At 46.3% G+C, this 144,179-nt stretch overlaps 2 protein-coding genes across 3 annotated transcripts; one reads left to right on the top strand and one right to left on the bottom strand.

Annotated features, from left to right (window-relative positions):
- Window positions 1-65,020: 65,020 nt before the first annotated feature.
- med6 (mediator complex subunit 6) lies at window positions 65,021-91,791 on the top strand. 2 transcript variants are annotated; one of them, XM_086003617.1, is made up of 8 exons: window positions 65,021-65,118; window positions 77,475-77,634; window positions 79,441-79,532; window positions 83,214-83,296; window positions 85,727-85,835; window positions 88,922-89,037; window positions 90,071-90,098; window positions 90,194-91,791. In XM_086003617.1, the coding sequence occupies exons 1-8, from the start codon at window positions 65,097-65,099 to the stop codon at window positions 90,322-90,324; spliced, it is 741 nt and encodes a 246-aa protein (XP_085859743.1). In that variant the 5' UTR covers window positions 65,021-65,096; the 3' UTR covers window positions 90,325-91,791. The 2 variants fall into 2 exon arrangements, 1 of the variants encoding a protein (XP_085859743.1); XR_015080308.1 differs by lacking the exons at window positions 65,021-65,118; window positions 79,441-79,532; window positions 83,214-83,296; ... (2 more) ...; window positions 90,071-90,098; window positions 90,194-91,791 and adding an exon at window positions 72,797-77,342 and having other exon boundaries at window positions 77,475-77,562.
- An 8,531-nt stretch (window positions 91,792-100,322) lies between these two features.
- Window positions 100,323-141,127, bottom strand: LOC147109557 (peroxisomal N(1)-acetyl-spermine/spermidine oxidase-like). Its single transcript, XM_086003618.1, has 7 exons — window positions 140,782-141,127; window positions 137,998-138,460; window positions 135,218-135,411; window positions 132,389-132,641; window positions 109,912-110,024; window positions 102,448-102,611; window positions 100,323-100,672 (listed from the first exon to the last, which is right to left on the bottom strand). Exons 1-7 carry the CDS (start codon window positions 141,089-141,091, stop codon window positions 100,550-100,552), a joined length of 1,620 nt encoding a protein of 539 aa, XP_085859744.1. The 5' UTR covers window positions 141,092-141,127; the 3' UTR covers window positions 100,323-100,549.
- Window positions 141,128-144,179: the final 3,052 nt, after the last annotated feature.

Genomic DNA, 144,179 nt, shown 5'->3' with positions numbered 1-144,179 from the left:
ATGATTGAGAGTAGACTGATGGGGCGGTAATTGGCCAGGTTGGATTTGTCCTGCTTTTTATTGACTGTAGTTTACATGTGTTGTGTTTAAGCGTTTTTAAACAAGGTGATTTTACATGGGTTTACAAGCCTCAGGTTAAAGGATTTATTTGTCTTCAGTCAGACATTGAAGATGTGTATTCAAGCCAGGTGAGGCAGTTTGTGGGATGTCATGGCTCACAGTCTATTTCAAACTGATAAAATGAGGGTCTGTTTTTTCATCCCAAGTCCATTAAGCCAAGCTGGCACCATACTTTTTTGAAGTTACATCCCAAGTGGCAAGGAGAAGAAGCTGGTTTTATTGACAGGCCTACTGATAAATCACTTAATGGGGAAGAAATATGAGGGCCAACCCTCCCACCATCTTGGAAACCAGAAAGAAACAGGCAACAGAAGATGGGCCAGCTATGGGAAGGAAACCTGGCCTAGTGAGTGTAATGATCAATAACATGTCAATCTATAGTGGACACTAGGTGGAGCCGTAGAGCTGTGTAGAGCTGTATATAAGACTACACTACCCAGCTCTATATATATTAAGACTACATTACCCATGAGGCACTAGGCTACCCACAAGGCAACAGTCAAGATGGAAGCCTCTACAGATACTGTACCTAGTCCACATGTGCTCAATAAAGTAACTAGCAAAAGCTAGCTGTGTTCATAATAAGAATGTCTATTTATTAACGAACATAAGATGGTACCAGGAGTGGGGTGAAGATCTGCTGAAAATTGTGAAAAGCGAAATGGAGAATTTGAAGCCACCAGAGCGTTTGAAACTCACAGGAAAAATCGACTACAATTGGCAGACTTTTAAACAACAATTCGAACTCTACATTGCAGCCATCGGATTCGGTACGAAGCTAGACGCAAGGAAGATAGCGTTGCTGCTTACGGTTGCAGGCCCACAGGCGATAGAGGTATTTAATACATTTGTATTTAATCCAGAGGAGAACATAGTAAAATTAGAAGATGTGCTAAAAAAATTTGATGCACATTGCTCTCCCAAAAAGAATGAGACCTATGAAAGATACATCTTCTGTTCTCAGACACAGCAGCAAAATGAGACTTTTGATAGCTTTATAACTGATCTGAAACTGAAAGCACAGACATGTAATTTCTCTGAGCTCAAAGCATCCATGATTCGTGACCAGATTGTGTTTGGTATTCATGATAAAAAAGTCAGGGAACGTCTGTTGAGAGAAACCGAGCTAAATTTGGAAAATGCGGTGAAAATATGCCAAGCCAGCGAGCTAGCTCGAAAGCACGCGAAGACTTTCAGTGAAATCAATAATGATGCGATTGTAATGAGTGATAATGCTGCTGTCGGTGCTGTGTCCTATAAGGGGAAGAAACATGGGCAGAACAGAAATGAAAAGCAATCGGAGGATGAAATTTTTAATTGTAAACGCTGTGGTTACAAACATCAGTTAAGACAATGCCCAGCATTTGGAAAAATGTGCACAAAGTGTAATGGAAAGAATCACTTTGCCAAACAATGCTTTTCAAAAGTACAAACTAAGAAAGGGCAACGAGTTAATGTAATTGAGGACACTGATTTAAGTGAGACATTTTTTGTAGGAATGGTGTCATGTGACAATATCAAAAAGGATACAGAAAATGTGCAGCCCTCAGAAATGGACAATGCTGAACATAAAGTTAATGCAGTAAAAGAGGACAAATGGATGATCCTACTGCAGGTAAATGGATCATTAGTTACCTTGAAACTAGACACTGGGGCAAAAGCAAACTTAATCAGTATGAGTGACATTAACAATATGAAAGAAAAGCCCAAAATACAGAAAAAGTCAGTACTACTGAAGGACTATAATGGACAGAAAATAGATAGCTTAGGTGTATGCAGACTTAAAGTGACAGTCAAAGACAAAGTGCATCATCTCATGTTTTCTGTTGTGGCTGAAAGACTTGATTCGATACTAGGTGACAAAGCTTGTGAAGACTTAGAACTGGTCAAGAGAGTCTACCGTATAAACTGTGCCATAAGCAGACCAGATGACTCAGGTGATGAAGCAGAGAGCCCATCAAGGATGAAAAGGCCAAAGGGTATCCATGTCTTCAAAAAGCCTAGTTTCTCCAAGAAGAAAGAAAAAGACTTTAAGGTCAAAGAGAAGCCAAAGGAAGAAAAGCACAAAGAGGAAAAACACAAGGAGAAAAAGTCCAAAGATATAACCGCAGCAGATGTTGTTAAGCAGTGGAAAGAGAAAAAGAAAAAGAAGAAGCCTGCACCAGAGCAGGAAGCAGTTCCAGTGGATACTCCTTCTTCCCTCAGGCCAATCTTTGGTGTTCCATTAGCCGAGGCTGCTGAGAGGACTATGCTGTATGATGGGATCCAGCTGCCAGCAGTTTTTCGAGAGTGCATTGACTACATTGAGAGTTATGGCATGAAGAGTGAAGGAAACACTGAAACCCTCTCCAAGCAAAGATCGCAAGGAGACCTCGATCTATACAAGAGCAGATCGATGACAATGCCGCAACTGCATCTTGTCATTCACCGCCAGAACAATCTCATGAAGACACATCAGACTTACCCGTGTTGAGAAGATCCACACGTGAAGTAAAAAAGCCTGATAGACTTAATCTTTGAGTACAATGTAAAGCTTTGAAAATGTGTTGACTGTTTTGAAAATGTTTATGTTTATAGAGCACTAACAAAAGTGTTACTGATATTATCTTTATTGTTTTCTTGAAAGTTGATTGATATTGATTTTGTTAAACCTCAAAGAAAGGAGGATGTAATGATCAATAACATGTCATTCTATAGTGGACACTAGGTGGAGCCGTAGAGCTGTGTAGAGCTGTATATAAGACTACACTACCCAGCTGTATATATATTAAGACTACATTACCCATGAGGCACTAGGCTACCCACAAGGCAACAGTCAAGATGGAAGCCTCTACAGATACTGTACCTAGTCCACATGTGCTCAATAAAGTAACTAGCAAAAGCTAGCTGTGTTCATAATAAGAATGTCTATTTATTAATGAACATAAGAGTGAGGAACACTCGGTCATCTTAAACCCAGAGTCAAACAAAAGCAGATGCTGACCAGGAAACGATAAGTGAGCCCACTAATAGGGATAGTGCGGTGTATTTTTATTAATTTTATTGCTCTTGAGGAGGGTTGTGCAGTTAGTTGAGATTTGATGACAACTGTTACTCTGTACAATCACTTGCTGTATGTAAAATAAAGCTGCTTAACAATCTGTGTCTGGACTCATCTCATTAAAATGTTTCTCTGCCTTTGGAATGATTGGCAAAGCCCATGAGAGGAGGGCACATGTGAAAAACACGATACCCAGTTCAGATCACAAGGAGGTCCTATTGTTACATCCCTAGGTTACGCTCAGTGGGTAGCACTGTCGCCTCTGAGTCAGGAGGTTGTAGGTTCAAGTCCCAGTCTAGAGACTTGAGCACAAGAATCTAGGCTGACACTCCAGTGCAGTGCTGAGGGAGTGCTGCACTGTTGGAGATGCTGTCTTTCAGATGAGACATTAAACCGAGGCCCAGTCTGCCCTCTCAGGTGGACGTAAAAGATCACATGGCACTATTTTGAAGAACAGTGGCGTTATCCCCAGTGTCCTGGCCAATATTTATCCCTCAATCAACATCACTAAAAAACAATTTATCTGGTCATTTTCACATTGCTGTTTGTGGGACCTTGCTGTGTGCAAATTGATTGCCCATTTCCAACATTACAACAGTAACTACACTTCAAAAGTACTTTATTGGTTGTAAAGTGCTATGGGACATCCTGAGGTCTTAAAAGGCGCGCTATAATTGCAAGTTATTTCTTATCATACAATTAGTAAATGGGCAATATGAGCACACTCCTTAATATAAGACCTTCAGACCACTTGGGAAAATATCTAAGGCCAGACCCTAAACTTGTAACAAGAGTACAGAAAAACCATCTAACTAGAAATTATATCATGCAACACTAGCATACAAACACTAAGGGGGTCATTTTAAACCTCGAAAATGGGTGGGTTTGGTTTGGGTGGGAGGTTAAAAAATTAGGGGGGAGAGATTCGGTTGGTTAGTGCCTCCCATTAGCGTCTCCGGGGGACAATAACGGGGCGTTAACAACTCACCGCCCAGGCACGGCAATGTTACCAACGCCCGCGAAATTCGCCTGGCAGCTTGCGGCAGTGGTAAACCCTAGCGCCATGGTCTCCTGCACCTGGAGATCATAAGAACATAAGAATCTTCACCCTCCCACTCCAAGTTCATCTCCAGCCCAGAGGAGATGTCCTTAATCCTGGCACCGGGCAGGCAACACAGCCTTCGGGACTCATGCTCTTGGCTGCAGAGAACTGTATCTATCCCCCTAACTATACTGTCCCCTACCACTACCACATTTCTTTTTACTCCCCACACTTGAATGGCTCCCTGTACCATGGTGCTGTGGTCAGGTTGCTCATCCTCCCTGCAGTCCCTGCCCTCGTCCACACAGGGAGCAATAATCTCGTACCTGTTAGACAAGGCCAAGGGCTGAGGCTCCTCCATCACTACCTCCTGGATCCCAATACCTGCCTCACTTGTAGTCACACCCTCCTGTCCCTGACCATGGGCCAAATTGGAAGTAATTACTCTAGTGGGTGTGACTGCCTCCTAGAACTTAGTGTCCAGGTAACGCTCCCCCTCCCTAATGTGTCGCAGTATCTGAAGCTCAGACTCCAGCTCATCAACTCTGAGCTGAAGTTCCTCGAGAAACCAACATTTGCTGCAAATGTGGTCGCCTTGGACCTCAATGGTGTCCACCAGCTCCCACATGTGTCAACAACAACACATTGCCTGGTCTCCCATCTCAATTAATTAATTAATTCGTTTTTTAAATTTGGAACACGTATATTTTTTGATCTACACCAAGGCATTAAATTTAGACACCCAAGTTTGGAAAGAAGCAAGAAATAGAGAAATACTCACCAACGAATCACTTACCTGCTTCCTGGTGACGTCACACTTCGATTACTTTTTACTTCTTTACACTCACCGGTCCACGCTGCCCGGTCTCCCGCTGTTTAAATACCGCCGCTGATACCGCCTCCAATTAGATCCGCGCTGCCCGGTCTCCCGCTGTTTAAATACCGCTGCTGATACCGCCTCCAATTAGATCCGCGCTGCCCGGTCTCCCGCTGTTTAAATACCGCCGCTGATACCGCCTCCAATTAGATCCGCGCTGCCTGGTCTCCCGCTGTTTAAATACCGCCGCTGATACCGCCTCCGATTAGATCCGCGCTGCCCGGTCTCCCGCTGTTTAAATACCGCCACTGATACCGCCTCCAATTAGGTCCGCGCTGCCCGGTCTCCCGCTGTTTAAATACCGCCGCTGATACCACCTCCAATTAGGTCCGCGCTGCCCGGTCTCCCGCTGTTTAAATACCGCCGCTGATACCGCCTCCAATTAGGTCCGCGCTGCCCGGTCTCCTGCTGTTTAAATACCGCCGCTGATACCGCCTCCAATTAGATCCGCGCTGCCCGGTCTCCCGCTGTTTAAATACTGCCGCTGATACCGCCTCCAATTAGGTCCGTGCTGCCCGGTCTCCCGCTGTTTAAATACCGCCGCTGATACCGCCTCCAATTAGGGCCGCACTGCCCGGTCTCCCGCTGTTTAAATACCGCTGCTGATACCGCCTCCAATTAGGGCCGTGCTGCCCGGTCTCCCGCTGTTTAAATACCGCCGCTGATACCGCCTCCAATTAGGGCCGTGCTGCCCGGTCTCCTGCTGTTTAAATACCGCCGCTGATACCGCCTCCAATTAGGTCCGCGCTGCCCGGTCTCCCGCTGTTTAAATACCGCCGCTGATACCGCCTCCAATTAGGTCCGCGCTGCCCGGTCTCCTGCTGTTTAAATACCGCCGCTGATACCGCCTCCAATTAGATCCGCGCTGCCTGGTCTCCCGCTGTTTAAATACCGCCGCTGATACCGCCTCCAATTAGGTCCGCGCTGCCCGGTCTCCCGCTGTTTAAATACCGCTGCAGATACCGCCTCCAATTAGGTCTGTGCTGCCCGGTCTCCCGCTGTTTAAATACCGCCGCTGATACCGCCTCCAATTAGGTCCGCGCTGCCCGGTCTCCTGCTGTTTAAATACCGCCGCTGATACCACCTCCAATTAGATCCGCGCTGCCCGGTCTCCCGCTGTTTAAATACCGCCGCTGATACCGCCTCCAATTAGGTCCGTGCTGCCTGGTCTCCCGCTGTTTAAATACCGCCGCTGATACCGCCTCCAATTAGATCCGCGCTGCCCGGTCTCCCGCTGTTTAAATACCGCCGCTGATACCGCCTCCAATTAGGTCCGCGCTGCCCGGTCTCCTGCTGTTTAAATACCGCCGCTGATAGCGCCTCCAATTAGATCCGCGCTGCCCGGTCTCCCGCTGTTTAAATACCGCCGCTGATACCGCCTCCAATTAGGTCCGCGCTGCCCGGTCTCCCGCTGTTTAAATACCGCCGCTGATACCGCCTCCAATTAGGTCCGCGCTGCCCGGTCTCCTGCTGTTTAAATACCGCCGCTGATACCGCCTCCAATTAAATCCGCGCTGCCCGGTCTCCCGCTGTTTAAATACCGCCGCTGATACCGCCTCCAATTAGGTCCGCGCTGCCCGGTCTCCCGCTGTTTAAATACCGCTGCTGATACCACCTCCAATTAGGTCCGTGCTGCCCGGTCTCCCGCTGTTTAAATACCGCCGCTGATACCGCCTCCAATTAGGGCTGCGCTGCCCGGTCTCCCGCTGTTTAAATACCGCCGCTGATACCGCCTTCAATTAGGTCCGCGCTGCCCGGTCTCCCGCTGTTTAAATACCGCCGCTGATACCGCCTTCAATTAGGTCCGCGCTGCCCGGTCTCCTGCTGTTTAAATACCGCCGCTGATACCGCCTCCAATTAGATCCGCGCTGCCCGGTCTCCCGCTGTTTAAATACCACCGCTGATACTGCCTCCAATTAGGGCCGTGCTGCCCGGTCTCCCGCTGTTTAAATACCGCCGCTGATACCGCCTCCAATTAGGGCCGTGCTGCCCGGTCTCCCGCTGTTTAAATACCACCGCTGGTACCGCCTCCAATTAGGACCGCGCTGCCCAGTTTCCCGCTGTTTAAATACCACCGCCGCTGATACCACCTCCAATTAGGACCGCGCTGCCCGGTCTCCCACTGTTTAAATACCACCGCCGTTGATACCGCCTCCAATTAGGGCCGCGCTGCCCGGTCTCCCACTGTTTAAATACCGCCGCTGATACCGCCTCCAATTAGGGCTGTGCTGCCCGGTCTCCTGCTGTTTAAATACCGCCGCTGATACCGCCTCCAATTAGGGCCGCGCTGCCCGGTCTCCTGCTGTTTAAATACCGCCGCTGATACCGCCTCCAATTAGGGCTGTGCTGCCCGGTCTCCTGCTGTTTAAATACCGCCGCTGATACCGCCTCCAATTAGGACCGCGCTGCCCGGTCTCCCGCTGTTTAAATACCGCCGCTGATACCACCTCCAATTAGGACCGCGCTGCCCGGTCTCCCGCTGTTTAAATACCGCCGCTGATACCGCCTCCAATTAGGACCGCGCTGCCCGGTCTCCTGCTGTTTAAATACCGCCGCTGATACCGCCTCCAATTAGGACCGCGCTGCCCGGTCTCCCGCTGTTTAAATACCGCCGCTGATACCACCTCCAATTAGGGCCGCGCTGCCCGGTCTCCCGCTGTTTAAATACCGCCGCTGATACCGCCTCCAATTAGGACCGCGCTGCCCGGTCTCCTGCTGTTTAAATACCGCCGCTGATACCGCCTCCAATTAGGACCGCGCTGCCCGGTCTCCCGCTGTTTAAATACCGCCGCTGATACCACCTCCAATTAGGACCGCGCTGCCCGGTTTCCCGCTGTTTAAATACCACCAACGCTGATACCGCCTCCAATTAGATCTGCGCTGCCTGGTCTCCCGCTGTTTAAATACCGTCGCTGATACCGCCTCCAATTAGGGCCGCACTGCCTTGTCTCCCGCTGTTTAAATACCACCGGCGATGATACCGCCTCCAATTAGATCCGCGCTGCCTGGTATCCCGCTGTTTGAAGTTCTGCCGCCACTGATACCGCCTCCAGTTAGATCGTGACGTCATCCAGCTGCGCATAGCCCCGGACCCGAACCTCTATTCCGCCCCCTGCAGCATCGTCGGACAAAAACAGCGGCAGCTGCAGGAGACGTTCATCGGGAGGCCGGGCGCTTCGGGGGCGATACTTAAAGGCGAGGTGGCCGAAGTAAGTAAAAAAAATGCTGAAATGCTCTTTCTCTTTTTTTTCCCTTTGTCTTCGCCAGTGATCGATCAACCTGGCACTCTGATATGGCCGGATTACATAAGAACATAAGAACATAAGAAATAGGAGCAGGAATAGGCCAATCGGCCCCTCGAGCTTGCTCCGCCATTCAATAAGATCATGGCTGATCTGATCCTAACCGCCAATCCACTATCACAGAACCATCTCCTGAATCTAACAGAATTAGACACACGAAATAGGAGCAGGATCAGGCTACACGGCCCCTGGGCCCGCTCCGCTACCCACAGGGCCATGACCGATCGGAACCTAGGCTCATGTCCAAATTCCTGCCCGCTCCCCGTAACCCTTAATTCCCTTTACTTCTAGGAAACTGTCTATTTCTGTTTTAAATTTATGTAATGATGTAGCTTCTACAGCTTTTTGGGGCAGCATATTCCATGGACCTACCACCCTCTGAGTGAAGTAGTTCCTCCTCATCTCAGTTTTGAAAGAGCAGCCCCTTATTCTAAGACTATGCCCCCTAGTTCTAGTTTCACCCATCATCGGGAACATCTTCCCTGCATCCACCCGATCCAACCCCTTCACAATCTTATATGTTTCAATAAGATCGCCTCTCATTCTTCTGAACTCCAATGAGTAGAGTCCCAATCTACTCAACCTCTCCTCATATGTCCATCCCCTCATCCCCGGGATTAACCGAGTGAACCTTCTTTGTACTGACTCGAGAGCAAGTATGTCCTTTCTTAAGTATGGACACCAAAACTGTATGCAGTATTCCAGGTGCGGTCTCACAAATACCTTGTACAACTGAAGCAATACCTCCCTATTTTTATATTCTATCCCCCTAGCAATGAAAGCCAACATTCCATTGGCCTTCTTAATCACTTGCTGCACCTGCATACTAACCTTTTGAGTTTCGTGCACCAGGACCCCCAGATCCCTTTGTACTTCAGTACTTTCCAGTTTCTTGCCACTAAGATAATAACTTGCTCTACGATTTTTCCTGCCAAAGTGCATAACCTCACACTTTCCAGTATTGTATTCCATCTGCCAAATCTCTGCCCACTTACTTAGCCTGTCTATGTCCCCTTGCAGGTTTTTTATGTCCTCCTCACTCACTACTTTCCCCCCCATCTTAGTATCATCTGCAAACTTTGATATGTTACACTCGGTCCCCTTCTCCAAATCGTTAATATAGATTGTAAAGAGTTGGGGACCCAGCACTGACCCCTGCGGAACACCACTAGTTACTGATTGCCAGTCTGAGAATGAACCATTTATCCCAACTCTCTGCCTTCTGTTAGATAGCCAATCCTCTATCCATGCCAGAATATTACCCCCAATCCCATGATTTTTTATCTTAAGCAATAATCTTTTGTGTGGCACCTTGTCAAATGCCTTTTGGAAGTCTAAATACACTACGTCCACTGGTTCCCCTTTATCCACCCTATACGTTACTTCCTCAAAGAACTCCAGCAAATTTGTCAAACATGACTTCCCCTTCATAAAACCATGCTGACTTTGTCCTATTAAATTATGATTATCCAAATGTCCTGTTACTATCTCCTTAATAATGGACTCCAAAATTTTACCTACCACAGATGTTAGGCTAACCGGTCTATAGTTTCCAGCCTTCTATCTACTGCCCTTTTTAAATAAGGGTGTTACATTAGCAGTTTTCCAGTCTGCCGGGACCATTGCCGAGTCCAGGGAGTTTTGGAAAATTATTACCAATGCATCCACAATCCCTACCGCCACTTCCCTCAAGACCCTAGGATGTAAGCCATCAGGTCCAGGTGATTTATCCGCCTTGAGTTCCATTATTTTACCGAGTACCACTTCCTTAGTGATTTTGATCGTGTTTAGCTCCTCTCCCCCTTTAGCCCCCTCTTTTTCCAGTGTTGGGATGTTCTTAGTGTCTTCTACTGTAAAGACTGATGTAAAATATTCATTCAGTGTTTTTGCCATCTCCATATTTCCCACCATTAATTTTCTGGTCTCATCCTCTAAGGGACCAACATTTACTTTAGCCACCCTTTTTCTTTTTATATAACTATAAAAACTCTTACTATCTGTTTTTATATTTTTTGCTAATTTACTTTCATAATCTATCTTCCCTTTCTTAATCAATCTTTTTGTTATTTTTTGCTGTCTTTTAAAGTTTTCCCAATCCTCTATCCTCCCACTAGATTTGGCTACCTTATATGCCCTTGTTTTTAGTCGAATACTATCCTTAATTTCTTTACTTAGCCACGGATGGCTGTCTTTTCTTTTACACCCCTTTCTTCTCAGTGGAATATATATTTTTTGGAAGTTGTAAACTAACTCCTTAAATGTACACCACTGATCATGTATCGTCTTACCCTTTAATCTATTTTCCCAATCCACTCTACTCAATTCCGCTCTCATACCTTCATAGTCTCCTTTATTCAAGCTTAGCACGCTTGTTTGAGATCCAACCTTCTCACCCTCTAATTGAATATGGAATTCAACCATGTTATGGTCACTCATTCCAAGCGGATCCTTTACTAGGACAATTTTAATTAACCCTGTCTCGTTACACAGGACCAGATCTAAGGTTGCCTGCCCCCTGGTCGGTTCAGTTACATACTGCTCAAGAAACCCACCCCTAATACACTCAATGAACTCATCCTCAAGGCAGCCCTGCCCAATTTGATTTGTCCAATTAATATGATAGTTAAAATCCCCCATAATTATAGATGTTCCCTTATTACAAGCCTCAACAATTTTCTGATTGATACTCCGTCCAACAGAGTTGCCACTGTTTGGAGGCCTATAGACTACGCCCACTAATGTTTTTTTCCCCTTATTATTCCTTACCTCCACCCAAACTGTTTCATTGTCCTGATCTTTTGACCCAATATCATTTCTCTGTATTACAGTGATTCCTTCCTTTATTAACATAGCCACCCCACCTCCCCTTCCTTCCTGCCTGTCCTTCCTGATCGTTAAATAACCTGGTATGTTTAATTCCCAGGCATTGTCACCCTGCAGCCATGTTTCTGTAATGGCCACAAGATCATACCCATACGTAGTTATTTGTGCCATTAACTCATCTATTTTGTTACGAATGCTACGTGCATTCAGATAGAGAACTTTCAAAGATGTTTTGTGACACTTAGTTCCTGCTTTTGCCCTTTTTATTACTTTACCTTTTACTCCATACCTTCTGCCCCTTCCTGACATGCTCTGGTTTTTAATTTCCCCACTGCTACCTAAGTCTATGACCTTCTCTGTTGTCATTTGTATTATTTGCTCTCTAGGAACCTCCCCCCCACTAGTTAGTTTAAAGCCCTCTCTACAGCCCTAGTTATATGATCCGCCAGGACTCTAGTCCCAGCACTGGCCAAGTGAAGCCCGTCCCAACGGAACAGCTCCCTCCTGCCCCAGTACTGGTGCCAGTGTCCCAGGAAGCAAAACCCATTTCTCCCACACCAGTCTTTGAGCCACGCATTTAACTCTCTAATTTTATTTGTCCTAGCCAAATTCGCTCGTGGCTCAGGTAATAATCCAGAGATTATTACCCTTGTGGTTCTGCTTTTTAATTTGGCCCCTAGCTGCTCAAACTCCCTCAGCAGAACCTCCTTCCTTGTCCTATCTATGTCGTTGGTACCAACATAGACCACGACAACTGGATCCTCCCCCTCCCACTCCAAGTTTCTCTCCAGTCCAGAGGAGATGTCCTTAACCCTGGCACTGGGCAGGCAACACAGCCTTCGGGACTCTCGCTCTCGGCTGCAGAGAACTCTATCTATCCCCCTAACGATACTATCCCCTACCACTACAACATTTCTTTTAACTCCCCCCACTTGAATGGCCCCCCGCTCCACGGTGCTGTGGCCAGGTTGCTCATCCTCCCCGCAGTCCCTGTTCCCATCCTCACAGGGAGTAAGAGCCTCGAACCTGTTGGACAAGTGCAAGGGCTGCGGCTCCTCCAACACTACCTCCTGGATCCCCGTACCTGCCTCACTTCTAGTCACACCATCCTGACCCTGGCCACGGACTACATCTGAATTAATTAATCTAATTGGTGTGACTACCTCCTGATACACAGAGTCCAGGTAACTCTCCCCCTCCCTGATGTGTCTCAGTGTTTGAAGCTCGGTCTCCAGCTCTTCAACACGGAGCCGGAATTCCTCAAGCAGCCAACACTTACTGCAAATGTGATCACCGTGAGCATCAATGGTGTCCACCAGCTCCCACATATTGCAGCAGCAACACATCGCCTGATCTCCCATTCTATGTAATTAATTAAATTTACTGATATTATTCTTAAATACCCTCTGCCTCGATTCTAGATGGTGAATATCACGCCTTAGAAACTATAAACCAAGGAGATTTAAGCTTAAAAAGGGAGAAATACTTACCAACCAATCACTTACCCGCTTTGTGGTGACGTCACACCTTGAATACTTTATACCTCTCTCCTTCCCTGAGATTGGAGATTGGTGAGGCCTACCTGAGCCTCTGGGGCCTCTTGTAGTCGCTCTGCCGCTCAGCTCCGCCTCCACCCGCTGCCGATGCCGCACTGGGGCCTACCTGAGCCTCTGGGGCCTCTTGTAGTCGCTCTGCCGCTCAGCTCCGCCTCCACCCGCTGCCGATGCCGCACTGGGGCCTACCTGAGCCTCTGGGGCCTCTTGTAGTCGCTCTGCCGCTCAGCTCCGCCTCCACCCGCTGCCGATGCCGCACTGGGGCCTTACCTGAGCCTCTGGGGCCTCTTGTAGTCGCTCTGCCGCTCAGCTCCGCCTCCTCCCACTGCCGATGCCGCACTGGGGCCTACCTGAGCCTCTGGGGCCTCTTGTAGTCGCTCTGCCGCTCAGCTCCGTCTCCACCCGCTGCCGATGCCGCACTGGGGCCTTACCTGAGCCTCTGGGGCCTCTTGTAGTCGCTCTGCCGCTCAGCTCCGCCTCCTCCCACTGCCGATGCCGCACTGGGGCCTACCTGAGCCTCTGGGGCCTCTTGTAGTCGCTCTGCCGCTCAGCTCCGCCTCCACCCGCTGCCGATGCCGCACTGAGGCCTACCTCAGCCTCTGGGGCTTCTTGTAGTCGCTCTGCCGCTCAGCTCCGCCTCCTCCCGCTGCTGATGCCGCTGCTGTCGGGGACCAGGTAAGTTTTGACCTTGCAGAGCCTGCAGCAATGGCCTTTCCCTTTAAGGGCGGGAAGGAGCCTTCCAACGCGGCAGCGCTGCACGGCCCATTATGCGGCACTACACAACTCCCGCCCCGCCTGCTGCCTGTTGTGCTCCAGGAAGGAAGTGGAGCACTTGATTTGGTGCTCCACTTTCTTCCTGGAGTGCTAAAACCAAATTTTTAAAAAGCTGGGAATCATTAGTGTCTGGCGCTAAGTTTCCCAGCTTTCAAAAGTTACCGCCCCCAAATGGGGCGATATTGAATTTCTACCCCTAAAAATCTGAAACAGGAACCCAAGACAACGTCTTCCAGTTTTAACAGGGGTAGGACGAGAGGTGGGTGACGAATTTGCTTGCAGGAGGCTGGTCAGTCATTGAAACCTTTTAAGGAGGCTGCATGCCTCCAATTTAACAGTTTCTATTTTTAACCACAGGTGGCCAGGTTTCCCAGCCCTTGGGAAACCCAGCAGGTAAAAGGAGATGAGAAGGTCTGCATCCATAAGGTAAGTGCCTTTACAGCACTGCTTGTGGGCCAGGTGGGGCAGGACTGTTTCCTCCAGGCCCAACGAGCTTACCTGTAAACCACCCCCCACTGTGAGAGGACACCCCCACCATCATCTGCTCTCCCTCGACCATTTTCTACCCCCCCGACCGCCATCTCCCCCCACCGCAATCTCTCCCACCCCCCAATAGAACCCCGACAATGATCTCTCTCTATCTGCTGCTCCGTTGTGACCTTCTGCTGCAGGTTTTCCCGCCCGACAGGCAGCCAGCCAGTCAATCAAGCTGGCTGTCAGGCCGAAACCCTGGAGAAAAACTTTAAAAGACGTCCTGCACGTAAAAACTGCAGGGCCTTCAAGAATCCAGTACTTCTGGGTTTCCTGTCCATAACTCCTCCCCCCTGCCCTGAATGCGCCTCCGAGATAAGATCGGGGCCTAAATGAATTTATAATTTGTCATTTGTAACTTAAATTTTTCTCTATTTTAGCGGAGACGTTAACAGATTTATTTTAAATAGCTTAATTGCCACTAAAGTAGCTGAAAGCCCAGAGATAATTGGAAACAGAAGGGTGACCAGGAAAAGGTAAGACAGCTAACTGTTTATTTTATTTTTATGATTTTTCTTGTTCTCGAGGAGGGTTCTGTAGTTTGTTGAATCAAGATGAGATTTCATTACATCTGTTACTAGATGAAAGCAGTCTGCTAGTAGGTTTTGCTAGCGTGGATAGAGAATGTTTCCACTTGTGGGGAAGAGCATAACTAGAGGCCATCAATATAAGATAGTCACCAAGAAATCAGGGACTTCAGAAGAAACTTCTTTACCCAAAGAGTGGTGAGAATGTGGAACTCACTACCACAGGGAGTGGTTGAAGCGAATAGTATAGATGCATTTAAGGGGAGGCAAGACAAACATATGAGGGAATAAAAAAAGAAAATGCTGGAGAAACTCAGCAGGTCAGGCGGCATCTGTGAAGAGAGAAACAGAGTTAACGTTTCAGGTCGATGACCTTTTGTCAGAACTGGAAAAAAGCAGGAAATGGAACAGATTTTTAAGCAAGTGTAGGGGCTGGGAAATGGGGGAGGGGATGAAACATAGAAACATAGAAGATAGGAGCAGGAGTAGGCCATTCGGCCCTCTAGCCTGCTCTCCATTCAATGAGATCATAGCTGATCATCCAAATTCAGTACCCTGTCCCTGCCTTCTCCCCATATCCCTTGATCCCTTTAGCCTTAAGAAATATATCTAACTCCTTCTTGAATATATTTAATGAATTGGCATCAACTGCCTTCTGTGGTAGAGAATTCCACAGGTTCACCTCTCTCTGGGTGAAGAAATTCCTCCTCATCTCTATCCTAAATGGCTTACCCCTTATCCTTAGACTGTGACCCCTGGTTCTGGACTCCCCGGCCATCGGGAACATCCTTCCTGCATCTAGTCTGTCTAGTCCTGTTAGAATTTTATAAGTTTCAAAGAGGTCCCCTCTCATTCTTCTAAACTCCAGCGAGTATAAGCCTAATCGACCCAATCTCTCCTCATACGTCATTCCTGCCATCCCAGGTATCAGTCTGATGAATCTTCGCTGCATTCCCTCCATGGCAAGAACATCCTTCCTCAGATAAGGCGATCAAAACTGCACACAATACTCAAGGTGTAGTCTCGCCAAGGTCCTGTACAACTGCAGCAAGACATCCTTGTTCCTGTACTCGAACCCTCTCGCTACGAAGGCCAACATACCATTTGCCTTCTTAACCGCCTGCTGCACCTGCATGCTTACCTTCAGCGACTGGTGCACAAGGACACCCAGGTCTCGTTGCACTTCCCCTTCTCCCAAAATATTGCCGTTCAGATAATAATCTGCCTTCCTGTTTTTGCCACCAAAGTGGATAACCTCGCATTTATCCACATTATACTGCATCTGCCATGCATCTGCCCAATCACCCAACCTGTCCAAATCATACTGGAGTTTCTCGGCATCCTCCTCACAGCACACACGGCCACCCAGCTTTGTGTCGTCTGCAAACTTGGAGATATTACATCTAGATCCCTCATCTAGATCATTAATATATATTGTGAATAGCTGGGGTCCTAGCACCGATCCCTGCAGTACCCCACTAGTCACTGCCTGCCACTCGGAAAAAGACCCGTTTATTCCAACTCTTTGCTTCCTGTCTGCCAACCAGTTCTCTATCCAAGTCAGTACCTTGCCCTCAATCCCATGTGCCTTAACTTTACACGCTAATCTCTTATGCGGGACCTTATCGAAAGCCTTCTGAAAGTCCAAATACACCACATCCACTGGTTCTCCCTTATCTATTTTACCAGTTACATCCTCAAAAAATTCCAGTAGATTGGTCAAGCACGATTTACCTTTTGTAAATCCATGTTGACTTTTTTTCCGATCCTGTCACTGTTTTCCAAGTTCTCTGCTATTACATCTTTTATAATGGACTCTAGCATTTTCCCCACTACCAATGTCAGGCTTACCGGTCTATAATTCCCTGTTTTCTCTCTACCACCTTTTTTGAATAGTGGGGTAGCATTAGCTACCCTCCAATCATGGGAACTGTTACAGAGTCTATAGAATTTTGGAAGATGACCAGCAATGCGTCTACTATTTCTAGAGCCACTTCCTTGAGTACCCTAGGATGTAGATTATCAGGCCCTGGGGATTTATCGGCCTTCAATCCCGTCAATTTCCCTACAAATACTGATTTCTTTCAATTCCTCCCTCTCATTAGACCCTATGTTCCCCGACATCTCTGGGAGGTTATTTGTGCCCTCCTTTGTGAAGACAGAACCAAAATATGTATTTAATTGGTCTGCCATTTCTTTGTTCCCCATTATAAATTCCCCTGATTCTGACTGCAAGGGACCTACGCTTGACTTCACCAATCTTTTTCTCTTCACATATCTATAGAAGCTTTTACAGTCAGTTTTTATGTTCCCTGCAAGCTTACTCTCATACTCTATTTTCCCCCTCTTAATTAATCCTTTTGTCCTCCTTTGTTGAATCCTAAACTGCTCCCAATCCTCAGGTTTGCTGCTTTTTCTGGCCAATTTATATGTCCTCTCCTTGGATCTTATGCTATCCCTAATTTCCCTTGTTAGCCATGGTTGATTCACCTTTTTGTTTTATTTTTATGTCAAACAGGGATGAACAAACTCTGTAGTTCATCCATGCGATCTTTAAATGTTTGCCATTGCCTATCCACCGTCAAGCCTTTTAGTAACATTCCCCAATTAATCCTACCCAACTTGCGCCTCATACCATCATAGCTTCCTTTATTTAAATTCAGGACCCTAGTCTCTGAGTCAAATACTTCACTCTCCATCTTAATGAAGATTTCTATCATATTATGATTGCTACGCACCAAGGGGCCTCGCACAACAAGATTGTTAATTATTCCTTTCTAATTACATAATACCCAGTCTAAGATGGCCTGATCTCTAGTTGGTTCCTCAACATATTGGTCCAGGAAACCATCCCGTATACAATCCAGGAATTCCTCCTCCACAGTATTGTTACTAATTTGGTTAGACCAATCTATATGTAGATTAAAGTCACCCATGATAACTGCTGTGCCCTTATTGCACGCATCTCTAATTTCCCATTTAATGCCATCCCCAACCTCTGCATTACTGTTTGGTGGTCTGTATACAACTCCCACTAATGTTTTCTGTCCCTTGGTATTTCTCAGCTCTACCCATGCAGATTCTACATTATCAGAGCTAATATCCTTCCTTACAATTGCGTTAATCTCCTCTTTAACCAGCAATGCTATCCCACCTCCTTTTCCTTTTTGCCTGTCTTTCCTGAATATTGAATACCCCTGGATGTTGAGTTCCCAGCCCTGTTCACCCTGGAGCCATGTTTCCGTAATCCCAATCATATCATATCTGTTTACATCTATTTGCGCAGCTAATTCATCCACCTTATTACGAATGCTCCTCGCATTAAGACACAAAGCCTTCAGGCTTGTTTTTTTAACAATCTTAGACCTTTTAGAATTATTATTTACTGTGGCCATGTTTGATTTAAACCCTTGATTTCTCTGACTGCCACTTTTGCTTTTCTCCTTCCTGTCTTTTGCTTCTATCCTTGTTTCCCTTTCCTCTGTCTCCCTGCACAGGTTCCCAACCCCCTACCATTTTAGTTTAAACCCTCCTCCACAGCACTAGCAAACACTCCCCCTAGGACATCGGTCCCAGTCCTGCCCAGGTGCAAACCATCTGTTTTGTACTGGTCCCACCTCCCCCAGAACCGGTTCCAATGTCCCAGGACTTTGAATCCCTCCCCCTTGCAACATTCCTCTAGCCACATATTCATCTGAAATATCCTTCTATTTCTACTCTGACTAGCACGTGGCACTGGTGGCAATCCTGAGATTACTACCTTTGAGGTCGTATTTTTAAATTTACCTCCTAACTCCCTATATTCAGCTTTTAGGACCTCATCCCGGTTTTTACCTATATCATTGGTACCTATATGCACCACAACAACTGGCTGTTCACCCTCCCCTTCCAAAATGCTCTGTAGCCACTCCAAGATATCCTTGACCCTTGCACCAGGGAGGCAACATACCATCCTGGAGTCTCATTTGCAGCCGCAGAAACGCCTATCTACTCCCCTTACAATAGAATCCCCTATCACTATAGCTCTCCCACTCTTTTTCCTCCCGTCCTGTGCAGCAGAACCACCCATGGTGCCAGGAAGTTGGCTGCTGCTGCCTTCCTCTGATAAGCCATCTACCTCACCAATATCCAAAGCGGTATATCTGTTTGAGAGGGGGATGGCCACAGGGGACCCCTGCACTACCTGCCTGCACCTACTACTCTGCCTGGTGGTCAGCCATTCTCTTCCTGCCTGTGCAGCCTTTACCTGCGATGTGACCAACTCCCTAAACGTGCTATCCACGACGTCCTCAGCATCGCGAATGCTCCAGTATGCATCCAGTTGCAGCTCCAGCGCCACAATGCAGTCTGCCAGTAATTGCAGCTGGATACACTTCCCGCACACATGGTCATCAGGGACACAGGAAGTGTCCCTGATTTCCCATAATGTGCAGGAGGAGCATATCACGGCGCTGAGCTGTGCTGCCATGCCTTACCCTTTAATTAATTCAAATTAAATTAAATCAAATCAATCGCACCAATTACACTACAATTAAATGATATACTCAAGGGCCCTTGTTTAACAGCAGTGCCTGCTACACAACAGAGACCCTAGAAAGAACAAAAGGGAAGGCCTTTGATAGGATAGAAGGCAGGAGAGATTAAGAGACATTGAGAGACATTAAGAGATACTCAAGGCAAAAGGAGATGGTAATGGGATAGGTTAAGAAACAAAGGATGGCTGTAGATGAACTGTAAATTGCACTGGCAGAAAGAAAGACAGCTGCCATGTGGGAGAGAAGAACAGAACAAAAGTGTGGATAAAATATATATATATGTTATATGATCTGAAATTGTTGAATTCTATGTTGAGTCCAGAAGGCTGTAAAGTGCCTAATCGAAAGATGAGGTGCTGTCCCTCGAGCTTACGCTAAGCTTCCATGGAACAATGCAAGAGGCTGAGGATGGTGAGGTCTGAGTGGGAGTGGAGCGGAGAATTAAAGTGACAGGCGACCAGAAGCTCGGGATCCCCCTTACCGACTGAATGGAGTTGTTCCGCAAAGCAGTCACCCAATCTGCATTTGGTCTCCCCAATGTAGAGGAGACCACATCGTGAGCAGCGAATACAGTATACTAAATTGCAAGAAGTACAAGTAAATCGCTGTTTCACCTGGAAGGGGTGTTTGGGGCCCTGGACAGTGGGGAGGGGGGAGGTATAAGGGCATGTGTTGTATCTCCTGCGCTTGCACGGGAAGGTGCCGGGCAAAGGGGAAGGGTTGGGGGGCGATAGAGGAGTGGACTAGGGTGTCACAGAGGGAGCGGTCCCTGTGGAATGCTGAAAGGGGAGGTGAGGGGAAGATGGGTTTGGTGGTGGGATCACGCTGGAGGTGGCGGAAATGGCGGAGGGTGATCCGTTGAATGTGGAGGCTGGCGGGGTGAAAGGTGAGGACAAGGGGAACTCTATCGTGATTCCAGGAGGGAGGGGCAGGGGTGAGGGCAGAAGTGCGGGATATAGAACGGACAAGGTTAAGGGCCGGGTCAACCATAGAGGGGCATCCTCGGTTGAGGAAAAAGGAAGACATGTCGGAAGCACTGGTTTGGAAGGTGGCATCATCAGAGCAGATGCGGCGGAGACGGAGAAATTGGGAGAATAGAATAGAGTCCTTACGGGAAGCAGGGTGGGAGGAAGTGTAGTCCAGGTAGCTGTGGGAGTCAGTGGGCTTGTAGTGAATGTTGGTCAATAACCTATCCCCAGAGATGGCGACAGAGAAGTCGAGGAAGGGAAGGGAAGAGTCGGAGATGGACCATGTGAAGGTGAGGGAAGGGTGGAAATTGGAAGCAAAGTGAATGAAATTATCTAGTTCAGGGCGAGAGCAGGAAACGGCACCGATACAGTCATCAATGTATCGGAAAAAGAGGTGAGGGAGGGGACCCGAGTAGGACTGGAACAAAGAGTGTTCCACATATCCCACAAAAAGGCAGGCATAGCTAGGACCTATGCATGTTCCCATAGCAACACCTTTGATTTGGAGGAAGTGAGTGCAGTCAAAGGAGAAATTGTTCAATGTGAGAACAAGTTCAGCCAGGTGGAGGAGGGTGGTGGTGGATGGGGACTGGTTGGACCTCTGTTCAAGGAAGAAGTGGAGTGCCCTCAGGCCATCCTGGTGGGGGTTGGAGGTGTAGAGGGATTGTACGTCCATAGTGAAAAGGAGGCGGTTGGGGCCAGGAAACTGGAAACTGTTAAAGTGGGGGAGGGCGTCGGAAGAGTCGCGGATGTAGGTGGGAAGAGACTGGACAAGGGGAGAAAAAATAGAGTTGAGATAGGAAGAGATAATTTCCGTGGGGCAAGAACAGGCTGAAACGATGGGTCTACCAGGGCAGTCCTGTTTGTGGATATTGGGAAGGAAGTAGAAGCGGGCTGTGCGGGGTTGGGGAACTATGAGGTTGGCGGCTGTGGGGAGAAGATCTCCAGAGGAGATGAGGTCAGTGACAGTCTTGGAAACAGTGGCTTGATGTTCGGTAGTGGGGTCATGCTCCAGGCAGAGGTAGGAGGAGGTGTCAGAGAGTTGGCATTCAGCTTCCGCTAGGTAGATGTCGGTTCGCCAAACAACAACAGCACCACCCTTGTCAGCGGGTTTAATGACAATGTCGGGGTTGGATCTGAGAGAATGGAGTGCTGCAAGTTCAGAGGGAGGTAGGCTGGAGCGAGTGAGGGGAGCAGAGAAATGGAGATGGCCAATGTCACGCCGGCAGTTTGCAATGAAAAGATCTAGAGAGGGTAAGAGGCCAGAGGAAGGGGTCCAGGTAGAACGAGAATTTTGAAAGCGGGAGAAAGTGTCAGCCATGCGGGGGGAAGACTCCTGGCCAAAAAAGTGGGCACAGAGATGAAAGCGGCGGAAAAAGAGCTCAGCATCGTGCCAAGCTCGAAATTCATTGAGATGGGGGCGTAAGGGGATGAAGCTCAGGCCTTTGCTAAGGACTGATCGTTCGGGGTCAGAGAGGGGAAGGTCAGAGGGGATAGTGAAAACGTGGCAGGGGGTGAGATTGGGAGAAGGGATGGGGTCAGAGGAAAGTGAAGGGGAAGAAGGTTCCGGAGGGGCGTTGGTGTCCAAGAGTTGTTGAAGCTTGTGATCCTTGACACCTGAAAGGAAGAAAAAAAGTTTTTTGTTAAAGCGCAGGATGAGGCGAAGGATGAAATGGAACTGTGGACCAGGACAGCTTTGAGATAGAGTGAGTCGGTGCTGCTGAAGAGAGAGGTCAAGAGTGTTCATGTAGCGTCACATGGCATTCAGCGTGGATCTCAGGATACGGCGAGAGCAGTGGTTCAAGGAACGCTGAATATCTTGGCGATATCTGTAGTCCTGGGTGGATCCAAAACACGAAGGGTGGAAGGGAATAGAGGGTTATGCTGATATATTTAAATGAGGAAAGATGGGAGGAGGCTCGAGTGGAGCATAAGCGCCGGCATGGCCTGGTTGGGCTGAATGGCCTGTTTCTGTGCCGTATATCCTATATAATCCTATAGTATCCTATGGGTAATTTCAAGGCTTAAGTTCATCAGGGATACCAGCTGGTGTTGACCTCTGACCTGAACAATACCAGGAGCAAATGATAAGTAATAAGGTTGTGTTTTTTTGTAGAGGAGGTGGGCATAACAGCCTAGGTTAGGGAGAGTATATTGATGGCTTTACTGTAGGCCTCATAGACCTGCTGCATATAAGCTACCACAGTCTTGATAGCGCTAATCCAAACAATAACAATTAATTTTTGTGTTCGCATTTAAGAGACGCCAGGCATTTACTAGATTGAAGCTCCTGTGGAATACTTAAGCACCAACATTACACAGTACACAGGCAGGGGGAAAAAAATAGTTGTGACAAGCTTGGCTGGCTGTGATCCATTACTGCAGTAAATGTGCAGGAGGAGGAGCAAAGTGGAGGAGAAGCATCCGGGAAGGCGCCAAACACCTCGAGTCTCTTCGCCGGGACCAAGCGGAAGCCAAGCGCAGGCAGCGCAAGGAGCACACGTCAACCCAAGCACCCCATCCACCCGCCCCTTCAAACACCGTCTGCCCCACCTGTGACAGAGACTGTAGGTCCCGCATTGGACTCATCAGTCACCTGCGAACTCATTTTTAATGTGGAAGCAAGTCATCCTCGGTTCCGTGGGACTACCTAAGAAGAAGAAGAAGAAGAAATGTGCAGGAAGAACCGGGGCAGGGTGGGATATTTAAACTGTCAGGCACTTGCTGTTTCTGCAACTGGGAAAACTTCATTGATAAGGAAAGGATTATTTGCGAGTCTCCAGTTGCTTTAGTTTTTATTTCTGTAATCTCCTTCAGGTTTGATTGTTTGGTTGCACTGTCTCACAATTCACCCGTCATTGTCAGGGCGAAGCATGGGAATATGGCATTTTAGGGTAATGCCTGGATACGTGTCAATGTCTGAGTATGTGAGATGGCCTGGGAAAAGTTTGGGTGCCTGGTATGCTCAGAGCAATGTCTGGGTGTGTGGAACTGTCAGGGCAATGTCTGGGTATGTGGCATTGTCAGGGCAATGTCTGGGTATGTGGCATTGTCAGGGCAATGTCTGGGTGTGTGGCATTATCAGGGCAATGTCTGGGTGTGTGACATTATCAGGGCAATGTCTGGGTGTGTGACATTATCAGGGCAATGTCTGGGTGTGTGGTATTGTCAGGGCAATGTCTGGGTATGTGGCATTTTCAGAGCAATGTCTGGGTGCATGGTATGCTCAGGACAATGTCTAGGTATGTGGCATTGTCAGGGCAATGTCTGGGTGTATGGCATTGTCAGGGCAATGTCTGGGTGTGTGGCATTGTCAGGGCAATGTCTGGGTGTGTAGCATTGTCAAGGCAATGTCTGAGTGTGTGACATTGTCAGGGCAATGTCTGGGTGTGTGGCATTGTCAGGGCAATGTCTGGGTGTGTGGTATTGTCAGAGCAATGTCTGGGTGTTTGGCATTGTCAGGGCAATGTCTGGGTGTGTAGCATTGTCAGGGCAATGTCTGGGTGTGTGGCATTTCAGGGTAATATCTGGGTGTGTGGCATTGTCAGGGCAATGTCTGGGTGTGTGGCATTGTCAGGGCAATGTCTGGGTGTGTGGCATTGTCAGGGCAATGTCTGGGTGTGTGGCATTGTCAGGGCAATGTCTGGGTGTGTAGCATTGTCAGGGCAATGTCTGGGTGTGTAGCATTGTCAGGGCAATGTCTGGGTGTGTGGCATTGTCAGAGCAATGTCTGGGTATGTGGCATTTCAGGGTAATATCTGGGTATGTAGCATTGTCAGAGCAATGTTTGGGTGTGTGGCATTTCAGGGTAATATTTGGATGTGTGACATTTCAGGGTAATATTTGGATGTGTGGCATTTCAGGGTAATATTTGGATGTGTGGCATTTCAGGGTAATATTTGGATGTGTGACATTTCAGGGTAATTGGATGTGTGGCATTTCAGGGTAAGATTTGGATGTGTGACATTTCAGGGTAATATTTGGATGTGTCGCATTTCAGGGTAATATTTGGATGTGTGACATTTCAGGGTAATTGGATGTGTGACATTTCACCGTAATATTTGGATGTGTGACATTTCAGGGTAAGATTTGGGTGTGTGGCATTTCAGGGTAATATTTGGATGTGTCGCATTTCAGGGTAATATTTGGATGTGTGACATTTCAGGGTAATTGGATGTGTGGCATTTCAGGGTAATTGGATGTGTGGCATTTCAGGGTAATTGGATGTGTGACATTTCACCGTAATATTTGGATGTGTGACATTTCAGGGTAATATTTGGATGTGTGGCATTTCAGGGTACTATTTGGATGTGTGGCATAGAAGCCTTGGCCACCTATCTGGCAGCGGGCAGAACAGCAGCAGGAAAAGGGTGGTAAGTTTTGCTCTCCAATATTGAGCATGACCCATTCCTGTCTGAAAATGGAGATGAAAATTTGTACCCATTTAGTGTATACTTCCTTTCATTATTTTTTCCCCAAAAGGTACAACTTCCCATTTCTCTACTTTAAACTGCAGAAATCACCTTACCCCCTAACCTGCCTATGTCTTCCTGCAACCTCTTGCATTCTTCCTTACAGTTTCCATGCTCCCTAATTTAGTGTCATTAGCAAACTTCAATGTCAATCCTCATGTTTCTATCTCCAAATCATTTGTATGAATAGAAAACAAAGGAGGTTCCAGCGCAGATCCTGGGTCACTCCACTCCCTACTTTAATCCGAGAAATATCCATTTGATCCGACATTTTGCTTACTGTCTGCTAGCCATTCCTCTATCCATTAGGCTACATTCTTTTTAATGCCATGTTCCTTAATTTTCATAAAGTGTCTCCTATGTGGCACCTTATCAAAAGCCTTCTGAAAATTCATTTATACAACATTAACCCCATTCCCTTTATTCTCAAAAAAAATTCCATTAAATTAGTGAAGCATGACCTGCCCTTTACAAATCTATGCTGACTGTTCCTGGCTTTCTAAATGTTCATTAATGTCATGTCGAATTATCGGCTCTAGCAGGCTGATTTTATGATTGCGTGCTCCCGGCAGGGAGTTCTGCTCATCCATCATCCATTATGGGAAATGGAGGCTGGGCTGTGCATGATTTTCTATACATCAAGTGACGATGACTCAGGGAGAGAAATCACAAGCAATGCCATGGCACAATGAAGCAAGTTGTTTTTTTGGGGGTGAGGGGGGTTGGGGAGGAGGAGGAGGAGGGGGGAAGGGAAGAAGTGCTAGTGTCAAGGAAAAGCAAGTGATAGTTATAGGGAATTTTATCGAGATTGACATGTCCATTTTTGCATACAAAATTTGGCTACCGCACCGGACCCAAGTCCTCTACTACTATTCTTGTTCTCTGGCTCGGCTTGGTTTTTGTTCTCCTTTCTTCCCTTTCCTATATTTTTTGTTATCTATTACCACCCCCACCCCCCATCACCATCCCAAGTTCCTCCACAAAATATTCTCCCAGCTCTCTTCCTGCACTGAGTATCACCAACTCCTCAGCAATTTCAAGGCTAGCAGACTTCTCAGCCATTTCAATCTTCACCTCAGTTCCCTTTGCCCTCTCTCCTCGCCTCTGAATTATCCAAACCTCTCACATATTTACAGGCATGCCTTCAATCTCACCATCTCATGACCTATCTACAATTTCTATCAACAACCTCCTAGTCTCACACAGTCACTTCTGGAGTCCCCCGAGGTTCCATCATCGCCCCCTTCTCTTCCTTGTCCAAATGCTACCCTTGGTGATATCTGTTTACAACAGGTCTGCTTCCAAATGTATGCTGATGATATCAATCTCCAACTCCACCATCTCTCTTGCCTCTGTTCTGTCAGACTGCTTATCTGACATCCCATCTTGGGTGAGACTTAATTTCCTCCAGGTAAATTTTAGGAAGGTCTTTGGCCCCTACCACAGTCTCTGCTCCCTTGTTACTGACTAAATCAACCATTGCCGTGCATACGGGTTTGGAAGTGGGTCGGCTGTAAAAGTTGTGGAAATAGGTCAGGAACCCGTCTCCTTGTGCCTTTAACTCAGACGCATTTCCCAGCGCGCAACGGACCCAATCAGCAGAGGCGGGCGACCTAATTCAACTCATTAACTGCTTGTTATCAGACCCTTAAGAGGGTTTTAAACTGCAGCTTCTGAATTTAATGGCATGAACACGGGAAGCACACAGCTCGAGAACCTCGACTATGAAGGGGAGGCAGAAGCTCAGTGGTCATTGTGTGAGTGCATTAATTGGCAGCTGGGAATACCACATAAATATACATACCTTACACCTCATTAGTTGCCCAAGGGAAAGGCTGTTGCTGACTCCATTTTGTGCACAGATTTAGGTTTCTGGAGTTTGCAGGTCATTTCTGCAACCTCGGAAGCCACTCTCAGCACATTGCTAGTCAGTATTAGAACCCTGAGGGATTGGCTCTCTGATGCTACTTGACCTGCCATCTACAACATCAGCATAGCTGCCGCTTATACTGTCTCACGTTGGTCCTCAGAGTTGGACCAAGATGAGCACCACCACCAACAACACCAGCCACACCAGCCTTCTCCTCCACCACCTGATGCTCCACAGGAGAGAGCGGGGGCACCACAGGGCTGCAGCACGCTGGAGGCGATACCCCCAACACAGGGTATACAGGCAGAGGATGAGCTTCCTCAACATGACTGAATAGCAGTGCCAAAGGAGACCTCAGGCTATCGTGCCAGGTCGTCGCAGACATTTGTAGCTTGCTGGAACAAGACCTGCTGCCCAGAGGTCCTGGTGGACACTCCATACCAGTGGCGGTCAAGTCACCACCTCCCTCAACTTCTTCACCTCAGGCTCCTTCCAGGGATCTGCAGCAGACATTTGTGGGATATCGCAGTCCGCCGCCCACAGATACATCACCCAGGTGACCGAAGCCATGTTTCACAAGTCAGCCAATTATATCAACTTTGCCACTGATGAAGCCAGTGTTACTGAGCGGGCGCTCAGCTTTGCAGCTCTGGTTGACTTCCCACAGATGCAGGGCATCATCGACAGCACACATGACTCTTTCGTCCTGCGCCAATCCTTCCTCCCTCAGCTCTTCGCACCTCCAAACAGACTGGCTGGCTGCTTGGAGATGAGGGCTACCACTGAAGACGTGGCTCATGACACCCCTAAGGATGCCAAGTACTGAGGCCGAAGAGCATTATAATGTGAGCCACATTTCCACCAAATGTGTCATAAAACAAGCAATAGGTATGCTGAAGATGCGCTTCAGATGCCTTGACAGATCTGGAGCAGCCCTTCAGTACACACCAGCCAGGGTCTCTAGAATCATTGTCATCGGCTGTGCGCTGCATAACATAGCGCAGTAGCGAGGATTGGAGCTGCAGGAGGAACAAGGCACACAGCCTCTTCAGAGGAGGAGGAGGAGGGCGAGCAGGTGGAAGACGAGGAGGAGGAGGAACATGGATTTTTCAGGTGTAATCTGTTAAGGTGCCATGTAAGAGATTTGCTGCAATAAAGCATGTGGTTTTTAAAGGGAATATAATCATGAGGATCGAAAGATGGCAAGGGGGCAGAAAGCAAAGAGTTGGAGTAAATGGAAAGTTTTTGGATTAGTGCGATGGGGATTTGTGCTGAGAGCGCTTTTATTTTTTATTAATTTATATAAATGGTATAGATATAGGCACAAGAGGACTGATATTGAAGTTTGCAGATGATACCAAACATTGTTCAAATGCAGAAAAAGATTAAGGTTTAAAATCAATGTTAAAAGAACGATTCCTGTAATATCTCTTGTTCAGCTCCCATTAATCCATCAGACGTTTTTCAATACACAAACATCCGGGGAAGGTTATCATTCAGGTTACAGCTAAAGGAAAACAGTCACGGTAAAAATGGGCCAACTCATTTATGATGGAGCATTAGTGCATGGTGACATTGCAGTGGAGGACTGGAGTTCCCATCATCCTCACCACTGAACTAAGTAAAGACTAGGGGGGAAAAATTTGGTTGCTTTGTGCCTCCCATTTGCGCCCTAAGAGGGCACTAATGGGGCGCAATGCAACTAGCGCCCGGGTGCGGCGATGTTTGCGCTGATCGCGAAATTGACCAGAGTTTTTGCGGCGGCGCTAAACTGTACCGCCACGATCTCCTGTGTCCGCAGATCGTGACATCAGTCGAGTGTGCAACGCCCCGGTGACGCCCCGGACCGGATATTGAGTGGCGCCCCCTTCCTTTCCGCCTGCCGCAAGCAATGACAGGGAGAGTGGAACGTTTTGCAGTCGGGAAGGGACTGGGGGAGCGCTATTTAAAGGCGCCCTCTTCCTGCCTTTTTTCGTGGGGGACATTTTTGCACCACTGATTCTGAGAGAGAAAGAGAGATTCTGAGAGAGAGGGAGAGACTTCTGCAGAGAGTCAATGCTGTGTGAAGTAGTTTTGACTATTGAGCATCATTTTGCAGGTACTTTTGGATTTGACCTTCATTGCTTCAATTGTCAAGAGACTATGGGGGTTGCACTGATTCGGGGCGTCGCCCTGCGCCTGCAGAATCGGAGGCATCAGAGACGCAGAGAGAGAGTGGCAATCATGGCTAGGGGGAGGAGGGCCAACAGGCCTGTGCACAGGAGACCTTACCCTCCCAGGGTATTCCGGGAACAATTCTCCTACATTAATATGACTGAGGAGTAGTGTTTGCGCAGGGTGCGCTTCAGCAAGGAGGTGGTCACTGAGCTCTGCCACCTGCTGCAACCAGATCTGCAGCCTCAACTCAGGACCAGGATGTCTCTGTCGGTGGCAGTGAAGGTAACAGTGGCTCTGAATTTTTATGCCACCGGCTCCTTTCAAGCAGCTACTGGGGACATTGCCAATATCTCCCAGTTCGCGGTCCATTGCAGTATCCGGGAGGTGACTAATGCCCTCTATAAAAGGAGATGCCAGTACATCTCTTTCCCGATGACCCGGGCCAAACAGCATGAATGCGCATTTTACTTTGCAAGGATAGCGGGCTTCCCCAAGGTGCAGGCCACCATTGACTGCACGCATGTGGCATTGCGTGCACTGCATGAGAATGCAGAGGTTTTGCAAAACTGCAAGGGGTTCCACTCCTTAAATGTGCAGTTGGTTGGTGACCACAGACAGCTCATACTCGCCGTCAATGCCCGCTATCCTGGCAGCAGCCACGATGCTTTCATCCTGCGCCAGACTGGTGTGCCAGAACTTTTCCAGGCACTGCATCAGCCAAGTGGTTGGCTCCTCGGGGACAAGGGTTATCCACTCTGCACCTGGCTGATGACACCGCTCCGTAACCCCAACACCCCTGCTGAGCTGCGGTACAATGAGAGCCATCTCGCCACCAGGAACATCATTGAGCAGACGATCTGCGTGCTCAAGCAACGGTTCCGCTGTCTGGACTACTCAGGAGGAGCCCTGCAGTACTCGCCTGAGAGAGTCTCCCTCTTCATAGTTGTTTGCTGCATTCTTCCTAACCTGGGAATCCTGAGGACCCAGCCAATGCCACCAGGCCTTGGAGCACCACCGGAGGAGGAGGAGGAAGAGGAGGAGGATGATCATCAGCAGCACCAAGGCGGGAGGGAGGCCCACAATGTTGAAACTGCAAGGGCCGTCCATCAACGGCTGATAACAAGCCACTTCTAGGCCCCTACTCAGGAAATGGCTTCTGGCATGGAGAACAATGTGATGGAAAGCAACCCGCAACCCCTATAGCCGGCCAAGGCAGCAATGATTCCAAAGGCAAAACATGTATATTTTGAATACAACAACTTTTTTATTTTACAAACTCTGTGTGTGTCATTTATTCATGACAAACTAATAGAAACAAACACTACAAATCATTAATTAACGTAACTGGTTCTCACAACCTGGAGATAATGTCCAAAACACTAAACAAAAGTTATCAGACCAACCTTAGTCTTTAATAAAAACATTCCCAACATTTCTTGAGCCCTCCTACTTTTTGCCCTTCGAGGGTGATCTCCTTCCCTTGCCCACTTGCCCCCTTCCCACCCTGCTGCTCCTCCATAATGGGGCCCCAGTGGTTGCAGCAAAGCTGGTGGAAGGCTGCTGATTGTCAGATCCTGAGACTACAGATGCCCTTGAAGGATGGTCTCGACCAGCTCTGGGCCTGGAAGGCCAGCTGCAGACTGCACCAACTCTGCATGGGCTGCAGCAGTCTGGGCTACAGGCGGTGGCAAGTGCAATGGGGAAGTGACAGTGGTGGGAGCAGGAATGCTGTCATCTTAAGAGAAGACAGCACCTTCCTGCTTGACCGACACACTGACACTCCCACAGGGCAGCATCTCAACATCCAGAGCAATCTGCTCGAGCACAGATTGCTGGCCTGCTACAGCGCCGTGAGAGCCCCGGGGCAATGTGGCCGAACCAGCAACAATGGCAGCAGTCAGTATTTGCGTTACATCAATCTGAGACTGCATGAGATCAGTCTGAGATTGGATGGCAGCAGCCAGTGACTGAATTGCAGCACTAAGCAGTTGCGTTGCGTCGGTCTGTGCTGCAGCGGAGTGCTCCACACTCCTTACCAGTCCATCAATGCTTTTGGGCACCCTTCCCACTGCACCCATGAGCTGAGTGTGCATGTCCACTGCCTGGGTGTTCATTTCAGCGATGAGCCGCTCCTCCTCTGCGTCCAGTGCAGCAGGACTCGCTGGCCTACTCTCCCTCCGGGGAGAAGGCCCCGAGCTTCCCTAGCCACATCACGTTGCTGCAGCCCACTGGGTCCCGGAGCTTCACCCTCATCAGATCCTTCCCCCCTGCTCCCCTCCAGGGAAGACGTGGTCCCAGTGTGGGCATGGGCTTCCTCGGGAGACGCTGGTGCTGAGGCTCCAGCTTCCTCTTCCTCCTTGTCTGCGGCTTCGCTCCCACTGGCAGCTTGAGGGCCCGTTTCCTCAGCTGGTGAATCACCATCTGAAAGCAGGGAGGTACAAGAGTGGCTTTAGTGTGAGGGAGCAAGGACTGGAGTGATTTAGTAAGTTGGATTGAAAGTGTAAAAAGCTGGTGTTGTGAGGGACAAGTGGAATGAGAGAGGAGAGAAAGCTGATGACCTTACCATTGCTGTCCCAAAGGGGGTCGACCTCTCCAGCGGTGACGGGACTGATCACCTGTCTTGCGATGATCCTGTGGACACGCGCCTCCAGATCACTGGGGGTTTGCAGCTGAGGCGGCCCTCCACCCGTCCGTTGCTGCTGCCGCCTGTTATGAGATAGCTTGGCCTGCAAGAAAAAGGATGGCGTCTGAGTAAATATGCAGCCATGTGCTTGCCTGATGTGCCTCCCATAGTTGAATAGCCCTTAATGTATGCAGCCACATGCTTGCCTGATGTGCCTCCCATAGTTGAAAAGCCCTTAATGTATGCAGCCATGTGCTTGCCTGATGTGCCTCCCATAGTTGAATAGCCCTTAATGTATGCAGCCATGTGCTTGCCTGATGTGCCTCCCATTGTTAAATAGCCCTTAATGCATGCAGCCAGGTGCTTGCCTGATGTGCCTCCCATAGTTGAACAGCCCTTAATGTATGCAAGGTGTGGAATGTGCATATGTGTTTTATGGGATGGCCATAGGCCTTGGATGAGTGTTGGGCATTGGGGTTTTTACACCCTCTGGCTATAGAGTGAGGTTGAGATTGAGGGATGGAGAGGTATTGAAAAAGCAGCCACTCATTTTGACCACCCGAGTGAGGTCGTTGAACTTTTTCTGACATTGTGTATGGGTCCTGGTCACCATGCTCCTGGAGGAGACGTGCTAAGCCATCTCCCTCCACACTCTTCCATAGTCGCGGGGCAATGGCCTCCTGCCACTCTCTGGGTATAGTATTGCTCTTCGGCGCTCCACTGCGCCAACCAGAGCCACCAAGGCCCAGTCGCTGAAGCACTGAGCTCATTCCCTGGCCTCTCCATAGTCCTTTGCAGCAGAAATTATGTACAGGTCTCTCCAAGCCAAGATTCAAGGCTGCAATGTGCAGGGTGTGGCTGGATAGTAAGATCGACCCTCCCCTTTAAGAACTGGCCGGCATGTGTCTGTGTTCCATTGCTGACTGACATCACCTGAGCTTCGCCCGCGCTCTGAGGTAGCGCCTCATTCCTTGGCCTTTGCACCTTAAGAGAGGTGTGTAGCGCCTGATTTAGCGCTCCAATCACCTCCAGGGGCGATAGAAGCCAAGTTTGCAGTTGGAGGCGATAATTAGTGCCAGCCGCTAAACTTTGTGCCTGGCCGATAATTGCGCCCCAAATGGGGCGATACCGAATTTCTCCCCCTAGATGTCTACCTACAGGGGAAAGGGAGCTTGGCAAAAGAAATGTTTAGTTGCTACCAGGCTGCTTTTATGTGCCTTCTAGCAGTTATCTCAGATTGGCATTGACAGAAACTGCGAGCATGTTATCCATATATTCCAGATGGCGCATAGCTTGGGGGAGAGAGAGAATAAAATAAAGGGATTCATAATTCTTTTTTTTATGGATCAAAAGATTTAATAGAAAGGCACGGAATTTGGAAAATAAAGAAAAACTACAAGGTAAATTTTGTTTATTTTGTCTCATTACTTAAAGTCAGCATCTACCTTTGCTTAAGTAAAATACAAAAAGATTAGTCCATGAGATCAAATGTAATTTATAACCCTGAAGGGACTAAAAGAAATCTTAGACTAAATATATAGTTTGATTTTTTTAAATTCTAGTAACTATATACTTCTGTAACTCACTCCCTAAACCCCTGCCTTGCTACATCTTTTCCTGTCTACAAATCTGTCCTCGAAATTTACCTTTATGATCCTCCTTAAAACCTACCTCTTTGACCAAGCTTTTAGTCACCCATCCTAATATCTCTTTTTTCAGATCGGTGTCAATTTTTGTCTGATTACGCTCCTGTGAAGCGCCTTTTCCTACGTTAAAGGCGCTATATAAATGCAAGTTGTTGTTTTTGATTCTGCCTTTGGTCATCTCCTCTAATTCTTTTCCTTCCACCACTTGGCATCCATTTTGCTGCTGTGAAGCACCTTGGGATGTTAACTATGTTAAAGGCGCTACATAAATGCAACTTATTGAAACACCAAAGCAACCATTACAGTTACAGGCTGATTTAAAGTTCGTGTATGCACATTGAAATAACTCTAACCATTTAGAGTTGCAAATAAAATGTTAACTAACGTGAAGCCCTGGACATCCTGGGACTCAATTTATGAGCAAGTCACATCAAAGGTGTTAGCTGCTCAGGCCTGGTCAATTAAATTTTGTCCACGAGCAACCCCACGGTATTACTGTGTCTACAAAACCAAAACTCAACCTTACAGCTAAAACCTTCAAATAATTGCCTTAAAGAATATCGTGTGACTCATTCAGTAGGTTAAGATTTGTTTTTCACTACCTGCTGTGCCTCAATTTACAGGCCTGAAGTGCAGAGACATAATTTCAAGAAATTGGAAACAACAATTCAATTGAGTCACTTAAGGGAAGGGTAATTTATTTCAGGCGAGAACAGTTGTATCATGTTAATACTGTTGAGGCAATTCCATCGGGAATGATGAGAATGTACATTTATTTATACTCAGGGGGAATTTCCTGAATCAAGTTACCTCATGGATTAAACTTTAGGATCAGATAACAAGACTGGAAAGGCCTAACAACGAGTAATGTTGATTATGAGTACTCCTTGACAGAAAATCATAGTTGCTCCCAAGAGGCATTGACTGCAACTGAAAACACTTCTGTTGATTTTACAATAGTGAATCTAAACCGATGACTCAATTTTTTTCACCGTTCCGGTAATAGGGAGCAGACTTTAATCTTAATACCACAGATGATGCTGAATTGATTGAACCTATTGGTATTTCTATTAAGCTATCCCAGTTAGTGCCTTCGAAGTGGCTTTTTAAATGTAATATATGGCAGGAATAAGAAACTGCTCAAAATATTAACCCTATAATCTGAATACAATTGGCAGGAAATCTGTGCCCTTGTTGGAGATGAATTAGTCAGCTATTGTTACTGTAATAGTAGGAGCAGCAAGTGGAAGGAAGAACATTTCCCTCCATTGTACCAGGAGGGCCTGATGCAATCCCAATGCTCAGCTGACTGGGCTGGTGGTAACTATGGAAACATGGGCCCAACAGTCAGCTAGTTTATCAGCAGTTGAAAATGAAATCTCCACTCTGGCAACTTCAAATTACATGCTATTCAGGCGAGGGGAAATGGTTTCTGCTTTCATGCAAAGCAAATATTTAAATGCATCTGCCTCTCTATATATTTATATATACATCTCTGCCATTGCATCTTGTCTGTTTTAATCTCTTTTTTTTTATCAGAACAGAAAATAATCATCAAGCTTTAGAGAATGAGAATTGATAACCTGTTCAACTATGTATCATATTGTATTTCAAGTAAACTGCAAGCATGTGGGACAAGAAATTCAATTGCCCGTGCTAAACAGGCACATAAGTATCCAATATGGCGGGCAGGAAGTGTGCTGTCATTAAGAGCCAGAAGTGCGCCATATTGGAAAGGGCAGCTCCATAGGTGACCAAGGCGCATGCCAGAACTATTTGAAGCAATTAATAAAATATTCAAATAGGGGTTCACCCATCACTCCTGTGCTAGCTGACCTACATTGGTTCCTGGTCCAGCAACGCCTCAATTTTAAAATTCTCATCCCTGTTTTCAAATCACTCCATGGCATCACCCCACCCTATCTCTGTAACCTCCTCCAGCCCTACAATCCTCTGAGATCTCTGCACTCCTCCAATTCTGGCCTCTTGAGCATCCCTGATTTTCATTGCTCCACCATTGGCGGCCGTGCCTTCAGCTGCCAAGGCCCTAAGCTGTGGAATTCCCTCCCTAAACCTCTCCGCATCTCTACCTCTCTCTCCTCCTTTAAGTCGCTCCTTAAAACCGACCTCTTTGACCAACTTTTTAGTCACCTGTCCTAATATCTCTTTATGTGGCTCGGTGCCAAATATTGCTTGATAACGTTCCTGTGAAGTGCCTTGGGACATTTTTACTACGTTAAAGGTGCTTTAAAAATGAAGTTGCTGTTGTTGAGCTTTGGTCCATACAATTGTGTGCAGCACTGCATTCCAAGCCAGACTGGATGTGTAACTAAAAATCTGAACCTATAACGAAAGCCCTCAGGATCTCCTGGAGCACAGTGGTATTACAGTTACAATAACCTGCATCAACAGCTATCCATTACGAACATGCCCATCCTCTTGGCCCCCATAACTATACAGATTGGCTGTCACCTCCATCCTCTTTCTCCCGGCAGCTACAAAGGGTTGGATTTTCATTGGGCCGTGGAGTTGGAATTGGAGGCGTGTGGGGGTTTAAAATCCCGAAATCGGGGGTCCAGACCCAATCCCACCCCCAACCCGCCTCCATGCCAGTTTCAAAGGAGGCGGATACCCGACCCGCACTGGGACCCGCCTCCCCGAGGCGGGAAGGGGATTGGTGCCAATTAACTGCCTGTTAACAGGTAGTTAACAGGCAGTTTTTAGCCTAATCCCTATTTTCATTATTGAAATGTGGGATTCCCTACGGCTCCAAACCACGCCAAGTTAGCGAGGTGGACCGTCAGGATGAAGGGCTTGGAGGGGTCGTGGTGAGTGATGGGTGCATGAGTTCAGAGGTAAGTGTGTTTGGTCTGTGTAAAGTGTTTAAAGAAGTTCTACTAACCTTTACAGCCTTCCTTCCTTCAGGTCTCGGGAGTCCCCCATCTCACCGGCACAGAAAGCAGAATGGCCGCCAGCTGTCAAAATCTGCAGCCTCTGCTTTCTGTTCTGGGGAGATCTCTAAATCATCCTGAGAGGAAGGAATTAACCTGGAGTACAGATTGTCAGTGTTTGACAGCTTCAAACAGCTGTGAAACACTGATATTTCATCTGTCAAAAGGTCTTGACAGATGAAATTTCAATCTGTGACGTCACCTGTTGCCGGGTGGCCCTTAATTGGCCTGCTGAGCCCGCTGGGCGGGTTCAACAAGGTCAATCAAGTCAAAATCGCGTGGGTTGGCTAGAACTCGATGGAGGCGGGACTACAACCCCAAAAGTTGTAGTCCCGCCTCCTACCCGCCTCCTCAGTGAAAATCCAGTCCTTAAGTCTCATTCTGCCATTTTCATCCTCCAAGATAAAATATTGATGCACAATGTTATGAAAGCAGTGATGGGGGAGAAATAGAACCCTTATGGGCCATCCATAATTGTTACCATTTTTATAAGATTGCAAAGGGTGCGTGGTGGATTGATACTCCACATAGATGCAGTCTGTTTACTTACTGGCTTTGGTATATTTTTGAGAAGTGGACATAGGTTTTTGACTTTTGTGTAAAAGCTGACATTTTAAGATGGCCATTTATTATTTTTCTTCTGGAATTGACCAAAAGGAAAAAAATGGCTGTGAAATATTGAAGGAAATTTGGCCCCAATCCACCTTTGTACTTTTCAGATTTGAAGCCAAAACAATACTTACTGAAAACTTTGAAAACTAGTTGCCTATTCCTTTCTAATTCAGCAGTTAAAGAAATAACACCATCCTTTGTGCTCTATTCTATAAGACTCGACTCAAAAACGTGAAAAAAAATTAAATGAAAAAGACAAACATGTGAGAAGGGGGAAAGAAGTAATTCTTTTAAAAATAGTAATTTGGTTAAAAAAAATTCCCGTTTCATGACCTGCTAAAATGCTCCTTTAGTTTCCTATTACTCATTCAGTTACTTGAACAGAGTGCTTCAAAAGATAGTGCAATCAAAGACTCTTTTCACAGAGTTCATTAGATGTGAACCTGCAAACATCTCTGACTTAATGTGACAAGGCAAATAGGCTAACACTTCAAGAAACAGCCACACAATGCTAAACAGCTAAGAAAGAATTGAATTACATTGGACATATGAGTTTAGAAATTACTAATAGGACTGAATGTTTAAATGTATTTTTATGACATTCCTCTGTTCACTCTTTCAATGCAGGTTTTAACCTTTTTGTTTAAAATGGGGTAACGCCTCTACTTAAATAGCCGACAGAGGAATATTATACAAACACACACATGTTCATTCACTAATATCACCAATTGTAATTTCAGGCTATGGAGATAGTAAATAAAAGGGTGCTCCTGAAGTATTGGATTCATCATATCTTTTGATGTTGTGTAAGTAGCCCTATTGGGTTCATGGTAATCAGCTTGTCACCTGGATTCATCCGTTGCAAGTCATAATCCTTCGAGGGCTAAGCTGGTGTTCTGACCGATTCTCATTAGTTCCATACGCTCCTTTAATCCAACTTTACAATACTTAGTGCTATCAGTTCTGTGCATGTTAAATGGACACCTGCAGATCTAGAAAAACTGTGACAGATAGCAAATTCACTGAAAATCATTATAATGAGCCTCACTACCAGTTCCCCGTTTATTATTTAAAGATGATGGAGCAAAGTGAGAAAAAGAACATGCAACAGGCCAGTGAGGAGGATGCGAGCTGAGACTCGGGGGCTGGAGGAGTTTGCATGGCCATGGAGGCATTTGTAAACGAAAATGCTTATCTTGAAATCAATGCAGTGGTGGATAAGGGGCCCAATGGGTCAGCAAGGAAGGGTGATAGTGTTTGGGGCAGTACAGGATAGGATATGGCTGACAAAATTTTGGATGGATTGGAATTTGTGTCGGGTGAAGCTGAAAATGGCAAGGAGCACATTGGAGAGATCGAGGCTGGAGGAGAACGAAGGTGTGGATGAGAGTTACAGCAGTGACAAGGTGAGTTTGGGGTATCTGCAGTTACACGGGTAGGAATACTTGGTCTAAGTTTTTCAACCAAGGTTCAAAAGAGCAGAAGACAAGATAAATTGAGAAGTAATGATAAGGTGATACCAAGCTTGGGTATTAAAAGTCTTGAAGATTGTAGGAGACCACCTCTACACGTCTCCATCTTTAAGATCCTCCTTAAAATCTATCTCTTTGACCAAGCTTGTGGTCACCTCTTCTTCTTTGGCTTGGTGTCAATGGTTATCTGATTATACTCCTGTGAATCGTCTTGGGACGTTTTACTACGTTAAAGGTGCTATATAAATACAAGTTGTTGTTGGTGCTATATAAATACAAGGACAACCAAAGGAGATGAGGAGTTCTACATTTTCAAAGACCCGGGGAAATGAATAATTAGATTAGAAGACAATGTGATGAGTCTTGATTTCAACAAAGTGACGATGCAAGAATGAGAGAGAGCATATGATTTGGCATGTTTGGAGCTTAGGAGGAATAAAATAAGAACATTCAGCGGACTAATGATCAATGTATTGATAAAATAGAGAAAGACATGAAACATTGCAAAATAAATTGGAACTAGTTGAGAGAGGGTCACCTAGCGGACCTAGGAATACCAGAAAGGTGGTAGGAGTCTCGCAGATATATGGGAGCAATATTCAGATCCTGGATGCACTGGGGATTCCACACTGCCCTTTACCTAGGTTTCTCAGTTAAGAAAAGAAATTGGTTGCTAGTGTAAGTCAAATGTATTCTGAAAAATCAGTTAAAAAAAGTTACAAAAATGATACTGTGAAGAATTTTGTAGAGCCACTATCACTTTAACAGCGGTGGCATACCATAGTTATAGCTGATTTCTACCATTTTTACTCCACTGTTTAACAGAACTGGCTGCTGATACAGTCAATCATGTCCCCACCACTGACCACCATGTCCTCCCCAGGCTCATCAGAATGAATGTTCCACGTACGCATATAGAGAGCAAAATGAATAACAGCTTCAGACACATAACTGACAAAAACAAATCCAAATTTATAAAATGCCTCCATTGTTACAGCCTGCAGCACTCCCTAGCATAAACGAACATTTATGCCGCAGTGTGCAAAAGAAAGGGATTAGCTCCCACAACTCCTAGATCCTGCCTCCAGCCACTCGTAACAGTCCACAGACTGCGTGCAGCGAATGGGAGCCTGTCAACTCTGCTGCAGCTGACACCCTGGTGCCCTACTGAGCAAGCACTGCATTACTGGAGGCTGAGAAGTCAAACTGGGGTACATTTCTGGCTTACTGGATACAATCCCTGCAGGTACTAATATATTCCCCACTGCAGGAAAAACACAAGATGTGCAATCCTTATGCTGGTTAAATATCTTCCAAGCAAGTGAAAATCCCAGCTATTTCTGCAGTAAGCAGCAGGCTGCCTGGCACAATTGCATCCTTATTGCACCACCTACTGGTTTCTTTTTAAATGCAAAAACTTCCATTTGCTGTTAGATTCCAGTGAAAGCAGTTTCTTGACAGCAATTGCAGGTCATTGATTCGAACTGTAGCACAGTTAAAAGAACAGAAAGACTTGCATTTATATAGCGCCTTTCACGAGCACCGGACCTCCCAAAGCGCTTTACAGCCAATGAAATACTTTTTGAAGTGTAGTCACTGTTGTAATGTAGAAAGTTGCACACAGAGGGTGGATAGCTGTTGAGATGTGATGGATTCTGGAATTAGCTGGTATATGTAACTCAAGAAGATGGGGGAGGCTTTCCTTATGTTAGTTCTGCTTCCCAGTGATGGCTAACCACTGCCACACTGGCAGGTGTATACAATGCTGCGGCGATGTCACATTGCACAGCATGTAGTAAGATTTCCTCTGTGTACTACATAGAATCGTACAGCACAAAAGGAGGCCTTTTGCTCATTGCGCCTGCACTGGCTCTCTGAAGGAGCTACCAATTAGTCCCACTCCCCTGCTCTTTCACTATAGCCCTGCAATTTTTTTTTATTTTTCATGTGCATGTTTATCAAGAAGGCTTTTTCTAATTCACTACACGCAGCATATCAACTGTTGAAATGTCATGTGAGCTTTGGAGTCTAGGCCATGGTCACTGGCCTCGATTTTAACTCGAGGCGGGATTGGTGCGTGCGCGGTGGGGTGTCTGGTGGTGCCTGAGCGAGTGACAATCTTCAATGCGAGCCGCGGAGAGATTCCTGGGCCTCATTTCCATATACAGGTTGGAATTTTCTTTACCTGGTCGGGTGCGGGCGGGCGGCGACCCCGTTCTTGCTTCCATCCCGCTGCAGAAATGGAATTTGTGCTAATGGGGCCTATTAAGCCCGCCCTGCACGTTATCCGGCCCTATTAAATGGTGTGGGTCTGATGTCGTGTTTTCAGCAGGGATATTTAAAGAAGCCATGCCACATTGCATTTGAAGATTCATCTAGGAGTGTGCAGGCACTGTACTGGAGGTTTTGATTGTTCCAAACACTTGGAAACATGACTACACAGAGGCAGAGGGCTGCACCCAGGTTCTCCGATGACTCCCTCCATATGCTTCAAATGGATGGAAGAGACCTCCCTAGGAGACAAAAAGAGCCTGGCTCCAAATTGCAGAGGAGGTCAACAGCAGGGATGTGGTGAGGTGGACCTGGGTGCAGTGCTGGAAACGCTTCACTTATCTCATTAGATCAGGAAAGGTGAGTGCAAAGCCACACACAACTTCATCCTGCTGTGCCTCTCATCACATCCCCATCACTCTGCCTTCCCAACCCTACTCCTGCACATCCTTACTCACACCAACTTACCTTGCACAGCCACCCATCCCTCTCTCTCTATCTACATTATCACATCCCCATCTTACTAGCCACCCCCTCACACTCACCCTCATCCTAATGCAATTATACCAACTAACAACACACAATGAGGCCACTTGGCTTTGGCACTCCAATCCATCATAGTCTCCCTCTAAAGATGTAACCCATCCATTCCTTACACTCTTTCAATCACTCTCACTCAACCTTCTCTTTTCCTCCTTGCAGGAAAAGAGAGCCCACAGTAAGAGGGAGAGGGAGAGAACCAGAGGTGGCCCTCCATCATTTGCCATCCTTACAACAGCAGATGAGGCTGCAATACAATTATCGGGAGTCACTGAGCAGTTGGAGGTGGGAGACGGAGAGAGGGGAACATCTCAGCAACCTGGTGACAGAATTACATCTCATGCAACTACATGGCATACAGCAGTCACTCATATGGGGACTGATGTCAGCAGCCACTGAGTGGTCATCATGTGCATAATGGTATCTGTACCCATTCTTCATATCTAACTCATCTCTTTACTCTCCTACAGGTCCATCAAGAACCGCGCCCCCCACCACTGTCCAGGAGGAAGAGGAAGATGACTCCTCAGAGGAGCCTCCAGTCTCTGAGTTCGCAGCATCACCAGACATAATAATCTTATTTAACTGTGTTCATTTCATTTACTAAAGTGCTCCAAGCGTGTTAGCATTCCCGCCTCCGAGTCAGACGGTGCAGGTTTTGAGCCCATTCCAGACAGTCCCAGCGTGTGCTGACCGGAGCTTTGGCTCTGAATCCTGGGTTGACATTCAGCAAGATACGTGTGTCCGGTGGGTGTGGGCAGCTCCCCCTCATCGTATGTGTTGTAGGAGCCCATAAAACCACCCCGCTGTATAGGACTAACCGCCCTATCGGTTGGTATAAAGATGGTTACGGCCATGGAAGGAGCGCTCGCAACGCGGCCTGTCAGACTGTTAATCAAGGAAGAATTGTGAAGGTATGAAAACAGTAACTGCTCCGTGGTAATTGTTTAAGCAAAAAAATGAAGTTTGAAGTGCTAGTAAATATACGACTCGAAATTATTGTGAGCGAGGTTAGTGAATGAATTTTTTATATGTTTGTATTATATTTCCTCTGCTATTTTAAAGCAGGTAAAAAGCTGTTTGTTTTAAGTGGGTTAAAGCCTCTGTTAAAATGGCAGACAGAGGAGTCTCATAGAGTATGTCAAATGTTCATTTGCTTATACAAGCAACAGCACTTTCTCCCCAAAGGATTGCTGCCTTCTGCAGTGTAGTTCACTCAGACTTTAATGTAGGTCTGTGGCAGTTAAAGGGTTACATTTGCACTGTTATGTTTAAAAGAGATTTGAGAAATCTATTTTGCCATTTTCCCAAACGTTGATGTGTGTCCAAGTGTCCAAATAATAAAGCTCGGTTTTCTGCAACTCAACAAGAAATGAAGAGGAAAAAATGAGAATCAGCTGCTTTGAGTGGAAGTAGAAGGAATGGGGACAACAAAATCTTTTGTAAAATGATACCATTGCCAAGTTAAAGACTGAACTGTTGAGGTGTAGAGTGGATGAAATCACTTGGGACTACAACAGTGTGGTAACAGTTAATCCAAATTTCTTTGAATGTTCTGGCCTATTATTTGAGTGAAGCTTTGAAGAAAAAGTATGTTGCTTAATTACTGTTTGATGTGCATTCCAATCATTAATATATATGTTACTAACTGTAGTGCTGATCAAACGTGGGGTTTTACTTCAAACTGCTGAACATTTTGGTGAAATTCAGAGGATTTTTTCTGCACTATAGAGGTCCCTTGGTGATGCCACTTTCTTAAGAGGCAAGATCCATCTGAAGATCAAAGGAAAGGGTTATGGTCTTAGAAAGGAAAGTGCAAGAACTCACAGATAAAAGCAGGGGATTATCGAACAGAAGACAAGAAGTGAGTTGGTAGAGATCATTAAGGAGGCTGGGTTAGTATTTGACAATGAGAGCAAGTCAGCAAGGACCAGAGATGGGGAATGGTAAAATAGTACAAAAGGAGGACCAAGACAGAAGGGATATTGGATGCAGTAAGATAGGAAAAGTTAACAAGAAAGGTAAGAAAGCCAATTACAATAATGATTAGATACCAGGCCCCATCTATTATTTAGAAGAAAACCAGTTCACACAGGAAAAGGCAGTTAGAAAACAAGATGTTACAAATTAAGGTCCGTCATAGATATCCTCATGGATTCAATGGAACAGGTTATTCCTGCAAGTGGAACTTAGGTTCCAGAGTTAACTCACAGTGCCCAATATCTATCTATACAAGTGTAACCCTGGGCTGTAACGATGTGTCCCCCTTGACACATAAACTAGATACTGTAAACTCACACTTGCCCAACATGAGCTTCTTCAATCTTTCGATGGGCAGAATTCAACAACACAGTTTTTTTTTGCAGAATACAAATGACTGAACAAAAATAACAGTTCCAGACTTTTAAAAATTTCTACAATGCTTTCCGTATCAACACAAACTAACCCACTACACTATCCCGAATAGCAGACGGATTATTAACTCTTGTGGTATTTCCTTTCAGGTCAGCTTCTAGCTGGGGAAACCAACCTGCCATTTGTTAATTCCCAGGTCAGGCCAAGACCTGTCATCTCTCAAGCCTTTGTTAGACCTGACAAATGCTGAACGTGGGCTTTTCTCTCTCTTTTTATTAATTTCGACCCCAGAAAGTGAAATCTCACCAAACTGCCCTGGTGATTATTTCTGCTGAGTTCAAATGAATCGGAAGAGCTGTGAACAATCACTGAAATGTTCATTGCCTGAAGTACACTGGTTCAGACATTCCATCTGGACTCTAATCTACATCTTCTAGTCCTGCTGTCTTGTGAATCTAACCCCTTGAGAGCTAAGTTTAAGGCAGTAGTAGCATTTTTAACATACATTACACCAAGATACCCCAGGGAGGCATAGTCATTGTTGTGTATGTGTACCTTTAAGAGAATAACTGGTCTCAGACTGCAGTACCGGCAGTGACCACCTCTGTATAAAAAGGCGCTAGCAGCCTTCTGTAGTTTCAGTTTCCGATTGTCTCCATTCAGTAAAGACTTGTTAAACCAACTCCTGCATTCCGTGTCTCCATTAACACACGGATTTAATACTGGCGACGAGTAAGAAACGAACTTACCTGCAACTCGGCAGCACCTCAGACGACGTTATTGACGGTCGAAGCCAGAAGAGAGAAAAATAAAAAAATAATCCACAGAAACTTGAGAAACGGGCGTCGACCGTGGGCAACCGCCCTCCAAATCATCGACTTGAAAAGTGCAGGAGAGACTGTCGAGAGCCAGGCTTGGTCTCCAGTCTGTGGTTTCCCAGCCAATCGGGCTGGTGGCAGGTAGTGCACTGATCCTTCCTGGGCTGCGGCGGGCTAGAGCTCAATCGGGTGGCTCTGCAACGGGGCCGGGCAGCGAGTCGGGAAGCAAAGAGAGAGAGAGAGGGTGGAGCACACAGGGCGCGGCCGGTGCTTCGCAGACGGGCAGCGTTTGGACCTAAGAAGAGGGAGGGAAGTGTCCCAGAGGGTCCGCTCCACGACGGGAACGGTTAAAAATAAAAATACCGCGGAGAGCGGCGTTGACAGCAGCGGCAGCGGCAGGAAAGCGTGGGAGGCACCATCTTAACTCGGCGGGGAAGAAGGAAAAGCGCGGGAGGCACCATTTTGATCCATCGGGGATGAAGGAAAAGCGCGGGAGACACCATCTTAGATTTTCAAGATGCCAAAGACTGGCGATATCACTGCCTTCGATAATGCAATAGAAGACTGGACCACGTATGTGGAAAGAGTCGAGTTATATTGCGAGGCAAACGAAATAGCCGAGGAGAAAAAGGCATCGGTATTGCTAAATTTAATGGGTGCAAGAAGGTACAGCCTATTGCGGGACCTGATTACTCCAGCCAAACCGAAGATGAAGAGTTTTAACGAAATTGTTGCTATCCTACAGGAACACCTAAATCCTACACTGCTGCTGATAGCAGAAAGATTTAAATTCCATAGGAGAAATCAGCATAAAAATGAGAGCAATGCTGATTACCTTACAGAACTACGCAAGCTATTAAAGCACTGCCAGTTTGGAGCAGGACTGGCAGATACCTTATGGGACAAATTTGTCTGTGGACTCCTGAGTGAAGGAACCCAGAAGAGGTTACTCTCAGAGAAAGAGCTGACGTTAGATAAGGCTTTCAGTGTGGCAGTATCATACGAAGCAGCAGCAAGGGGAGCTGCGGAAATACAACAAAAGCCACAGGAATACGGCACCCACGAAATGATACGGGGATTTGCAAAATGTTATCGCTGCGGCAGAACAAACCATGACCAGAAGGACTGCTGGTCCAAGGACAAAATATGCAGGCAATGCGGAAAGATGGGACACATTGCACGAGTTGCAGGTCTGGGAAGAAGACCAACGACAACAAAAAGGCTACTAAGGAACCGTACAGGAAAGTACAAAAGATGACGGACAGTAGTTCCGAAGACCAGATGAGCGACAGTGAATCCGGGAACAAGAGACTAAGCTGTCTCAAACTTCACAACATAATCACAAAAGAGGATCACCGAACCATGTGGGTCACCCTCACGATAGCAGGGTCCCAAGTCAAAATGGAATTGGATACAGGATCAGCTCTAACCGTCATGAATCGACGAGACTACGAGCGGCTATTCTCACACATACCCTTGAGAGAGACATCCATTGTCTTGAGGACGTATACGGGGCAAAAAGTATACCCCAGAGGAAAAATAAGGGTGCCTGTCGAATACAACGGCAAGAAAATACGGAAATTGTATCTCTACATTCTGCAAGATGGTGGACCACTGTTATTGGGACGTGAATGGATCAGAAAGATAAGTTTAGACTGGCACTCCATTCAGGCACTGACGGTGGCTGGTAAAAAGGATGACGACGTCACTCCTGGACGATTGTCAACAATCTTAGCTGACGTCAAAGAGGTATTTCAACAAGAACTGGGCACTCTTAAAGGCGTAACCGCCTCGATAAAAATAGAGGAGAATGCAATTCCCAAGTTTTTCAAAGCTAGACCGGTACCATATGCAATTCGCCAGCCATTGAGGCAGAGCTGGAGAATCTGGAGAATGCAGGCGTGTTAGCTAAGGTAGACTGGAGCGAGTGGGCGACACCCATCGTTCCTGTCATGAAGAAAACGTTAAACAATAAGTCTGAGGAGCCAAGGAAGGTTCGCATCTGTGGGGACTTCAAGGTGACAGTGAACCCAGTCCTTCACACAGTACAATATCCTCTTCCAAGGGTAGAGGATATCTTCGCCTCACTATCTGGAGGGAAGCGTTTTACAAAAATTGACCTAGCACAAGCATATTTGCAGATGGAGGTTGAAGAATCCTCTAGGAGGTATCTCACGATAAACACTCACAAAGGTCTTTACCAGTATAATCGACTGGCATTTGGAGTAGCATCAGCTCCGGCGATATGGCAAAGAGCGATGGAACAAGTCCTGCAAGGGATTCCGAGGACTCAGTGTTACTTGGACGACATCCTGGTGACAGGTGAAGATGACAGTGAACACCTTGCCAACCTAGAGCAGGTGCTCACTAGACTACGTGAACATGGGATATGAGCCAATCGCCCCAAGTGCGAGTTTTTTAAGAAACAGATATCGTATTGTGGCCACGTGATTGATGAAGAGGGGTTGCATAAGTCCCCTGACAAAATTGAAGCGGTAGTTAAGGCTCCAGCGCCTGAAAATGTGTCGCAACTGAGGTCATTCCTCGGATTGGTGAATTACTACCATAAGTTTTTGCCGAACTTGTCCACAATTCTGCATCCACTGAACGCCCTACTATGAACGGGAGTAGCATGGAAATGGAGCGATGAATGTAAGCGGGCCTTTCAGAAGAGTAAGGACCTAATCACTTCAAGAGAAGTATTGGCTCACTACAACCCATCACTACCGATAAGACTGGCGTGTGATGCGTCTCCCTACGGCATTGGGGCGGTACTGTCACATAAATTCCTTGATGGTTCTGAGAGGCCGATAGCTTTTGCGTCACGCTCGTTAACTTCAGCCGAGCGTAACTACGCCCAGATTGACAGAGAGGCCCTCAGCCTAGTGTGGGGGGTGAAGAAGTTCAATCACTACCTGCACGGTCAAAAATTTACTCTAATAACTGATCATCAACCTCTTGTCTCCATTTTCAACCCTCAGAAGGGTGTACCGATAATGACAGCACAACGGCTACAAAGGTGGTCCCTTTTCCTAGGGGCACACCAATATGACATCGAGTACAAAGGAACTAAACAGCATGGGAATGCTCATGGATTGTCGCGCCTACCGTTGCCGACGGTGGAAAAAGAACTTGCAGTGGATCCAATGGAGATATTCCACTCGACCATAGTCGAATGTCTCCCTATGACGAATGCAAACATAGAAAAGGAAACACGAAATGACCCGACACTATCCCGGGTCTATGATTTAACGGTGAAGGGATGGCCAGAACATGGCAAACCACTGCTGCCAGCATTCTCGCCGAGAAGAGAACAGCTGTCAGTGTGCAGAGGAACCTTGATGTGTGGATCCAGAGTAGTAATTCCACCCAAATTGAAGGATAGAGTGCTCAATGAGCTTCATGAGGGCCATCTGCGAGGGGTAAAAATGAAGAACTTAGCTAGAGCGTTTGTGTGGTGGCCGGGAATTGATAGAGAAATTGAAGAGATGACCAAGAGCTGTACAGGATGCCAGAAGGTCCAAAACGCCCCACCACAAGCCCCTCTACATCCATGGGAGTGGCCCTCACCTCCATGGCAAAGGGTGCACATTGATTTTGCTGGTCCCTTCATGGACTCGATGTTTTTAATTGCGGTGGATGCACATTCAAAGTGGCCAGAGGTAATAAAAATGTTCTCAACCACCACAGAAAAAACGATTACAGTCTTACGAACCATATTCGCCAGGAATGGGCTGCCTGAACAGATTTGCTCTGACAATGGATCACAGTTTGTGTCTGAAGAGTTCCGGAGGTTCTTAAAGAACAATGGTGTTAAGCATTACACATCTGCCCCATATCATCCAGCCACTAATGGATTGGCCGAGAGGTTTGTTCAAACATTCAAGAAGGCTATCAAGGCAATGTGTAATGAAGATATACCCCTACAACACAAGGTGGACAACTTCTTGTTTGCCTACCGGAATGCGACACATGCGGTTACCAACCAAACTCCTGCCATGATGTTCTTCAATCGAAGACTACGATGCCGCTTGGATTTGGTTAAGCCGAACATCAGAAGAGATGTGGAGAACAGGCAGTTTCAGAATATGAATGAAAGACCGACCAGGAGTTTTAAGATAGGTCAACCAGTTTTGGCCCGGGACTACCGCACAGAGAAATGGCAGCCAGGAACGATTTGTACACGGCAAGGACCTCTCATGTATACCGTGGACGTTGGAGAGAGCATTGTAAGACACCATGCTGACCAGATTCTAGAGTCACGGGAAAACGTCAACTCCACACCACGATCTGATACACCTGGCGATGAAACCGATGTACCAATTGCATCTACCACAGAATCAGTGATATTAGAAGCAGATGAACCAAACAACGACATTGATCCTGACTCAACCTTGCCAGAAGAACCTGATACCCCAAAGAGGCGTTATCCAGACAGAATCAGGAAGCCTCCTCAAAGACTGAACTTATAATTGCTTAACCTCAACCAATGTATCTAGCAACCGTAATTGTGATTGTAATTAGTTATCATTTAGTTGTTAAATGAATGTTATGTACTGTTTATCTAAAAGGGGAGGAATTGTTGTGTATGTGTACCTTTAAGAGAATAACTGGTCTCAGACTGCAGTACCGGCAGTGACCACCCCTGTATAAAAAGGCGCTAGCAGCCTTCTGTAGTTTCAGTTCCCGATTGTCTCCATTCAGTAAAGACTTGTTAAACCAACTCCTGCATTCCATGTCTCCATTAACACACGGACTTAATAGTCATAAATCCTGAAATGTGACAGCCACTGATGGTGAAGCAGAGGGTGGGGTACTCACTGTAGACCAGAGTTGGAAGAAGGGAGGATGCACACCGGGTTCAGGGCTAGGGTGGGGGGGCACCTTGGGGAGGTTTGGCTAGGTGGGCAAAGGGAAGGGGGTATGCAGCAGAGGCAGCTGAATGGATGATCTCAATCTTAGTGACAAAGAAGTCTATGAGCTCCTTGCACTTGCAGTTGGAGGTGAAAGTGGAGGAGGCAGGGGAGAGGGATTTAAGGAGACAGTTGGTAGTGGAGAAAGAAGCCAGAGGCTATCGTTACTCTCCAGGATGACCCTGGAGTAATGGGCAGTTTTGGTAGAGGATTGCAAGGCCCTATAGTATTTACTGGTGTCCAGCTTGATTTGATGATGGATGGCTCAACTAATTGTGCGCCAGATATCCTCAAGTCTGCACTCATTGGACTAGAGGGAGCGAAGATGGGGGCTATACCAGGGGAATGACCAGGATGGGAGACAATAAAGTTTTTACTGGGGGCAAGAATATCAAAGGTAATGGAGTTGTTGAGCAGATCGACAGCTGCAGAAGTACTGTGCAAATGGAAGGCCAAGGCCTAGGCAGTTGGGAGTATGAAGAGCTGGGGAGAGTTTTGTTCAGGGGTGGACACAGAAGGAAGTGAATTTGGAAAGGGGTTGTGGGTGGTGAGGGATAAAAGGAAGTGGTCGGAATTGACTTTGTCAGGGACCAACACCATGGCCATGATTTTCTGCTTGGAGGCGGGTTGGTATCGGGAATGTTAGTCGACGGGTTTTGGTCCCACTGCCGGCACCAGCCGGCCTGCTGACACAATTTTACGTTAAGTCCGTCATGTGCGTTAGCTGCCCTGATCACGAGGTGCGGGTCTGCTGAGCTGCTCTGCTGATGCGTTTGCAGCCGGTGTATTTAAGGGGGCCATTTCACAATTAGATCTCACGTCGTTTCTGATGCTCCTGAGTGCTGGTGTTCTCCTCGATGTCTGCAGAGAGACAAAAGGCAGCTCCCCGCTTTAACGAGGACTCCCTCCATGTTCTTGTGGAGGGAGTCAGAGGGTGTCGGAAGGTACTATACCCAGGTGATGGAAGGAGGAAACCTCCTCAGCAGACAAAGGCAGTCTGGCTGGGAATAGCTGAGGAGGTCAGTGCCAGGTCCATGGTCAGATGCGCCTGGGTCCAATGCAGGAAAAGGTTCAATGAGTATAAAAGCACACTTACCTTAATTCTGCTGTGCTGTCATCACATCCCCATCACTCTGCATGGCCAACCCTGCTCCTGCACATCCTAACTCACCCCAACATCCCTTGCACCATCACCCATCCCTCGCTCCCTATGTACAGAATCACTTCCCCATCTTACTATGCACACCTCACACTCACCCTCAAAGTTATGCAATGACAACAACTAACACCTCAAAAGGAGGGAACTTGGTAATGGGAACTGACTCCATCACAGTCTCCCTCTGAACATCTATCTTATCCATGCTTTACACTCATTCCATCACTCTCACTGAAACTCCACTTCTTTCCCTCATTGCAGGAAAAGAGAGCCCACAATAAGAGGGAGAGGGAGAGCACAGGAACGGACCACCATCCTTCTCACAGCTCACCCACGCTGAGGAGGCCGCTCTCGACATTGCGGGGTCAGTGGAACAGCTCGAAGTGGGGATGGAGAGACGGGCTCAGTAGAACAACCTGGTGACAGAATGCTTCTCCATCCATCTTATTTGGCTTTTATGAGTGACACATATGGGATCTGATGTCAATAGAAATTGAATGCTCAGCATGTGCACAATGGGATGTGTCTGCAATCTACATATCACATGTCTAGCTCATGTCTAATTCATGTCTTTATTCTCCCACAGGACCTTCAAGAGCCCCCCCTCCCTACTGTCCAGGAGGAAGAGCAGGAGGACTCCTCAGAGGATGCTGCATCCTCTGAGGGAGCAGCGTCAGCAGAAATGAACGCACCCAGCACCAGCACAGAGACGCACACCTCGGTGGGTTGTACGTGAGATAGAGTAGTATTGTCACCTGGTGTATCACAACTCACGAGTGAGCAAGAGCAAATTATGGAGACAGGGAGAGTCCTCATTGGATGCCACAGGGCGCTCCTAGCTCTGCTCAGCTGCATGTAGACCCTGAGCCTTGGGGAGCATCCAGAAAGAGAGTGGTGCTGGAGTTTCAGGAACAAGTGCAGGAGGCTCTGACTGGGTTTGCATCCATGGTGACTGCAAGCGTGCAGAGAATGGAGGAATCCATCTGAAACGTGAGCAATGCTGTGGTGCACTCAATGGCGAATGTAGGTACTACCATGGAAAGGATGGCAACCTCCATGGAGGACATAAATCGACAGGCTCAAAACAACATGGTGACTCTTCTAAATAGGTGGTCAGCTATGGAGGATGGGCATCTATCGTGGAGAGGAACCAGAGGTCCATGGACGTCCCCATTATGTGGACTATCAGTACAGAGATGGATCCTCATGGCCCCACTGATGTGCAGCAAGGTGCTCTCCAGCTACTTGCTAGCAGAGAAGTGCGGGTGGTCCATGAGAGGGATGATGGTGGGAGGCAACATGCAAGTGGAGGCTCCTCTTCAAGCGCTCATACTTCCATCCCCTTGCCAACCCCTCAGTCAGAGCCCCAAAAGACTGCCCGAGCAGTGATGGCCGAGTCTGCCCCTGTGCAGCCGCAGGAGGAGCAGACTTTGACTGGGCCTTCACAGGCTCCCAAACCCAGAGGACGACCACCAAAGGCATCTAAGCAGGCACAGCAGGGAAGTGAGCAGGCTGTCTCTACATCTGCTGAAGCCACAGGGGTAGCACCACATAGAAGCACACATAAAAGAAAGCTAACACATAAATACTCACCAGGGTACTCACTTGGGTGTTCTGCTAGAATTCAATGTTAAGTTTCTGTTCTTTTATTCTGTTGGAATAAATTAATGTGGTGTGAATGTTTGACATCGTTGCCATATGTGTGCTCACAATTTGAGGTGGCACAGTGAAGGGTGAGGGCACCTTTTAAACATAGAAACATAGAAGATAGGAGCAGGAGTAGGCCATTCGGCCCCTCGAGCCTGCTCCGCCATTCAATGAGACCATGGCGGATCATCCAAACTCAGTACCCTATCCCTGCCTTCTCCCCATATCCCTTGATCCCTTTAGCCTTAAGAAATATATCTAACTCCTTCTTGAATATATTTAATGAATTGGTCTCAACTGCCTTGTGCAGTAGAGAATTCCACAGGTTCACCACTCTCTGGGTGAAGAAATTCCTCTTCATCTCTGTCCTAAATGGTTTACCCCTTATCTTTAGACTGTGACCCCTGGTTCTGGACTCCCCCACCATCGGGAACATCCTTCCTCCATTTAGTCTGTCTAGTCCTGTTAGAATTTTATAAGTTTCAATGAGATCCCCTCTCATTCTTCTAAACTCCAGCGAGTATAAGCCCAATCGACCCAATCTCTCCTCATACGTCATTCTTGCCATCCCAGGTATCAGTCTGGTGAATCTTCGCTGCACTCCCTCCATGGCAAGAGCTCCTTCCTCAGATAAGGCGACCAAAACTGCACACAATACTCAAGGTGTGGTCTCACCAAGGCCCTGTACAACTGCAGCAAGACATCCTTGTTCCTGTACTCGAACCCTCTCGCTACGAAGGCCAACATACCATTTGCCTTCTTAACTGCCTGCTGCACCTGCATGCTTACCTTCAGCAACTGGTGCACAAGGATACCCAGGTCTCGTTGCACTTCCCCGTCTCCCAATCTATTGCCACTCAGATAATAATCTGCCTTCCTGTTTTTGCCACCAAAGTGGATAACCTCACATTTATCCACATTATACTGCATCTGCCATGCATCTGCCCAATCACCCAGCCTGTCCAAATCATACTGGAGTTTCTCGGCATCCTCCTCACAGCACACACGCCCACCCAGCTTTGTGTCATCTGCAAACTTGGAGATATTACATCTAGTTACCTCATCTAGATCATTAATATATATTGTGAATAGCTGGGGTCCTAGCACCGATCCCTGCGGTACCCCACTAGTCACTGCCTGCCACTCAGAAAAAGAGCCGTTTATTCCAACTCTTTGCTTCCTGTCTGCCAACCAGTTCTCTATCCAAGTCAGTACCTTGCCCCCAATCCCTTGTGATTTAACTTTACACGCTAATCTCTTATGCGAGACCTTATCGAAAGCCTTCAGAAAGTCCAAATACACCACATCCACTGGTTCTCCCTTATCTATTCTACCAGTTACATCCTCAAAAAATTCCAGTAGATTATGTCCAGAAATGCAGGTGACAGTGGATATGGAGTTAACACCACACACTTACAGACTCAAGACAGTATGTGTCTCCCAAATTGTGAAATCAGCAACCTCTGACACTTGAAATTGAGCAGATGTGAGGGTGCAGCTTTTAGAGACTCCAGTTGCAGCTGTGATGTATCCAGCTCGTTGGTCCTCCCAACAACACACTTACCTGCTGTGATCTCCGAACGTCGTGAAACCCGTTGAAAATGTTGGAAAATTGGAAAAGGCTGTCAAAATAGCAGTTAACAAGCACTTAACAAGGAGCTAAGTGCCTTCAATAATAATAATAATAATAATCAACTTTATTGTCATTGTGATATACCTATCAATTCATCCAATGAAAAGCGACGAGTTAAGATAGTAACTATAGGTTTTTATTGGCTGAATAACAGAGCCCACCCTCGTGGGTGATCGGGTCCAACAAGGAGGAATACCAGCCAGTCGACCACCTTTATACCTGGGCAAGCAGGCGGAGCCATGGGCGGAGTCAGCTGTGGTCAGCCCAGGTATAACAGCGTGACAAGAGGTGACCTTGTGTAGTGATACAACAGTGTAAACAGTGATAACCATAGTGTAACGATATAAACAGTGATAACCATAGTGTAACGATAGTGAACGATAAAAGTGGTTTACCACATTCACCCCTTGTTTAAATTTGAGTCCGGCGGGGTGAAGTGTACTGCCAGTTCGGATATGTCAGTCTGTCCGGAGGCCTCGTAAGTCTTTCTGATCGGCGCAGCAGCGGCGGCGGTGGTGCAGTGTCCGATGTTACTGCTGGTGTCTGCGTGGTCGGCAAAGGCTCGTGGGGTTCCGGCATGCCGTCTACCTGGGCTGGATTTGGGGGGGTGGTGGGGGGTAACGGTGGTGTCTCAGGGGTGCCCGAGGGTGCAAGGTCTCGTAAGGAGACTGTGTCCTCCCGCCCATCTGGGTATGCCACATAGGCGTACTGGGGGTTGGCGTGCAGGAGGTCCACCCTCTCGACCAGGGGGTCCATTTTATGGGCCCTCACGTGCTTTCGCAGCAAGACAGGCCCCGGAGAAGTCAGCCATGTTGGTAGCGAGGTTCCCGTAGTCGACTTCCTGGGGAAAGCAAGCATTCGTTCATGGGGGGTGGCGTTAATGGCCGTGCAAAGCAGTGACCGGATGGAATGCAGCGCTGCCGGGAGGACTTCCTGCCAGCGAGAGGTTGGGAGACCCTTAGACTTTAAGGCTAAGAGAACGGCCTTCCAGACAGTCGCGTTCTCTCTTTCCACCTGGCCGTTCCCTCGGGGGTTGTAGCTGGTGGTCCTGCTTGCAGAAATACCTCTCGCTAGTAGGAACTGGCGAAGTTCCTCGCTCATGAAGGATGAGCCCCGGTCGCTATGTATATAGTTCGGGAACCCGAACAAGGCGAAGAGGTCGTTCAGGCATTTGATGGCCGTGGTACTGGTCATGTCTGGGCAGGGGAAGGCAAAGGGGAAACGGGAGTACTCATCAATAATGTTGAGGAAGTACACATTACGGTCAGAGGACGGGAGGGGCCCCTTAAAATCGATGCTCAAGCGCTCGAAGGGGCGGGTGGCCTTGATCAGGCTTGCTCTGTCCGGCCTAAAGAAATGCGGTTTGCATTCGGCACAGGTTTGGCAGTTCCTGGTCATGGTCCTGACCTCCTCGATGGAGTAGGGCAGGTTGCGGGCCTTAATGAAGTGGTAAAGTCTGGTGACCCCGGGGTGGCAGAGGTCGTTGTGGAGGGTCTGCAGTCTATCAATTTGCACGTTGGCGCATGTACTTCGTGATAGAGCCTCTGGGGGTTCATTCAGTTTACCAGGCCGGTACAAGATATCATAATCATAGGTGGAGAGCTCGATTCTCCACCTCAAGATCTTGTCGTTCTTGATTTTGCCCCTCAGCTTGTTATTAAACATAAAAGCGACCGAACGCTGGTCGGTGAGGAGGGTAAATCGTTTGCCTGCCAGGTAATGCCTCCAGCGTCGTACTGCCTCCACGATCGCCTGGGCCTCCTTCTCGACCGAAGAGTGTCGGATCTCAGGGCCCTGGAGGGTCCTTGAGAAGAAGGCCACGGGTCTCCCCGCCTGGTTAAGGGTTGCAGCTAGGGCAAAGTCGGATGCATCGCTCTCCACTTGGAAAGGGATAGACTCATCCACCGCGTGCATTGTGGCCTTAGCAATGTCTCCCTTTATGAGGGAGAAGGCTGCGCATGCTTCTGCCGTCAGGGGGAAGGAGGTGGACTTCATGAGGGGTCTGGCTTTGTCCGCATAATTCGGCACCCATTGGGCATAGTAGGCGAAGAGCCCCAGGGTTCTCTTCAGTGCCTTTGGACAGTGGGGGAGGGGAAGCTTCATGAGGGGGCGCATTCTTTCGGGGTCGGGGCCGATGACTCCGTTCTCTACTATGCAGCCGAGGATGGCAAGACGCGAGGTGTTAAACACACATTTCTCCTTATTGTAAGTGAGGTTCAGCCGTTGGGCCATACGGAGGAATTTCTCCAGATTAACATCGTGGTCCTGCTGGTCGCGGCCGCAGATGGTGACGTTATCTAGATAAGGGAACGTGGCCTGCAGCCCGTTCTGGTCAACCATCTCCCTTTGGAAGACCGAAACCCCGTTGGTGACGCCGAAGGGAACCCTAAGGAAGTGGTAGAGGCGGCCATTCGCCTCGAAGGCGGTATACTGGCGGTCCTCAGGGCGGATAGGGAGTTGGTGATAGGCCGACTTAAGGTCAATGGTAGAGAATACCCGGTACTGTGCAATCTGATTGACCATATCAGATATGTGGGGAAGGGGGTATGCGTCCAGCTGGGTGTACCGGTTTATGGTTTGGCTGTAGTCGATGACCAGGCGGTTTTTATTGCCGGTCTTAACGACTACGACCTGGGCACGCCAGGGGCTGTTGCTCCTCTCGATGATGCCCTCCTTCAGGAGACGCTGCACCTCAGAGCTAATAAAAGCTCTGTCCCCGGCGCTGTACCGCCTGCTCTTGGTGGCGACGGGTTTACAGTCGCGGGTGAGGTTAGCGAACAGGGAGGGGGGCGGGACCTTGAGGGTGGATAGGCCGCAGGTGGTACGCGGTGGGCGGTTTAAAGGCTGCTGGTTGTCGACTGTGAGTGGGGGGAGGGGTCCACCGTATGTCAAAGTGACACTTTGAAGGTGGGATTGGAAGTCCAGCCCTAGTAGGATGGCAGCGCAGAGCTGGGGCAGGACGAGGAGTTTAAAATTTTTATACTCCGTGCCCCTAACCGACAGGGTCACAACACAGTAGCCGCTGATGTCTGTAGAATGGGACCTCGACGCCATCGAGATCCGGTTGCGCGTTGGCCGGACAGTGAGGGAGTAGTGGCTCACCGTGTCTGGATGGATGAAACTCTCCGTGCTTCCGCTGTCGAACAGGCAGGTCATGGCGTGGCCATTTACTTTGATGTCCATCATGGACTTGGACAGGTGATGCAGGCGAGCTTGGTCCAGTGTGACGGAGGCTAGTGTATGGCTGAGCGAGCTGCTGTAGTCTGCGGGTGAGGCGGTGGTCGGGTCTGGAGACAAGGTGGCGGTCGAGTGTGGTGGACAAAATGGCGGCGCCCACGACGTTGAATAAAATGGCGGAGAAGATGGCCGCCCCCACAACTCACATGAGGCACTGCTGGCGTCGGTGGCCTTGATCAAAGATGGCCGCCCCACGACTCACACGAGGGGATACTGGCATCTGTGGCCTTGATGAAAGATGGCCGCCCCCACAACTCGCATGAGGCACTGCTGGTGTCTGTGGCTCTCCCCCTGCAGGCCTTCGCGAAGTGGCCTTTCTTGTGGCAGTCGGAGCAAGTCGCGTTTCTTGCAGGGCAGCGCGTCCTCGGGTGTTTCGCCTGGCCACAGAAGAAGCAGCCGGCGGCCCGATCGCGGGGGTCCGATGTCGCAGCCGGTACCGGGGGTGGCGGTCCCGATCGGTTCTGGGACGCCGACGCTGAGGTAGGTTCCAGAGGCGGCGGTGCGAGGGGTATTGCGGCCGGGGTCGGGCCCGAGTCCCAGGGTCGCGCAGCACAGTACCTGGAGTACGCCTCGAGGTCCCGATGGGCCACTTCCAGAGAGCGAGCGAGGGCTGCAGTTGTATTCAGGTCGAGGTCCTTTGATTCAAGCAGTCTTTGCCATGAGTAGTCGGACCGAAGGCCTTTCACGAAGGCATCGCGGATATTCCCTTCAGTATTTTCTGCAGCCGTTACAGCTTTAAAGTCACAGTCCCTGCCGAGTGTTTGTAGCGCCCGTAAAAATTCATCTACAGACTCTCCTGGCTGTTGCCAGCGGGATCTTAGGAGATGTCTGGCATACATAGAATTTACCGGGCTCCGGTACTGCTCTTTCAGCAGGTTGAGGGCGTCCTCGTATGTAGCAAGGTCCCGGATGAATGCAAATACTTTAGGGCTCACCTGGGCGGTCAGAACTCTTAGTTTGGATCCCGGAGGCACGCCGGATTCTCCCAGGTAGGATTCGAAACAGCTCAGCCAGTGTTCGAAGTCGAGGGCTGAGTTCGCTGCCTGTGGGTTTAGATCCAGGTACGGCGGTCGGAGGGCTCGCAGCCAGGCCGGCTGCTGTGGCTGTTGTAGCTGGCCGTTTGGCTGGTCGTTTGGCTGCTCCGATCCACTCATTTCAAAATTTAGCCAATAAAATTGATATACCTATCAATTCATCCAATGAAAAGCGACGAGTTAAGATAGTAACTATAGGTTTTTATTGGCTAAATAACAGAGCCCACCCTCGTGGGTGATCGGGTCCAACAAGGAGGAATACCAGCCAGTCGACCACCTTTATACCTGGGCAAGCAGGCGGAGCCATGGGCGGAGTCAGCTGTGGTCAGCCCAGGTATAACAGCGTGACAAGAGGTGACCTTGTGTAGTGATACAACAGTGTAAACAGTGATAACCATAGTGTAACGATATAAACAGTGATAACCATAGTGTAACGATAGTGAACGATAAAAGTGGTTTACCACACATTGTTAGTGCACAAGTGCAGCACAACAAAATTTAGGCTTGCGGCTCCCGAGAGTGTACGTTTAGATTAAGACATTTAAACATTCAACATTCATTTGGCTTGTAATACATTAACATAAACATAATAAAGTGCATTGGCAGATGTGCAGGCTTTAGAGTTTATTTGTGGAGTTCAGTAGGATGACAGCCCTGGGAAAGAAGCTGTTCCTAAATCTGGTCGTTCGGGTGCGAATGCATCTGTAGCGTCTCCCAGATGGCAGGGGGGCGAACAGACTGTGGCTGGGGTGGGTAGGGTCTTTGATGATGGTCCGTGACCTCCGTAAACAGCGTTTCTGGTATATGTGCTCTATGGTCGGTAGCCGGGTGCCGGTAATGCGTTGGGCAGTTTTGACTACCCGCTGCAGGGCTTTCCGGCCATAGTAGCTACAGCTGCCATACCATACTGTGATACAGTTCGTCAGGATGCTCTCTATTGTGCAGCGGTAAAAGTTAGAGAGGATCAGAGGTGAGAGGTTACATCCCTTCAGCCTCCTTAGGAAATATAGGCGCTGCTGGGCCTTCTTCACCAGAGAGGAGGTATTGAGGGACCAGGAGAGGTCTTCCGTGATGTGGACTCCGAGGAACTTAAAGCTGTCCACCCTTTCCACCACAGCCCCATGGATTTGGATGGGGGTGTGATTTCTGCCTTTAGACTTCCTGAAGTCCACAATGATTTCTTTGGTTTTCTTGATGTTAAGGGCCAGGTTGTTATCGGCGCACCACTTCACGAGATGCTGGACCTCCTCCCTGTAGGCTGACTCATCGTTGTTGGTGATCTGGCCTACCACCGTGGTATCATCCGCAAACTTGATAATGGTGTTGGAACCATGAACAGCCACACAGTCGTGGGTGAAGAGGGAGTAGAGGAGGGGGCTCAGCACACATCCTTGTGGGGCCCCCGTGTTCAGGGTCGGGGGGGGAGGTGTGGTTACCTAATTTGACAGACTGGGGTCTGTTTGTTAGGAAGTCCAGGGTCCAGTTGCAGAGGGAAGTGTTCAGGCCAAGAGTGTGGAGTTTGGTGGCCAGCTTGTTGGGGATGATAGTGTTGAATGCTGAGCTGTAGTCTATGAACAGCATTCTGATGTAGGTCTCTTTACCGTCTAAGTGATTCAGTGCAGAGTGTAGAGCAGTTGTGATTGCATCCTCCGTTGATCTGTTTGCACGATAGGCAAACTGGTGCTGGTCAAGAGAGGCGGGAACACTGGCTTTGATGTGAGCCAGGACCAGTCTCTCGAAACACTTCATTATGATGGGTGTGAGTGCGACAGGTCAATAGTCATTCAGACACGTCACAGCCGTTTGCTTTGGCACAGGATTAATGGTAGCGGTCTTGAAGCATGTAGGGACTACTGCCTGGACCAATGACAGATTGAAGATGGCGGTGAAGACATCAGCCAGCTGATCAGCACATTCCTTGAGTACCTGTCCAGGGATGCTATCAGGTCCAGCAGCCTTACGTGTGTTCACTCCGCGTAGAACACCCCTTACGTCGGAGGTCGACAGAGTGAGCACCTGGTCTTCCGGGGGTGGCAAGGCTTTGGTAGCTGGCTCCCTGTTGTCCCTGTCAAAGCGAGCGTAGAAGTTGTTAAGCTCCTCCGGAAGGGAGGCATCGCTAACCGGGGGGCTGGTGTTTTTACTCTTGTAGTCAGTGATGGACTGGATGCCTTGCCACATGCGCCGGGGGTCCGAGTTGTTGTGGAAATGATCCTCTATCCGCAGTGTCCGTTTCCTTTTGGCAGTCCTGATACCCTTTTTTAGGTTGGTCCTAGCTGCACTGTAAGCCGCCACGTCGCCAGATTTAAATGCTGCGTCGCGTGCTTTCAACAGTGAGCGGACCTCCCCGTTCATCCAGGGTTTCTGGTTGGGGTATGTCCTGATATTTTTATGGGTCATGACGACCTCGACGCAACTGTTAATGTAGAATAGCACTGTGGATGCGTATTCCTTGATGTCATTATGGGCAAACATGCTCCAATCAGTGCGTTCGAAGCAATCCTGAAGCTCCGAGACTGCCCCCTCTGGCCATACTTTCACTGATCTTACTGATGTTTTCACTCTTTTGATGAGCGGTTTGTATGCCGGGGCTAGAAACAGGGAGAGGTGGTCAGACTTCCCAAGGTGGGGGCAGGGAATGGCCTTATAAGCATCTACAATGCTCGTGTAGACTTGATCCAGTGTGTTCTCCCCTTTGTGGGGCAGGAAACATTCTGGTGGAATTTCGGGAGTACAGATTTTAGGTTTATGTGATTGAAGTCCCCCGCGACGATAAAAGCTCCGTCTGGGTGCGCAGTTTGTTGTTCGCTGATGGCCCTGTAGAGGTCCTTCAGTGCTAGTTTGGCATTAGCGTGTGGTGGGATGTAGACCGCAGCGATGATAACAGCCGTGAATTACCGAGGCAGGTAGAAGGGTCTGCACCTTACCATGAGGAATTCCAAATCAGCTGAACAGGATCTATCGATTATGTCCGTGTTAGTGCACCAGGCATTGTTAGTGTAAATGCACAAACCGCCTCCCTTGCTCTTACCGGAGTCTGCAGTTCCGTCAGCGCGGAAGACCGTGCGTCCTTCTAGCTGGATGGTGGTGTCAGGGATGCCGTTGTTCAACCAGGTCTCTGTGAAGATCATGGCACAGCATTCCTTTGTCCTTTTCTGTGAGGAGAGATCAAGTTTGATCTCATCCATTTTATTTTCCAGTGACCTGACGTTGGCCAGGAAAATACTTGGGAGGGAGGGTTTGTGTGGGGCCCTCTTCAGCCTATTTTGGATTCCGGCCCTCTTGCCCCACTTCTGCTTGCGTTCTCTGCGCGGTCTGCGCCGACTTCCGGCTGGGGAAGGACGCCACGCTGGTCCCAGGGATCGGGCGATGTCGGGAGGCAGATCGACGGCGCCGAGTGTGAGCCGCACGCAGTCGGCCCCGATATCGAGGAGCGTCTGCCGGCTGTATAGTAGGTCTGCCCTCAATTCCCGTATTTGCAGAGTCCAGAAGAGACTCAGAAAGAGGGTAAAAATGCTCAGTCTCAGGAGAGACAAAGCCGCTGCATCCATGCGCGCCGCCAATTTATTATTTTTTTTTTTTACCCGCCGCTTGGTGTCGGGTCTGCTGTGAAATCAGACCCCACACTCTTGAAACTCACACGGAGGCAAGTTTGCAGCAGGTTTCCAACCCGCTGTCAATCATTGCGACTTTAACAGCTGACCTGCCTCCGAATCCACCCTCTGAACACCAGAAAAATCGCGGCCATCGGAGTAGAGAGGCCATGTAAGATGGCATGGTCGAGGGAATGGCTATGACTATGGGTAGGGGAGTTTATATAGAGGGAGAGGTTATAGGAGGACTAAAGAACAGTAAAATCTGAGGAGTGAAGGTAAGGTCAATTGAGATGGAGAATGAAATCACAGAGGCTGAGGAGCTACTCTGCACAGAGCGAGAGGATTATCATCATGAGAAACTCAGGGTGGGGCTTGGGAGGGAGCATTAGAGAATTTTAAAGCTAGGTAAAAGACTGAAACAAGGTGAGGTGCTGGAAGTAGGAGAAGGTACCAGAGGGGTAGGTGGAGAGACCAAATTGTGAAGTACAACTGGAAGTACAGTGGGTGCTCTGTTTCGTGGAGGAACAGCCAAAGAAATTGGCCCTCGTATGTTCTCTATATTTCAGAATTTCAACACCTCGAGATTCCACTCTACAGAATAGAAACAGAACATTCTTTCTCGTTACAACAAACTGCTCTGATATCATAGTAATTTCATCATGAAATCATGAAGCAGCTTAAATTGCTTCAGAGTTTACTTCCAGTCAGTATACAAATAAAAACAATGGAAATCATCTGTTTGGACGGTAATATAGAAACATAGAAGATAGGAGCAGGAGTAGGCCATTCGGCCCCTCGAGCCTGCTCCGCCATTCAATGCGATCATGGCTGATCATTCAAATTCAGTACCCTGTCCCTGCTTTCTCCCCACATCCCTTGATCCCTTTAGCCTTAAGAAATATATCTAACTCCTTCTTGAATATATTTAATGAATTGGCCTCTACTGCCTTCTGTGATAGAGAATTCCACAGGTTCACCACTCTCTGGATGAAGAAATTCCTCCTCATCTCTGTCCTAAATGGCTTACCCCTTATCTTTAGACTGTGAGCCCTGGTTCTGGACTCCCCGGCCATCGGGAACATCCTTCCTGCATCTAGTCTGTCTAGTCCTGTTAGAATTTTATAAGTTTCAATGAGATCCCATCTCATTCTTCTAAACTCCAGCAAGTATAAGCCCAATCGACCCAATCTCTCCTCATACGTCATTCCTGCCATCCCAGGTATCAGCCTGGTGAATCTTCGCTGCACTCCCTCCATGGCAAGAACATCCTTCCTCAGATAAGGCGACCAAAACTGCACACAATACTCAAGGTGTGGTCTCACCAAGGCCCTGTACAACTGCAGCAAGTCATCCTTGTTCCTGTACTCGAACCCTCTCGCTACGAAGGCCAACATACCATTTGCCTTCTTAAACGCCTGCTGCACCTACATGCTTACCTTCAGCGACTGGTGCACAAGGACTCCGAGGTCTCGTTGCACTTCCCCTTCTCCCAATCTATTGCCATTCAGATAATAAGCTGCCTTCCTGTTTTTGACACCAAAGTGGATAACCTCGCATTTATCCACGATATATTGCATCTGCCATGCTTCTGCCCAATCACCCAACCTGTCCAAATCATCCTGGAGTTTGTCGGCATCCTCCTCACAGCACACACGCCCACCCAGCTTTGTGTCATCTGCAATATAGGTACAAACCCACTATTATGTTGCTCGATAGTTATAAAATCAGCCTTTCCACTGAAATACAAATGGCATCTGTCCCAGTCCCCCAACACTCAAATTCAAAACGCTTATCCTCATGTTCAAATCCCTCCATGGCCTTGCCCCTTGGTCTCTCCACCTGCCTCTCTAACCTCCCCCGGCCTTATTTGAACAGCCCTAATCCTGCTAACCCTCTGAGAACTCTGCGTTCCTCCAACACTGACCTTTTGTACATTCCCCACATCCACTGCTCCACCAGCCGTGCCTTCGGCAATCTGGGTCCTAAACTTTGGAATTCCCTCCCTATCTCCCTAAATATCTCTGCCTCTACCTCTGCCTCCTCCTTTAAGATCCTTCTTAAAAACCCACTGCTTTGACCAAGCTTTTAGTCAGCCCTCCTAATATTTCATTTGGCTTGGTGTTGATTTTTGTCTGTTTATGCTTCTGTGAAGTGTCTTGGGACATTTTTCTATGTTAAAGACACTATATAAATGCAAGTTGTTGTGGTCATTGTCTGTTTTTTCTTTACTACTGATGAAAATTAATTGAAAACATTAAAAACTAATGTCTGCACATCATGAGACACAGACACCGTGTAAAATTGGCTTCTTTTTAAAAAAAAAGACTTTAGGTTGTCAGTTATCAGTCAAAAACTGGACCGATGATAACCCAAGTTATTGATGCTTTTAAGTAGTTATAATAAATATATAGAATTCTAATACATTTATATTTGTTTAGAAAAGCTGTCATGAATTTTTGAGTTCTCTATGAAATATTCCTTTAAAATAAGTTTTCGCTTGCTGTACGCAAATTGGCTGCTGCTTTTCCTACATTACAAGTGACTACACTTCAAAAATTACTTCATTGGCTGTAAAGCACTTTGGGATGTCCTAAGGTCATGAAAGGCACTATATAAATGCAAGTCTTTCTTTCTTTTTTGTGTCTTTTGCCTCCAAAGTATTTCCCATCTACACTCTTTCGTCTTCACATTGTTGCTGAGATCCAAATCTTTGTCTTTATTATATATATAAATAATATAAAATAAAAACAGAAAATGCTGGAGAAGCTCAGCAGGTCAGGCAGCATCTGTGAAGAGAGAAACAGAGTTAACGTTTCAGGTCGATGATCTTTCGTCAGAACCTTTGTCTTTATTACTTTGAGGCTTGATTTCTCAAATGCTTTCTTTACTGGCCTGCCCACCCTCCACCCAGCATAAACTACAACTCATTCAGAATACCGTGGCCCACATCCGATCTCATCACAAATTCCCGGGCTCCAATCACTTTGTTGCTGGTCAAGCTCTACTAGCGTCTTAATCCTAAATGGTCAGTTATAAGATCCCTTCATGGCTAATTTCCTACCTTTTCAATCTCCTCACCCACACGCCCTTGTGTGGTCTTTTTTACAATAAACTATTCCTTGTTCACTGCTCTGTGTGCTCCACCAGTGGCAACTGTTCCTTCACCTACTATACCCCTCTTCTCTTCAGATTTCCCCTAACTCCCTCTTCCTCCCTCTCATAACAAAATCTCCTTTAAACCCTGTTTTACAGTGCTTTTGTGTCCTTTCTCCGACTTCTGTTTTCTCTCTGGCTTGATGTGCACCCTTTCTTTTTGCAAAGCCTCCGAGAAGTTGTTCTCTAAGTGCGGAGCAGTATATAAATTAAAGTCATGGTTGATGAAGATACAAAAAATTCCTCCTGCAAAAAAGTAAGATACATGTGACCTATTTGAGTTTAAAAAATTGAAGTGTTCACTGCTCAGAGCCTATTGTTTACTCAGCGTCCCTTGTTCAGAGCCCATTGTTTGCTCAGCACCCATTGTTCAGAGCACATTGTTTGCTCAGTGCCCCTTGTTCAGAGCCCATTGTTTGCTCAGCGCCCATTGTTTAGAACCCATTACTCAGAGCCCATTGTTCGGAGCTTAATGTTTGCTCAGCGCCCATTGTTCAGAGCCCATTGTTTGCTCAGCGCCCATTGTTCAGAACCCATTGCTCAGAGCCGATTGTTTGCTCAGCGCCCATTGTTCAGAGCCCGTTGTTTGCTCAGAGCCTATTGTTCAGAGCATACTGTTTGCTCAACATTCATTGTTCAGAGCCTATTGTTCAGAGCATACTGTTTGCTCAACACTCATTGTTCAGAGCCTATTGTTCAGAGCATACTGTTTGCAGAGCATACTGTTTGCTCAGAGCCCATTGTTTGCTCATTGCGATACTTCGCTTCAAGCAGGGATTGCCGGCTTCGTGCGTCATCTCGACGCGCCCTTTGGCGGTGATGCGCTGTCTGTGCGCCGGTTGTAGATAGATATGGCAGCGGTGGACGGCAGAGGTAAAGAGCAGCTTCAGCGGGTGTTTCCTGGGGCTCCGAGTCCGGGCTGTGAGCCGGAGGCCACCTTTGAGGAGTGAGACGGGATCTGCCCCCAGGGGCGGAGGGAGCTCTTACCCCGGGGATAGGCTTCAGTTTGTCGGAGTGGGATTTGTTTTTTTGGTCCTCTTTGGTTAATGACGCTCTATTGTTTTGGAGTATCTGTGAACAATTAGTTTGCCATATTCAGAGTTTGATGTTTGTTTAATTTTTCTGCGCAGTTTCACTAGTCGCTGGTTTTTCAGGAGCCATTGGCTGCATTCTCAAATGAGCCCAAAAGGCAGTTTAGATTTTTTTTACATTTTGCTCCTATCTCCTCATGCCCTCTCTGACCGTCTCTTGTCCATGAGACCCACCTCCTGCTCCCTTGACCCTATTCCCACTAAACCTTCGACCCAGCGATTATGAAGGAACATTTCCAAGTCAGGATGGTGTGTGACTTGAAGGGGAACTTGGAGGTGGTGGTGTTCCCATGCGCCTGTTGCCCTTGTCCTTCTAGGTGGAAGAGGTCGCGAGTTTTGGAGGTGCTGTCGACTAAGCCTTGTCGAGTTGCTGCAGTGCATCTTGTAGATGGTACACACTGCAGCCACGGTACGCCGGTGGTGGAGGGAGTGAATGTTTAAGGTGGTGGATGGGGTGCCAATCAAGCGGGCTGCTTTGTCCTGGATAGTATCCAGCTTCTTGAGTGTTGTTGGAGCTGCACTCATCCAGGCAAGTGGAGAATATTCCATCACACTCCTTACTTGTGCCTTGTAGATGGTGGTAAGGCTTTGGGGAGTCAGGAAGTGAGACACTTGCTGCAGAATACCTAGCCTCTGACCTGCTCTTGTAGCCATCGTATTGACATGGCTGGTCCAGTTAAGTTTCTGGTTAATGGTGACCCCCAGGATGTTGATGGTGGGGTATTCGGCAATGGTAATGCCGTTGAATGTCGGAAGTTGTTAGATGCTCTCTTGTTGGTGATAGTCATTGCTTGGCACTTGTGTGACATGAATTTTACTTGCCACTTATCGGCCCAAGCCTGCATGTTGTCCAGGTCCTGCTGCATGTGGGTATGGACTGCTTCATTATCTGAAGAGTTGCGAATGAAACTGAGCACTGTGCAATGATCAGCGAACATCCCCACTTCTGACCTTATGATGGGGGGAAGATCATTGATGAAGCAGCTGAAGATGGTTGGGCCTAGGCACTCCTGCAGTGATGTCCTGGGGCTGAGATGATTGGCCTCCAACAACCACAACCATCTTCCTTTGTGCTAGGTATGACTCCAGCCAATGGAGAGTTTTCCCCTGATTCCCATTGACTTCAGTTTTACTAGGGCTCCTTGATACAGGAAACTTTGGTTTATCCGGAAGTTGTATGTCCGGAAACCTCGATCTAACGGCAGAAATCAGCAGCCGTTTTGTTAGGTTTTTTTTCTTTGTTTAAAAAAAAATGCTAGGAGAAGAAAAAAAGTCAGTCTCTGGAAAGCCTCTACAGAGACGCTTCCAAGGTACGGGCCGACTGTTTACAAGTTGTTGCTAAGCAACAGTGTTTGTTGTCAGATACGGAGATGAAAACCTCCGTATCCTTCAACATTAGCGCTGGTCCGGAAGTTTTCATAGATCGGCATCACGCCGGTCCCGTCGGTGCCGGATATCGCGAAGTTTCCTGTACCACACTCGGTCAAATGCTGCCTTGATGTCAAGGGCTGTCACTCTCGCCTCACCTCTGGAATTCAGCTTTTTTGTCCATGTTTGGGCCAAGGCTGTAATGAGGTCTGGAGTCGAGTGGTCCTGGCAGAACTCAAACTGACATCGGTGATCAGATTACTGGTGAGTAAGTGCAGCTTGATAGCACTGTTTACCACACCTTGCATCACTTTGCTGATGATTGAGAGTAGGCTGATTGGACGGTAATTGGCCGGATTGGATTTGTCCTGCGTTTTGTGGACAGGACATACCTGGGCAGTTTTCCACATTGTTGGATAGATGCCAGTGTTGTAGCTGTATTGGAACAGCTTGGCTAAAGATGCAGCTAGTTTTGCAGTGCAAATCTTCAGCACGACAGCCGGGATATTGTCGTGGCCCATAGCCTTTGCTGTATCTAGTGCGCTCAGCCGCTTCTTGATATCACGTGGAGTGAATCGAATTGGCTCGAGACTGGCTTCTGTGATGGCGGGGACCTCAGGAGCAAACCGTGATGGATCATCCACTCGGCACTTTTGGCTGAAGATGGTTGCAAACGCTTCAGCCTTGCCTTTTGCACTCACGTGCTGGGCTCCGCCATCATTGAGGATGGGGATGTTCATGGAGCCTCCCCCTCCCGTGATTGGTGGTGGACCCTTAAACAAATCACAACTGGATGTGGCAGGACTGCAGAGCTTTGATCTGATCTGCTGGTTGTGGGATTGTTTAGCTCTGTCTATAGCATGCTGCTTCTGTTGTTTAGCATGCATGTAGCCCTGTGTTGCAGCTTCCCCAGGTTGGCACCTCCATTATTAGGTACGTCTGGTGCTGCTCCTGGCATGCTCTTCTACACTCCTCATTGAACCAGGGTTGGTCGCCTGGCTTGATTGTAAATGGTAGAGTGAGGGATATGCTGGGCCATGAGGTTACAGATTATGGTGGAATACAATTCTGCTGCTGCTGATGGCTCACAGCACCTTATGGATGCCCAGTTTTGGGCTGCTAGATCTGTTCTGAATCTATCCCATTTAGCATGGTGGTAGTGCCACACAACATGATGGAGGGTGTCCTCTGTGTGAAGATGGGACTTCCTCTCCACAAGAACTGTGCAGTGGTCACTGCTACCAATACTGCCGTGGACAGATGAATCTGCGACAGGTAGATTGGTGAGGACGAGGTCAAGTAGGTTTTTCTGCTGTTTTTGTTCTCGCCACTTGCTGCAGGCCCAGTCTAGCAGCTATGTCCTTCAGGACTCGGCCAGCTCAATCAGTAGTGGTGCTACCGAGCCACTCTTGGTGATGGACATTGAAGTCCCCCACCCAGAGTACATTCTGTGCCCTTACTACCCTCAGTGCATCTTCCAAGTGGTGTTCAACATGGAGGAGTACTGATTCATCAACTGAGGGAGGGCGGTAGGTGGTAATCAGCAGGAGGTTTGACCTGATGCCATGATACTTCATGGTGTCTGGAGTCAATGTTGAGGACTCCCTCCCTCCCGACTGTATACCACTGTGCCGCCAACTCTGGTGGGTCTGTCCTGCTGGTGGGACAGGACTTACCCAGGGATGGTGATGGAGGAGTTTGGGACATTAGCTGAAAGGTATGATTTTGTTCGTCTGACTATGTCAGGCTCTTGCTTGACTAGTCTGTGGGACAGCTCTCCCAACTTTGGCACAATTCCCCAGATGTTCGTGAGGAGGACTTTGCAGCGTTGATTGGGCTAGGCTGATGTGCCGTTGTCATGTCCAAAGCCGGTGCTGAGGTCGAGGCCGGGTGGTCCATCTGGTTTTATTCTTGTTTTTTCTTGTAGCGATTTGATACAACTGAGTGGCTTGCTAAGCCATTTCAGAGGGCAGTTAAGAGTCAACCACATTGTGGGTCTGGAGAAACACATAGGCCAGACCAGGTAATTTGGTGTATTTGCAGATGACACAAAGCTGGGTGGGTGTCTGTGCTGTGAGGAGGATGCAGAGAAACTCCAGTATGATTTGTACAGGTTGGATGATTGGACAGATGCATGGCAGATGCAGTATAATGTGGATAAATGCGAGGTTATCCACTTTGGTGGCAAAAACAGGAAGGCAGATTATTATCTGAACGGCAATAGGTTGGGAAAAGGGGAAGTGCAACGAGACCTGGGTGTCCAGTCGCTGATGGTAAGCATGCAGGTGCAGCAGGCGGTTAAGAAGGCAAATGGTATGTTGGCCTTCATAGCAAGAGGATTCGAGTACAGGAGCAAGGATGTCTTGCTGCAGTTGTACAGGGCCTTGGTGAGACCGCACCTTGAGTATTGTGTGCAGTTTTGGGCACCTTATCTGAGGAAGAATGTTCTTGCCATGGAGAATGGTGAATCTTTGTTGCACTGAGTGATACCTGTGATGGCAGGAATGACGTATGAGGAGCGATTGGGCGTCTATTCGCTGGAGTTTAGAAGAATGAGAGGGGATCTCATTGAAACTTTTAAAATTCTAACAGGACTAGACAGACTAGATGCCGGAAGGATGTTCCCGATGGCAGGGGAGTCCAGAACCAGGGGTCACAGTCTAAGGATAAGGGGTAAGCCATTTAGGACAGAGATGAGGAGGAATTTCTTCACCCAGAGTGTTGAACCTGTGGAATTCTCTACCACAGAAGGCAGTTGAGGCCAATTCATTAAATATATTCAAGAAGGAGTTAGATATATTTCTTGAGGCTAAAGGGATCAAGGGATATGGGGAGAAAGCAGGGACAGGGTACTGAATTTGGATGATCAGCCATGATATTAAATGGCGGAGCAGGCTCGAGGGGCCGAATGGCCTACTCCTCCTATCTTCTATGTTTCTAAACTTGGCCCCCTCCTATTTCTCATCTACATGCTGTCCTTCAGCGACATGTCCGGTTCCACATGTAAGCTGACAACACCCAGCTCTACCTCGCCACCATCTCTCTCGACCATTCTACTACCTTGGATTTGTCACCCTGCTTGTACGACATTCAGTACTGGATAAGTAGAAATTTCATCAAACTATATATTGAGAAGATTGGCTGTCTTTATATCGGACATTTGGAACTGCAAAAGCAAAGAAGCAGAAATAAAGCGAATCAGCAAAGAGCTGGCAAACATCCGCCCCAAGTTTAAAGGTGACAAGGGTCTGGATGGCTACAGCAAGAAAGAATTTGTCTGCAAACATTGCCATTATCTTCAGTCCCTGCCCCCATATTCTCTCCATCACCAAGACTGCCTACTTCCACCTCAGTAACATTGCTCACCTATGCTCCTGCCTCAGCTCATCTGCTGCTGAAACCCTCATCCATGTCTTTGTTACCTCTGGATTTGACTATTCCAATACTCTCTTGGCCGGCCTCCCACCTTGCACCCTACACAAAATTGAGCTCTTACAAACCTCTGCTGCCTGTATCCTAACTCTCATCAGCCCAGAAATTCGGGTCGGGGGCTTCCCGTGGGTGTAAGCCCCCGACCTGCACTTACCTTGCGCGCCGGCAGTTGAGCTGTAGGGCTCTGTGGAATTCCGCTCCGGGGCCTGGCCCAGCTGCCGGCATGCTGTGCTTGCGTGTCCCAGGGTGCAGTTAGTGTGATGCGTCCCCTGGGATCACGTGGGCCATGGGCAGCCAATCGGCGGAGGGAAAAGCCCATTCATAAGATTGACAGGAAGACCTGTCAAAACTTATAAATAGTACGGCCCCAAAAGAACAGTAAACCTTCAAATAATTTTTTTTTTAAATCACACTTTTTAAATAAACTATAAATTACATTAACTATTTTAAACAATAATTTAAATTTTTGAATTTAAAAAAAAAATATTCTAACAGGGCTAAAAATAAACTTACCTTGCTTTAAAGTATTTAAAAATAATAAACCTGTGGAAAAAATGTTTTAATTTTAATTACTTGACCACTTACCTTGTAAAAAGCAGGCCTTACGCCTGCTTTTTACATTTCTAAATCCTGCAGGCTTACGATCCCGGGAAAACCTGCAAAAAAAGCCTTATTTCAAAGTGCACGCTCAGCCTCTCCTGCGCGTGCGTTCGACCTCTGAACCCCTTCGTTCAGAGGATCGGAAGTGCCGGTTTCCCGCGCATGCGCAGTGCATGCAGAAAACCGGCACTTCCATTCGGCCCACGGGTGAGTACCCCGTGCATACTCACCTGTGGAGACCTGAATTTCTGGGCCAATAAGTCCAGTTCACCCGTATGCTCACTGACTTACATTGGCTCCCAGTCCGGTAACACCTTGATTTTAAAATTCTCGTATTTTTCAAATCCAGCCATGGGCTCGCCCCTCCCTAGCTCTGTAATCTCCTCCAGCCCCACAGATCTCGAGGATCTCTGCTCCTCCAACTCTGGCCTCTTGCTTATCCCTGATTTTCTTTGCTCCACCATTGGTGGCCGTGCCTTCAGCTTCCTAGACCCTAATCTCTGGAAATTCCTCCCTAAACCTCTGTCTTTCTCTCTCCTTTAAGATGCTCCTTAACCTGTCCTAATTCTGTGTGGTTCAGTGTCAAATTTTGTTTGATAACGCTCCTGTAAAGTGCCTTGGGATGTTTTACTACATTAAATGCAAGTTGTTATTATATTCATAACCATTTTTACATGAATAAGTGTTGAAGCTGCATAATATATATACAATTCCTGCAGTCAGGCTTGACCATGTGGTCCATTTTAGTGAATGTCCATTGTGCAAATACATCAGAAGAAAGATTGCACATTAATGGGTAGCATTGCAGGGCTGCATCTAAGAACAACAACCTGCATTTATATAGCGCCTTCACCATAGAAAAATGTTCCAAGGCACTTCATAGAGGTGCAATCAGAAATAGACACTGAGCTAAAGAGGGTGAGCAAAAACTTGGTTAAAGAGGTGGACCTGTATGGGTTAGAATGACATCCCCTTATCACTGGGCCCTTGATTTCAATGTCTCCCAGGCTGGTAGAGTAAAGGCCTGTGTAAAAGTTTAAGTGAGCTGGGAGCATTTGATGACCAAAATTTGTAGATGAGAATTTTGAATTCAACGTGTTGAACTGAGGAGTCAATGGACATTTAATGAGTTGGTGAGTACAGAGGTAATGGGACAAATGTGGGCGGCTCAATTTTTGATGAGTTGGAGTGTATGTAGAGCGAAGCTTGAGAGGCTGGCGTTGGAGAGCTCAAGAATGGAGCTCCCAAGTTCTCTAAAGCTGGTATCCTATCCCACACCAAATCCTGCTTGCCTAGCACCCCTGTTGTTGCTGACCTACATTGGCCCCTAATTCCCAATGCGACTGCAGTCTCTTGTGCATCTCCCTCTCCGTTTGTCCTACCGTCGGCAGTTGTGCTTTTAACCGTCTAGGTCACACTCTCTGGACTTGCTCCCATAAACTTCTGCCTCTCCACCTCCCTCTCCTATTAGGCCTCCTTGAAATCCATCTCTTTTGGCTTTGTGTCTATTTTCCTCATCCCTCTGTAACGTGCCTTAGGATATTTTTCTACATTAAAAGCATTACATAAATGCAAGGTTTGTTATGCAGAAGGCATGGTTTAGGGTTTCAGTGGTAGTGGAGGAGAGATAAAGGTGGAGGCAGGTGATGTGGAAATAGGTTTTGTTAATGGACAGCATATGGAGTTTGAAGCTAAGCTTCATTTCATTCATTTGCAGAATGTCGGCATGGCTGGCATATCTTGCCAATCCCTAGTTGCCCTGGGAAGATGGTGGTGGGCCCTCTTGAACCACTGCAGTCTGCGTGCTGAAGCTTACTACCGCGTGGTGCCTGGGGAATGGGGTCAGAATGCTGTAGTCTCAGCATGGGAAGGTTCAAATGGTCAGCTGTGGTGAGGAATCAAAAATGATAATCCACTAGAAATTAATCTTACAATTAAAAAAATATATATAATTTTATTTAACAGATCAGTAATAGAATTGGAATATTAGCTGATTGATAATTGATTTAGTGTCTATTTGACTGCACTGTATTTAACATTTCAGTACAAATTAAGGCGCATTGCTCTTCTAATCGTCATTGGTTGTTGTAGGCACTACAACTTTGTTTTTATGGAATTTGTCCACAAAGTGAGAATCAGAAAATGATACAACACAGAAGGCAGCCATTAAACCCATCGTGCCTGTGCCGGCTCTTTGAAAGAACTATCCAATTAGTCCCACTCCCTGCTCTTTCCCCATAGCCCTGCAAATTTTCTCCCTTCAAGTATTTATCCAATTCACTTTTGAAAGTTATTATTGAATCTGCTTCAACCACCCTTTCAGGCAGTGATCACAACTCACTGTGTACATTTTCATTTCCTCATGTTGCCCCTGGTTCTTTTGCCAGTTACCTTAAATCTGTGTACTCTGGTTACTGACCCTTCTGCCACTAGAAACAGTTTCTCCTTATTTACTCCATCAAAACTTTTCATGATTTTGAACACCTCCATCAAATCTCCCCTTAACCTTCTCTGCTCTAAGGAGAATAACCCCAGTTTCCCTAGTCTCTGCACATAATTGAAGACTTTCATCCCTGGCACCATTCTAGTAAATCTCCTCTGCACCCTCTCCAAGGCTTTGACATCCTTCCTAAAGTGTGGTGCCTAGAATTGGCCACAATACTCCAGCTGGGGCCTAACCAGTGATGTATAAAGGTTTAGCATAACTTCCTTGCTTTTGTACTCTGTCTCTATTTATAAAACCAAGGGTCCCATATGCTTTTTTAACAACCTTCTCAACATGTCCTGCCACCTTCAAAGACTTGTGTACATACATCCCAGGTCTGTCTGTTTCTGCATCCCCTTTAAAATTAAACTGTTTAGTTTACATTGCCTCTCTGCATTCTTCCTACTAAAATTAATCTGTTGTCTTAAACAAACTTCTGTTTGTTCACTTGAGTAACAACGAATTCAGTCTTCTGGTTATAATCATTTTATTCTTTAACTTCAGCATAGAAAGCAATTCACAAGCGGAGTTTAGTCACAACACGCAAACCTAGGCATGGGTCTTTTCATGCTGCTTGAACAAAGGAAAAGCTTACATTTATACACTAATACAAGAGCAAAATACTGCGGATGCTGGAAATCTGAAATAAAAACAGAAAATGCTGGAAATACATTATACAGGAAACTCTTTTTTATCCGGCACCGACAGGACTGGCGTGGTGCCGGTTGATCAAAAAGTCCGGATTACAGAGAGGTATACTTACCAAGGTACGAGAGCCCCGTACACGGCCACAGGTGCAGGAGCCCCGGTTACACGGCACTTGTGCAGGAGTCCCAGTTACACAGCCACAGATCCAGGCGTCCCTGTTGCACGGCCACAGGTGCAGGAGCCCCGGTTACACGGCCACAGATCCAGGAGTCCCTGTTGCACGGCCACAGGTGCAGGAACCTCGGTTACACGGCACTTGTGCAGGAGTCCCAGTTACACGGCCACAGATCCAGGAGTCCCTGTTGCACGGCCACAGGTGCAGGAACCTCTGTTACACGGCACTTGTGCAGGAGTCCCGGTTACACGGCCACAGATCCAGGAGTCCCTGTTGCACGGCCACAGGTGCAGGAACCTCGGTTACACGGCACTTGTGCAGGAGTCCCGGTTACACGGCCACAGATCCAGGAGTCCCTGTTGCACGGCCACAGGTGCAGGAACCTCTGTTACACGGCACTTGTGCAGGAGTCCCGGTTACACGGCCACAGATCCAGGAGTCCCTGTTGCACGGCCACAGGTGCAGGAACCTCGGTTACACGGCACTTGTGCAGGAGTCCCGGTTACACGGCCACAGATCCAGGAGTCCCTGTTGCACGGCCACAGGTGCAGGAACCTCGGTTACACGGCACTTGTGCAGGAGTCCCAGTTACACGGCCACAGATCCAGGAGTCCCTGTTGCACGGCCACAGGTGCAGGAACCTCGGTTATACGGCATTTGTGCAGGAGTCCCGGTTACACGGCCACAGATCCAGGAGTCCCTGTTGCACGGCCACAGGTGCAGGAACTCCGGTTACACGGCCACAGATCCAGGAACCCCGGTTACACAGCCACTAATATACAGTAAAACTTACCTGAACCTACTCCTGAATTTTGCTGGTTAAGAGAGATTTCCAGATATTTAGGTGCCGGTAAAAGAGAGTTTCCTGTACACTGTTTTCTTATCAAACTAGAGCAGACATTGCCTAATATGGTAGTCTCTGGCTACTGCATAGTTCAGAGACACAAGTTTGCATTTTCTTCAACATACATCAACAATGTTAGAATTACAGAAAAACCTTGCTGTGGTAAGGATAAACCTTCTAGTCTCTAGACTTTCTTATCCTAACATAACATTTCTAATCTAAACTATATGAAAATATCCACGGCCATAGTTAACAAACACCGGCTGTTGCTAAGTGAAATCTGTGCCTCTCTCCCTCGATACCAACCACATTTTCCCCCCATATTGAATGAACTAAACAAGGACACCTTTCAGAAGCTGAATTAACCAAGTTCCATATGCCAACAGAATCACATCGCACTTCTCTGCATTAAATTTCATCTGCCATGTATCTGCCCATTTCACCAGTCTGCTGACTTGTTAATTACATTTCTGAATTTCGTGTCATCTGCAAACTTTGAAATTATGCCCTGTATACCCAAGTCCAGGTCATTAATATATATTAAAAAGAGCAGTGGTCCCAATACCAACACCTGGGGAAACCACTGTGTTTTTCAGACTGGAGCGAATGATAATCATTCACCACTACTCTCTGCTTTCTGTCCCTTAGCCAGTTTTGTATCCACGCTGTCGCTGCCCCTTTAATCCCAGGGATTTCAATTTTGCTAACAAGTATTATGTGATACTTTGTCAAATGCTTTTCGAAAGTCTATATACACATCAACCACAATACCTTCAACCCTCTCCGTCACTTCATCAAAGAATTCAATCAAATTAGTCAAACATGATTTGCCTTTAACAAATCCATGCTGGCTTTCATTTATTAACCCATATTTTTCCAAGTGTCAATTAATATTATTAATTCTTGTCTCAAAAGGTTTCCCCACCACCAAATCTGTAAAACAAAAGTCCACTTTAAAAATAAACCTTGGATGTGAGAATGAGTAGAGCATTTGGGGAATGGAACATTTAATATTAGCACCTACTGAATCAGTTTAAATATATACTGCAGCATCTGTTCATGTGCTGTAATGATTTTACTGCATAAGACCAGTTTAATTGATGAAAGACTATGAGCAATCCATTTCTTCATACAACCAGCTTGAATTGTTATTCGGAGGGGGATAGGTGAAAAAACTGAAGTAAATCTGAGTCTTGGACTTGGTGTAGTTCCCTTACCAATTCAGAAATAGAAATTAAGGGTGTGCTGCTTTATATAGTAATTACAAGGAATGTGTACAGGGACATTAACTTCGATTAAAGGTCCTATGGTGCTTCGCAGAGGATGAAAGGAATGGACGTTGAGTATTGGGAGATTAAAGAGCGGTGACCGAATGTTTGGTCGAAGAGATGAGTTTTCAGAAGGCTTTGGGAGGCAGAGTAATGATGGGCTTTTGGGAGTGGATGATCGAAAGAAAGAAAGATGTATTTATATAGCGCCTTTCATGACCTCAGGACATTCCAAAGGGCTTTACAACCAATGAAATATGTTTGAAGCGTAGTCACTGTTGTAATGTAGGAAATGCGGCGATCAATTTCTGCACAGCAAGGTCTCCTAAACAGCAATGAGACAATGACCAGATTTCCAATTTAGTGATGTTGGTATAAGGATAACTATTGGCCTGGACACCGGGAAGGATTCCCCTGTTCCTCAAATAGTGTCATGGGATCTTTTATGTCTACCCGATGAGGGCAGAAGAGGCCTCGGTTTAACGTCTAATCCGAAAGACGGCACTTCCAACAGTGCAGCACTCCCTCAGCACTGCATTGAAGTGTCATTCTAGCTTATGCAGATGTCCAGAGAGCAGGGTTGAGAGGGCTAAAGACTTGCACAGATGATAGAACAGCGAAAGGGAGGGATGCACAGTAGACCAGAGTCAGAGGTCAGGAGGGTTCGGTAGGGAACATAAGGCTTGAGGAGGCTGTAGAGGTAGGGTGTAATTTTATAGATGTGGCTGGTGCAAAGTTGGAAATAACTGTGTTTAAACCTTTGATAGCTTAGTTGGTGAGTACATTACCTGGTGTGGAATTGAGTTCTATAGACCAGCAAGATCAATGGTTTAATTCCCATCTGTGCTGAGTTAAATAATCTCAACTATGGTGGTGTTAGGCTGTCATAATAAGCCTTCAAACCCTGGACTAGGGAGGGGAAATGCAGGCAGGGTTCCTACTATTATAGCTCTTGTTTAAATGTGTGCAAATCAGATGGAGAGAGGAGTAGGAATGGCTGAGGTGCCTTGACAGTTGAATAGCTTGCCTGATTTTCACTGTCTACACTGACACATGAAGAATGGGCAGTTGGGTGAGGCCCTGGGGGGCGCTTGATGCCCCTCGAACAGTAGCCCATAATTGGCTTCAGATGATAGGAGGGAGGAAGAATTTAACGGTTCCTCTTAATACCTAGTTACCTGAACAAGTAAATTTAGTGGAAGCTGTGTGGCAACTTTTGTGTGTTTTCTGCCCTTCCCTTGTACCCCAAATGAATTAATCCAATTAACATGTTTTTAAAAAAAAATTATCTTCTATTTGTGCGGTTTTATTTCCTCAGATAACCTCCTGGGGATCTCGTGGGTGGACAGTGCTTGGATTCCAATACTGAATCCAGGGAATGTGCTCGACTACTTCTCTGAAAGAAGCAACCCTTTTTACGATCGCACTTGCAACAATGAGGTTGTCAAAATGCAGCGGCTTAGCCTGGAACATTTGCAGTAGGTGTTGGTTGAAATGGAGTTCTGTTTAACATTTTCCCCAGAATTACAGAATAGAATCCATTTTTGTGTCTGGTATTGGTATTTAAAGTTAACAATGCCATTTGTACTATGCTGCTGTAGTTAGGCCCAGTCAGTCCTGTTCCCTCAACATAATAAAAGAAGGCTACAAGAAAAGATGGGCAGTAATTCTAGGCCTTGTGGAAGTCTAGTTTAATTTGACGATGTCAAAAACCTTTTTCAAATTATTATCTTTTAAATGAGGCCAAATATGATTTTGGTTTATTGGCCCATGGTAAATCATTGGTCTTAATTTCAAATGTTAACTCATAAAAGCAACAGTGAATTTATTTAACCAAGAACAGGTCAATGAATGATATTCAGTGCAAAACTGTATATGTTACAGTAATCAATGATTCTGCTCGATATGTCAGAATCATTAAGACACTTCCACTGTGCTATCTTAAAAAAAAAATGAAGCTTGAAAATGGATGTTCACTTTTTGTGTGGTGAACTTGTATATAGGATGTTTATAATTGAATGAGATGTCTCGCCTCATTGGTTTGTGCCAGATTTTTTGACCTACTAAATGGGCCTCCATCCATACGCAATTGCAGCAATCACACTATGCGCACCAAGGGCTTACAGAGCTACGCATTTCTCTGCCTTACCCTGTGGTGCGAGCACTAGCTGAACTGTATTGTAAATTGCCTTCAGCTTGCAGTAACCAGCTAGCAATAATTGATCTTATCCCAGTGTTTACACTGTGGCTAATGTTAAAGAATCCATAAAGTAATCTTAATGAGAAAAATGCTTCATTTTTATCACAATACAATCCAGTTTGTCACTACTGCTTCAACACTGTGTTGATACCCCAGTCCCAGAAAAACATCCTTCATTACATCAATGTGTCCCATTCAGCTTTCCACACCAGTGGTCTTCATGATCTTTCTGAGTGAGGTTGCCCAGTTATCTGCAGTGTTTGTGGTTACTTAAACAAAAATTGTGCAATCCTGTTATTTGCCCTCCAATTACCTGACTCTTGCTTGCCTCTGATTCCAACCAATATGATAATGAGCTCCTTTACTGTGTCCTTTACATAGGATATACTGCACAGAAACAGGCCATTCGGCCCAGCCGGTCCATGCTGGCGTTTATGCTCCACTCGAGCCTCTTCCTGTCTTTCCTAATCTAAATCTATCAGCATAACCCTCTATTCCCTTCTCCCTCACACACTTGTCTAGCCTCCCCTTAAATGCATCTATACTATTCGCTTTAACCACTCCCTGTGGTAGCGAGTTCCACATTCTCACCATTCTTTGGGTAAAGAAGTTTCTTCTGAATTCCCTGTTGATTTCTTGGTGAACTATCTTATATTGATGGCCTCTAGTTATGCTCTTCCCCACAAGTGGCAACATTCTCTCTGTATCCACTCTATCAAAACCTTTCATAATTTTAAAGACCTCTATTAGGTCACCCCTCAGCTTTCATTTTTCAAGAGAAAAGAGACCCAGCCTGTTCATCCTTTCCTACTATGTATACCCTTGTGACTCTTAGGATTATATTATGGTGTGGTCTTGGGTTGGGTTTCAGATTTTTTTTTTGGGGGGGGGGGAAATATTTGATCAAATAAATAAATTTTACAAACATAAGGTGACAGAACTTTCATTTGCTACCATCATGAAGTGTGTGTGTGTGTGAAGCTATGTGCTAATTTAGGCACTCGTACTGAGTGAGAATTGAAATTGATGATGTGATAACCTGGTGAAAATATCATTTCAAACACTTATTTTTGTTCTGGTGCAGCAATATGACTGGTTTGGAATACATTCTGCTACATGCTCAGGAACCCATACTGTATATTATTCGAAAGCAGCATAGGTACTCTCCAACACAAGGTAAGAAGTTTCTGTATCACTGAAGCTGGTTGTCGTAATTTAAGTTTGCCATGAGAACATTGGTGTACTGGTTGTAGTGAATGTTTGGAACATTGTTGTGTATATAGAATTTCAATAAAGATAAATTCCAAATGTCTTTGTCCATGTGACTGTTGGAGCACTGAAAGTGGCTTGCTCACTGCTGTAAGGAACGAGCTGTACTTGGTTATTTTTGGTATGTTGTGCAAAATGAGTGGATAATAAAAAAAACACTTCATTTTTTTAAGTTAGCTGATAAAAATGAACATGGGCTAATTCAGCTAGAAGTGGCAGTAGAATTGGCTAATATTTGAATTTTCTACAGAGGCGTTGATACAGATGAAGCAATAGGTAGTGGTTGCAGCATTTGCAACCCACCCACCCCCCCCCCCCCAATGATTTGTTCCATGCTACTGTTCTTGATTATGTTCTGCTTAGAGTTTGCCAGTTATTTAATAGTTGTAGCTTAGCTTTAGATTCTTGCATACTCCTGAACTGCCACAGTTTTGGGAGAAATACTTGCCCAAAATCTCATCAAAAATGACTCAACATCCAAGAACTGAAGTTGAAAATTCTTAGCAACTCCTAAGTCAACAAAAATACATTCACCATCTGAATACTTCAGCTCCTAATTATGAAAAAGAAGGTGGCTTTTAAAAGTGTCACACTGCAAGGTAACCATCATCACCTGTACTGCAGGATGCTTTTTAATTCATTAAATTTGATTAAACATGTGGCATGAACAATTCTATTCATCCCTCCCTAAAGTCTTCATATTCTTTGCTTTCTCCATTTTCCAAATATTATGCATTATAACTTCCCATATTTGCAGAACTAAATCCGTATTTACATTTTCTGACAAATGGGAGAATGCAGCTAAATTAAGATGTTCTTACTATACAGCACGTGACAATGAAATACTTTGGAAGTGTAGACGCTGTTGCAATGTAGGGGAACGTGGCAGCTAATTTACACAGCAATAACAATGACCAGATAATCTATTTTAGCAGTGCTGGTTGAGGGATAAGTACTGGCCAGGACACTTGGAGATCTCCCCTGCTCCTTTTCTAAGGGATACTAAAGGAATCAAGGGATATAGGGATAGTGCGAGAAGGTGGAGTTGAGGTAGAAGATCAGCCATGATCATACTGAATGGCGGAGCAGGCTCGAAGAGCTGAATGACCTACTCCTGCTCCTACATCTTATGTTCTTCAAATTTGGGATCTTTTGCAAGGGCAGAAAGGGCCTCAGTTTCCAAAAGGCAGCACCTCTGATAGTGCAGCACTCCATCAGTACTGCACTGAAGTGGCAGTGTAGACTGTGTGTTCAAGTCTCTGGAGTGGTGTTCGAACCCACAGCCTTCTGACTCGGAGCCGAGAGTGCTTTTTAAAAAAAATAGCTGTATAGTGCAAGAGCCTACTTGGAGGCATGTTGTGTCATTAAGTAGACGGGTATGGTGCATACATTGTAGAGGATATAGCAACTTGAGCTTATGCATATAAATACAATTGGAAAATAAAGCATTTGTTTTGATGGCTCATTACATCGTTCCATCTATCACGTTCTGAAGGCTTACTTTGAAAATTTTGCTTGGTGTGTGTAAATCCTCCCCCAACACCATTTACCATTTTGCATCATCTTTCATGTTCCAAAGGCCAAAAATTAGCTCAGAGATACTCCGTTTCCACCAGACCTCCGTCGAAGTTATGGCGCGGAGCAGGAGCAGCTCCGAGGAAATTCCCGGCCAAAATGTCTTAAGATGCTTTATAGGATGGATAGGGGATTTTCTGGGGACTCGGCAAGAATGGGGGAGAAAAGTTTAGGGAGATGGCTGAAAGTAGAGAAAGGGTAGGTTTTGAGGAGGTGTTTGGAGTTGGGACGACAATGGCCTAGAAATTGCGGGTGGAGGTGTACCTCCGGAGTACCCCTCCGGCCCACGAAACAATAATAAACTTACCTCCTGGCGCCCAGGCTGTGCAAAGCTGTGGTCTCGGGCCTCGAGGCGGAGGGCAGCGTAATGGCCCACGGATCCCAGGGACGCAGGCGGTTCGAAGCGTCCCTGGGATCACATGGGCCCGGTCCGCCAATGACATGAGAATTCCATTGCAATCATTTACGAAGGACATCCCCTAATGATATGCATGGAATCCCGAAATATAAAAATTAATACAATTAACAGAATTTTAATTTTAATCATAATTAACTTCATTCCACCAAACTCAATAAAAATGTAATTTTTTGATAATTTCATACATCATTAAAATTGTAACCCGGGCCAATATTTGCATAAACTAATTTAATAAAGCGTATGTGCATAATTTTGGATATGTAAATGTTTAATTTAAGCCTTGGATATCCCCTTAAGCCTGCTTGCATCAACTGTGAGACTTATGTGGGCAATTGCTGGGCAAATAGCCCAACTCTGCGCCAGCGATTGTTTTTTCGGAGCCCCCGCGGATGCAAGCGCATGCGGAAATGCAGGGCGTTTCAAAGGGATTACGACGACGCCGTCACAGACACTGCAATTTCAGAGCCAACATCTTCCAATTTAAATCCTCTTTAGGCTCAAATATTTTTTTTTTAAACTGTGTTCATTAATCCTCTGTCTGAGCGAATACAGACAATCACCATCCATTACTCTGCTCTGGAGCAGAAGGAGCATTCTGAGTCAGCAATGAGACAGAATGTTTTGAAAACTCAGTATATTTTAGTTCGTAACCTTTTCCCTTTTTTCCTTTTGTAACTGGGGCAGTGCGGATCACTCCCAATCCACTGTTGTGCGATTGCAAGCAGCCAGCTCCAATGCCGCTGTTTGACTGAGGTCCACAAGGGAGCCATCCATCTTCGACCCTAAGGGCTAGCATTCATAGAACGATACAGCACAGAAGGAGGCCATTCAGCCCATTGTGCCTGTGCCTGAGCATTCGTGCCTCTGGGGCAGAAGGTTAGGGTTTGAGCCCCTCTACTAGGATTTGAGCACATAACCAATTTTGACACTTGATCACAGTACTGAGGGAGAGCTGCATAGTGGTAGGTACTATTATTCGGCTGAGACTTTGATCTGAAGCTTGTCTACCTGTTGTGGTGTTCAGGTGGATGGTGAAGATCCCACGGCACTATTTGAAGAACCCGTCTTTCCCTGAAACAATAGCAAAAATGCTCATTCATTTCATTGTCGCTTTTGGGGGATCTTGTTTTGTGCAGAATGGCTCCCGTAAGTCTACGTAAGTCACTGCACCTTAATTGTATATGAGGTGCTTTAAGAAGTTTGAGAGAGATGTGATAATGTACCATATAAACACAAGTATGTTTGTCTTGTCTTGTTGGTTCAGGTGGTGAGTATCTCAGGAAGACAATAGATTCACAAAAAACATTTAAGATTGGAATCCCGCTGGTACTCCTGCTGTAGTTCCATATCGAATTACTTCACTGAAGGCCAATTCCATGTGCACGATTGCATTATGCCGGCCCACCTTCACTGAAGTGATGGGATATAGAGCCGCATCTCTTGCATGCCCAGATTCATTTGCTGCAATGAAAATGATTGTCTCTCAATCAAGATTAAAAACGTGTGCAACATTATTTATCTTTTATCCCTGACAAGAAAATCTACTCTGTATAATTTTATATTCATTCTTTGTGATTTTTTTCCCCCTTTTCTAGTTACTCCTTTGGCTGACTATTATATCATTGCTGGAGTGGTGTATCAGGCTCCTGATTTGGGATCAGTAATAAACTCTAGAATGGTGGGTGACTTTGTTTGAAGTGACTTTTTATTACTAGATATGATGTCCCAATTAAAATGATTTATTTTAAGTGTTGTGAATGTTGATGAGGTTGCCTAGATCACTTAAACTGAGGATCTAGGCCAATTTATTTTGCTTGCAGTGCAAATTAGCATTTTTATAGTTTGCCTTATCTGCCAGAAAAAAAGACCAATGTTCCTTCTCTTTCCCCTCCCTCCCCCTGCAGTTACATTATACATAAGTGGTGTAACAGCGAAAATTGATAGGTGTTTTGTGTGACCTGATATACTTGTCACTCACCATTTACATTTCAGAAAAAGGCAAAAGCCCATTAGACTGATAAAAAAGGGAAACTAACAATGTCAAACTTAAATGCGAACATTTCAGTAAACCTTCAAAAATAAATCATAGAACCACAGAATAATACAGCACAGAAGGAGGCCATTCGGCCCATCGAATCTGCACCAGCTCTTTCAAGAACAATCCAGTTAGTCCCACTCTTTCCTCATATCCTTGCAATTTTTTCTCCTTCAAGTATTTATCCAATTCCCTTTTGAAGGCTACTGTTGAATCTGTTTCCACCACCCAATCAGGCAGTGCATTCCAACCTAACCACTCGTTGTGTAAAAAGTTTTTCCTCATGTCGCCTCTGGTTCTTTGCCAATCACCTTAAATCTGCGCTCTCTTGTTATCGACCCTTCAGCCATTGGAAACAGTTTCTCTTTTTATTCTATTTAAACCCTTCATGATTTTAAAGACCTTTATCAAATCTCCTCTTAGCCTTCTCTGCTCTAAGGAGAACAACCCTAGCTTCTCCAGTCTATCCACGTAACTGTAATCCCTCATCCCTGGAACCATTCTAGTCAATCTCTTCTGTACCCTCTCCAATGCCGTGACATCCTTCCTAAAGTGTGGTGCCCAGAATTGGACACAATACTCCAGCTGGGGCCGAACTAGTGTTTTATAAAGGTGCAGCATAACTTCCTGGCTTTTGTACTCGATGTCTATTATAAAGCCCAGGATTCCATATGCTTTATTAACTGCTTTGTTAACCTGTCCTGCTGCATTCAAAGATTTCTGCACAAACACCCCCCCCCCCCCCCCCAGTCTCTCTCATCTTGCACCCCCTTTAAAATTGTACCATTTAGTATGTATGGTCTCTCAACAATGTTACGTCTAATTTTTTTTTTCGTGCGTGGTCCCTTTAAATATGCTGTGCATGTGCGGTATCTTCCAGCAGCAGCAGCTGGTGAGCAGCCTGCACGGGAACTCCCGATTGCGGCCGCGCACCTTAGGGGGATCATTACTCCTTATTCTTCCTACTGAAATGCATCACCTCACACTTTTCTGTGTTGAATTTTATCTGCCATGTGTCCGCCCATCCCACCATTACTATCTTCCTTACTGTTCATTACATTTCCAAGTTTCGTGTCATCTGCAAATTTCATAATTGTGTCCTGTACCCTCAAGTCCAAGTCATTAATGTATGTCAAAAACAGCAGTGGTCCTAGTACTGAACCTTGGGGAACTCCGCTGTATACCTCCCTCCAGTGTGAAAAACAACCATTCACCGCAACTCTCTGTTTTCTATTCGTAGCCAATTTTGTATCCATGTTGCTACTGCCCCTTTTATCCCATGGGCTTCAATTTTTTTAACGAGCCTATTATGTAGTACTTTATCAAAAGCCATTTGGAAGTCCATATACACAACATCAACTGCACTGCCCTCATCCACCCTCTCTGTTACTTCATCAAAAAACTCAATCAAGTTAGTCAAACATGATTTGCCCTTCACAAATCTGTGCTGGCTCTCCTTTATTAGTCCATGCTTGTTCAAGTGGACTTTCATTTTCTCCCGGATTATTGTTTATAAAAGCTTTCCCACCACTGGCGTTAAACTGACTGGCCTGTAGTTGCCAGGTTTATCCTTCTCCCCTTTTTTGAACAAGGGTGTAGCATTTGCAATCCGCCAATCCTTTGGCACCACCCCATGTATCTAAGGAGGATTGAAAGATTGTGGCCAGCACCTCCGCAATTTCTACCCTTGCTTCTCCCCACAACCTAGGATGCATCCCATCCGGACTGGGTTGCTTTCATGAGTCTTTCGAACCCAGTACTGACAATGTTACGGATCTACACAGGCTGTGTGTAGCTGCCATGTTCCTCCTCTGCCATACACAAATGTTCTCCATTTTGAAACTTAACTGTGTAATTACTTGTCTAAGTCGAACACCATGACGGCCTCAGTGTGATACTGTTTAAACATCCTGCAGGCCAGATGTAGCGCGCTTGTTTCAATGTGATATCACACTACAGCTATTCTCTGTATTCCCTTTCAAGCCAGCATTTTTTATATATCGTGAAAAGTACAGTACGCTGTTGGAGATGTGACAACGGTTGTGTTTTTATTCTTTTTCCTCCCCAAAATAGCTGACAGCAGTGCATGCTGTTCAGTCTGCATTTGATGAAGCTCTGTCTTACTGCCGATACCATCCCTCCAAAGGATACTGGTGGCATTTCAAGGATCAAGAGGAGAGGGGTAAGTTGTAACATAGCGATACCAGGATGCTTGCTATACTTCTAAAGCTGACCGCTTTCAGAAAGTGTTTAGTAGTTTGCCACCTGTAAGAAATCACCATCTCGTCTCGTTTTGAATACCTCTTAATGTCTCTTCTCTTTTGTTCTTTCCCAGCCTGGCCTCTTAATCTATTTCATTCCCTGTGCCTCTTTAGTCTTGATAAAGGGTTTTGACCCAAAACGTTGACTCTAATTTCTCTCCACGGATGTTGCCTGGCCTGCTGAGTTTTTCTAGCATTTTCTGTTGTTATTTTGTAAGAAATAGCTGTTGGATTCAAAGATGGGGTTTTAATTCTTAGAATAGAGACTGACAACAAACTGGAATGCAGCCGGGAAACGGATAACAGGAATGTCAGCAAGGCCAAATGACACGCACAAATAGACAAATGGCGGAGGCCAGGGCATGGAAGTGATAAGGGAGTCGTAAAATACAAAACAACACAGGTTGGTAGAATGATAGTTAGACAATATGGAGCCAGAAAATCATAAAATATCCTTAAAGAAACATAACAAGACATTCCTCAGAAAGATAAGAGGAAGGCCTTGTCAGCCATGATTGACACCAGGTATCCACCAGCCCACCAAAATAACGTATAAAAATAAGGGACCAAAAAAGAAATAGTTAGGCAGTTAGGGGCGAAGGCTTCCCCGAGGTGGCTACGGCCTAACACCTTGGTCAAGTTTAGCCTCTGAGGTGGCTGATGACCTAACACCTCCAACAGCTCGAGGGATGGTCCAACGGAAGTGACCGCTGCAGCAGACTGCAGGAATCCAACCAATCAGAGGCCACCGTACTGCCACACTGTCCGTCCAGTTGTTTCGTTCCGTTCCAGGGCCGTAGATCGCCCTCATCTGTCATGGGTTGTAGGTCTACTGTATCTTTTTCAATCGCATGTAGTAATATCTGATTATGCTTAAACTGTAGCTCTTTAATAAAAAGCCTTACAACTCCTAAGACCCTTTGGGTAATCTGTGTGTGACCTGTGATCCAAATCTTACACACCTACTGGTGGAAAAACATAACCAGACATGTGACACTTATTGTCCTTGATCTGTGGGTGAGGGACCATGACATTTTATACTTAGTCCTTGTTTTCAAGCAAGCCTTTGTCATACGCTACAGAATTTAGAGATGTTATTCATAAACCAGATAGAATATCAAAAATGGACTGAGGCCCCTTCCTCATAATGGCATACTGGGTAAATGTATTGCTTAGTGTGAGCCATCCAGGGCAGTAATGACCTGCTCTCTGCGCACTATTTAAAGAAACTGTGTACATATACATCACAAGTACCCAGAGAGCCAGCAGTGTTAACAGAACCCGCCTCACCCACACTTTCTTGCTTGGAGACTGATTCATGCCACCAGAGAGTACATAGTGCAGTTGTTATTTTACAGGACGTGTAATCCAGAGCCCTGGGCTAATAATTCAGTGACCGTGAGTTCGAATCCCACCATGGCAGTTTGAGAATTTGAATTCAGGTTTAAAAAGACCTTTTTTAAAAAATAAAAAAAAACTACCTTGAAGGTGTTGGATTATTGAAAAAACCCAACTATTTCACTTCTGTCCTTTAGGGAAGGAAACCTGCCATCCTTACCCGGTCTGGCCTATATATGACTCCAATCTCGCGCCAATGTGGTTGACTCTTAACTGCCCTCTAAGATGCATCAACTCAGTTGTATCAAACTGCTAAAATGAATAACAAATTCCTGGAACGCCCTAACTAACACTGTGGGAGTACCTTCACCGCACGGACTGCAGTCGTTCAGGATACCATTCAGGGTAACTAGGGAGTGGCAATAAATGCCAGCCTTGCCAGTGATGCCCAGATCCCAAGAATGAATTTATTTTTAAAAGGTATAAAGCAGATGTCAGAGAGTCAGGAATTAGTTTAATTGCTGTGAATCATATTGTTGCAGCCAGTCAGTGAGCTAGTTTGCATCACCTTTAAGAATCATGACTTGTAGTCACAGCCTTTATAATACCATGAAAAAGAGTAATCTCTAAATTCTTCTGAAGAAGTAAAGCGACTGTGGGACTCTCCCTCAGATTTTACTTTCTTGGCCAAAAAAACGAACAGAAAATCCAAATTCTGGAGGAAGGTAATCCTGCCGGAGTTGCCATTACTAAGCAGACAGGAAGCAGTGTTTTACATGCTTTTTTGAGTGGTTTGCACAATCTAGTTTGATTCTCGTGCTGGTGGTTGAAAGGTGCCAGCTTTCTAAATTAATAGTTACTGACCATTCGAATGCTAAGTTATAAAGTGTAGGATCACTGCTTTGTTCCATCTGAATTTATTTTAATACCACAGCTGCTGCTGTGAAGTTGAGAGAATTAACAGCAGCAACTACAGGACAGAAGTGTAGCAAAGAGGTGCTGGGGGTGTGCAGGTAAGGGGATTTAGGTTGCGGTTATATTGACCAGTGGATGCAAAGTGCAGCTGGCAAACCATGCGCTATTTTGCAGGCTGCAAATCGCGCAGTATATGGCAGGAGATGGCTCTGTGCCTATGCAGACTTCAGTTTCCAGGCTGGTAAGTTTGTAATATCTTGGGATCATTTTTAATTTTGGTAAAAATAAAGACGACTGCAGCAGGACCAATGGGGACTGGCCTTACACTGGAGTTGCACTCCACAGAGCCAAACCCACGTGATGTGAGAGAGGGGACTCGCACATCTTGGTTTTAGTGCATTCTGAAATTATATTGTCACGCCCAAAACCCTTTGCATTGATGAGAAAGTGGCTGTTAATAAATGCAAATGATTGACACTTTTGCAGGATTTTCTATCACAAGGACGTGCGATAAAGGACCTGCTGTGCTAGGCCCAGCCTCTGAAATGCACGTAAACTCGCTATCGAGTTCAACAATGTGCATGAGCAGCACACAGGAACTTTGTGGGATAGTGCAATTGGTTAAACAATACCGCCATAAGGGATCTAGTACATTAACTTACATTCAACAAAGCCATTTAAAAAGGTGACAGACTGACTGTCTTGAAGATAGCTGGCATTTTTATTTGTCTTTTTCCCTCCCTACCTTACCCAGATAAAGTAAAACCAAAATCAAAGAAGAAAGAGGAGCCGAGTTCAATATTCCAGCGACAGAGAGTGGACATGTTGCTTCTGGATATCCGGCAAAAATTCCAGCCCAAGTACATTCAGGTAAATGTTTGTCTGCAACTCTTCAGGTCCTTTTAAAAGAAACTAAATGAAGCAGAATGGGTTACTGACAGTGCTGTAGTGTTCCTTTAATTCCACAATGTGTAGGGAGAGCGAAAGGTTTGAATTCTACAGTGGACATAGGATTCTGTGATCTTTCACATGGGTTTCACTGAGATATCCAATCTAGTGCAGCAGAATGACTCACCGTTATCCCACTTTGGGGGGCCCAGGGGTTGCACCTTCCGAGTCCCATTTTAATACCTATCACACTCTGTTTACACTTTGCAAGTTAAGGAGTAGCTCCAGTTTGGCTTCAATGGGATCTGAACCTGTCTTAATTAAAAAGGGGTTTGTCATTATTCAAAACATTGCTGGGGGTGGGGGGGATGTAAAGAATGGCAGTCACCTTGGAGGTCCAACGTACTCCGCCTATAGAACGTGGAATTGACTAGGTTCATTTATCTGTTCTACTTGAAACTTTGGGTTCACCCTCGGAAGGAGTGGTGAAATAAATATAGTTTGCTGCAGTATAAGTGTAAAGCAAGTTTCCCCAATCTCTTCCTCGCACTTACATCCACACCATCCTCCTTTGCTGAAAAGGTGGCACAGTCCAGCCTTTGGCAGGTTTTATTGAATGTTGCTTCTCGGCTGGCTTGTCAGAAGTAGTGCTTGACTGGGCCAGAAAAGAACCGCTTGCCACCTTAGTTAGTTTCTATGTTCCCTTTCACCAAGTGACTCTGGAAACTGGGCGATCTTACCCTCTGGAGAAACCGGGCGATCTTACCCTCTGGAGAAACTGGGCGATCTTACCCTCTGGAGAAACTGGGCGATCTTACCCTCTGGAGAAACCAAGTACTGTACAACTGAGAGTTGCCTCTCCCATTTTAAACACTGGGCTCATTAAAGTGAACAGGAGTTCAGCACATTAATGTAACTACTGAACAATGCAATGTAAGAAATTTTATTTTCTTCGATCTTATGCTATGAATATCCCCAAGTGTTCGTTATATTGACTCTTTGTTTTCATTTTCAGCCCAAATCTGGAGACAAACCTGTGCCAGGTGAGTTTTTTTTTGTGAATCAAGCTAATAGGGTGGGCTTCTAGACAAATATATCAAATGTGACCCTTTTTTATGTGCATATTTTTGCTTTTCAGTGGAGCAGGTAAAAAAAGAATCAGAACCAACAACTGAAACCATCAAACAGGAGGAAAAAGACTCTACAAAGAACTCGCAGCAGAGTTCAGCCACCAAGGCTCCTCCTGAGAAACGGATGAGGCTCCAGTGAAGAGGTGGTGAATGTCCATCACGTAGGGGTTGAGTTACCAACTCTCTGGCTCAGTTCTTGTGGACCGCTGAACTTTTGTGTTTTATTTTATACAGAAGGGGATATTTTTGTGCTTTGTTTTTATACTCCAAACATGACACGAGTACAGTCTCAAAGGAGCTTAACCCTTTCAGTTCTTCAGTCCTCTTCCACTTCCAAATTAACATCTGTTCTTGTTGCTTCCGACATTATTTTCTGTAGACTATCCTGCTTTGGTTGTTGTGAAGAGTCAGTAAAAGACACAAAACTATCATTTTAAGAGTTACAATATAAAAGGGTTAAAGCTTAGACTGAGCGATGAGACTATTGGTGCTCGGAAAGATACTGAGGAAATGAGTGTCGAATAAGATCTTCCGTGCACGTGACTGGCATTCGTCTGATGAGCACCTTTCTTCAGCCGGCGGATATCTTTAGGCAGTAGAAGTTGGAATAACATTGTATGCGGACACCCTTCCAGTAACGCTGTCGTTTAATAGCCATTTAAGAAGGATGTTTTATATAAGGGCTACAGTTTACCAATGTGCATTGATAGATAATGGTAAAGTGTTTTATTTGTAGCATAGATCATTCCACCTTCTGTGGAACAATGCGGCAGTACTGCTTTCCATCTGACTGAGTTTAGTAACTCATTGTCTGGGGAGCTGTGGGTGTGAATGAGAGTCCTATCGTCATGTGCTTCTTAGCAATGCACTGTGTTGCTTTGTAAAGGTAGATTATTAAATATCAAAGAGCCAAAAGCTCCTCAGCTGATGGCTTACTCGGTAAGGACATCTTTTGGTGAAGTGTGAAGCAAGAAGTTTCCAGGTTCAAATCCTGGTTTATACTGAGTTACATGTTATTAGTTGGTGTATTAGAATTGGCTTCAGCCCTCCTGGCCTACAGAAGGGATGATCAGGGAGGGTTCCTGCTTCTGATGACTGTCTTGTGGATCATTTATGCGTGCAGATACAACGTGAGAACAGGCTCAGTCTGTGCTGTGATGCCTTCCACAGTGGAATAGCCTTCTGAAAGTCAGTGATTATGCTCACATATTGGGCACTTGGATGGGGTATTGGGTGGATGCTAGCACCTGCACAACTTTATCTCAGCAAGATTCATGACCTCCAGAAGAGCAGAGTAGAAAATTTGCCAAAGGTAAAGGTGCAGTAGAAATGGTTTCCATTCAACTGACGTCAGTCCCACACTCTGCACTGCTTGAAGTTTCTACTGTACGCAGTGTAAGGAAGGTGTAGTACTTGTCATTTTCCAGATATTTACTGAATGGGACCTAAAATAGTCATGTGGGAATAATTTGACCTTTAAATTTAAGTAAGCAATTTTTTAAATAGTGTGATTAAAGATACGGCTTTCTGGTGCTGAAAATAGAATGTGAGAAGCAACTACAGTTTTGTGTATCACTGAATAAAGAAGTCTGAAATTGTGTTGTGATGATTTTAAAACGTGTATTTTTAAGAATGAACTAGTCGACATGCTGTGTCATCAGGGCTACCAGGGTTATAGGGAAGAATGGATAATTGGACCAAAGTGAGGAAGCACTGGAGGAGAGAGGGAGAGGATGGGGAAGGTGGAAGGAAGTCAGAAAACAATCTTGGGCAGTGGGGAGAATTGTGATCCTCTTTCCGCTGCCTGTGCCAGAATATCTCAGCGTGGGCAGGAGGGATCAGTAAGCTAACCTTCCATCTGCTGAGCTCATCGTCTGACAGGCCTAGATTCTTGAAAAAAAAAATGGGTGGGAGTTTCTCCTATCCTCTCTCCCAGTGATGTAACGGGCAAACTGTCCTGTGGGGCCGGGGAAGGGCATGGAGAAGCACTGGCAGGGACTTTGTTTGACATTGATTCTCCAACATGGTTTTACATCAATGGAGCTGGTGAGTTAAGCCACAATCAACTGTTTCATAGGCTGCTGTAGTTCAATTGCAGGGGGGGGGGGGATATTAAATTAGGACAGGTGATGAGTGTGCTTGGTCATGGATTGGGAAGCAAAGTTCTGAGATAAAATCAGAACAAAATTATGCTTATTTAGATTCTACAGATTTGATTTGCAAACTAGGAGAAACATTAAATGATAACCAAGACTTCGTCATGCAGCAGATGCTCTGGTGCAAGGCTCCTGCTGGCCACTGTAGAAATTAATGCAGAGTATAATCATTATCACCTGTATGTATTTGTAGCTATTTTGAAAGCCTGTTACATTTTACACTGAAAAGTCCCCTCACAGCACCACCTCACGCATAATAGAATTGGGTGACATACCTACGGATTTTAATCTAAAACCAGTTGATCTCCCACAACATTGCACACAGGGAATCAAGGCCAAGTGCAGTACTAACGTCAAGCAAGGTTATAGGGTAGGAGATTGACCCAGCTAGGGGGAATGGGAGGAGGGGGAGAGAGGATGGGGGATGTTGTGAGGTAGTGGAATGGAGAAGGGTGACGGGGAGAATGCTGTTGGGCTAAATGTGTGCTCTTACGGTTAAGTGCGACATATATTTGCCAGACTGTTTTTCCCCTTCCCCAGGTATAGCGAAAGGGACTTTGGTTCTCCAATCAAAGCTGATCCTAATGAGTCCTGCTGGTAACATTAAGACACTTCAGATTTCTAGGCACCTTTCCTGTTCGATAAATCACACACACTGACTTGTAAATTATTGTCTCATTCTGTTGTTGTCTTTCTTGCCTTCTGCAGAGATTCAGACAGTCTGGCATGTAGACATTTCCTATTGATTTGAATCACATTAGATCCCTCCCTGCTCGGGTTCCAGAGTGCAAAATGAACCCTATATTAAAAACAGTATGCTTACATTTCACTTCCTGTCTATCAAATTCTGACCGCACCCATATTAGCCACATTTCTGTGTCATACACAGCTGATTGGCTCATATTCAAATTCAACCCACTTGGATTTATTTTTTCCAGTTGATCGAGTTTACAAATATAATTGCGACTAAGAAGCAAGTGAACCAATTAAATCATTCAAAATATTTTATGGCCACTATTTTTGTCTAATTACTGCTGCTCACCCATTACCTCTGTCATTGCTGAGCTACACTGGCTCACGGTTCCCCCAATGCCAGCAATTTAAAATTCTCATCATACTTAAATCCCTTCATGGTCTCGCCCTCCCTATCTCTAACCTCCTCCAACTCTATAACCCCCCTGCCCCAGATGTCTCTGTTCCTTCATCTCTCGCCTCTTGTGCATCCCCCTTCGGTCCAACATTGATAGTTGTACCTTCAGCTGTCTTACAGTGCTGCCCCCCCAATTATCAAAATCCACGGCAAGGCCTTGGACAACGTGGACCACTTTCCATACCTCGGCAGCCTACTGTCAACAAGGGCAGACGTCGACGACGAAGTCCAACACCGCCTTCAGTGTGCCAGTGCAGCCTTCGGTCGCCTGAGGAAGAGAGTGTTTGAAGACCAGGGCCTCAAACCCGGCACTAAGCTCATGGTCTACAGGGCAGCAGTGATACCTGCCCTGCTGTATGCCTCAGAGACATGGACCATGTACAGCAGGCACCTCAAAGCACTGGAGAGGTACCACCAACGCTGCCTCTGCAAGATCCTGCAAATCCATTGGCAGGATAGGCGCACCAACGTCAGTGTTCTTGCTCAGGCCAACATCCCCAGCATCGAAGCTCTGACCACGTTCAATCAGCTCCGATGGACAGGTCACATTGTCCACGTGCCCGCTACAAGACTCCCAAAACAAGCGTTCTAATCGGAGCTCCGCACGCCAAGAGAGCCCCAGGTGGGCAGAGGAAACACTTCAAGGACACCTTCAAAGCCTCCTTGAAAAAATGTAACATCCCCACCGACACCTGGGAATCCCTGGCCCAAGACCGCACAAAGTGGAGGAGAAGCATCCGGGAAGGCGCCGAACACCTCGAGTCTCTTCGCCGGGAGCAAGCGGAAGCCAAGCGCAAGGAGCGCACGTCAACCCAAGCACCCCACCCACCCGCCCCTTCAACCACCGTCTGCCCCACCTGTGACAGACTGCAGATCCCGCATTGGACTCATCAGTCACCTGCGAGCTCATTTTTAATGTAGAAGCAAGTCATCCTCGGTTCCGAGGGACTGCCTAAGAGAGAAGATTGTCTCAAACCTAAGCTCAGGAATTCCCTCCTGGTGGGTTTTGAGAGGAATTTTCCAGATTTCCCCCCCTTAATTGCCCTTGGGTTTTTGATCTGGGTTTTCACTTCTCCCAGGAGACTATATGGCACCTAGGGGTAGGGAGTCTCTTCACCTGATGCATAAGGCATCCCAACTGTACGGGACAGGCTGGCTGGACCAGCTGACCATTTCCTGTCTGAAATTTATGTATGCTTGTAAACGCCCCTGCCTCTCCTCTCCTTTCAGACCCTCCTTAAAACACCCTCTTTGACCAAGCTTTTGGTCACCCCTCTTAATATACTTTTTTTTGGCTCTGTGTCCATTTTTGTCTGATTATGCCTGTTTTTCTACATTAAAGGCACTTCATAAATGCAACTTATTTCAATTGTGTGTTGTAATAGGATCTCATAGTTCCTTTTTCCAAATGATTTAAAAACCTGTGACTTTCATAGCTTTGTTCAGGTAAAGTTTCACATTTAAGCTAAAGTGTTTATTTTCTGCTTGAGAGCATAGCTGAGAGAGAGATGGATAATTTGAACACCTGTGTTTGCTTTGTTTACATGGATTCAAGATCCTTCAAAATTATCTTTTACAGAAATGTATTCTCAGTGGAAGAGTTGATTTGGGAATTGGATAAATAATTGAAGGAGAAACATGTGCAGGGATATGGAGTGTCATTAAAAACCCATCTCGTTCACTAATGTTCTTTAGGGAAGGAAAACTGCTGTCCTTACCTGGTCTGGCTGCTATGTGACTTCAGACCCACACCAATGTGGTTGACTCTTAACTGCCCTTAGAATGGCCTAGCAAGCCACTCAGTTGTAACAAACCACTACAAGAAACAGCAATGATAAGAATAAAACCGGATGGACCACCCGGCATCGACCTCAGCACAGGCTTCGGACACGACACAGGCACACCCACCCCTGTCGCTATTGCAAAGTCCTCACTAACATCTGGGGACTTGTGCCAAAATTGGGAGAGCTGGCCCACAGCCTGGTCAAGCATAAGCCTGACATAGTCATACTCACATAATCAGACCTTTCAACCAATGTCCCAGACTCCTCCATTATCATCCCTGGGTATGTCCTGTCCCACCGGCAGGACAGACCCACCAGGGGTGGTGGCACAGTGGTATACAGTCAGGAAGGAGTGGCCCTGGGAGTCCTCAACATTGACTCCGGACTCCATGAAGTCTAACGGGGCATTATGGACCAGTAAGCCTGACATTGGTAGTGGGGAAAATGCTAGAGTCCATTATAAATGATGTAATAGCAGAGCACTTGGAAAACAGTGACAGGATCGGACAAAGTCAACATGGATTCACACAAGGTAAATCGTGCTTGACTACTGGAATTTTTTGAGGATGTAACTGGTAGAATAGATAAGGGAGAACCAGTGGATGTGGTGTACTTGGACTTTCAGAAGGCTTTCGATAAGGTCCCGCATAAGAGATTAACGTGTAAAGTTAAGGCACATGGGATTGGGGGCAAGGTACTGACTTGGATAGTGAACTGGTTGGCAGACAGGAAGCAAAGAGTTGGAATAAATGGGTCTTTTTCCGAGTGGCAGGCAGTGACTAGTGGGGTACCGCAGGGATCGGTCCTAGGACCCCAGCTATTCGCAATATATATAAATGATCTAGACGAGGGAACTAGATGTAATATCTCCAAGTTTGCAGACGACACAAAGCTGGGTGGGCGTGTGTGCTGTGAGGAGGATGCCGAGAAACTCCAGTATGATTTGGACAGGTTGGGTGATTGGGCAGAAGCATGGCAGATGCAGTATAATGTGGATAAATGTGAGGTTATCCACTTTGGTGGCAAAAACAGGAAGGCAGATTATTATCTGAATGGCAATAGATTGGGAGAAGGGGAAGTGCACTGAGACCTGGGTGTCCTTGTGCACCAGTCGCTGAAGGTAAGCATGCAGGTGCAGCAGGCAGTTAAGAAGGCAAATGATATGTTGGCCTTCGTAGTGAGAGGGTTTGAGTACAGGAACAAGGATGTCTTGCTGCAATTGTACAGGGCCTTGGTGAGACCACACCTTGAGTATTGTGTGCAGTTTTGGTCACCTTATCTGAGGAAGGATGTTCTTGCCATGGAGGGAGTGCAGCGAAGATTCACCAGACTGATACCTGGGATGGCAGGAATGACGTATGAGGAGAGATTGGGTCAATTGGGCTTGTACTCGCTGGAGTTTAGAAGAATGAGCGGGGACCTCATTGAAACTTATAAAATTCTGACAGGACTAGACAGACTAGATGCAGGAAGGATGTTCCCGATGGCCGGGGAGTCCAGAACCAGGGGTCACAGTCTAAGGATAAGGGGTAAGCCATTTAGGACAGAGATGAGGAGGAATTTCTTCACCCAGAGAGTGGTGAACCTATGGAATTCTCTACCACAGAAGGCAGTGGAGGCCAATTCATTAAATGTATTCAAGAAGGAGTTAGATATATTTCTTAAGGCTAAAGGGATCAAGTGATATGGGGAGAAGGAAGGGACAGCCATGATTTAATTGAATGGCGGAGCAGGCTCGAGGGGCCGAATGGCCTACTCCTGCTCCTATTTTCTATGTTTCTATGTTTCATGGCATCAAGTCAAACATGGGCAAGGAAACCTCCTGCTGATTACCACCTACCACCCTCCCTCAGCTGATGAATCAGTACTCCTCCATGTTGAACACCACCTGGAAGAAGCACTGATAGTAGCAAGGGCACAGAATGTACTCTGGGTGGGGATTTCAATGCCCATCACCAAGAGTGGCTCGGTAGCACCACTACTGACTGAGCTGGCCGAGTTCTGAAGGACATAGCTGCCAGACTGGGCCTGCAGCAGGTGGTGAGAGAACCAACATGAGGGAAAAATCTACTTAACCTCGTCCTCACAGCTGTTACCTGTCGCAGATGCATCTGTCCATGACAGTATTGGTAGGAATGACGACCGCACAGTCTTTGTGGAGACGAAGTCTCAACTTCACACTGAAGACACCCTTCATCGTGTTGCATGGCACTACCGCCACGCTAAATGGGTTAGATTCAGAACAGATCTAGCAGCTCAAAACTGGGCATCCATGAAATGCTGTGGTCCATCAACAGCAGCAGAATTTTACTCCACCATAATCTGTAAACTCATTGCCTGGCATATCCTTCACTCTACCATTAACACCAAGCCAGGCAACCAACCCTCGTTCAATGAGGAGTGCAGAACTGCATGCCAGGAGCAGCGCCAGGCATACCTAAAAATGTGGTGCCAACCCAGGCAAGCTGCAATACAGGACTGCATGCAAAACAACAGAAGCAGCATGCTATAAACAGAGCTAAACGATCCCACAACCAACGGATCAGATCAAAGCTCTGCAGTCCTGCCACATCCAGTCGTAAATAGTGGTGGACCATTAAACAACAGACAAGAGGAAGAGACCCCATGAACATCCCCATCCTCAATGATGACGGAGCCCAGCACGGAGAGCAAAAGACAAGGCTGAAGCATTTGCAGCCATCTTCAGCCAGAAGTGCCGAGTGGATGATCCATCTCGGCCTCCTCCTGAAGTCCCCACCATCACAGAATCCAGTCTTCAGCCAATTCGATTCACTCCACGTGATATCAAGAAATGGCTGAGCGCACTGGATACAGCAAAAGCTGTGGGCCCCAACAATATCCCGGCTGTTGTGTTGAAGACTTGTGCTCCAGAACTAGCCATGCTTCTAGCCAAGCTGTTCCAGTACAGCTACAAGACAGGCATCTACCCAACAATGTGGAAAGCTGCCTAGGTATGTGCCGTCCACAAAAAGCAGGACAAATCCAATCCAGCCAATTACCGCCCCATCAGTTTACTCTCAATCATCAGCAAAGTGATGAAAGATGTCATTGACAGTGCTATCAAGCGGCACTTACTCATCTATAACCTGCTCACTGATGCCCAGTTTGGGTTCTGCCAAGACCACTCGGCTCCTGACCTCATTGCAGCCTTGGTCCAAACATGGACAAAGGAGCTGAATTTCAGAAGAGAAGTGAGAGTGACTGCCCTTGACATCAAGGCAGCATTTGACCGAGTGTGGCATGAAGGAGCCCTAGTAAAACTGAAGTCAGTGGGAATCGAGGGGAAAACTCTCCACTGGCTGGAGTCATACCTAGCACAAAGGAAGATGGTTGCGGTGATTGAAGATCAATCATCATAGCCCCAGGACATCGCCGCAGGAGTTCCTCAGGGCAGTGTCCTAGGCCCAACCATCTTCAGCTGCTTCATCAATGACCTTCCCTCCAACATAAGGTCAGAAATGGGGATGTTCGCTGATGACTGCACAATGTTCAGTGCCATTCTCAACTCCTCAGATAATGAAGCAGTCCATGCTCTCATGCAACAAGACCTGGACGATGTTCAGGCTTGAGCTGATAAGTGGCAGGTAACATTTGCGTCACAGAAGTGCCAGGCAATGACTATCTCCAACAAGCGAGAGTCTAACCACCGCCCCTTGACATTCACTGGCATTACCATTGCCGAATCCCCCACCATCAACATCCTGGGGGGTCACCATTGACCAGAAACTTAACTGGACCAGTCACATAAATACTGTGGCAACAAGAGCAGGTCAGAGGCTAGGTATTCTGCGGCGAGCGTCTCACCTCCTGACTCCCCAAAGCCTTTCTACCATCTACAAGGCACAAGTAAGGGGTGTGATGGAATACTCTCCACTTGCCTGGATGAGTGCAGCTCCAACAACACTCAAGGAGCTCGACACCATCCAGGACAAAGCAACCTGCTTGACTGGCACCCCATCTACCACCTTAAATATTCACTCCCTCCACCACCGACGTACTGTGGCTATAGTGTGTACCATCTATAAAATGCACCGCAGCAACTCACCAAGGCTTCTTCGGCAGCACCTCTCAAACATGCGGCCTCTTCCACCTGGAAGGACAAATGCAGCAGGCGCATGGGAACACCACCACCTCCAAGTTCCCCTCCAAGTCACACACCATCCTGATTTAGAAGTATATCGCCGTTCCTTCACCATCGCTGAGTCAAAATCCTGGAACTCCCGACCTAACAGCACTGTGGGAGTACCTTCACCACATGGACTGCAGCGGTTCAAGAAAGCGGCTCACCACCACCTTCTCAAGGGCAACTAGGGATGGGCAATAAATGCTGGCATTGCAAGCGACGCCCACGTCCCATAAACAAGTAAAAAAATAATCTGTGCTGGAAATGGACTGAGATACAGCTTGTGTCTGAAAAAAGTGATGATCTGTCAGGTGGGAGCATTTACTGTATATTTGAAGCTGTCAAGTAATCAGCTGGAGCAATGGCCACTGAACTCCTGCCTCAGGTTGACTGCCGTGGTCCCTGAACAGTGTGGTTCCCGTGGCCATGAAGTTAAATTGAAAAGGTAAGTTAAAAAGCCTGTTAATGATCTGTCAACTAGATGTTAATGAGATTAATTGGGTCACCCGCCGTGGCCTGTTGGGTCTGCTCAGCGCTGGCATTGGGAAAGACGCGTGGTGGCGGGTTGACAGCGGGGTCCCAACCCGGTGTCAAAAAAACGCTTTCCCACCCGGCCTGCCACTGATCCCGCCCACTGACCCCCTGGAAAATTCCTGCCAAGAGCACTAAAACTCAAGGAACAGAAAGCGTCACTAGACTCGTTGTAGTTCATTTCTCAAGTGCACTAACTTTCCCATCAGAACATCTTAGCTGCGGTTGATCTGTTGTTTTCCTTCTACTACATCATTTAGCAGATTATTCCAAATATTAATCACTCTTTGAATAAAGCAGTTCTTTCTGATTTCAAAATCAGTCTGATCAATTGATGATCAAAATTCAACTTCATTCTATTGGTGTTAAAAGCAGAGTAACAATTACATATAAGGAGATCGATGCATTTGATTTGACTTAGTTTAAAATATTGTTCTAAAACAGACCTGATAAAGGATCTATTATCATCCTCGGAATTTACCATTTTGTTATTGAAGATTTTGTTTTAGAAAAAATGATTATTCTTAGACATAGCAAATCAAAGTATTGGAAAAAGAATAAAATATTCTGAATTTCAGTTCTCCTTCAGTTTTAGATATTCATTTGGTGGAGTAATGATCAATCAGTCGATCCGCCTCCCTCCACCCAGACAGCAGGGCTCCATGGGTGGTGCTGTGGTAGCTCCGATGTGTTGCTTCCCCAGCAAATAAAACCTGCAACATCTGGAATCACAGGGAATGATTACAGTAAATGGGGAAAACAGTTTTTGCGGTTACATAATGTATGTTCATCAATACGAGGGATGACAATGCTGGAATGAATGTAATATCTTGCATTTACCCCCACAACAAATGGTTTTGCTCCTTGTCTTGTTGGCCTCATTTAATAGAGGCTACAATACAACATCTCCACAGTGTCACAATAGCAAAATACTGCGGATGCTGGAAATCTGAAATAACAACAGAAAATGCTGGAAACACTCAGCAGGTCAGACAGCATCGAGGAGAGAGAAACAGAGTTAATGTTTCGGGTCAAACCCTTTGTCAGAACTGGAGAAGGTTCGGGAGGAGAGATTTTTAAGCAGGGGCAGGGAGGATGAGAGGAAAGAACAAAGGGAAGGTCTGTGATAGGATGGAAGGCAGGAGAGACTGTGACAAAAGGGATGATGGTGCAAGGCAAAAGGAGTGGTAATGGGACAAGTTGTGAAACAAAAGATGGGTCTAGATGATGTGTGAATGATGATGGCAGCAACATTAACAGCTACCATGTGAGGAAACAAGAGAAAAAAATATAAAGAAATACAGGGGCCAATTTATAGTCTGAAATTGTTGAACTCGATGTTAAGTCCAGAAGGCTGTAAAGTGCCTAATAGAAAAATGAGGTGCTGTTCTTCAAGCTTGCATTGAGCTTCATTGGAACAGTGCAAGAGGCCGAGGACGGAGAGAGTGTGGGTTGGAGGGGAGAATTAAAGTGACAGGCGACCGGAAGCTCGGGGTCACGCTTGCGGACTGAACGGAGGTGTTCCGCAAAGCGGTCACCCAATCTCCACAGTGTGCCTCATTCGCAGCTTTGGAGGGATGGGGAAATGACCTGGAGCGAGGTCTCTCAAAACCACAGACTGTGAAATGGTTAGTGTCTTCATGAAAAAGTGCAGTGCAATGCAGACCAGGAAGATCTTAGGTTTGAACCAAGGTATGAGTTAGCTGAGCTCACCCAAGGCAGTGAGTGAAAGAGACTGCTACAATTGGCTTCAGCATTCCAGAATTGAAGAGGGGAAACATGACTTGGGTTCTCATTGCTGATTACCCTCCACTGATCCCCGGTAGATGTGCATGTGTGTGGAATCAGATGAGGACCAGATTGGGCTTGACTGCGTTGCTTTCATGATCAAATAGGTTGTGAACAGTCACTGTCAAGGCTGATGAATACATAACAGTCGCTTGAGCAAGACACTCTGTAGAACGGTACCCCAACAAGGAGCCAATGTCTTCAGGAGGGGAGTAGAGAGAATCACATTCATAACAAAGTAATGTGTATATAAGGTTAAGCAGGTACATCAGTCACAGCCAAACATATACAGCTGGTAACAGTTTATGTGCATTGGTAACAGTTTATCGCCCATATGTACACGCAGCATTGTGTAAAAGCTTTGGGCCTAGAAATTCGTCTCAGGCGGTGGCACAGAACGGGCAGTATCGGATCAGCCGCCCTTTATATTCAGCCTGATATTCAGTCCATTGAGTGCAATGGAAGTGAATATCAGGCTGCGTATAACGGGCGGCCGGTCTGATACTGCCCGCTTTGTGTCATCGCCTGAGACAAATTTCTAGGCCTTGAACTTTATAACATAAAAATATTTATTGGATGTTCAGATGTCACACTGCTAATGTGGAACGGAGCTATTAAAACCAGGAAAGTACCAGGTTTAGTACAGTATTTAGAATTCTAAGAGCATTAGCTCAGTCTATGAGTTAGACTGTCATATGCCGTGACTTACCGGAGAAGAAGTTCCCTCTGTCGCCTGTGGTAGAGGTTCAGCCAACGTGTCAATCATATCTCCAGTTGAATTGATGGATATATGGGAGTAGGAGCCCCGAGTGTAAGAGTTACTGAACCATTTTGTTACAAAAACATTTTTTGGCGCTGGCAGTGATGGTCTCCCTAGAAGATATCCCAATGGTAATTAAACCAGAATTATTATAGATCCAACAAAAATGCCAAAATAATTTCTTTAGTCCTTATCACAGCTCTGTAAGAGGAGAAGGGCCGCTGGTTTTTCCATTTTTTTAAATGCTCAACCACGTGAGAGATGTCCAGAACAGTTTTATCATTAAGATGGAAAGTGAAGAAGTCCAATCCAAAACTAGGGTACTAAATCTAAACAAAGGAAACGACTGTACAATGGTATGAGGAGTGAGTTGGCTATGATAGATTGGGGAGCTTCATTAAAAGGCATGACGATGGATAGGCAATAGAAACATAGAAGTTAGGAGCAGGAGTAGGCCATTCGGCCCCTCTAGCCTGCTCCGCCATTCAATACAATCATGGCTGATCATCCAAATTCAGTACCCTGTCCCTGCTTTCTCCCCATACCCCTTGATCCCTTTAGCCTTAAGAAATATATCCAACTCCTTCTTGAATATATTTAATGTATGGCCTCTACTGCCTTCTGTGGTAGAGAATTCCACAGGTTCACCACTCTCTGGGTGAAGATATTCCTCCTCATTTCTGTCCTAAATGGCTTACCCCTTATCCTTAGACTGTGACCCCTGGTTCTGGACTCCCCAACCATCGGGAACATCCTTCCTGCATCTAGTCTGTCCAGTCCTGTCAGAATTTTATAAGTTTCAATGCGATCCCCTCTCATTCTTCTAAACTCCAGCGAGTACAAGCCCAATCGACCCAATCTCTTCTCATACGTCATTCCTGCCATCCCAGTCTGGTGAACCTTCGCTGCACTCCCTCCATGGCAAGAACATCCTTCCTCAGATAAGGCGACCAAAACTGCACACAATACTCAAGATGTGGTCTCACCAAGGCCCTGTACAACTGCAGCAAGACATCCTTGTTCCTGTACTCAAACCCTCTCGCTACGAAGGCCAACATACCATTTGCCTTCTTAACCGCCTGCTGCACCTGCATGCTTACCTTCAGCGACTGGTGTACAAGGACACTCAGGTCTCATTGCACTTCCCCTTCTCCCAATCTATTGCCATTCAGATAATAATCTGTCTTCCTGTTTTTGCCACCAAAGTGGATAACCTCACATTTATGCACGTTATATTGCATCTGCCATGCTTCTGCCCAATCACCCAACCTGTCCAAATCATACTGGAGTTTCTCGGCATCCTCCTCACAGCACACACGCCCACCCAGCTTTGTGTCGTCTGCAAATTTGGAGATATTACATCTAGTTCCCTTGTCTAGATCATTAATATATATTGTGAATAGCTGGGGTCCAAGGACCGATCCCTGCCTGCTCGGAAAAAGACCCATTTATTCCAACTCTTTGCTTTCTGTCTGCCAACCAGTTCTCTATCCAAGTCAATACCGTGCCCCCAATCCCATGTGCCTTAACTTTACACGCTAATCTCTTATGCGGGACCTTATCGAAAGCCTTCTGAAAGTCCAAATACACCACATTCATTGGTTCTCCCTTATCTATTTTACCAGTTACATCCTCAAAAAATTCCAGTAGATTAGTCAAGCATGATTTACCTTTTGTAAATCCATGTTGACTTTGTCCGATCCTGTCACTGTTTTCCAAGTGCTCTGCTATTACATCTTTTATAATGGACTCTAGCATTTTCCCCACTACCGATGTCAGGCTTACCGGTCTGTAATTCCCCGTTTTCTCTCTACCACCTTTTTTGAATAGTGGGGTAACATTAGCTACCCTCCAGTCCATGGGTACTGTTCCAGATTCCATTGAATGTTGGAAGATGATCAGCAATGCATCTACTATTTCTAGGGCCACTTCCTTAAGTACCCTAGGATGTAGATTATCAGGCCCTGGGGATTTATCGGCCTTCAATCCCATCAATTTCCCTAATACCATTTCCCTACAAATACTGATTTCTTTCAGTTCCTCCCTTTCATCAGACCCTATGTTCCCCGACATCTCTGGGAGGTTATTTGTGTCCTCCTTTGTGAAGACAGAACCAAAATATGTATTTAATTGGTCTGCCATTTCTTTGTTCCCCATTATTAATTCCCCTGATTCTGACTGCAAGGGACCTACGCTTGACTTCACCAATGACTAACATTTAAGGAATGAATGCATGAATTGCAACAGTTATACATTCCTTTCTGGCGCAAAAATACAAAAGGAAAAGCGGCCCAACCATGGCTAACAAAAGAAATTAAGGATAATATTAAATCCAAAGAGGAGTTATATAAAGTTGCTGTAAAAAGTAGCAAGCCTGAGGATTGGGAGCAGTTTAGAGTTCAGCAAAAACGGATCAAGAGATTGATCAAGAGGGGAAAAATAGAGTATGAGAGTAAACTTGCAAGGAACATAAAAGTGGACTGTAAAAGCTTCTACAAGTATGTAAAAAGAAAAAGATTAGTGAAGACAAATGTAGGTCCCTTACAGTCAGAAACGGGAGAATTTATAATGGGGAACAAGGAAATGGCAGAGCAATTAAACAAATTCTTTGGTTCTGTCTTCACGGAAGAGGACACAAATAACTTCCCAGAAATTCGAGGGAACCAAGGTTCTAGTGAGAAGGAGGAATTAAAGGAAATTAGAATTAGTAAAAAAATAGTGCTGGAGAAATTAATGGGACTGAAAGCTGATAAATCCCCAGGGCCTGATAATCTGCATCCCAGAGTGCTAAAAGAGGTAGCCATGGAAATAGTGGATGCATTGGTTGTCATCTTCCAAAATTCTATAGATTATGGAACAGTTCCGGCAGATTGAAGGGTGGCAAATATAACCCCACTATTTAAAAAAGGAGGGAGAGAGAAAACTGTGAACAACAGACCAGTTAGCCTAACATCAGTAGTAGGGAAAATGCTAGAGTCTATTATAAAGGATGTGATAACAGGACACTTAGAAAATATCAACAAGATTAGACAAAGTCAACATGGATTTATGAAAGGGAAATCGTGTTTGACAAACCTACTGGAGTTTTTGAGGATGTAACTGGTAGAATAGATAAGGGAGAACCAGTGGATGTGGTATATTTGGATTTTCAGAAGGCCTTTGATAAAGTCCCACATAAGAGGTTAGTGTGTAAATTTAAAGCACATGGGATTGGGGGTAATATACTGGCATGGATTGAAAATTGGTTAACGGAGGGGAAACAGAGAGTAGGAATAAATGGGTCTTTTTCGGGGTGGCAGGCGGTGACTCGTGGGATACCGCAGGGATCAGTGCTTGGGCCCCAGCTATTCACAATATATATCAATGAATTGGATGAGGGAACCAAACGTAATATTTCCAAGTTTGCTGACGACACAAAACTGGGTGGGATTATGAGTTGTGAGGAGGATGCAAAGAGGCTTCAAGGCGATGTAGAGAAGTTGAGTGAATGGGCAAATACATGGCAGATGCAGTATAACGCGGACAAATGTGAAGTTATCCACTTCAGTAGGAAAAACTGAAAGGTAGAGTATTATTTAAATGGTGATAGATTGGGAAATGCTGATGTACAAAGGGACCTGGGTGTCCTTGTACACCAGTCACTGAAAGCAAACATACGGGTGCAGCAAGAAGTTAGAAAGGCAAATGGTATGTTGGCCTTCATTGCAAGAGGATTTGAGTACAGGAGCAAGGATGTCTTACTACAGTTGCACGGGGCCTTGGTGAGACCACACCTGGAGTACTGTGTGCAGTTTTGGTCTCCTTACCTAAGAAAGGATATACTTGCCATAGAGGGAGTGCAGCGAAGGTTCACCAGACTGATTCCTGGGATGGCAGGGCTGTCGTATGAGGAGAGATTGGGTCGACTAGGCCTGTATTCACTAGAGTTTAGAAGAAGGAGAGGGGATTTCATTGAAACGTACAAAATTCTGACAGGGCTAGACAGGCAGGATGTAGGGAGGATGTTTCCCCTGGCTGGAAGGTCTAGAACGAGTGGTCACAGTCTCAGGAAACGGGGTAGGACATTTAGGACAAAGTCCCACATGGGAGACTGGTCAAGAAGAGCCCATGGGATCCAGGGCAATTTGGCGCAGTGAATCCAAAATTGGCTTAGTGGCAGGAGGCAGAGGGTGATGGTCGAAGGTTGTTTTTGTGACTGGAAGCCTGTGTCCAGTGGTGTACCGCAGGGATCGGTGCTGGGTCCTTTGCTGTTTGTAGTGTACATTAATGATTTAGATATGAATGTAGGAGGTATGATCAGTAAGTTCACAGATGACACAAAAATTGGTGGAGTGGTAAATAGCGAGGAGGGAAGCCTCAGGCTACAGGACGATATAGATGGGTTGGTTAGATGGGCAGAACAGTGGCAAATGGAATTTAACCCTGAAAAGTGTGAGGTGATGCATTTTGGGAGGATTAACAAGGCAAGGTAATACACAATGAATGGTAAGACCCTAGGAAGGACAGAGGATCAGAGGGACCTTGGTGTGCATGTACATAGATCCCTGAAGGCAGCAGGACAGGTAGATAAGGTGGTTAAGAAGGTATATGGGATACTTGTCTTCATTAGCCGAGGCATAGAATATAAGAGCAGGGAGGTTATGATGGAGTTGTACAAAACGTTAATTAGGCCACAGCTGGAGTACTGTGTGCAGTTCTGGTCACCAAACTATAGGAAGGATGTGATTGCATTGGAGAGGGTACAGAGGAGATTCACCAGGATGTTACCTGGGCTGGAGCGCTTCAGCTATGAAGAAAGACTAAACAGGCTGGGGTTGTTTTCCTTAGAGCAGAGAAGGCTGAGGGGGGACCTGATTGAGGTGTACAAAATTATGAGGGGCATAGATAGGGTAGATAGAAAGAAACTTTTCCCCTTAGTAGAGGGGTCAATAACAAGGGGGCATAGTTTCAAGGTAAGGGGAAGGAGGTTTAGAGGGGATTTGAGGAAAACTTTTTCACCCAGAAGGTGGTTGGAATCTGGAACTCACTGCCTGAAAGGATGGTAGAGGCAGGAACCCTCACAACATTCAAGAAGCATTTAGATGAGCACTTGAAATGCCATAGCATACAAGGCTACAGACCAAATGCTGGAAAATGGGATTAGAATAGACAGGGCTTGATGGCTGGTGCAGACACGATGGGCCGAAGGGCCTCTTTCTGTGCTGTATAACTATATGACTCTATGACTGAGATGAGCAGAAATTTCTTCACTCAGAGGGTGGTGAACCTGTGGAATTCTCTACCACAGGAGGCTGTGGAGGCCAAGTCACTGAATATATTTAAGAAGGAGATAGATAGATTGCTAGACACAAAAGGCATCAAGGGGTATGGGGAGAGAGCAGGAATATGGTATTGAGAGAGGATCAGCCATGATCATATTGAATGGCAGAGCAGGCTCGAAGGGCCGAATGGCCTACTCCTGCTTCTATTTTTCTATGTTTCTATATGAGTTACATGAAAGGTAAAACACTCTCTGCACTGTCCCAACAAAGTTAGTGGTATAGAAAAGGTAAATCAGAACACTACTTCCAGTTAAACCATGACAGAAGGATAAGGGGCCACTGGTACAAATGTAATACGGATGGCAGAACATTCTTCACACAGTGATCAGAATGTGCAACAGACTTCCCATCGAAGTGACAGCTGATTGCTCTGATGGGGAAGGAGTTATTATAAGTTTTGCTATACGGATGAACTAATGGCCTTTCTCATCCATTGTGAACAAAGCCTCTTGAATCCAACCATACAAGATCATCATATACTGCTTTCAGAGTGACCTTTCCATGTCCCTCATCAGCCATCCTAGTGGTGAAACTCATCATTTTGGTGCCAAAATAAACTAGATTATGGGACTTTTCTCCAGTGGGCACTGGGATCCAGGCTGCCCAATTTTAAATAGAATTAAGCACAGAAACAGGCCAACCAGCCCAACCAGTCCATGCCAGCTCTTAGGCAGAGACTTTAAACTAATCAGTTTATGCCGGATTTGATCCCAACTGTGAGCTGAAGTGACAGTGTTGTTCTCTCCCACTGTTGTTCCTTTTTTCCCTATCTCTCTTGAATGTCCTAAGCTTTGCTAGGATACAGTTCCATGAACAATGGCAGTGCTCATTTTTCATCAGAGTCTAGGCAGTGAACATTGACAAGCTATTCAGCAGTTGGAAACCAACATGTTTTTAACGTAGTAACAACAGAAAATGTTGGAAACACTCAGCAGGCCAGGCAGCATCCGTGGAGAGAGAAACAGAGTCAATGTTTCAGGTCTGGGACCCTTCATCAGAACTGGAAAAAGCTGGAGATGTAACAGATTTTAAGCAGGTACAGAGGCAGGGAGGCGGGGGGGGGGTGCTGGAGAGGGGGAAGGAACTGAAGGAATATTCTGTGCTAAGGTAGGAGGCAGGAAAGATAAAATGTTGCAAATGGGGATGGCAAAAATCATACAGACTGAAAAATGGGGGCAGGGGTTAAAGTCTGAAATTGTTGAACTCAATGTTGAGTCCGGCAGGCTGTAAAGTGCCTAATCAAAAGATGAGGTGCTGTTCCTCGAGCTCATGTTGAGCTTCATTGGAACAATGTAAGAGGCCGAGGATGGAGAGATCAGAGTGGGAGTGAAGCGGAGAATTAAAGTGACAGACGACCGGAAGCTCAGGGTCTCCCTTACAGACTGAGCGGAGGTGTTCTAAACGTATTCTTGCTCACAGCCAACCTCCAAAATATATTTTTTTGTAGGTGGCCTTTCACCCTAAGGGTTGAAGCTCAGAATTGGTGCTACATGTCAGTGGGTATTTTTAACATCAGTTACCACAGTCATTATTGCCTGGCTGTGAGAAAAGGAAGGAATGTCAGATTGCACAGCGATAGTATTACTGCACAACCCTTCAGCGGATGCTGCAAGTCTGAAATAGAAACAGAAAATGCTGGAAACACTCAGCAGGTCAGGCAGTATCTGTGGAGGGAGGAACAGAGTTAACGTTTCAGGTTGATGACATTCATCAGAACTGGAAGATGTTAGAGAAGAACAACTTTTAAGCAAATGGAGAGCCATGGAAACGGGCTGGGGCAGGAAAAGAAGAAAAGGGAAGGTCTGTGATAGGGTGCAGGGCAGCAGTGATTAAATGACAAAAGGGACAATGATGCAAAAGGAAGTGATAATGAGACAGGTATAGAAACCTGATTATAAACGTCTGTGACTAGCTGCCATTTATCTTGTTGATAATTTATTGTCAAGATTGGACATCAATGGAGCTTCTACTGAGAAAATCATTATCATAAGAGTTGGTTTGTAAAACCTGTTTGGATGAGTTAGCTCATCCAGTCTATTTATCCTAATACATTTATTCCATAGTATATTCTCCTAAAAGTTCCAATTCATACCAGTAAATTGTCTGAGAAGCTTGGTGAAATTTAAAGCCACCTCCTCAGGACTCAGAGATTCTATGAACTCTGCCTCTTTTCCGGAGATTGTTCCCACAAGTACATGCCCATACCTTTGGAAAAAAGCCAAACTTTAGTCAACGGCCATTTTGCACAAAAAATAAATTTTTGTGATAAGACTTGCGTTTATATTGCGCCTTCCACGACCACTGGACATCTCAAAGCACTTTACTGCCAATGAAGTACTTTTGGAGTGTAGTCACTGTTGTAATGTGGGAAATGCAGCAGCCAATTTGCACACAGCAAGCTCCCACAAACAGCAATGTGATAATGACCAGGTAATCTGTTTTTGTTATGTTGGTTGAGGGATAAATATTGGCCAGGACACCGGGGATAACTCCCCTGCTTTTCTTCGAAATAGTGCCATGGGCTCTTTTACGTCCACCTGAGAGAGTAGACAGGGCCTCAGTTTAACGTTTCATCTGAAAGACGGCACTCCGACTAGTACAGTGCTGAGGGAGTGCTGTACTGAGTGTAAGCAAGAACAATCTATTTATCTATACCTCCTGCTAACTGTGCACTCTCATTGCAAAATATAATTGGTGCTATGTGCTGTACTGAATGTGCTAAATCAAGAAAGTCCTTTTACTTTCCACACCAGTAAAAACTGCCAACAGTTGTGCACGAGAACCTTTGGTGAGATGACCAACTTGCTAAATTACAAAGCATGATATATAAGTCGTACATTTTGTAATCCATTTCCCCCCCTTTTGACCTCTCCTGAAAGCTCTGACTTGCTGACGCAATTCAGTACCCTTCACGTGTCAACAATGATGTGTAAACCCAGAGAATGGTCGTTGGCAGACTATTTTATCACAGAGGGCAGCACAGCCGAGTCTTTCCCCGTCTTTACCCAGCAGCCATATGTGTATTTTTTTAACAGGGGTCACTGGAGAGCAATCCAAAGTAGGAACCTTGGCTGATTTCCTTTTTCCTCCCTAGCCCAGCGATGCCGGAACCAATTGTAGTGCACCCGCCACAATCTCGGCTGAGACCAGCTAACCCAGCGCGGACTTAGTATTCAAGATCTCCCCAGTTTGTCTCGCTCAGCATCATACAAAATGGTGCGTTCACCCACAATGCCATCAGTGAAACTTGATAAACATATTTTATGCAATATTGTTTTTGTGTAATCTTGCAGCTGTTTCCATATTTTGGACCAGAGATGCTATTTGACTTGTGGTATGAGTGATTGTGCAGTAGATCCCTTGCAAAATAACAAAAAAGTTGCATTTATATAGTGCCTTTAATGTCAAAAAATGTGCTATTGTGGTGGAGACCACAAAGGGACAATAAACACAATTCACTTTGTATAGCAATGCTGTGGTATGGGTTGGGTTATTGGTGCAGGGTCCCTTTAAGAGCGTCAGGAACGTGAGGATGTCGGTTGCATGATGACGTCAGAGCCCCTGCATAGCCCCTGCACGGGGCTGGGCTTAGGAGACCTCATGGAGATGTGATTAAAGTAAGACACGTTTTGTTTTTGCCTAAAGAAAAGTCTCAGCCTGTTGTTTTCTGTCGATCCCAACACTATGGCGCTTCACGCAAATGTAATCGGACAAAATTGGGTAGTGAACCAAGGAAGGGGATATTAGAAGGGATGATACAGGCAGCTTTGGAGACTTTTGGATGAGCTAAAGTTGATGGAGGATGAAGGATGGGAGACTGACCAGGAGAGCATTGGAATTGTCGAGTTTGGAGGTAGCAAATGCATGTAGGAAGGTTTCAGTAGTAGATAGGCTGCAGCAGGGTGGAGGCTGGTGATGTTATGGAGGTGGCAGCAGGCAGTCTTTGCGATGGAGAAGATATGGGGTCGGACGGTCAGATGGAGAGATAGAACTGGGTGTTGTCAACGTATGTGTGGAAGCTGACCCCGTGTCTTTGGATGGTGTTGTTAAGGGGTAGCATGTTAATGAGGAAGAGGAGGGGACCAAGATAGATCCTTGAGGGCCTCAGAGATAATGCGGGGGCAGGAAGAGAAGTAATTGCTAGAGAGGCTCTAGCTATGATTAGGTAAGAGCAGAACCAAGAGAGTGGAGTCCCACTGAGCGGATATTGGAGGAGGACAGTGTTGTCAACTGTATCAAAAGCTGCAGGGATGTCAAGGAGAACAAGGAGAGATGGTGCACCAAGGTCACAGTCACAGAGGATGTCATTTGTAACTTTGATTAGGACCGTTTCAGTGGTGTGGCAGGGGTAGAAATCTGAATGGAGAGATTCAAACTTGGAGTTACGGGAAACATGGGCACAGATTTGTGAAGCGACAATGTGTTGTAGGATTTTGGAGAGTAAAGGGAGATTGGAAATGGGGCAGTAGTTTTCAATGAGGAGAGGGGTCGACTGTACTGTGATTGGAAATTATATTGGCCCAGTAATTCGGGTCCCAACGTGTGAGTACGGACGGGGTACTCACGCGTGGGCCCGATGGAAGTGCCGGTTTTCAGGATGCACAGCGCATGCGCTGAAAACCAGCATTTCCTGTCCTCTGAAGCAAGGGGTTAAGAGGCGGAACGCGTGCGACGTTTCAGGCAGCGCGTGCACGCTGAAATTCCTTTTTTTTTTTATAAAAGAGTTGCCCGTGCGTAAAGACCTCCGGTTTTTACGCGTGAAAAAAGCAGACGTAAGTACTTAGTTTTAAAAGGTAAGTGGTCTATTAATAAAATTTAGAATTTTTTTTCCACAGGTTTATTATTTTTAAAGAATTTACAGTAAGGTAAGTGTATTTTTAGACCCGATTTGTTAAAAAATTATTTTTTTCAAAAATTTGATTAATTGTTTAAAAGTTTTTTTTTTTTTTTTTTAACAGTTATTCATAGTTCATTTATTTAGTGGGATTTAAAAAAAACTTTTATTTGAAGTTTAAGTACTGTTTTGGGCACCCTGAGTTTTCATGAGTTTGACAGTTCTTACTATCAAACTCATGAATGAGCTTTTGCAACCTCCGATTGGTTGCCCAGTGCTCACGTGATCCCAGCCGGCTGATCGAACTAACTACGCCGCTGGATCACGCAAGCACAGTGCGCCGGGGGCTGGACCGGGTCACAGAGCGGAAATCCACGCAGGCCCAGGCCTCAAATGTCGGCGCGATATAAGTGTAGGTCGGGGGCTTGCACCCGCGGGAAGCCCCCGAGCCGAATTTCTGGGCCATTATAAAAGCACTGCATAGTGCTTCAGTGCTTATTTTGAATTTCCCTGTGCCTCTTGCTCCCCCTGCTGGTACTATTACCTTTAAATTTGGGTTTATTGAGGCAAAAGTAACAGTGCAACAGAATATGCTGAAGAGACACGGATTTAACAACAAAAATGAACTCCAAGGACTGCGTACCTCATTTGTTTTTTTAATGCGCCCAACAATGGTTTAATGCTGCAACATAAACAAGATGGCACTGGTACTTCTCGAGAGCCACTTCATGAGGTGGCTTTCAAGGGCCTTGTGTGGTAGAAGTACAGGAAGCAGCAAATGTAGATGGGTGTCACCTCGAGTGTTGGGTGTCACATGCCACCATTTTGTTCTGGACAAAGGCAGGCATTTTTCACGTTTTGTGCCAGATTGCGGCCAGAAACTTTGTCGCAATTGCAACTTTTGGTTAAATACATATTTGCAATCTTGCACAGGTGCACTTGTGTCAGCATTACTCTGAATATGCTGCTGAATAGGAACAGAAATGGAGGGATCAAGGCACATGTTGACTACATATCCTTAACCTTTACTTCAGAACGAAACTTTTTAAAAGTGTTTTATCTCATTGAAACTTCCTGAAGCACTGGGACTTAACTCGTCGAAAACGAATACAAAAGCCAAATACTGCGGATGTTAGAAATCTGAAATAAAAACAGAAAATGCTGGAAATACTCAGCAGGTCAGGCAGCATCTGTGGAGAGTGCAACAGAGTTAACGTTTCAGGTCGATGACCTTTCGACATTCTTTGTTCCAGTCCTACACAGGTTCCTTCCTGCACCTCTATTTCTGGTACATTAATGACTATCAGTGCCATTTCCTGCCCTCACCCCAAACTGGAAAATTTCATCAGCTTTGCTTCCAATTTCCACCCTTCCCTCACATTGACATGATCTATCGCCGACTCTTCCTCGACTTCTCGGTCTCCATTTCTAGGGATAGGCTATCGACCAATATCCACTATAAGCCCACTGACACCCATAGTTACAATGACTACTCTTCCTCCCACTCCGCTTCCTATACTCTATTCCATTCTTCCAGTTTCTCCGTCTCCGTCACATCTGTTCTGATGATGCCACCTTCCACACCAGTGCATCCGATAGGTCTTCCTTTTTCCTCAACCGAGGATTTCCCTCCACCGTGGTTGACAGGGCTCTCGATCGTGTCCGTTCCATTTCCTGCACCACTTCTCTCCCCCCGAGAACTACGATAGGGTTCCCTTTGTCCTCACCTTCCACCAACCAGCCTCCATATTCAATGGATCATCCTCCGCCATTTCAGCCACCTCCAGCATGATCCCAAAACCAAACACATCTCCCCCTCCCCTCTCAGCATTCCGAAATTACTTATTATTTTAATTTCCTTCCTTCCTTCCTTCCTCCCTCACTCGTTTGGGAGGTGCTGCCGAAGAAGCCTTGGCAAGTTGCTGCAGTGCATCTTGTAGATGGTACACACTGCAGCCACGGTACGCCAATGGTGGAGGGAGTGAATGTTTACGGTGGTGGATGGAGTGCCAATTAAGCGGGCTGCTTTTTCCTGGATGGTGTCAAGCTTCTTGTTGTTGGAGCTGCACTCATCCAGGCAAGTGGACAGTATTCCATCACACTCCTTGTGCCTTGTAGATGGTGGAAAGGCTTTGGGGAATCAGGAGGTGAGACACTCGCCACAGAATACCTAGCCTCTGACCTGCTCCTGTTGCCACAGTATTTATGTGGCTGGTCATAGATACATAGAAGATAGGAGCAGGAGTAGGCCATTCGGCCCTTCGAGCCTGCTCCGCCATTCAATGAGATCATGGCTGATCATCCAAATTCAGTACCTGGTCCCTGCCTTCTCCCCATATCCCTTGATCCCTTTAGCCTTAGGAAATACATCCAACTCTTTCTTGAATATACTTAATGAACTGGCCTCCACCGCCCTCTGTGGCAGAGAATTCCACAGGTTCACCACTCTCTGGGTGAAGAAATTCCCCCTCATTTCAGTCCTAAATGGCTTACCCCTTATCCTTAGACTATGACCCCTGGTTCTGGACTCCCCGGCCATCAGAAACATCCTTCCTGCATCTAGTCTGTCCAGGCCTGACAGAATTTTATAGGTTTTGATGAGATCCCCTCTCAATCTTCTAAACTCCAGTGAGTATAAGCCCAATCGACACAATCTCTCCTCATACGTCATTCCTGCCATCCCAGGTATCAGCCTGGTGAATCTTCGCTGCACTCCTTCCATGGCAAGAACGTCCTTCCTCAGGTAAGGCGACCAAAACTGCACACAATACTCAAGGTGTGGTCTCACCAAGGCCCTGTACAACTGCAGCAAGACATCCTTGTTCTTGTACTCGAACCCTCTTGCTCCGAAGGCCAACATACCATTTGCCTTCTTAACCGCCTGCTGCACCTGCATGCTTACCTTCAGCGACTGGTGTACAAGAACACCCAGGTCTCTTTGCACATCCCCTTCTCCCAATCAATTACCATTCAAATAATAATCTGCCTTCCTGTTTTTGCCACCAAAGTGGATAACCTCACATTTATCCACATTATAGTGCATTTGCCATGTTTCTGCCCAGTCACCCAACCTGACCAAATCGTGCTGGAGTTTCACAACATCCTCCTCACAGCATACCCTCCCCCCCAGCTTTGTGTCGTCTGCAAATTTGGAGATATTACATCCAATTCCCTCGTCCAGATCATTAGTATATATTGTGAGCAGCTGGGGTCCTAGGACCGATCCTTGCGGTACCCCACTAGTCACTGCCTGCCACTCGGAAAATGACCCGTTTATTCCAACTCTTTGCTTTCTGTCCGCCAACCAGTTCTCTATCCAAGTCAATACCTTGCCCCCAATCCCATGTGCCTTAATTTTGCACGCTAATCTCTTATGCGGGACCTTATCGAAAGCCTTCTGAAAGTCCAAATACACCACATCCACTGGTTCTCCCTTATTTATTTTACCAGTTACATCCTCAAAAAATTCCAGTAGATTAGTCAAGCATGATTTACCTTTTGTAAATCCATGTTGACTTTGTCCGATCCAGTCACTGCTTTCCAAGTGCTCTTCTATTACATCTTTTATAATGGACTCTTAGCATTTTCCCCACTACCGATGTCAAGCTTACCGGTCTATAATTCCCCGCCTTTTCTCTACCACCTTTTTTGAATAGTGGGGTAACATTAGCTCCCCGCCAATCCATGGGTACCGTTCCAGAGTCTATCGAGTTCTGGAAGATGACCAGCAATGCATCTACTATTTCTAGGGCCACTTCCTTAAGTACCCTGGGATGTAGATTATCAGGCCCTGGGGATTTATCGGCCTTCAGTCCCATCAATTTTCCTAACACCATTTCCCTACAAATACTGATTTCTTTCAGTTCCACCCTTTCATCAGGCCCTATGTTCCCCGGCATCTCTGGGAGGTTATTTGTGTCCTCCTTTGAGAAGACAGAACCAAAATATGTATTTAGTTGGTCTGCCATTTCTTTGTTCCCCATTATAAATTCCCCCGATTCTGACTGCAAGGGACCGACGCTTGACTTCACCAATCTTTTTCTCTTCACATATCTATAAAAGCTTTTAGTGTCAGTTTTTATGTTCTCTGCAAGCTTACTCTCATATTCTATTTTCCCTTTCTTAATTAATCCCCTTGTCCTCCTTTGTTGAATCCTAAACTGCTCCCAATCCTCAGGATTATTGCTTTTTCTGGCCAATTTATATGCCCTCTCCTTGGATCTTATGCTATCCCTAATTTCCCTCGTTAGCCACGGTTGGGTCACAGTTATTGTTTTATTTTTATGCCAAACTGGGATGAACAAATTCTGTAGTTCATCCATTCGGTCTTTGAATGTTTGCCATTGCCTATCCACCGTCAACCCTTTGAGTGCCATTCCCCAATCAATCCTACCCAACTCGCTCCTCAGACCATCATAGTTTCCTTTATTTAAATTGAGGACCCTAGTCTCCGAGTCAACTACTTCATTCTCTATCTTAATGAAGAATTCGATCATATTATGATCGCTCCGACCCAAGGGGCCTCTTACAAGATTGCTAATTAATCCTTTCTCGTTACATAATACCCAGTCTAAGATGGCCTGATCTCTGGTTGGTTCCTCGACATATTGGTCCAGGAAACCATCCCATAAACACTCCAGGAATTCCTCCTCCACAGTATTGTTACTCATTTGGTTGGCCCAATCTATATGTAGATTAAAGTCACCCATGATGACTGCTGTGCCCTTATTGCACGCTTCTTTAATTTCTCTTTTAATGCCATCCCCAACCTCCGCCTTACTGTTTGGAGGTCTATAAACCACTCCCACTAACGTTTTTTTCCCCCTTAGTATTTCTCAATTCTACCCATACAGATTCCACCTCATCAGAGCTAATATCCTTCATTACAATTGTGTTAATCCCTTCTTTAACCAGTAATGCTACCCCACCTCCCTTTCCTTTTTGCCTATCTTTCCTGAATGTCGAATACCCCTGGATGTTGAGTTCCCAGTCCTGGCCTTCCTTGAGCCACGTTTCCGTAATCCCAACCAAATCGTATTTGTTTACTTCTATTTGCGCAGCCAATTCATCCACCTTATTACAAATGCTCCTCGCATTAAGACACAAAGCCTTCAGGCTTGTTTTTTTAACGCTCTTAGACCTATTAGAATTATTATTTACTGTGGCCATGTTTGATTTAAACCGTTGATTTCTCTGACTGCCACTTTTGTTTTTCTCCTTCCTATCTTTTGCTTTTATCCTTGTTTCCCTTTCCTCTGTCTCCCTGCTCAGGTTCCCAACCCCCTGCCATTTTAGTTTAAACCCTCCCCCACAGCACTAGCAAACACTCCCCCTAGGACATTGGTTCCAGCCCTGCCCAGGTGCAAACTGTCCGGTTTGAACTGGTCCCACCTCCCCCAGAACCGGTTCCAATGTCCCAGGAACTTGAATCCCTCCCCCTGGCACCATTCCTCTAGCCACGTATTCATCTGAAATATCCTTCTATTTCTACTCTGACTAGCACGTGGCACTGGTAGCAATCCTGAGATTACTACCTTTGAGGTCCTGTTTTTTAATTTATCTCCTAACTCCCTATACTCCGCTTTTAGGACCTCATCCCGCTTTTTACCTATATCGTTGGTGCCTATATGCACCACGACAACTGGCTGTTCACCCTCCCCTTCCAAGATGTTCTGGAGTCGCTCGGATCCTTGACCCTTGCACCAGGGAGGCAACACACCATCCTGGAGTCTCGTTTGCGGCCGCAGAAACGCCCATCTATTCCCCTTTCAATTGAATCCCCTATTACTATAGCTCTACCCCTCTTTTTCCTCCCATTCTGTGCAGCAGAGCCACCCCTGGTGCCAGGAAGTTGGCTGCTGCTGCTTTCCTCTGATAAGCCATCCCCCCCCCCAACAGTACTCAAAGTGGTGTATCTATTGGAGAGGGGGATGGCCACAGGGGACCCCTGCACTACCTGCCTGCGCCTAGTACTCTGCCTGTTGGTCACCCGTTCCCTTTCTTCCTGTCCAACCTCTACCTGCGGTGTGTCCAACTCCGTAAATGTGCTATTCACGTTGTCCTGAGCATAGTGAACGCTCCAGTGTGTGTCCAATCGCAGCTCCAGCGCCGCAATGCGGTCTGTCAGTAGCTGCAGCTGGATGCACTTCCTGCACATGTAGTTGTCAGGGACACAGGAAGTGTCCCTGAGTTCCCACATATCGCAGGAGGAGCAGATCACGGGGCCCGGCTGTCCTGCCATGACTTACCCTTTAATTAATTGAATTTAAATTAAATCAATCAATCCCACTAATTACACTACAGTTAACTGGTTTACCAACAGTCCCTGCTACACCAGAGAGACCTTAGAAACTATAAACCAGAATTAAAGTTTTAAAAAAGAGATACACTCACCAACCAAATACTCACCAACCAATCACTTACCTGCTTCCTGGTGACGTCACACTTTGATTACTTTTTACCTCTCTCCTCTGCTCCTCACTCACTGCCTCCGGTTTGAACTGCCGCCGATGCTGTGTTCCCACACAGGCCCGCTCTAGTCGGGCTGCTCCTAACTCACTGCCACCGGTTTGAACTGCCACCAATGCTGTGGTCCAGTTAAGTTTCTGGTTAATGGTGATCCCCAGGATGTTGATAGTGGGGGATTCGGCGATGGTAATGCCATTGAATGACAAGGGGAGGTGGTTAGACTCTCGCTTGTTGGAGATAGTCATTGCCTGGCACTTCTGTGGCGCGAATGTTACCTGCCACTTATCAGCCCAAGCCTGAACGTCGTCCAGGTCTTGTTGCATGTGGGCATGCACTGCTTCATTATCTGTGGAGTTGTGAATGGCACTGAACACTGTGCAGTCATCAGCGAACATCCCCATTTCTGACCTTATGTTGGAGGGAAGGTCATGAAGCAGCTGAAGATGGTTGGGACCAGGACACTGCCTTGAGGAACTCCTGCAGCGATGTCCTGGGGCTGTGATGATTGACCTTCAACCACCACAACCATCTTCCTTTGTGCTAGGTATGACTCCAGCCAGTGGAGCATTTTCCCCCTGATTCCCATTGACTTCAGTTTTACTAGGGCTCCTTGACGCCAGACTCGGTCAAATGCTGCCTTGATGTCAAGGGCAGTCACTCTCACCTCACCTCTGGAATTCAGCTCCTTTGTCCATGTTTGGACCAAGGCTGTAATGAGGTTGGGAGCCGAGTGGCCTTGGCGGAACCCAAAGTGGGCTTCAGTGAGCAGGTTATTGGTAAGTGCCGCTTGATAGCACCGTCTGTAATGATATCAGCAAATAGAGATGGTATTTGCCTGTTCGATTATGATGCCTTAATAGCATGTTTGCAGGTATTGACTGCTTGTGCCTGACCAGCAGAGGGCATGTGACCAAGAGAAGCAAGGCAGTTAGTTTGGTTTTCAGTTTCGTTCTAGGTGCATCAGAAGCTTCGTGTCTCCTGTAAAAGCTGTATAAAAGAGTTGAACAAGCTTTAGATTAAAAGTCATTCTCTTTCATAAATGTCTCGTCATTGAACCCACAAAGAAATCAATACATGGTGTCAGAAGTGGCTGAAAGAGATGAAGAGAAAAAAATCTGAAGTTAAATCAGCTCTCCACAAATTAGCAAGCCAAAAGAGAACATCGTTGCTGACCATTGGAGAATAGCTAACGAAGTGAAAAAATGGAAGGTTTACACCCACCGGCGACGCTTCAGTTGACAGGTAAAGTGGCTGAAAATTTGAGGAGGTTCAAACAACGTTTGGGGTTGTATTTATCAACAATCGGAGCTGACGAGAAAAGTAATAAAAGGAAATCGTCACTGTTCTTACATGTCGTGGGTGATGAAGCGCTGGAGGTGTATAATAACTTCACATTCGCTGCTGATGGAGACAAAATGAAGTTAGATAAAATAATGGAACAGTTTGAGGCCTACTGCATACCTAAAAGTAACGTGACGTTTGAGAGGCACAGATTTTTCACATGTGTACAGAAAACGGGTGAGACTATTGATCAGTATGTGACTGAACTGAGAAACCGAAGCAAAACATGTGAATTTGGGGGACTGACAGACTCGCTGATAAAAGACAGACTGGTGTGTGGTATTCCAGATAATGGTCTAAGGGAAAGACTGCTAAGAGAGCAAGATCTAGACCTGGGAAAAGCCATAGCACTGTGTAGGGCTACAGAGACTGTGAAGTTGCAGGCAAAGGAGCTGTTCAGTGACAATAGCTGCAACGTGGATGCAGTGAGAATGAACGGACACAAACCGGTTAACAAAAAGAGCGCCAATGTGAAAAAAGAGGCGTGGCCAGCGAACAAAAATGAAAGGGACAATCGAAAGTCATGTAGTCGATGCGGTACACAGCATCCACCAAAAAAGTGTCCAGCATATGGTAAAAAATGCAATAGTTGCAACAAAAACAACCATTATGCCCGTTGCTGCAAGAACCAAGTGCAACAAAGCAAGGTCCATGCAGTAGATGAAAGTGACATAGAGGAGTTCTATGTAGATGTTGTGTCTGAAAACAAAAAAGAGACTGGATGTTGACACTAAAAGTGAATGACATACACATTCCATTTAAATTGGATACTGGAGCACAAGTTAATGTGATATCAGAGACTGATTTTAAGAAAATTAAACCCAGCACCAGACAGACCTTACCAGAAGGTAGGCGCTGACCTATTCGTATGTCAAGGGAAGGACTATCTTGTAGTCACAGACTATTACTCCCTGTATCCAGAGGTTGGTAGACTGCACACCACCACTGCAGATGCTGTGATAACATGTATGAAAGCCACATTCTCCAGACATGGCGTGGCAAGTGAGGTCTTCACAGACAACGGACCTCAGTTTTACAATGCAAGTTTCCGGCACTTTGCCAAAGAGTGGGACTTTGTCCACACAACGTCAAGTCCTCACTTTCCACAGTCCAATGGACTAGTGGAAAAATCGGTCCAGGCAGTGAAAAGACTGATGTACAAGGCAAAAGACAGTGGAACTGACTTCTACCAGAGCATGCTTGTATACCGCACAACGCCGCTCGAGTGTGGTAAGTCACCAGCCCAACTCCTGATGGGACGTCGGCTAAGGTCAAACCTACCCATCCCGGAGAACCTCCTGGAAACAAAAAAGAGGGGGAGAAAGTGAGGAAGTTCAAAGAACAACAGAAAGAAAAGCAAAAGTACTACTATGACAGAGGAACACAAAACCTACCTGAACTCCACACTGGTGACCAAGTAAGGTTCAAAGACAAAACAAACACATGGACTCAGAAGGGAACTGTCCTGAGTGAAGTTCAACCAAGATCATACACCATTCAGACAGGTGAGGGTGCTGTTCTGAGAAGAAATCGTCGAGATCTTCTCATGGGACCAGCCACAGCAGGTCAAGAGACTGATACTGTTGAACAACCTGATCACACAGCCGAGAACACATCATCTGAGGCAACAACTCAGATTCAAGAACAATCAATCAGAAAATCCTCAAGACACGTGAAGCCTCCTGAGAGACTCATTGAGCAAATTTAAGGACTATTGTTATAGAAGGAAGTAATGTTATCGTATTCTTTCTTCAAGTTCTAGTGTATTGACATATTTCATGTGAACACACAAAGCAAGGTTAAAAAACCTTGATCATGATAATGATAATGTAAGTTCATTAAGTGTTACAGTTAAAATGCAGATTAATACAAAGAAAACATGTTGTTAGTTAAAAGTAAAATACTTTTGTTTTAAGGAAAGGAGATGTAATGATATCAGCAAATAGAGATGGTATTTGCCTGTTCGATTATGATGCCTTAATAGCATGTTTGCAGGTATTGATTGCTTGTGCCTGACCAGCAGAGGGCATGTGACCAAGAGAAGCAAGGCAGTTAGTTTGGTTTTCAGTTTCGTTCTAGATGCATCAGAAGCTTCGTGTCTCCTGTAAAAGCTGTATAAAAGAGTTGAACAAGCTTTAGATTAAAAGTCATTCTCTTTCATAAATGTCTCGTCATTGAACCCACAAAGAAATCAATACACCGTCGATGACACCTTCCATCACTTTGCTGATGATTGAGAGTAGACTGATGGTACGGTAATTGGTCAGGTTGGATTTGTCCTGCTGTTTGTGAACAGGACATACCTGGGCAGTTTTCCACATTGTCGGATAGATGCCAGTGTTGTAGCTGTACTGGAACAGCTTGGCTAGAGGCACGGCTAGTTCTGGGGCACAAGTCTTCAGCACGATAGCCGGGATGTTGTCGGGGCCCATAGCCTTTGCTGTATCCAGTGCGCTCAGCCATTTCTTGATATCACATGGAGTGAATTGAATTGGCTGAAGACTGGATTCTGTGGTGGTGGGGACCTCAGGAGTAGGCCGATATGGATCATCACAAGATCCAGCTAAAGGAGAATGCTCAGCCAGTGGTACATGCTCCACGAAGAGTTCCAGCACCCCTGCGTGACCGGCTCAAGAAAGAACTGGACAGAATGACCACACTAGGGGCTAGATTTTCAGTATAGACAGTTTTGGGGCGCTAAGCTTAGCGCCCGCCCGAAGTTATCGCCCGCCCCAAAGTAGCGCCCCGTTGCCGGAAATTCAGTGGCTTCGCCCTAAGAGGTTGGTGGAGCGCTAAAAGAGGCGTTCCACTAGTATCTTTAGGCGCTAAGCCGGCGGTGGAGAGCGCAACACCCGAGCTCGGGCGCAGCACACGGCAGACACTCTGGTGCCAGTGAGCTCTTAAAGGGGAAGGGTGCATGTATTTTTTTCAAATGCAAAGTCTGGGGAGAAACGGGAGGAGGAGGAGGAGGAGGAGGAGGAGGAGGAGGAGGAGGAGGAGGAGGAGGAATGATTGGTGTCCGGAAACATAAATAGACCGTTCAGAACACACAGCTTACTTCCACACAACACATGCAGAGTGCCTTTTGTACGAGTGCCCTTTAATTTGCGCTCCCCAGGGTGTGTTGCGTTCCATTTTACAAACGCTCTGGACGCCAGGCGCACAATGGGGCGGTCCGACTGAAGTTTGGATTCGGGGCGGCCAAAGGGCGTTGCACGAGGATGTGACGTCATTTTCTGCGCGCGCATCCGGGCGGCCGCTAAACTTTGCGCCGGCGCTAACGGGCAACTTAATTTGGGGCGGGGCGCAAACTGCGCTGCGCCCAGGCGCTACACGCATAGCGCCCGAAAATCACTTCTCTTAAGGCGCTAACTGCTGGCGCAAGCAACTGAAAATCTAGCCCTAGGAGTCATCAGGAAAGTCGAAGAGCCAACAGACTGGGTTAACTCCATGGTATGTGTAAAGAAAAAGAACAATGATCTAAGAATATGCATGGATCCAAAGGACTTAAATGCAAACATAAAACGTGAACACTACCAGATTCCCAAGCGAGAAGAAATCACCAGTGAAATGTCAGGTGCCAGATACTTTACAAAGCTCGATGCCTCACAAGGATTTTGGCAACTAAAACTGGATGAAAAGAGCACCAAATACTGTACCTTCAACACACCATTTGGCAGGTATTGTTTCCTCAGAATGCCTTTTGGGATAATATCTGCATCTGAAATCTTTCATAGAGCAATGGAACACATAATTGAAGGTCTGGAAGGAGTCCGGGTCTATGTTGATGACATCATCATCTGGGGCTCCACACTGAAAGAACACAATGAGAGACTGACTAAAGTGCTGCAGAGCATACGCCGGAATGGACTGAAGCTCAGCAAAGCCAAGTGTCAGTTTGGCGTCCAGGAAGTCACTTTCCTAGGAGATATTCTATCTGGTAAAGGAATAGAGCCAGATATGGAAAAAGTAAACGCCATACTCAAAATGCCCCGACCCACTGACAAAAGAGTGCTACGCATCATGGGGATGATAAACTTCATTGGAAAGTTCATTCCTAACTTGTCAGCCAAGACAACCTGTCTGCGAGACCTGCTACATAAAACAAATGAGTTCGCATGGACAGAAAGACATGAACAAGAGTGGATGAACCTCAAAACAGTGCTGACAACCACACCTGTACTCACTTTCTTTGACCCAACAAAGAGAATCAAAGTGTCAACGGATGCATCAAAAGATGGCCTAGGTGCAGTCTTGCTATAAGCAGAGGGTGAAGATTGGAAACCTGTTGCCTATGCCTCCAGGTCTATGACTGATACTGAGTGTCGATACGCCCAGATTGAGAAGGAGTGTCTAGGCTTGGTAGCTGGACTTGAAAAGTTTCATGGCTACATATATGGACTTCCTGTTGTATCCGTGTGTTAATGGAGACATGGAATGCAGGAGTTGGTTTAACAGGTGTTTACTGAACAAAGTCTGGAGGTGAACTAAAAGATACAAGACGCTATACAGGCTTATATACCCGAGTGGTCACTACCGGTATTACAGTACACAGGGGCTCTTAAAAGGTACATACACTACAATTCCTCCCCTTTTAGATAATTAGTACATAACATTTTAAGTAATCATTAATTAACATGTTTACAAGAACAATAATCTACACATTTGCTGCAGTTAATCAATTATAAGTCAGTCTCTCTGGAGGCTTCCTGACTCAGTCCAGATAACGCCTCGGTGGTGTAGTAGGTTATTTTGGCAAGGTCGATTCGGCTTGAATGCCAGTGTCGGGTTCATCTGGTTCCAGTATCACCGGATCGGAGGTAGATACTATGGGTATCTCTGCTTCATCATTAGGCGTATAGAGTTGTGGTGTAGGTTGTCCCTTTTCGGATGACTCTATGATCTGGTCAGCATGGCGCCTTATTATGCTTTCTCCAATGTCCACGGTATACATCAGCGGTCCTAGTCGTGTGCAAATAGTTCCAGGCTGCCATTTCTCGGTACGGTAGTCCCGGGCCAAAACTTGTTGACCTATCTGGAAGGTTCTAGTTGGCCTTTCATTCATGCCTTGAAATTGCCGGTTCTCTACATCCCTTCTGATGTTTGGCTTGATCAAATCCAGCCGGCATCTTTGTCTTCTATTGAAAAACATCATGGCGGGAGTTTGGTTTGTAACCACGTGTTGCATTCCTGTACGCAAACAAGAAGTTATCTACCTTATGTTGTAGATTTATGTCTTCATTACCCATGGCCTTTATGGCCTTCTTGAAGGTCTGGACAAACCTTTCAGCTAATCCATTGGTGGCGGGATGGTATGGGGCGGACGTGTAGTGCTTAACCCCATTGTTTTTTAAGAACTTCCTGAATTCTTCGGACACAAATTGCAGTCCATTATCAGAACAGATCTGTTCAGGCAGCCCATTCCTGGCAAATATGGTCCTTAATACTGTGATGGTTTTTTCCGTGGTGGTGGAGGACATCTTTATTACCTCCGGCCACTTGGAGTGTGCATCCACCGCGATTAAGAACATTGAGTCCATAAATGGACCAGCAAAGTCGATATGTACCCTTTGCCATGGAGAGGAGGGCCACTCCCATGGATGTAGAGGGGCTTGTGGTGGGGCGTTTTGGACCTTCTGGCATCCTAGACAGCTCTTGGTCATTTCTTCGATGTCTCCATCGATACCTGGCCACCACACAAACGCTCTGGCTAGGTTCTTCATTTTCACTCCACCCAGATGCCCCTCGTGAAGCTCCTTTATCACTTTATCCTGGAGTTTGGGTGGAATCACCACTCTGGATCCACACATCAAGGTTCCTCGGCACACTGACAGCTGTTCTCTTCTTTGCGAGAATGCTGGCAACAGTGGTTCCCCATGTGCTGGCCATCCCTTCACCGTTAAATCGTAGACTCGTGAGAGAGTCGGGTCATTTCTCGTTTCCTTTTCAATGGTAGAATTTGTTACTGGTAGACATTCCACTATGGTTGAGTGGAACATCTCCACTGGGTCCACTGTAGGTGCCTCTTCTACCATTGGCAACGGTAGGTGTGATAAACCATCAGCATTCCCATGCTGTTTTGATCCTTTGTATTCTGTGTCATATTGGTGTGCCCCTAGGAAAAGGGACCACCTCTGTAGCCTTTGCGCTGTCATAATGGGAACGCCCTTTTTAGGGTTGAATATGGAGACGAGGGGTTGATGGTCAGTCAATAAGGTAAATTTTTGTCCGTGTAGGTAATGGTTGAATTTCTTCACTCCCCACACCAGGCTGAGTGCTTCCCTGCCAAGAAAAAATGGCGCCTCCCATGCTTTCCCGCCGCTGCTGACAACGCTGTTCTCCGCGGTTTTTACTTACACAGATATTTTTTTAATAGTTGGAGACTCGTTCCCGCCGGACTCTCTGGGACTTTTCCCTCCCTCTGCTTGGTCCGAACGCCGACCTGCTTTGCAGCGCCGGCCGTCTCCCGAGTGCTCCACCCTCCGTCTCGGTTTGCCTCCGCCTTCCGACTCGCTGCTCGGCCCCGCTGCAGAGCCACCCAATCGAGCCCCAGCCCGCCGCCCAGGAAGGATTAGTGCAGTACCTGCCACCAGCCCGGCTAGCTGGTGAAACCAGTTTTTTTTTTGTTTGTTTTTTTTTCTTCGACCTTCGTCTGAGGAATCGATCTCCTTGAGGTGCTGCCGAATTGCAGGCAAGTCCGTTTCCAATTCGTCGCCACTGTTGTATCCGTGTGTTAATGGAGACACGGAATGCAGGAGTTGGTTTAACAGGTGTTTACTGAACAAAGTCTGGAGGTGAACTAAAAGATACAAGACGCTATACAGGCTTATATACCCGAGTGGTCACTACCGGTATTACAGTACACAGGGGCTCTTAAAAAGGTACATACACTACACTTCCCACCTTCACAGTTGAGACAGACCACTGCCCACTGGTTGCCATCATAAAAAAGAACCTGAATGAGATGTCTCCAAGGATTCAACGACTCATGATGAAGCTGCAAAGATATGACTTTGAACTGATCCACACACCAGGCAAATACATAGTGTAAGCAGATGCACTATCCCGAGCACCCACAATGAGTCAAGTGAGCTCTACCGAGGAAGATGTGGCTGTTCATGTGAGCATGGTCACTGCTGCGCTGCCTGTGTCAGACACAAAATCAAAGCAAATAGCAGAAGAAACAGTAAAAGATACAGTGTTACAAACAGTAATAGAGAACATTCATCATGGTTGGCCAAAAGGTTCCTGTCCAAAATACTTTCACATAAAGTCAGAATTGAGTGTCGCAAGTGGACTATTACTAAAACAGAACAGAATAGTCATTTCACAAGCTCTACGGCTCCGTCTAGTGTACCACTCTAAAATGACATGTTATTGATCATTACAATCCACTTGGCACTTCTGACTGAAGTTGGTTGCAAATGCTTCAGCCTTGTCTTTTGCACTCACGTGCTGGGCTCCACCATCATTGAGGTTGGGAATATTCTTGGAGCCTCCTCCTCCCATTAGTTGTTTAATGGTGCACCACCATTCACGACTGGATGTGGCAGGGCTGCAGAGCTTTGATCTGATCTGTTGATTGTGGGATCGCTTAGCCCTGTCTATAGCATGATGCTTCTGCTTTTTAGCATGCATGTAGTCCTGTGTTGCAGCTTCCCCAGGTTGGCACCTCATTTTGAGGTACGCCTGGTGCTACTCCTGGCATGCTCTTCTATACTCATTGTTGAACCAGGGTTGTTCCCCTGGCTTGGTGGTAGATATGCCAGGCCATGAGGTTACAGATTGTGGTGGAATACAATTCTGCTGCTGCTGATGGCCCACAGCATCTCATGGATGCCCAGTTTTGAGCTGCTAGATCTGATCTGAATCTATCCCATTTAGCATGGTGGTAGTGCCACACAACACGATGGAGGGTGTCCTCTGTGTGAAGACGGGACTTCATCTCCACAAGGACTATGCGGTGGTCACTGCTACCAATACTGTCATGTACAGATGCATCTGCGACAGGTAGATTGGTAAGGATGGGGTCGAGTAGGTTTTTCTCCCATATTTGTTCTCTCAGCACCTGCTGCATGCCCAGTCTAGCAGCTATGTCCTTCAGGGCTCGGTCAGTAGTGGTGCTATCGAGCCACTCTTAGTGATGGACATTGAAGTCCCCCACCCAGAGTTCTGTGCCCTTGCTACCATCAGTGCTTCTTCCAAGTGGTGTTCAACATGGAGGAGTACTGATTCATCAGCTGAGGGAGGGCAGTAGGTGGTAATCAGCAGGAGGTTTGATCTGATGCCATGAGGTCCAGAGTCAATGTTGAGGACTCCCAGAGCCACTCCTTCCCAACTGTATACCACTGTGCCACCACCCTTGGTGGGTCTGTCCTGCCAATGGGACAGGATATACCCAGGGATGGTGATGGAGGGGTTCGGGACATTGGCTGAAAGATATGATTCTGTGAGTATGACTATGTCAGGCTGTTGCTTGACTAGTCTGTGGGACAGCTCTCCCATTTTTGGCACAAGTCCCCAGATGTTGGTGAGAAGGACTTTGTAGGGTTGACTGGGTGTGCGGTTGCTGTGTCCGTAGCCAGTGCCGAGGTCCATCTGGTTTCATTCTTATTATTTTGTTTCGTAGCAGTTTGTTACAACTGAGTGACTGGCTAGGCCATTTCAGAGGGCAGTTAAGAGTCTGGATTCACATATAGGCCAGACCAGGTAAGGACGGCAGATTTCCTTTCCTAAAGGATGTTAGTGAACCAGATGGGTTTTTACGACAATCCGATAGTTTCATGGTCACCTGAAATTAGCTTGTTATTCCAGATTTATTTAATTGAATTTAAATTCCTAGCTGCCGTGGTGGGATTTGAACTCACGTCTCCGGATCATTAGTCCAGGCCTCTGGATTACTAGCCCAGTGACATTACCACTACGCTACCATTCCCGATACCTATGCTCCCTAGTTCTAGAATCTTCAGCCAGGCGAACAACGTCTCAGCATCTACCGTCATTCCCCCTCAGAATCTTGTATGTCTCAATGGGATCACCTCTCATTCTTCTAAAGTCCAGAGAGTACAGGCTCAAGCTACTCAATCTCTCCTCATAGGATAACCCACTCATCCCAGGGATCAATCTAGTGAACCTTCGTTGCACCGCCTCTAAGGCATGTATGTCCTTCCTCAGATAAGGAGACCAAAAGTGTGCACAATATTTCAGGTGTGGTCTCACCAATGCCCTGTACAATTGTCACAAGACTTCCACACTCTTGTACTCCAACCCCCTTGCAATAAAGGCTGACATACAATTTGCCTTCCTAATTGCTTGCTGTACCAGCATGCTAACTCTCTGTGTTTCCTGTATGAGGACACCTAAATCTCTCTGAACACCAACACTTAATAGTTTCTCACCATTTAAAAAATATTCTGTTTTTCTATTCTTCCTACCAAAGTGAATAATCTCACATTTCCCCACATTATACTCCATCTGCCACCTTATTGCCCACTCATATCGGGCAGGATTTTCATTCAGGAGTCAGGTTGGAGGTGGTACTACAACTTTTGGGGTTGTAGTCCCGCCTCCATCGAGATGCGGCCAATCCATGCGATTTGAACTTGATTGACCTTGTTGAGCCCGCCCAGTGGGCTCAGCAGGCCAATTAAGGGCCACCCGGCAACAGGTGACATCACAGACTGAAATTTCATCTGTCAAGAGGTTTTGACAGATGAAATATCAGTGTTTGAAAGCTGTTCGAAGCTGTCAAACACTGACAGTCTTACTTCTAACCCGAGTCCTTCTCCACAGACTCAGTTAGGAATCTCTCCTGCACAGAAAGCTGAAGGCTGTCACTTTTGACAGTTCGCAGCCATTCTGCTTTCTGTGCCGGTGAGATGAGGGACTCCTGGGACCTAAAGGAAGGAAGGCTGAAAAGGTCATTTACACTTCTTTAATCACTTTAGACACACCAAACACACTTACCTTTGCACTAATGCACACATCAGTCACCTGAACACCGACATCTCAACCCCTTCAAGTCCTTCAACCCGACGGCTCGCCTCCTCTAACTTGGCGTGGTTTGGAGCCGTCGGGAATCCCACACTTCAACCTTAAAAATAGGGATTAGGCTAAAAACTGCCTGTTAACTACCTGTTAACAGGCAGTTAATTGGCACTAAACCTTCCCGTCTCAGGTAGGTGGGTCCCAGTGCGGGATGGGGTCGGGACCCCGATTTCGGGATTTTAACCCCCCACACGCCCCCAATCCCGACTCCACAGCACAATGAAAATCCTGCCCAACCTGTCTATATCCCTTTGCAGACTCTTTGGCCTAAAAATTCGGTTGTTTTGCGCCTCCTGTTAGGGCGCTAACGGGGCACAAAGGAACTAGCGCTGTCAATGCCTCCTGCGAAATTCAGCGGGAGGTTAGCGGCAATGGTAACCGTTAGTGCCCCGCAATGCTGCGCCTCCGGCGGTGACTTCATTGCCATGCGTAGCGCCCCGCTCGCATCCTGGCAGCGAACCTCGGTAGCGCCCCCTGACTTACCGCCGGACGCTATGTCCGACAGGGTCAGGGGGGCTTACCTGTGGCCAGCGCTGTGCAAATTAAAGGGGAGATGCCCGGCAGCCATTTTTGTTGCTGGCCGCCTGCCAGCACCTGCCCTCGTTGCCATCCCTGGCCCCCTGAGCGGCCCCCACATTAAGTGCTGGGCTCTTTTGCTGGCACTCCGATCCTTGGTGGCCCAGCTGGGTCCCGGGTCGTGCTGCGCTAGACCCCTCCCTTTTAATATTCACTCGCAGCGCCCCAAGAGGGAGGTGGGGTGCTTCCAGTAGCACCCCGCCTCCCTCTTGGGGCGCTACCGGTGAATTTCGGCTGCGAGGGTGCTAATTTTTTCAGGGCGCTAAAAGTAGCGAACTTAGCGGCCCATAGAGGGCGCGACCCAATTTTTCCCCCTTTGTGTCCTCCTCACAACTTACTTTCCCACCTAGCTTTGTATCGTCAGCAAACTTGGATACATTGCACTCAGTCCCTTCATCGAAGTCATTAATGTAGATTGTAAATAGCTGAGGCCCAAGCACTGATCCTTGCGGCACCCCACTAGTTACAGTCTGCCAACTGGAAAATTACCTGTTTATCCCTATTCTCTGTCCATTAACCAATTCTCTATCCATGATAATATATTACCCCTAACCCCATGAGCCCTTATCTTGTGTAATAACCTTTTATTTGGCACCTTATCGAATGCCTTTTGGAAATCCAAATATACTACACCCACTGGTTCTCCTTTATCTAACCTGCTAGTTACATCCTCAAATAACTAATAAATTTGTTAAACACAATTTCCCTTTCATAAAACCATGTTGACATTGTCTAATCATATTATGATTTTCTAAGTCCCCTGTTACCACTTCCTTTATAATGGATTTCAACATTTTCCCGACAACTGATGTCAGGCTAACAGGCCTGTAGTTCCCTATTTTCTCTCTCCTTCCTTTCTTGAATAGCGCGGTTATATTTGCTACCTTCCAACCCATTCTAGAATCCAGGGAATTTTGGAAGATCTCAAACAATGCATCCATTATTTCTGCTGCCACCCCTTTTAGAACCCTGAAACATTACTTATCTCTGATTTCATAAATACTTGTGTTATCAGGCCATTGAAAGGATCGTTAATTCCGTTGAAATGTTTAGGTAACAGGATAGTGACTGAAAGGAGAAATGTGGAGCTCCCAAACTCTAGAAAATTTGACTTAGATACCTGGTTTAATCCTGTACCTGCTCATTGCTCTAGATACAATGCACAGCACTTCACTGACATGTTCACAGTAATCCTGCCTGGTGAAGATGTGTTGTACACATTTGAATTTCAAATTAATATGTACAGACATTTCTGAGCAACATATTAAGGTGCTATATAGATGCAAGACTTTTTTTTTGGTACCTTTTTGTTGGTCTGAACACATAGATAACAGGAACACGCCTCCACCACTCAACCAGGTTGGGTTTCTGACCAGACAGTGGGGTCTCATCCTCCCAAACCAATCCAATTATGTCTACATTTTCACCCCAAAATGGAGCCTCATACTCCAGGTAAATCTTATTCATTGTACCAAAGCCCATGTTTTGAATAGCATGCATCTTCAGCTCAGGAAGCCTTGGCGAGAACAGCGACTGACTATTTGCCTTGAGACAACCTGTGAAGTAAAGTAAAAAATAAAATTATATTTCAAACATTTTTTTCTATTGTCTTTATTTTACTCTACTGTCAGTTATAAATGAACCTTTGTACTAATGGCAGGCCCAGGGAATGTTTATCGCCCTGGGCCGGTTGGTATTGTCAGTTTTCTGCTCACACGCACTGCTGCTGAAACCAATGCCTAATATTACGATGGTAAAGCTAGCTGACCATCAGAATAGGTTTAGTACTACAGTATAATATTAACCCCAAACCATTAAAACATTTACCAGTATGTATCCCATCATCCTTTTATTTTTATCTGTATTGTCTCTGCTTCCCTATCCTCATTCATTTTAACTTTAATTTCACTCCTTTTTTCCAGGCTAATGAACTTTATTCTTTATTTTATATTCTTTAAATGCAACTTTTACTTGTGTCTTCTGACTCATGGGGCTGGATTTTCCAAGCCACGAGGAGGCGGGCATGGAGGCGGGACTGCCGGTAAACTTGGAGAAAGTGGGGGCGGATGGCAAACCCGCCCCCATCCCATCTACATGCCCTTTTGCCAGGAGGCAGGAAGATGTGCAGCTTCGGGTCTCGTCTCCTGGAGGCGGGAAAGGCATTTAATCCTTTTAACTGCCTGTTAACAGGTAGTTAACAGGCAGAAAAAAGGATTAGTGCCATTTTACCTTCACAGGTGAAGGTTTCCTGACATTGGAGAACCCCGCCGGGTTGGAGGAGACGTGGAGGAGGTCTGTGGTGGTCGGAGGCACCTGGAAGTAAGGTGTAGAGGTGAGTGATGGGTGCAAGTGTGGAGTGGTAAGTATGCAAGGTGAGTGATAAGTTTAAAAAAGTGTTCACTTACCTTGTATTCTTTCTACGGCCTTTAGCCGCGCTGGATGGGGAGAGCCAACATCCTGCTTGTCAATTTCACATAATGGCTGATGGAACCTCCGTTCCAATTTACAAATTTGAAAGGTTTGATGAGTCCTCACCACAAAGTCTCATCAAACTAAAGAGAATGGCAGTGTTTAACAGCTTCACAGAGCTGTCAAACGCTGTCATTTCTTCTTTCAGGAAGTCTTGACAGATAGCACGTCTGACGTTGAAGTGATCTGTCAGTGACTTCCTCCCTAATTGGCCTGCTGAGCCCGCAGGGCGGGCTTAACAAGCTCAATCAGGGGAAAATCCCTCTGATTGGTCAGGCGAGGATGGAGGCGGGACATTGACACGAGACGCAGCAGTCCTGCCTCCAACTCGCCTCCATTCACAAAATCCAGCCCATAGGGTCCATTTTGGAGATGGGGACAATTTCAAAAAACAGCCATTTGGTTCACTAAAAAGTGCTTCCAAAGTTTTTGCAGCCAATTGAATTCCCCCTTTTTTTTCCAAACAGGAAAGGCCATCAATGGATGATTAAACACATCAGTGGCCCCAGAAGGATACAGTTGGATGAGGAATCTTGTCCTGTAAACCAAGGGGTTCTTGTCAAACTCATGTGAGAGGAAAGAAAGGATTAGGCTCCTGCTGCCCCTCTGCTGTGATTACCATCAACAATTGTCATTGAGCCTGAGACAGCCAACATAACTTGAGAGCAGAACAATCGCTGCCAACATGATGAGGAAGTAATGAGGATTACATTTTATATCCTTCTGGGAGCTACAACTAAATGTACATGAATCATCTGGCAATTGTCAGATTTGAACTAAGCCCAGTTAACAAGCCAGAGCTTTAATCCTGCACCTTGAATGGCTTAGTCAAGTACACTTGCCACTCCAGTATTTTTAGGACGATGTTTGATATTCATTAAAGTAAAGGGTGTTGTTGCCAAAGAATGGTCATCCCTTTCTCCTACAGGCTGATGCTTTTAAAACCTAAGTATACCTTACCCAATACTTATGATTTAGCTTGTCTTCACTTCAAATGTCTGATTTTACAAATGTGCATGACTGATGCAGAGTACTCTATTCCTCTAGGTGCTAGCCACGTTACACTATTCACATGCGACCAGCCAGGCTTCCCACCAGTAGTGTGCATTCAAGAAATAGGCCTTCTGCTCTTTTCAACTTTGTCGGTGTCCTGAACTCTGGACCTTCTCCTAAGTTTCTTGTTAAGAGCTTTTCCACTTTGGGTGAAGGGTGCTATTTAAATGCAAATAGTATTATAATGCAGAGACCAGAAGACCCAAGAAATTGATTCAGCAGCTTTTAAACCTAGCTTCACGTTTGATGGGAGCTGCACTCCACCATGGTACAGGCTGAGATGGCCTCCTGGCAGGAAATTTGCATCCCTTCACTTCTGAGTGTATACAAGCCAACTTGCGATCTATCCCTGAGGTTATACTGCTAGTTCCATGACAATGTTCACCCAAAATATTATGCATTGACACAGAAGTGGCAGCATTAAAGTCATTATTCTACTACATATGTGAGACTAGCCAGCGGGATCCCATCAGATTGAAGCTCATGGTCCAATTACAAGGTTGGCAATGGCAGATACGTGTCCTGTAGAAGTTACTATGGTTCAAAGCTGGTTGCAGTTTTTGTGAAATGATAACAACTCACTCGAAGTGGGCACCTGTTAAATAGTTACCCAGTGAAATGGTTACAATGACGTGGTCAGCGAGAATGTGATCTCCATCTTCACACACCACTCTGACTGGATACAGTGAGCCGTCCTCCGATTCAAAACTTCCATTCCACAGGATCTGTTTCACAGGCTTCTCCAGCAGCAGCTTCTCCCTCGGGATAACCTCCAGCAATTTCTGCAGTAAGCTGGGGAATGACCTGGAATGATAACGGTATTTTGTCACTGAAGTGGAATTAGGAACCTAATACAAACAAATGCAAAGAAAGGTGGGAAAAACCCATCAAGCTCATTCCATCCAGGCATGTTGAATCCATATGCACCACTTTAGCCGCTTTGTAACTATGCAATTTCCTGGGAAAGGTTAAAAAAAGTGGCCAATTTAGGAAAAGGCCTGGGAAATATTTCTCAATTCTGGCCCACCCCCCGCCACTTCCCAAGGCAATCAAGGCGGGCTCTGGGAGACAGCAACTGCTCATTACTCATCATTAATTCAGCTACTGACAACCTACTTTCTATAATTGGAAATGTCCTCCACTCAGGAAGTTGTCAAGTTCACTTTAAGAGAACTGCAGTTAATCGGTACCCGCCACGTTTTGACAGTCCAGCCCTACCATTCCTATCCACCTCAAATAACCTATCCAACCAGACTTCATTATTTTAAAAACTTCAGAGGCCTGTGTTTCTTTTAAGTCCCAGCTCTTGGAGCCTATCCTCATAACTAAGAACCCAAAGGTTGGTTGCACTCCACCGCACCTTCTCCAGATCCTTGGCATCCTTCGCCATGGAGAAAGCAAAAACATTGAACTATAAGCCCGGAGAAGAATATTTATCAACGGCACCAGATGAATCCTTAACCCTTCACCTTAATGCCTGGTCAAGGAACTTTCTGGGTTTACACACCAGTCTATGCTTAGGAGTGAATGATGCCCAAATTTGGCTCGCTCAGCTCAGAAGATATTAGCATTTACACTACCAACCTCCCAAGGATCCTCACAAGCTACTGAGTGAAGGAACTAACTCTCTTGCCAGTTATGAAAGAAGTCAGACAACAAAGTCAATTAACTAACAATTGTTTATTAAACTTAGAATCATAGTTAGCAGCATTTACACATTGAATATGCAAATAATTAGTAGATTGGGTTAATTGATAAAATAACTATGTTACCAAGGCAGTTCAGTTATGTCACAGTAATTCAGCAACAACGGCTCAGTGATTATAAATTTGCAGTTGAGATTAATGTCTAGATTGATGTATACTAGTGAGATTAATTTAGCATTATATTCCTTAGATAGTTGACCAGCTAACAATACTGTATTAGATAGCCAGCCTATTTCAGTCTATATAAGGTGTCAGCCTTGGCTCAGTGGTAGCAATCTTGCATCAGTCAGTTCAAGTCTCATTCCAGAGAGCACATAATCTAGGCTAACATCTCAACGCAGTACTGAGGAAGTGCTGCCATGTCAGAGGTGCCATCTTTCAGATGAGTTGTTAAACTGAGTTCCCGTTTGCCCTCTCGGGTGGATGTAAAAAACTCCCAAAGCACTTTTCGAAGAAGAGCAGGGGTGTTTTCCTCGTGTCCCGGCCAATATTTATCCCTCAACCAACTTCACTAAAACAGAATATCTGGTCATTAGTACATTACTGTGAGATCTTGCCTATGCACAAATTGGCTGCCACGTTTCCCTAGTTACAATAGTGACTACAAACCACATGAACCATTCTCCTTCCGCTCTATCAAATATGAAACCCTGATCCGGTCGACTCTCAATATCTGTGCTAATAAAGTGTGTAAAATTCTGCAAGAATCCTCATGATATTTACCTGTACGCACTATGATATAAATTGCAATATACCCATATAACTCAAGAAAGTTAGTTAACTTTGTTGAATTCAATAAAATCTTAAAAAAATGAAAGACTGAATAAATGCTACATTTAATTCTTTTTAAATGCTCTTAACATGTGGCAGTATTTATTGCCCATCCCCAGATTCCCTGAGGGCATTAAGAGTCAACCACATAGTGTCGACCAGATCAGGTAGATTGGCAGGTTCCCTTCCCCGAAGAATGCTCTTGAACCAGTTAGGTTTATAGAAACTTGGTTATTTTCTGGTATTAGCCTACAAATTAACACTTTAAAAAAAATTCAATTTCACACGTGTCATGATCCGAGTTAAATTTGTCACCTCTGGGTTGCTGATCCAGTACCCCAGCATGGAAGCTCTGACCACGCTCGATCAGCTCCGATGGACAGCCCACATCGTCCGCATGCCTGATACGAGACTCCCAAAACAAGCGTTCTACTCGGAGCTCCGACACGGCAAGAGAGCCCCAGCTGGGCTGAGAAAATGCTTCAAGGACATCCTCAAAGCCTCCTTGAAAAAGTGCAACATCCCCATCGACACCTGGGAATCCCTGGCCCAAGACCGCACAAAATGGAGGAGAAGCATCCAGGAAGACGTCGAACACCTCGAGTCTCTTTGCCGGGAGCAAGCGGAAGCCGAGCGCAAGCAGCGCACGTCAACTCAAGCACCCCACCCACCCGCCCCTTCAACCACTATCTGCCATGCCTGTGACAGAGACTGTAGGTCCTGCATTGGACTCATCAGTCACCTGAGAACTCATTTTTAATGTGTAGGAAAGTCATCCTCGGTTCCGAGGGACTGCCTAAGATGATAATCACTAGGCTACTGTACCCAAGCAAATGGCAAAAAATATCATAGCTAGTAAACATTGTGTAAAGTGTCGGTGATCTGCAGACAGTTTCAGGTGCGCTTTACTAACCCGTCAAAATTTTGGTCATCGCCTTCGATGTTTTTATATTCTTCATATTCGTGTACAGACACCTCAGCCAGCCCATTTGTTGCAAGGTGGATACATTGCCATTTCATTAACATGCTCAGCACACCCAACTTTTGTCTCCTCAGGTCAACATGGTCACCGCTCCACTGTGCGAGTAACATTTTTACTTCCTCTAAGTAGACATCAGCAATGCTTTTAGCTTGTGTGTATCCCTTTTCTTGAGCAAGTAGATGAGCACGCCTCAGTATGCTGCTAGCTAGATTCCTCATTTGTTCAGTGAAGTCAGGGTCTAGCTGTTTCTGTGAGCTGGTGAGCACTGACCATTCAGTGTCCGACTTATTGTGTGCTTGCTCCAGGAGGCCATGCTCTTTGGCCAGTTGAAAAATTGGGTTCTTCATGCTCGCCCCGTGAATGTACTGGGCTCCTTCATCAACCACTGATTTGCCTAAATATATTTGAGAGAAAACCTTTAATTCAAATGTAATTACTTCACCAAATGATTCCTTTAAAAAAAAAAAATCACTGAAGGAAATATCAATCATCAATTTGGATTTGCCATGGCTTATTTTGTAAGATTAAAAATAGACATATTGGAAAGATCATAAATCTATACTCGGTAGCTGTGTTTACTTTCTACAAATGAGCACAACACCAGAGTTAAGATTTTCACCGTGTCAACCATATGATGTTGAATTTCTATTCTTTCATTTATCATTTTAAAAATCAGGCCATTTCAATGGTCTTTGGTTACACTGTTGTGAGCCTGTGGAAACTGGAATTTTTGCAAATGCAAACTTAGACCTTCTCATTGATGTTCTGTGTAACTGATCCCACATTTGTATGCGCCATACTCCCCAAATAAAAAAGACATTTTCATATTCAAGAGGAAATCTCAATGTTTGACTGTAAAATTCTTTGTTAAATTTTAATGTGATGTATACAGTTTTGCTAAGGGGGGTGGGGACAGTACTGAGAAGAGAACTACTTTCAATTTACTGGAAAGCATAAAAAAATTGGTACCCTTTGGGTTTAAGTCTTTGGGTTCAAGTGTCAGGATTGGCATCCAGGAATACAAGGAATCGAATTCCCATGGGTGTCTTCTTTTTGGTTTGAGACCCAGCATTCGCTGTTCTCTAGAGGTAATCCACCAAAAAATTGACCAACACGAGTTTGCCTATCGTGCAAACAGATCAACGGAGGATGCAATCACAACTGCTCTACATTCTGCATTGAAACACTTAGACGGTAAAGAGACCTACATCAGAATGCTGTTCATAGACTACAGCTCAGCATTCAACACTATCGTCCCCAACAAGCTGGCCACCAAACTCCACACTCTTGGCCTGAACACTTCCCTTTGCAACTGGACCCTGGACTTCCTAACTAACAGACCCCAGTCTGTCAAATTAGGTAACCACACCTCCACCCCCCTGACCCTGAACACGGGGGCCCCACAAGGTTGTGTGCTGAGCCCCCTCCTCTACTCCCTCTTCATCCACGACTGTGTGGCTGTTCATGGTTCCAACACCATCATCAAGTTTGCGGATGATACCATGGTGGTAGGCCAGATCACCAACAACGATGAGTCAGCCTACAGGGCGGAGGCCCAGCACCTCGTGAAGTGGTGCGCCGATAACAACCTGGCCCTTAACATCAAGAAAACCAAGGAAATCATTGTGGACTTCAGGAAGTCTAAAGGCGGAAGACACACCCCCATCCACATCCATGGGGCGGTGGTGGAAAGGGTGGACAGCTTTAAGTTCCTCGGAGTCCACATCACGGAAGACCTCTCCTGGTCCCTCAATACCTCCTCTTTGGTGAAGGCGGCCCAGCAGCGCCTATATTTCTTAAGGAGGCTGAAGGGATATAACCTGTCACCCCTGATCCTCTCTAACTTTTACCGCTGCACAATAGAGAGCATCCTGACGAACTGTATCACAGTGTGGTATGGCAGCTGTAGCTCCTATGACCAGAAAGCCCTGCAGCGGGTAGTCAAAACTGCCCAATGCATTACCAGCACCCGGCTACCGACCATTGAGAACATCTACCAGAAACGCTGTTTACGGAGGTCACTGACCATCATCAAAGACCCTACCCACCCCAGCCACAGTTTGTTCGCCCCCCTGCCATCTGGGAGACGCTACAGATGCATTCGCACCCGAACGACCAGATTTAGGAACAGCTTCTTTCCCAGGGCTGTCATCCTATTGAACTCTGCAAATAAACTCTAAAGTCTGCACATCTGCCAATGCACTTTATTATGTTTATGTTACAAGTCAAATGAATGTTAAATGTCTTAATCAAAATGTACACTCTCGGGAGCCGCAAGCTTACATTTCGTTGTACTGCACTTGTGCACTAACAATGACAATAAAGTTGATTATTATTATTATATATAAATGAAGTTAGGAAACATTGGTAAGTGCGACCACATGTAGTATATTGCATGCGAGAGCATAGCCATAAGAGAGGTCGATAGAATTCCTGTTATGACACCGTTCTAGGTTTAAAATATTAGTATTCTAGCCTTGGATGTCTGGAGCTCTGGTGTCCACATTGCCTTGTGAATGGCATACTTTACAAATCGATAAGAAAAATCTACATCCATTTAGCGGCAGAAAGTGATAGGTAAATATATTCATTATTAATCATTGTTAATGTCTTTTATCATTTAATCCCACCGGAGCAGTGATTTTTAAAAACAACTCTAGTCTTATGCTATTTCATTTCCGCATTCTATTATGTTTTCGGCCTCATTAATCATACCAAACAGACTGCCTCTGATCCGTCCTCCAGGTTGACCCGATGCCTCAATAATCTGTACATCAGTGAATCCCTGCTTCACTAGTTTTCCAGCAGCTCCCACGCCAGCTATCCCCGCTCCGATAACGACCACCTTTGGGCTTTTCTTCAGTGAGTTCATACTTTGAAACAGAAGAAAACACACACATATAATGCAAACTTTCTGTAACATCGCTGTCCAGAAAAACTGTGCTGTGAGTCTTTGGCGATCCCGGCGGGTGTGAACGAGGTGTGGCCGCGCCCGTCGGGCCGCGCAAGTTCCGGGTTTAGCCATGCGAAGCGCATGCGCGAAAACCCGCCACTTGCGATCAGATGATCCGCCTGCCCGGAAGATGGGCCTCTGCGGGCGGAGAGTTGCGGTATTTGCACAACTTCCACCCGCGGGATGCCTCTCAAATCCTTAGGCCTGGTACAATCAGGCGTAAGGCCTGCTTTTACCAGCGTAAGAGTTTTAAAAAATAGAAAAATAAAATTTTATCCCTCCTTTATTAATTAATAATACTCTTCAATAAGGTACGTTTATTTTTAGCCCCTTAAAAACATATAGGGGAGAAAATTGGCTCACGCCCCCTTTGGGGCGATAACTTATAGCACCCCAAAAAAGTCAGCGCCCCCATGCCTGAAATTCAATGGTATCGCCCCAAGCTGAAGGTGAGGCGCTACTGGAAGCGCTCCCCCTCCCTCTTGGGGCAATCCCAGGGAATATTGCGGCGCTACGTGCAGCAGCGCCACTCGCGCCAGCACGTAGCGCCATGGTACTGTAGGCCTCCCTCCCCTGAATAAAGGGGAGGGGCCTAGCGCAGCATGCACTGGGGCAAAAGAGCCTGGCACTCAAGAGGAGTGCTGGGCTGATGGATCGCGGCCGGCACCCCGCAGCAGGAGGAGGCCAGTGGGGACAGGTAACCCCAAAAAAAATGGCCGCCCGGTGTTACGTCCGTGTATAATAAGAAATGGACTGCGGAGAACGGTACATCAGGTGTTTACTCAACGTGGTTCAAACTGCAACTGATCTGTACAGATCACTACTCAGTGTTATATACAGGTGTGGTCACTGCCGGTACTACAGTATATATGAGCTGTACAAAGTAGTTCCCCCCTTAAAGGTACATACATTACAATTCCTCCCCTTTTAGATTAACAGTACCATAACACTCATTTAACAATTAAATATCAAACTAATTACAATTAACACTTTTAACATGCAACCTTAGCTGAAAATAGTCTATTTATAAATTCAGTCTTTGGGGAGGTTTCCTGATCCTTTCTGGATAGCGCCTTTCCCGAGTGTCTTGCTCTTGGTGCGGAGGCGATTCTGGCCCCCTGTCGTCGGTTGGTTCATCAGCTTCCGATGCTACTGTTTCTGGGGTAGATGCTACCTGTACGTCGGGTTCATCACCAGGTACGTATGGGCGAGGCATGGGGTTGACTTGTTCCTGTGACTCTAGGATCTGGTCAGCATGGCGTCTCACGATGCTCTTCCCAACGTCCACTGTGTACATTAGTGGGCCCTGCCATGTGCATATCGTTCCTGGCTGCCATTTTTCTGTTCGGTAGTCGCGGGCCAAGACTGGTTGCCCTACATTGAAGCTCCTTGTTGGCTTCTCATGGATGTGCTGGAATTGCTTACTCTCAACATCTCTTCGTACGTTTGGTCTGAGCAAATCCAGGCGAGATCTTAACCTTCGGTTAAAGAACATCATGGCTGGGGCCTGGTTGGTGACTGCATGTGTCGCATTCCAGTAGGCGAACAGGAAATTGTCCACCTTGTGCTGCAGCGGAATGTTGTCATTGTACATAGCCTTTATTGCCTTCTTAAAGGTTTGTACGAACCTCTCAGCCAATCCATTTGTGGCTGGATGATACGGGGCGGATGTGTAATGCCTTACCCCATTCTTTTTCAAGAACCTCCGGAACTCTTCGGACACAAACTGTGGTCCGTTGTCGGAGCAAATCTGTTCTGGCAAGCCATTCCTGGCAAAAATTGTCCGTAGGACTGCAATAGTTTTCTCTGTGGTGGTGGAGGACATTTTGATGACCTCAGGCCATTTCGAGTGCGCATCCACGGCTATTAAAAACATTGAGTCCATGAATGGACCAGCAAAATCAATATGCACCCGTTGCCATGGAGATGAGGGCCACTCCCATGGGTGTAGAGGGGCCTGTGGTGGTGCATTTTGGACTTTCTGGCATCCTGAGCAGCTCTTGGTCAGGTCCTCGATTTGTTTATCGATTCCCGGCCACCACACATAAGCACTGGCTAGGCTTTTCATTTTTACCCCTCCCAGATGACCCTCATGAAGCTCATTGAGCACTCTATCCCTTAACTTGGGTGGAATTACCACTCGGGATCCACACATCAAGGTCCCCCGGCACACTGACAGCTGTTCTCTCCTTGTCGAGAATGCTGGCAACAGTGAGTCGCCATGTGTTGGCCATCCCTTCACTGTCAAATCATATACCCGAGACAGTGTCGGGTCATTTCGGGTTTCCTTTTCGATACAAGCGTTAGTTACCGGTAGGTATTCAACTATAGTCGAATGGAATATTTCGACAGGATCCACTGCTGGTGCTTCCTCCGCAGTAGGCAGTGGCAGGCGTGATAGCCCATCAGCATTTCCATGCTGTTTCGTGCCCTTATATTCAATCTCATAGTGGTGCGCCCCTAGAAAAAGTGACCATCTTTGTAGTCGTTGCGCAGTCATCACCGGAACGCCCTTCTTCGGATTAAAAATGGAGACAAGAGGCTGGTGATCGGTCAGCAAGGTGAATTTCTGCCCGTGCAGATAGTGATTGAACTTTTTCACTCCCCACACTAGGCTGAGGGCCTCCCTGTCAATCTGGGCATAGTTACACTCGGCTGAGGTTAGTGATCGTGACGCAAAAGCTATTGGCCTCTCTGAGCCGTCCGAGAATTTGTGCGACAGCACCGCTCCAATGCCGTAGGGTGACGCATCACATGCCAACCGAATTGGTAATGCCGTGTTGTAATGGGCCAATACCTCTTTCGATGTGATTAGTGTTTTGCTCTTCTGGAAAGCTCGTCTACATTCGTCACTCCACTTCCATGGCACCCCAGTTTGCAGTAAGGTGTTCAGTGGGTGTAGTATTGTAGACAAATTTGGCAAGAACTTATGGTAGTAGTTTACCAGCCCGAGGAACGACCTCAGTTGTGACACATTTTCCGGTGCTGGAGCCTTGACTACTGCCTCAATCTTCTCTGGGGACTTATGTAACCCCTCTTTATCGATAACGTGGCCACAATACGAGATCTGTTTTCTAAAAAACTCGCATTTGGGGCGGTTAGCTCGGAGCCCATATTCCTGCAATCTAGTGAGCACCTGCTCCAGGTTGACAAGGTGATC

Source organism: Somniosus microcephalus, chromosome 12 (genome assembly GCF_052327205.1).
Source record: "Somniosus microcephalus isolate GS21.2 chromosome 12, FLI_Smic_1.0, whole genome shotgun sequence".
Lineage (NCBI taxonomy): Eukaryota > Metazoa > Chordata > Chondrichthyes > Squaliformes > Somniosidae > Somniosus > Somniosus microcephalus.
The sequence above is the reverse complement of the archived record's forward strand: the minus strand, read 5'-3'. Positions and strand labels throughout refer to the sequence as shown.

Excerpts from the sequence above, each read along its gene's own strand:
- med6 (XM_086003617.1), top strand. The coding sequence starts at position 65,097 with ATGGCAGCGGTGGACGGCAGAG. Across the intron at positions 65,119-77,474 it reads GGCAGCGGTGGACGGCAGAG|ATAACCTCCTGGGGATCTCG; the intron begins GTAAAGAGCAGC and ends TTATTTCCTCAG. Across the intron at positions 89,038-90,070 it reads TCCAGCCCAAGTACATTCAG|CCCAAATCTGGAGACAAACC; the intron begins GTAAATGTTTGT and ends TTTCATTTTCAG.
- LOC147109557 (XM_086003618.1), bottom strand. The coding sequence starts at position 141,091 with ATGGCTAAACCCGGAACTTGCGCGGCCCGACGGGCGCGGCCACACCTC. Across the intron at positions 132,642-135,217 it reads CATTGTAACCATTTCACTGG|GTTGTCTCAAGGCAAATAGT; the intron begins GTAACTATTTAA and ends TTTACTTCACAG. Across the intron at positions 100,673-102,447 it reads CAGAGGGAACTTCTTCTCCG|ATGTTGCAGGTTTTATTTGC; the intron begins GTAAGTCACGGC and ends CTGTGATTCCAG.